The sequence below is a fragment of the Falco rusticolus genome, chromosome 7 (assembly GCF_015220075.1).
Source record: "Falco rusticolus isolate bFalRus1 chromosome 7, bFalRus1.pri, whole genome shotgun sequence".
NCBI lineage: Eukaryota > Metazoa > Chordata > Aves > Falconiformes > Falconidae > Falco > Falco rusticolus.
The window spans coordinates 36435945-36559121 of NC_051193.1; the positions used below are offsets into that span (position 1 = coordinate 36435945).

General features: G+C 42.5%; 1 protein-coding gene across 6 annotated transcripts; it reads right to left on the bottom strand.

Moving 5' to 3' along the window:
- Positions 1-1492: 1492 nt before the first annotated feature.
- Positions 1493-72774, bottom strand: TRAF3 (TNF receptor associated factor 3). Of its 6 annotated transcripts, XM_037394556.1 has the most exons (13): positions 72618-72774; positions 72212-72349; positions 71514-71569; positions 36140-36396; positions 33118-33169; positions 30772-30876; positions 29717-29884; positions 25027-25107; positions 22268-22342; positions 20412-20504; positions 15803-15943; positions 10561-10735; positions 1493-9360 (listed from the first exon to the last, which is right to left on the bottom strand). In XM_037394556.1, exons 4-13 carry the CDS (start codon positions 36379-36381, stop codon positions 8789-8791), a joined length of 1704 nt encoding a protein of 567 aa, XP_037250453.1. In that variant the 5' UTR covers positions 36382-36396; positions 71514-71569; positions 72212-72349; positions 72618-72774; the 3' UTR covers positions 1493-8788. The 6 variants fall into 6 exon arrangements, with proteins under 6 accessions (XP_037250453.1, XP_037250454.1, XP_037250457.1 ...); XM_037394557.1 differs by lacking the exon at positions 71514-71569; XM_037394560.1 differs by lacking the exon at positions 20412-20504.
- Positions 72775-123177: the final 50403 nt, after the last annotated feature.

Below are 123177 nucleotides of genomic sequence, written 5' to 3' on the forward strand. Positions count from 1 at the left end.
CCCAGGGCCGGCACTGCTCCCGTCACCCCAGGTACCACCGGAGGACAGCATGCTGCAAAGCTGCCGGCTGCCATCTGCGGCCTGCTGCGAAGAAGAAATCTTTGAAGACTCATTCTTGCCGGGAAGAGCATCATGTATCGTTTCAATTAAGATCCATTGCTGGGGAGGCGGAGCAGAGAGGTGGAGAGAATCAGGGTTTGCCTTCACGTGTAAAGCAATTTGTTTCCTCTCCACCTCTCCTGCAGCACTATAATGACACAAGCGTCACGTCTGAGCAGCACCAAGCAAAAAAAAAAAAAAAATTGGGAGGAGCAGCTCTGGGGATAGCAAAGGTTGCTCTTCCTTAAGAGGCCTCTGTTTGAAGGTAACCCGTTTCGTTAAGACAAGGAAGTTCACCGTCCTTTCACACTCCACAGCGAGGAGATACGAAGAGCTTTAGGCGGCACAGCCTCAAGCGGAGTAGGGGTGGGAAGTGTGATGAGCAGGGCAGGGGATGCCAGAGCATCCACATACCGGTGACTGCTCTCTGCAGCAGCTGGAACATCTGCCTCAGCACATCCCGGATGGCACCTCTTAGCCATCCTTCCCTCTCACCGTGCCCACCTTCCTGTATTCCGCCTTTTCTCTGGTGTCCCCATTTTTGCCAAGAAAAGGCAGTCAGCCACCCACACTTCCAGATTACCTGCTGCAAACACCAGCATCAGCTGGCGAGGTCACACTCACATTTGGGTGCCAGCAGCCCAACGGTGGACTCTGCCAAGACACCACGGTCTTGCCTCTCAGCACGCGCAGAGACATTCCTGCACTGCTAAACCCAGTATTACCCCTATAGTGATGTGAAAGAGGGAGAATGGGAATTTCAGTAAGGAGAGGGGTGCAAGGAAAGAATAAACAGAAGGACAGACTGGTCAGGCATGCCTCACACCCACCTCTGGGGATCAGGGTTCCATCACTAGGGCAGATCTGAAATGCGGCAGAAATACTGCTTCACTCACTTCAAAACAGGGTGCTGCTTTTACAGACTGCACTGTGGTCCATGATTTCAACACACACACCTGAAATGCATTCTGAGTTGCGAAAAGTCATTAATGACACTGGAGAAGAAAAAAAAAATAATAATCTACATCCTCAGACATTCAAGCCATACTCTCGTCTTTCCTCTCCCACACCTCTTTGGGAAAGTGGTGTACCAAAAGTACATGAAAAGCCATTTCAATTATTTCTACTCTATTTGCATAACGACTCCTGACACTGATGTTAGGACGAATACCATCACCTTGTTTATTCTAGCAGAGTTATCACATCGAAAATCGGACCGATAAAAGTTATGGCAAGTCTCCTGTGAAGAGGAAGGGATGTGCCACAATAAAGGTCTATCAGCCATGTAACTGTAAAGCACCGAACAGCCAACCTACCATGGGTTCAGAGAGGAGAAAGGATGCACCCTGGCCACCTGCAAGTCAACAGCTGCCATTCAAATTCAACACACCAGTTTTTTTTAAAAAATATGATTTCCTACTTAGATTTATTTTTTCTTTAATAACACAGTTTAGCATTTCAGAGTTTGGCATTCTACACTCTTACACACTGTCCTTGTTTATTAGCATTTGAACACAAAAAGACATAGCAAGACCTCCAAACACAAATAAATACAAAAAACACAATATACAATAAACTGAAATACAAACATATAATAATGCTATTGGGAATTAAGACATGTTGCTAATCCTTTTTCATATTATTATTTTAACAACATGGTTATTGCTGAGCAATAAATTATACATTTTAAAGTTGTTTTTCCCCCTAAAAGAAAAGGACGAGAACCACTGGTTACCAGATCACTTGCACTGTATCCTTACAGCTATTGATATTAAGACAGGCAGAATATACACATCAAATGAGGTTGGCCTTCTCTTGGTCTTTGTTTTTGATCATAAAACTGAACACAAGTGTACCGTTCACTGAAGAGTATGAGATTAAAGAAATGGATACACAAGTTTCAAACACGTAATTTGTACATTTTCTCGATCACTAATGTCTTTTCCATAGATATTTCTTACAGAATTTCTTGGAAACAAATGTCAGCTTTCGTTTTCCCGATTATTACGTTGTTCCATGCATCTTAAAGGTTATCCTACTTGTCTAAGAGAAATGGACCTACGTTTAGCCCATCATCTCCTAATGGGGTATTTTTCACAGCTCTCTAGTCACCACTAAATCATTGGAGTTTTATACCTTGTAGAAAAAATCCTGAACTTCCCCCTTTTTTTTTTTCTATAAAACTGAAAAATAATCTATAAACCAAACAACACTAAGAAAAACAAAACAGGTGGATCACATGATGCATCAGCAATGATGGAAGCTTGTACCTTCCCATTCCACAAGTACAAATTATACAACTCTCTGCCAGTGATGCAGGTCATAGTTGGAAGATGTGTCCTTTCAGGTGTGAGCTATATTCAAATCCAAAGCTCAGAACACTATGCAAGAAAATGACCTTTACGAATGATAATGCTGGTTTATCTCAGTAACCCTTAGACAGAGTCAAATTTTATCACTACGCATCGCACTGCCAGCAATGGAGCGTGTGAACACCGGCATTGCTAAGAAGTTAAAAAGTCCTTGCAGAACTGGCAACCAAATTAAAAGCTTAGTTCCAAAGGACCAAAAACACAAACACCACGTAGAGACAACAAACCCTTCCCTAAATGGGTAGGTTAGTAAGCCACAGAGTTGGGATCCAGATTTGAATTCCACATCAAGTCTGGGATGTTTGGGTCCAGGATTTTGGTTCAGGTGCTTCTCTGTGAAATTTAGAACTTATTTGAACCCTAAGGAACTAATCCTAACTTGGAGGGAAAAAAATCTAAACAAACACAGCCTAGTATCTACACTAAAGGATCATGAAATGAAGACAGAAGCTGCAGTCTTGACCACAAATGGAAAAGAAAATAGGAATAGTCAGATCCCTTACATGTTGTAGATCTCTACTCTTCTAAATCTTAAGAGGATGTCCCTGAATCAGCAGTCCAAAGTTTTCCACAACCGTCCCTATCTGGTGCTTCTCAAAGGCCTGGATTAAGAGGCAGGGAAGAACAACTAAGCCCTCCATATTTTGGTTTAAAGAAAAAGGAAGAAAGCCCCGCAAGAAAGAAATGGTTGGTCACGCTACAGGCTGGTAGAACTAAGACGAAGCCACTTCACTTTAAAATTGTATACCCCCTCCTCAGTTAAGAGGAGCATCAAGTGAGACTTACTTTGTTGGGTGATTCTGAACAAACAGACCAGGACACGCATGTGCTGTGATTACTCACGCTGACACATCGTGCTGGCGTTCCACTCTGCAGGCTGTGCAAAGCACCGAGTAGTGAGCAACATCTGGGCTACCGTACACGTACAACCCCAAATCACGACAGCTTGTATGTTTATACTAGCCCTTACTGTCCCGATGTGGGTCTTTAAGGTACATCAAATCCTTTTTCAGTTCCTTTAAAGGACAAATGTATTAAATGAGTAAAACCTAGTCATTTGAAGATAACACTAGGAAAAACTGGAACCCCTCATTCGTCCCAGCTCTGGGAGATTCCTTAATGACTCTGGGCCAAGTCACATCTCATCCCTGGTTTCCTTGTTCCAGAAAAAGCCAAACAGCACTTGCCTCTAAGAGGAATATGTTTGCAGATGCAAAGTGCTTCCTACACTGTAAATAGCACTAAAAACTACTCTCAGACAGGCTGAATTCCCAAACCGATTGTTTTTATTGCAGTAACTATGATTTCTAGGTCAACCAGAATATAGAGGTATTGACTGAACACGACAGAAATTCCAGGAAGAGGTCCAGCTGCTTTTTATTATATTTTGTTCCCAAATTAAAGGAAAGAATTTGCCATCAACAACTTGCCCATCACTATGCTTGTTCAAAATAGCGGAACCTCCAAATTAGCAGAGTATGAGGAAGGACATGTGTCCTAGATGACATTCCAAGGTCTTCAGAAAGACTAAACAAACTGTTTGCTATATACAGGTCTTCAAACCTGGAATATGTGAATCCAAAGTTTGTCCTTAGCCAAGATCCTCCCTTAGCAGCAGCAAGTTCTATTTGCACCAATTGATCAAGTATAACTTGAAGGGTTTTGTTTCATCACTTCTACATAAAGACATTGCATATATATGTGCATGCATGTCTGTGTGTATATGTATGTACCTACACACGTATGAGTCATTTACAGAGCAAAACCTAAGAGATTAGTTATGCAACCCAGAATTTTTCCCCCTCACCTATTTGTATATTTGCATAGTTAAATCGTATCAAGGCATCAATACTGCAGTCACATTTGTCACTCTTCTGTGGTGCAGGCAACTTTTCTTGTCACTCTACATGCTTCTCTGTCTCGGACCAAACAGCACCAGTGTTTTAAAAACAAAAGAAAACAACAGAAACCTTGCATTGTTGGTGAAACGCCTATCCCACATGATAGAATACAGATACAAATAGGTGATAGCTTTTAAACTCCACCTCAACAAGCCGCAATCATGGCAAGCTGAGAAACATGAACGATACAATCACAACCTACCATTCATGGGTTCAACACTTAAATTACAACTAACACAATCTCCATTACCTTCGCATTTGAGAAATTCACCAGGCACAGAAACAGGCACGTATCTTCAAACTTTCCTTTCCAAGTAGGAAAATCCATGGGAAAAGGAAGTAAACTGTATTTAATATTTATAAGAAAGCTAGCATGTTACCCACAACGCTTTTTCTGTCAAAATTATGCCATCCATCATCCCCTTTTCCCTATTGCACGTTCTCATTGTGAAAGAACATTTACAGTACAAGGCTGAAAACAACATGCATATTGTAAGTCAGCAGTTGAGGTGTACCATGTAGACAGTAACTGAAACAAGACCCCTTTAATTAGATCAGAGAAGAAATGCAGACATGGTCATGCATCAGCATCACAGGTTGGTCTTTAAACACCCATATAGTTTCATCCTGTTTAGAATTCAAGTCTTACTTTCTAGGTAACAGATGCACTCATCCTGTGCTGAGAGTGTACAAAAAGGGCAACATCCACATAGTCATACACTGGAATCTCCCTAGAGAAAACTGGAAACAGAAGAGGTTTGTACGTAACTTGAAGCGTCATCGTTAAGAAAGAATACCAGCAAGAGACTTCAGTTGTGTGCTGCTAAGAATTACTAAGCTGAGGAAAAAAAAGTTCCATTGAAGAAACTCTGTTCAAAGTAAAGCAAATACTCTGGGACCCCCTTGCAACAATGGCACACCACAGGAGTTAGCTGGGATTCAAGAGCGTATGTGGGGGCAGACTGCTGCCTCATGAATCACTTTAAACAGACAGACCCTAGAAAACTTTGGATATCTGGTCAGGAACATATAGAAAAAAGGATAAAGGGCATTTCAATGATGAGAAAAAAAAGTCAAATAATTTTAAGTGTTGAGGTAAAGCACAGGTATCTTTTCCTTTCAATTTAGAGAATATACAGTGGCTCTTGTGTTCACAAAATGCTACATACTCCTTGCTGGAAAGCAGAGGAAAACCGATTTTCTATGTACACAGTAAGAACTCTACAGAGATTGGCCCGCGAGTTCTGCGGAGAAAGGAGGTGTTACAGTCAAGGCTTTGGGTATTCCACAGCAGGCGGTGTCTACATTTGTGTAGCAAGATCCTGGATTTCACAGTAGGCAGGGTTGGCAAACTGGAAATTCTCTGGCAGCTTCATGTAGTTTTAAAAAATAAGTGCAGTAGGCCTCCATTTTATTAACTGTGATAAAAAGCATATATGCAAAAATATTTTTATATTGATAGCACATTACTGCATTATAAAAGCTGCCCAAGTGAAGCTGAAGATTCTGGCAGCTGGTGCTTTCGGCACTTGGGAGATGTGGAAAGCAGCATAGAGATCTGTGAAATACAACAGTGACTGATGTTTCTGCTACAGTGATCGGCATTAATATAGTTAGCAGTGTTCATATTTAAACTTCTCTATGAAGTTTCTGAGTCAATATCCCACTAAGAGGAGATATTCAGATCTCTTAAAGCTACTAGTTTAGGCTGTGTGCAGACTCAGGAAGACTTCCCTATTAGTTTACACTTTCTCATGTTTCAAAGTCCTTTTTCAATCACAAAGGCTGGAAACACTTTTTTCCTCCTTTTTTAAAGAGCCTGGATTTAGAAGCGCAATTCTGTCACAGGAGTTGGAAACTGTAGTCACAAATCTGCAGAATATGCTGGGCCCTGCTTATACTAGAAATCTCCTCCAAGTCCCAGATTGAAACAGGATATAAACTGTTTTGAGATGGCCAAACGGTTTCATATAAGTTTTCAAGACATGCAATAGCAATGGGAGGAGAGTCCTTTGGACATTTCCACTTGGGAATCCTGTTTTCAGTAAAATTCTGTGATGCACAAACACAAAAGCTCAGCTGCCTACATTCACAATTATTAAAATAACACAAGTTGAGCGAACCTTCGCCCAAAAGCATAAAGTGATGGGTTTGCTTATGCAGCCTGCATAAAACTGCAAGTGCCATATAATTATATCTAGAGATATAGATGCCGGTATATCTGTAGATACTTATCTCTTGTGCAGAACATCCTCCTTCTGTGCTAGAAATTAAATGCTAGCACATGCCTCCATATTTGAGCTTGCACCCGTTGACAGCTATGTACCATAAAGAGAGTACAGCACCTGGACAATGGAAGGCGAGAAAAGGAAGACAAGTTGCTGCTGACAGTTGTGACAGTCAGCAGCAGGCAGTATTCTAGCAGGTGCCTGGAAAACCCATGAAGACCACTTAGCATGCATTGTATATTCATAAATACTTCTTGCAGGCACTGTGTGTGAAGGCACAGCCAAAAAAGACAACGGCAAAGACGAGCTGAAATACAAAGGCATGAATTCAACTGCACCTTAGACAAAAATTGTGACTATGCCTCAAAAAGCAGAAAACTGATGCACCTGACATTAAAGGCTGAGATGCAACGTTTTCTTTCAAGCCCACAAAGGCTAAAAACATAGGGGTGCAAGTCTGTTCTGCCTAAGAGGTTCTTGGATTTTAAAGTGCACCACAGTCAGACTATGTCTCTAGACTTGCTTGTCACAGGCTATTAAACAGAAGCAGATGAACACAGCAGGTTGCAATCAGCATGTTTCAGGGCTAGCAAATGCTTTCCACTGCAGTTCAGGCTGTTACAAGAAAGAAGCCCATGCATTCCCTGTTAGGATGCTAGTCTGCTATGAAAAGCTGTCACGAGCGTATACATTCACAGCCCCACAGAGTTCTCAGATCAGTCCGTTTCAAGTGATGCCACCCTACAACCACAGGCATTAGAGGAAAAAATGTCGCCTGCCTTCACAGTGGCCATGGAGACTGTCTAGTCCAAGCTCCATAGGGCACTGAGCTAACGTTTTGGCACCTGAATAAGTGGATTCCACCATGGCCAAGTCATAGAAGCTCCAGAAGCCAAAGAAAAGGGCTTTGGCTTCTATTTTGTACATCACAAGGTACCTAAGGGCTCTGAAGACAAGGCTAAACATTATGCCTGAAGTCCAATTAAACTACCATTTCAGATATCAGAATTAATCTGAATAAAAAAGCTATGGTTTATAAGCAGCACAGCACATCTAAGGCACATGTATGCATGCAAGCCACCATCACTGTATTAAGACATAGCTGACTTGTCCTTAAGAAGCAATGGCTGCTAGTACAGAACGAACATATAGGCTTTTTTTCAGCACTAATCCTCCTCCCCAATACTGAAAATACTATATACTGCTGACAGCATAATGTGCAACATATATAGCTTGATTGGAAAGCATGGGGCAGAACTTTAAAAAATGTACAGGATTCCGTTTAGAACTCCAAAGTTCAACAAATGCCCTATTTTAGGGTGAAAACAATTATAAATCTGATAATGATGCACAGCATCCATGAGTGATTTTTCCTTAATTTTGAAATAGTGTCATTAACTACGACATATATTGTAGGTTTACATTTCTAAAGAGAAATAACAGAATTGAATAGTTTTTTTTTCTATCACAAGTGATAACCAGTGTTTGATATCTTCTATTTTTCTTCCAAGAAATATCAGTCTATCAACAGTTTTAAAATAAAATGTTTTCTGTAACAATAGAACTTTAAATAAAAATATGATTTTGATTCAGATACTTTTGAGAAGACATGGAAACTTTTCCAAGATCTTCTGACAAAGTAATTATTAAAACAGAGACCAGATGAGGCCTTAAAAAGACAATATACTATATTTCAGACAAGATTGCACCTCAGTTTTTCAAATAATATCATAATTGCAACATTACTTCATCATTTCTTCTTTTAACATGCTGACAATTTCCAGCTAGCCCACGTGTGAAGTTTTTTTGTTTTTGTATTCTAGCTTAAAGAAAGAAAAGTCAGTAATTTATTCAGCACATACTGTATATGTCTTTTCACCTCCAATTGACTAGAGCATTAATAAGTTAAAAAAAAAAAATCCTCTCTGACCATAATCATTATCCTCAGGAGGGATAAGTGATTCTTCAGAGCTTAAGTGTTGCTAGTTCTATTAAAAAATATACCATGGTATGATTTCTTAATGTGTTGCTACTTTCGCAATTGGACCCTATGCAGTTATGCCTTCAAACTCTTCCATCTGTTCCACAAGGTGGTTCTGTGAGCTTTAGGACCTCTGACTGAAGACAAACTGATATAAAAACCCCAAACGGAGTTGTCTTCTGTTTAATCCGCCTCCCCTATTGTATGTCAGGGGTCTGGTAGATCCGATGTATCCACTATGACTTTAATAAAAATAGTATCATCTTTAATATACGTTCCATTCTCTAGAACAGTTTGAGCCACAAAGACTGGGCAGCCGGATGCAATGTTCATTTCTCCAGTTGGCTTCTTGAAACTGCTGCTGTTGGGATCTGGCTTGAAAGCATCTCCTAAGTGGCGTCGAGACGGTCCCTGATCCATTAGCATGAGAGTCACTTTCTGTTTAAATGGCCAAGGAAGCAATGCATCGTATTCTCCACGCATTATGACAAAAAACAGCGACAAGTGCGTCCCTTTTCCCATGCCATCTCCATTAAGGTAAACCCTGGCACACATCTTGTAGCCAAAGTATCCAGTATAAAAGGGTTGGCTGTACAAGGACAGAGTCTTCCCCATAACTGCCTCTTGCTTCCGACGTTTATAATCTCGAATTTTCCAAATTAATACTCCGTTGTAACTGGCAGTTTCTAAAACTTGGAATCGGAGGTCCATGTCAGCCAGCCGAATATCATGAACACTCAGCATCTGATCATGTCTGCTCAGCTGTGTCTCTAGCAGGCCTGTTAGAAAACAGGAAGGACAGGGGTGAGAAAAGCTTATTTTTCTAAAGACTGTAAAAATCATTCGTAATGTTCCTACTGCATAAGAAAACTCTCCTCCTCAAGAGCCAAAGCACATTCGGCCACTAATGAAGCAATTTCCACAGACAACAGTTTGCCAGCTAGTATCTAGGGATTTCTAAAAACGTGGGTGTTAATCACGCATACAGTAAAAGTCGAATATTCAAGTCATCTAACATAAATTTTGCCTAAACTAAGCAATCTGACTACAGAGGCTTCAATTTTTTCAGAGCAGACTTGGTAGCATTATCTGTAGATTCCTATTAACAGTGAAGAACTTGGAAGTGGTCACACATCCTGCATAAACCCCCTGAAATTCAGAAGCATGACTGTTCTTCTCAGGCACTACTTGTCTCAGAAGTGTAGTGCTGTTACCATGTCTAATGTTCATCACAAAAGAACAGAAAAATCAAGCTTAGCTCTGTATTATATGATCACTTAGTTTGGCGGGAAGGCTGTTTTTAATGTCCCCTTTTCCTCATGTGAAAATGTTACTCGTCTTTGCACACTGGCAAAACTGGCCGACATACAATACCAAGAAGCAGATGAATTTGTATGGCGAGTTTGCTTTATATAGATTTATTTACATGTTAAGTTCTTTGTCCTAATCATTTAAACACTTACATGTGATCTACACTACTTGCTAAATCTCCAGTTCCACTTTATTCAGCAAGCATGACAATAACCTTATTCTCAAGCAGATCCCACAGTTTTCTTTGGATCAAATATACCCCCCGCCGTAACAGATATCTGGACAGGTGCTTTTAGGTAGATAACCAGACTGCTGATCCATTCATGGGGGAGAAGAGTAATAAAAGAAGACTTGTCAATATACCACTACCTTTAAAGAACCTGCTGAAAGCTATTAGCTGTCAAAGATCAACTGAGAAACTACTTATAATGAACTAACACTGTAATCAAGACAGCGGTCAAGAAAACAAGACTAGAATCAAGCCTAAGAAGCGGTGTAGAAGCAATGCAACATTGCCAAAGGGATTACACAGCTCCCTATTGAAAAATCAGAAGAGCCAGCATTATTGATGCTTCCACATAAAAATCACCATGGGAGTGCTATCCAAAATATTTTTTTTTTCCTTGACAGCAGCACCGAGTACTTCAGTCCATTGTGCTTATACTTACTTGTATTTCGAGCTCCTTGCCCAGCAGTTTTATCAACACTTTCCAGCTCAGTCACTCTGTTCTGGAGGGACTCTACACTGCTCTTCATGCTGTCAGCCTCCTCCCAGTTCTGTCTGAAGGGACGGATTTCTTTGTCCAGTTCTTTCAGTTTTTCTGCCTGACTGTCTATCACTCGCTTTATAAAACAATAAGGTATGAGTTAAAATAACAAAAAGACATTAATTTATGCAAATTAATCAAGGACACATTTCCAATATAAAGAAGTTTCACTTATGTCAAATACTTTAGTAACACAAACGTTGAAAATTTATAGAGGAATAGCTCAAGTATTTATAAAACACTTATAAAAATCTTTAGTGCTGTACAGGTATAAATATTAAAGCATTATCAGAATTATCAACACAATTAGTAAAAAAAGAGGAACTGTTAGTATGCTCTCATCTAAATTAAAAAAAACAACCAAACAACTTTCAATGCAAGAACCAATATTCTGAATGTCTCTATATTGATATTATAGGCTGATACCAGAAGGTCAGAGTACTGAAGCAACAAAGCATGGGCACAACAACTTACCATGATGTGAATCAAGTGGCTGCTCATGTGCACACATTTATCATTGGGTAACAGCAAAATAAACTTGCCCCTCCAGAAAAACACCAGTACTCTTGCACACAGGGAGCAGGAGTATATGTATGTGCAGATACAGCGGCATTAGCAAGCTGCAAGCTCACATCAATCAGTTATCAAAGCCTAAGTTACTACGTGCCCGTAATCATAGCAGAAGCCCTCAAGAGTGTAAAAGCAAAACTACCACTTCTGTCCCCTTAAGCATTCTTAAAATTCCCGCCATTACTTCCTAGACTGAATAAGCCATGCATCCTGAAGGTGCTTGCTGGTTGAGTCTTTTTAAGAAAGCAAAGAAAAAACCAAACGCCAGCTGATTTTGGAAAGTCATGAAATATAATACTCCAGAAAAAAAATATCTAGAAAAGGGGGGTATTCTCTGAAAGAGGGGCATTGCAAGCACCTCAGTATATTGCAAGTACAAAGGAGACTTATTTCCCGGTCTACCTCAAATCTGATGCAAAAAACTCATAGCACTTCACATTATCACAGCTAATTTGGACGAGCAGGAATTTTAGCCAGAACCCCATAACCAGTTGTGAAGTTCAAATGATAATAAAAGTATTTGAGACAAGAAACTACTTTTGCTACCACCTACAGTTAAATTCCAAATCTAACTTTATAGTTGATCATCATATAGTGCCAACATATGTAAAAAAGGTTTTTCCCCATCAGTGGGGAACGTTGAATCCACATGGCTAACCAGAATGTAAATGCAAAATAACTGTATTTTCTTGCTTTGTACTCAACTGCTACTTTTTTTTAAGAAGCAAAACCCATTCTGCCTCATGCAACCTTCATTTCCCCTTTTAGGCATTTACTTTTAATCATGTGGTTTCATTTATACTGAAAGTCTGTAACAATTAATTGAAGTCTGTCAATTTGATAAGGCAGCTAGCAAAGTCATGTTCTAGGAGTGTTTTATTTTATTGTGTCTCAAAACCACAAAGTAACATATTCTGAGATTAACTATTTATTTCTATGTTGGTGTTTTAAAACAAGCTTATGTATCTCACTTGCAAAATCATGACTTTGTGAAGGAAAGCTGTGTACTGAATCATAAACACAGTGGTATGGCCCCATTAATAGATAAAGTAACTTGCCTGGACATACTAATTAATCATCAGCTAACAACACAGTCATACCCTCTCACTTCTGATGGTAATCAGAAAATAAAATAGGGAAGGGCTGTAGCTATACATATAAAAGGAAACACACCATGGAATGGCCTGAATGAGTGTTGTAAGAGCAGAGCCACAAGATCTGTCCAGTAGTTCACAGTTAACAGGCAAAAGTAAACTCAAGGTGTGCCCAAGTCTGATCTTTCTCCTTGCACAAAACATGAACTCTCCAAGGCAAAAGTAACACAGTCATAGGTTTGTACAGTGCTTCACATGGAGATGCTCTACTTTCCAACTGGGACCTCTTGGCACTAACACAGTATCAAACAAAATGAATAAACACATTTTTTGATGAACTGGGAAAGTGGTAAAGATGCAGAGGTGTAAGCTATTCTTTCAGGAGAAGTTTACCATAAGTTGTAATTAGGGATCAACTTCTCTCCATCAACCCGTGTGCAACAGTCTACATTCTACTTACACAACCAATTCTGGTTATTAGCTGCTTCTGCCACACATTGGCAAATGTGTAGTATTTTATCTCCTGTACCCCTCCATGAGAATTCAAGAGAGACAGAATAATCAGAAATAGACTTGTATTCTGTTTTTTTTTTAAAGCAGTGGGATCTCTTATCTTTTTACCCTACAGGGAGTCAACCTCACTCATGCTGGGAGATACTGATGTACTAAATCAGAATTTAATACAGCAGTGAAGAATTTCACTCTAATTACTCCATTAGAAAGCACACAGATGTCTCACACCGTACTCATAAATTTTCAAGTAGATATCAATTCTCTGCATGCACTTTTTACTCCAGCAACTGACCTCTCCAGCTCAGTAATCCAGTTGTAAATCAGTAATGTCTGGCAAACCACTGAGGGATCTACTTGATGTTGATTTTCATCTAGGTTTTGTTTGGTATTTCTAATAAACCATTTGCAGAATTTTAGCACTATTCTTACTAAAATTTAGAAAATGTCATGAGGAACTGAAGAAATCTCTCTATTTCAGATGCTCTTAATGTACCTTTCCATGCAACTGACAGAGCAAAACTGGAAAGCTAAAGAACACACTAGAAAAGGAACCAGAGGTACTACTAGACTGCGAAAACAAATTATACCTCCTCCTCCTCTGAAGGATGTATTACCAACCAAATAATTGTATATTCATAAGGTCATTGTTTCTTTTGTCTAAGTATCTCACGTCCACACTCAGCTTAAGACTTGACTTACTAATATGCTTCTATATACCCCTAAGAAAGACTGGATACTGGATGTGAAAGTTCTTTCCATGAGACAGCAGTTGAAAAAGCCATCATATACTCTCTTGGTAAGAACACCTTCCCTAGAGACCAGTATATAGAAAATTAATCTGAATCAGAACATTTCAAGGTTGAGGTTCCTGACAGTGCCTAGACACCTCTGATGCATTTACACCAGTTGTGTTAAATGCCTCGCAGTGCAGATAACGCCAGTTGTGCCCAGTGAAGCAGCTGTTCCCAAGCCAAAGAAAGTTATATGACAACTAATACTGCAACCGTACCACAAATAACTAGCATGCACAGGACTTGGGGGACTAAGCAAGTATCACTTGCCCAGACCTGAATTGGCTAGTTCTACACTGGAAATATCTGTGGCTCTTGTCTAGCCATGGCTGCTCAACGCAACCCAGAAAAAGAATGGCTCACAACAGGTAACTAATTCCTTCAGCTCCCAGTAGGCAACAGAAAAAGGCTAATCACACTGTCCAGGGAAAAAAAACAAAAATTGAGGTGTGTTTCCAGGATGCCCTTAACAATCTGACTGAACCAGAAAGTTCCAGTAAGCGAAGAAATCAGGTTGAAATAGCTGTAAAACACAGTTTGGCTTAAAATAACTAAAGCAAAATAGCTGGCAAGAAGTAGGTGGTGGTGGGGGACGGGATGACACAACAAACAAACAAGAGCAAAACACATTCTCCCCAGTACTTCTTACTACCAAAAAGCCACCTGTTAGAATCTGCCAACCATATTGTTTTGTGGCATTTTTTTCCTAAACATAAACCATTCAAAAATTGATTTTGCTAACACAGCTTGAAGAAATCAAAAGATGTTGCAGCCTGTCATCAAGACAATAACGAAAAACTCTCCTCTAGTTTTTTTTCCATTTCCACTCTCATCACTGGTTATTGAGATAGCATGTGTAAAAACCCCAGGCTTACAAATTAACTTACCTCCTGGCAGATTCAATCAGCAGTATCAACACATACAAGGATTAGCTTCCCAGTGTTAGAATACAATACTGTAAGCATGCAGCCATATCCCAGACTATCAACAGACCAAATAACAATGACTAAGGCAAGCTAAACTGGTTACTATGTGGGCAGAACACAGAAAGAAATAAATTCTATAAGAAGAAATGTTGCTGTTGACTAACTTAAAGGTTTCCTTATAAACCAACATTGAGGGTCTCAAGGCTCTGAGCTCTTGAATGTGCTACCCTTCGAGTTTCAGCTATACTCGTTTGGATACTTGTATCTTTCTTGAGTATCAGCACTTGCAGTTTAGTATGTTAAGTGAATAGTAGGTGAAAAAGACAATTTTATTTACATTCCTTTAAGCTGGATGCTAAAATAGGTATTTGGTATTCTAGCAGCACACAAACTAAAACAACATGTGAATGATACCTTCACAATAGCTTGCTAAGTTATCTCCTGAGATTTCCCTAATTGTGGTTAGTATCGCACAAGCTAACACAAATTCCCAGCATCCATATCCCAAGTCAGCTCTGAAAGCAAAGCAAAGAATTTCAGCTTGGGCTAAGCACCACACTAGAGCATCCAGGGCATTTCTGGTTTGACACTGGCTTGTGGCCAGGGGATTTAGACCACAGAATGAGAAATTCACTTACTGGGCAAAGGACTAATCAGATACACTTTTTTAAATCCATGTTTCTGTTATCCTTCTAAGAAAAATGTATTCAAATGAACTGTACTACATTTGGTTTAATTCCACACCAAACTGATCTCACTCATTGTTAATAATTTTTTTCAATACCAGCAAGCAGAAAAGAAATATACATTATACGCATAACAGTCTTAAAGTGCTAATCTTGTCCACCAGTTTGACAATAGTAGTTCCTCAGGGTTTGTTGTTTTTTGAGGGTTTTTTTTGTTTGTTTGTTTGGTGGAGGTTTTTATTAATTTTTTTTTCAGAGAAGAAAAAATAATTATGACTATTTTTCAGGCAAGATTTGTAATTTCATTCTTTTCGCTTTTTAAACAGGGTTTTTTGTTTTAACATAGGCTAGGCAACTGCAATGTTTTAGTTAAGTATCTTACTCCAAGCACAACAAACCAGCTACTGACCAGAAGGGGGAGAAAAAACCAACACAGAATAGCTTTATAATAAGGTAAACTATCACCCCCTTTTTAATTAGAACACCTCACTTCAGAAGCATAAAGGCACATAACAGAAGCTACTACCATTTCTGCTTTAATGGGGAGATTCTAAATTTCTTACCTGTAAATGAAGTATTTTAGATTCATTATTCCGCAGCATTTCCTTCTGTCTTTCAATTTCTATTTCAAAGCTACAAATCTGATTATGTAAAGTTTGTATACTCTTGTTCTTTTCCAAACTTTCATTCTGGAGCAAGGCCACCTGGAAAAAATTCTACAATTACTCCTGCCAAAGTTTATTAAAAATACCTATAACTTTGTTAAACTATCTTGCGCACATGAAAGGGATGAGATCCTAGTAAAGTCTCTCCCCATGTCTTGCAAATAAACAAACCCCAACCTTCTGACAGCTACTTTTGCACTTTCACAGCATGGTATTGGTACGACTTTAGCTAATGAAAGTGCAGACGGGATAACAAACAGCAAAAGAACTTGGGTCTAAGCATAATCTTGTCTTTAATCAGTTTGTTATTTAATGGCTTTGTTTCCAGAGTTCTACTAACTGACTTGGGAGTTGCTTGGAGTTTGGAAAGAACAACCTATTTAGCTCTAGATTAGTGTTAAGAACTAAAGCCCTGCACAGAAGGGATGTCAGAGAGAAGCCAAGCAGCTGAAAAGTCAGTTGGGAAAGGGAATATTAATCTTCCCCACCTACTCCATGCTATCCTGATCTAAAGCAAATTAAAGGAAAAAATCTACATGGAATTGTCTTGGCTTCACAGAACGTGATGGTGATGAAAACTCCTAGAATGAGTGGATACTGAAGGGATCCATGCATTTGAAAGAAAATCCAATGGTGCCTACAAGTAGAAAAGCCTAAAGAGCTACAGAGTGTGGATTACATTCTCTCTCTGTATTGACATTTTATGAATTCATTCATTAGTGACTCATTCTGATTTTAAAACAGGCGCCTAGTTAGAATAGTATCATATATCATATCTCCTTGGGGACTAAAGTAATACAATAAATAATTCTCTATCACACTATTCTGTGCTCTGTTCATTAACACGGTTTGGGGAAGTGATTGCTTTGTGGTGGTGGATTGCTTTTCTTTAAAAATCTCATTTTTCCCCAGCCAAAATTATTCAGTAGCAAAAACATACAGAACAAACATTTTGACACCAAATTACTTTTGGACATGCCCTGACTAGTTCCACAGACAGATCTTTATATGGATAAGAAGCAGCACCATTTTTGACCCAGGAAAATCTTGATCAACGTTCCACATTAAGACCATTACTTGGATGCTTCATGTTCCCCAAAAAATCTACACTACCACCCCCAATACAGATGATAGCTTGAGGATAAGCCATTTTTACTTCTGATGTGGGTATTACTGTGGAATTCCACCACCTTAACTGCCCTCTAATCAGACATAGTCAAATCACTTCACATGTCACTCAATTCCTAGACTCAAGAAGCTGGCCTGTTTAAAAAGGTAAATAATTTCAATTTCTATACTCACCTAAACTAGACAAAGGACTGCCAAAGGCCACAGGCATTCAGCAGGTTCATCAGACAGTGGCCCAAAAACATAGAGATACCATAATATATATACGTATTCCATTTTCAATATAGTGTAGCATGTGTGCGTATACACACATACATTAGTTCCACATTTTATATATGGAAAAACTGGCAGAAGAGGCTCAACAGAAATGAGATATAGCTAATTTTGCCAGTGCAGAGAGAGAAACAATCTCAAGGCTGTAGGAGTGCATGCCTAGGTATGAGTGAAAATTTTCAAGACCAAGTTGAAATTAAACTAGTATCCGTGCCTCCCACGTACTTCAGATCTGCTGGGTAGCCACTTTAATTTTTTGCGTCCTCCTTTTCCTTAATGAATCAGAGTTCTTTAGTTAATTCTGATCTTTACATTCCCTTTCTCTCATCGTTTCCTCCCCAGGCCTCCCAGTCATAAGGCAGTTACATTCTGTGTCACTAGCATTACATTTCCATTTTTGTGCAAGTTACAGAACGTGGGCCTGTCTTGTACTGAGATTTTCCATGCAGTTTTACAGAACACTAGAAAAACAGAATTATGTCCTGCAGCCCTTAATCATACAGAACTGTCATTGCTAAGTCAGTAATTGTACTTCAGTGGTAATTTGTGAATAAGAAATCTTGAACACTAAATATAGTTTCCTAATTGCATTTGGCATGTCTTTGGAACTTCAGGTAAAAAACAGGGTAAAGGAAACACAGCATCTGTTTACAAACTGCATCAATCAGCTTCCTTTACCTTCTTGTCATATTTGAAATATTCCTAGGATAAAGCATGCTCTTAGCAGCTTTTCACATTAAGCTATCGTTTGTTACTGCTCACTAAAAAAAGAATGGAAGAAATCTCATGCCACAAAAAACTGGATTAAAACAGGTCACATATTTAAGTCACATATTAAAAAACAGTTTACACTGGATTTCTTTAAGAATGTGACAAAGCCACAAAATGATGTTCAACTCATTTCCAACATCACAAAATCCATGGGAGTTCAGTCTGCAAGTCTGTCCCATCACAGAGTGAACAAACAGCAAATTCTAATTTGCCCCAGAGTTTTGATTTAAAGATTTTACATCTGACCTTCTCTCACTTCTCTCTGCCAACAGCACCATTTTCAAATACCAAACTCGTAACTTTGCACAAGCTTTTCAGTTCTGAAGACTTTCAATTAGCATAATCTATAAGCACTATTAAAGAACGTGGTGACTGGGAGAAGCCAACCACCGTACATATCACAGTGATTATCCCAAATGAAATCTTGGCCCTACAGAAACCAACAAGACTTTCACTGACTTCCCCAAGGCCAAGACTTCTGTGATACTCATTACCTAATTTAACTTTGCACTGTTGTTCTTCAGTGCAAGAATAGTTTATTTTCTCAAAGATGACAGCAACAATGAAGTTACAATTCATTTTGTTACCCTTCTCTAGATTAAAGTCACTGACATATGATATGTGGTTAGCTATTCTGGTAACTTGGCACAGTCTTGGGATTTCCAGTGATTCAACTCTTTATTATGAATAGCAAGAAGTCTACAAAGCAGGAAGTGAAAAGAAAAAAAAAAAAAAAGGACAAACAATGATAAGCAGCTATGTCCTAAACGGAAGTTAAACCAAAAATTTAACACAAAAGAGTAGTAAAGTGTACATTCTCTTAGCTCTATAAAGGAGACAAACATAGAACTGCTGGGCATGTTTAAATGGCAGAGCACCCCTCAGGACACTGGCAAAAGGCAGAATATGATCTTCTGGAAGTCACAGGGAACTGTTTTTTTTTTCTTATGATGTAAAATAAATTGTATAGTTTTAATTATACTAATGAAAAAAGAACTAAGGATATCAATTTGTATGTGTTAAAACAAAAATGTATAGTTCCTACATTAACAAAGAGATTGAAGTGCAAAAGCAAACTTAAGTATTGTTATTGATCATCAAACTAAGCCCTACATACACAGTAGAAATTCTATCTAAAAACCCTCCCAAGCTCAATGGTTTCTTTTTGGGGCTTGAGTTCAAAACAAAGGAGTACAGGGACAAATGTGCTGGGGATAAAAATCATATTTTGCTGTTCCTGTTAACTTCTGCTTTAAAACTACACTTCCTGCAGCTGCAAGACAAGACCCTGCTGGAAACCCATGCATAAGAAATCACTGTAGAATAAGAAGGGAATATGCTTTCTAGACAGTTTGCTGAATTTGAGACAGCAGTCCACTGTGAGATGACAGAAGTCACAAGCCGCATATATCTTAACTGCTACTGATCTTAACACTGGAATTGTTACTCTTACTTAACTCATTCTAGAAAAAAATCTGAAGGGGCTCCTGACTCTTCTACTTGCATTTGTACAATAGTTTGGTAATTCTGGAATTTTCATCCACCTGGCTGCTCCCCCCCTCCTTCCAAACAAAAAAGAAAAAAAAAAAGGCATTATTTTAATGGCTATGTAAAACCTTTCTGAAAAAGATTTAAGAAAAGTGATTTGTTCTGAAGTTTTGCATTTTTAAATCAAAGCCTTAAGTTTTATTTGCAGAAGAGACAAACTAATTCAAATGATCCAAACAAAGGATCATAGCTGATACTGATATTGTTCCCAGCATCTCCCAAATCCCAAACAATCTAAAACTAGGAGTCCCAAGGAAGCACAGCAACATGAACTTCATTCTGGTCTAGCACTAAAGCAGAAATCATCATGCCCATGAGTTACAGTATGTTTAATTAACTTTTGCAGGTCATTAAGTTTGGAGAGCAAGAACAAAAATAAATAAATAACCAATTTATTACATGGTATTTCCAATAATGTTATCTCTGGAAAAATACTAATGTAGCAAAACCACAGCTCACAGTGCTGCCATAGCTTTCTGAACCCTCCCTTTGGTAAGAAGGCAGCTCAAAGAGGAAATGTAATACTGGACATTTATCTATGTGAAGAAAGTGTTTTAATTAAGTTATCAACGAAGAAAATTGTATATGGAGTTGCGAAGCCAAGTTTCTCACAGCATTTTATTATAACAAAGGAACCAGATATGCTAAATGGCCTGACTGCTTTTGGAGCCTACTAATGCTTTAGCTGTACTGTTGAACAGCTGTTAAACAAAAAAAAGTGCTTCTTCCAGTATTTTTAAATGATTTAAAGAAATCAATGAAAGTTAGAAGTGAGTAGAAGATATACCTTATTTTCTAGAGCATTGCTCCACTCTTTCAATAAGTTAACATGCTGCACTGCTGAGCTGGCTTCATGTGCTTTAATTTGTTGGTTTGTTCCCTGTGACAACAAAGAATTTATACATTTTAGCCAATTCCACTTCTTTTAAACCTACAAAGAAAGAGTATATCAAGACATCGAACCAACACTACATATTTTGGTTCACGGATGCATGTTGCAGAACCACAGAGAGACGGGAAATTTACTTGGGAATTTACAAAAGTCAGGAATACATTTAATATAGCAAGTGTTGTACACAACTGCCATGTATCTCCACCCAGTGTGCTTGATACATCAGAGACAATAAAGATGCACAAGGTTTACAAAATTAATTGTAGAGTCATCTGTGTAGCTTTACACTGAATAAAGCACAATAAAACTTGAGTCATACAAAAGCTACGATGTCCAATTCCCCAAACCATAATTTAAAACTTTGTTGTATTTCATTAACAGCTTCATAAGCGCTAAGTTTTCCCTCCGTTGAGCATTAAAGACAAATATTTAGGATAAATATATAATCACTGGAAATTGCCAGCTTTATAAACTACTTTGAGAGATATCAGAATGCCTACTTTGTTATCCTATGATGTTACCATGATTGCTCTATAATATTCAGATATGCTGCCTCTGCACAACCTATAAATGCTGTTACAGATAACCACTATATAAAAAGTTTACAGAACACACATAGATCATATACAGAGTACATAAGATGCAGACCATATTACTTCATTTGTATTGTGTTGCATTACACGTACTTCAGTAAGTGTTTTGCAATGCAGAGTATATTAGCTTTGATGGCAGATATGCTGCAAAGCAACTGAAATGGTTTCAATGATCCTCAAGGTATGTACTCTATATAAAATACTAAAAATATATATGTGGATATATGTACATATATGCACACATATACATACATAAAATGAATGGCAATACATAAGACATAACAGTGGGCAGGGTTACAGCATTGATCAGTTCTACCACTAAGAGCATTACTGTTAATACTTAAAGTGATGAATGCTCATTACTTAAGAACTTGGAAATACCTGCAGGAAGTAGTTTATTGGGAAGTGTTGCTGCTTACAGTTCTTGCCTCTAAGTTATCATGGGCTAACAAATGAAACACTATCTGATAAACTCCACTTTTTCCTGTCAGTGGTTTCTGAAATTTCCTGACTAATCTCATCGTTACTTAAGCATCCAAATTCCCCAAGATACATGGTATGGGAAGCAGAATATTGGAAAAGACAGGAATAATACTACTGAAACTAAGCTCTGAGGTTTGGCTTTATTTTTTTTTTTAAATATTGCAGGGATTGCCAGGATTGAAATCTAATTTTTAAAAAAAATAAATTTCATGCTATGCTTTGATTATACACCTATGTGCATACATACATATGAATGCACATAAAACTACACTTTAAGTGCACTAACCTATGTTTAACCCTAAAAATATTAAGATACCCAAATGAGAGAAAACATAAACATACTTAAGAAAATAAATAAATACTTTCATAGAAACAACTGAAGTCACTAGTCTATTTTCTGAAGAACAAAAGTGACTTTCCTTTTATTCTAAGTTATTCAAATGTGTCATCTTCCTACCTCAACAAGACGTACTCAAACCACTGCAGGAATGTGTGGGCTTTTTATTTTGTTCATTTTTAAAATGCAAAACCAAACATCTGCTGCATAATCCCTTGGTGCAACTGGATGATTTTTTTGTTAACCAAGACTAGAGAAGTCCAGAACTTTCACGTCAAAGAGTTAGGTTCTATTTGCAGATTTTCATCAATTGGGAAGTATAATTGTTATATACTGACCTGAAAAGTGCAGCCATAACGCTTAAAACTACAGGTACTTGGGGCATTAATACATTCTGACAAATGTGCATTCAACTGCAATAGGAAAAAAATGTGAGTTTTGGCAAAAGACGTTTGCATGATAATGCTCAAAACATAAAGGGCACAGGTTATCAGGTTTGTATTGTGTGCCATTTGCAGAACATACAATACACGTGTGTATATTTTCTCCAGTCTAAGCTAAAGTGCAAATACTATATATACACATATGTAAACCACACGCACATGCCAATACAGTGTGATACATTTAATATACAGTGAAACTTCTACTAAAGACTATTTCAATAGGCAACCCAATTAAAAAAAGCAAACAAGAACACACTCTACAATTATTTATGATTTCATTTGAATTTAACAAAAGACTAATCTTTTCTCAACAAGTGATTTTACTAATGTTCTTAGCAAGTCTTAAGATCAGTTTCACTGTACTACAGTACATTTTTTTTAATCCTAGTTTCACGAGGAACCAATTTTTCAAAACATAACATGCAATTCTCCGTGCCTAAACTTAATGGTTAAATTACACAAAAAAGACTAAACGAGTACTGCATGAAACAGATGAAGAGTTTTAGAATAGGTATAGTTAAGTAACTAAAGAAAATGCAGTACACAGGATTAAAACTGATTAATAAAATGCCTGCATTTTTCACAGATTGAGGTTTATTCCAATAACTTGGATTATTAGGAGCATAGACAACTTTTCATTTAAAAATAAACCAATTCACAGAAGCATATACATATATACAGACAGCCGCCATTGCAGCAGAGACGGTAGCAGCTGGATGCAAACCACCTGAAAGTTGGAGCAAAGAGCCATTTTTGGACAGGCTAGTGCAACAAACACTCTTCAAAATCAGGATCTGCAGTTTGTATTTCCCACACAGCAGACAGGAGCTAAGGCCTAGCTCCTCATCTGGCACCACTCTTTTGGGTTTCAAAATCTCATTTGAAATTCCCACACCATAAGCCCCACATGACTCAGCTCATCCACCTCCATCGGAAGAAGTGGTGAACCAGTGCTGCTTTGAACGTGTAGCTCTGGAACAGGCAGGGCAGTCTTTAAAATCTCATACCAAAATGCAACTGGTCACTTATCTCTGATATACACCTCATGTTCTAAACACTCTCTGCAGAAAATCACAGTATAATTTCAAAAGACACATGGTTAAAAAAAAAAAAAAAAAGACCATATAAGAGAGACATGTGGTGTAACAGGCTTTACAAGAACGCCACATTTTCAACTTCTCAAAACTAGAAGTCTGCCAAGGAGTTATGAATTAAACATGAAAAATTGCCTTTTATTCTACAGTAAGATATTCACTTGCACACTACAGAATTTTTGCGAACTGTTAGGCAGGCATTTTCCCATTTTCTGCATTAAAAATTGTTATTCCTAATCATGCACCTAAGTAATATATACATTTTCACAGCATCAGAAAAAAATTAAACAACATACAGCAACAGATGATGCAGGGCAAGTTCTGTTTCTACCAGTAGTATCAGAACCCAATCCTGACTATACGTGTAACGACCTAGCCGTTAATGGGCCGATTCTAATTAGCGCTCAGATGCACCTCTTTCTCAAGTAACTGCTGAAGTCAAGATTTAAGAATATGTTTACGTGCTCCAGAACCAGGATCTAAAGTTGGAAGTAAGCACTGACAGAATTGGTTCAGTATGTTCAGTATATGTATTTTCTCTTTTCTTAACAGTTCAATTTCTTTTAATGGGTACAGTATCTATCATGTATTTCATTATCCTGGGGGAAAAGACTGCCTCTGTGTTTCACAGGTGCCTTATATGCCTTGTGCACTATGACATGATCAATAATTTAAAAGTGTAACTGAAAAATAGTACGAATCCAACTTCGGAAGCAAGTACCAGTGAAAAGAGAAAAGCTTATCTTCAGATCAGAAACTCAACTTTCCCTAAGTGAGGCTTACAGAGTGGTGAAGACTTAAACAAGCTCTTCCCCATCCTTGGTGAGTAAGTTCTGTTTTTAGGATAAAATAATGCACATTGACTTTCAAAGATATAAGTAGCATCTGTCAATGTACAAGAACATGGATCTGTTCAAACAAGACGGATTTTGATATTTTTTTTTAATATGGTCTATATATTACTGCAAGCTTCTACATATTAAGAGACATTTTTATGCATTGTTGCATCTGTCTGCTGCAATGTTGTACTCCTATTACCCTGTACCTGATACTGATTCTCTAAGTGTCAGTTACTATTTTTTCCCAAATTTAACAGATCTAATAATAATTTTTTCCATGGAACAATTCTACAGGTATATATGATATTTTTTTCTAGTCTTTGCTAATTCTTGTCAATGTGCACTAAATATTAATTATCTCTTTTTATTTTAATATCAGCTAACTAGCCCAAGATGCTGCTCTATTGTGTTCAATACTTCAAATGGTGGAAGGGCAGGGGGAGAGCTAGTAAAAACAAAAGCAGGAGAGACATGCGCTAATCTTGGGCAAGCAAAGTGTAATAATGACACAAAACTAAGAAATTACTACTTTTAAAATAGTTTTTCAAGAAATCATTAAAAATATTGGAGTGTTATCACACTTAACTGTGGGGTAGAAAAAGCTTTTCTTTAGATCTCACATTTTAATAAGGAAATGGCTTCTGGCAAAATTCTTGCGAGATCTCACTAAAAAAAAAAAATCATTTAATTTTTCAGCACAACACTGGGTATGACTTCTTACCTCACTCCTCATGAGTGTTTTAACACTACATTTATGAGGACACGAAACCATGACACACGGGCAGTCTGTATCTTCATGTTTCTACAGAGGAAAAAGCAAACCACATATCAACTCTTACTCTGAAATTAAAGAGAAGATTTACCTGCAAGGAAAAGCATCACACAATAACTAAAAAAACCCCAAAAAACTACACAAGATTTTTTCAATGTCTAACCCAATTGTACAGAGTTAGAGAACTGCAATTGCTTGAACATCAGTTTATGCTTTCAATAGACGTATTTCCCCACACAGAGTAAACCTATTTGCTTCCCATTTTATTGGTTTTGCTTAGAGCGATGAAACAATACAAGAAGTTACATTTTCTTCCCCAAGAATTTCTCACAAAAATGGGCATCTTTAAGAGCGAGCAGAACCACTGCAGATGTCCTGTTTAGTAAAGTGCATGGAAAAGCTTTTCAAAGATGTACACCCCACTCTCAGAGAATCTATCTTTCCTGTGTAGGGATATTCCCCTTCCAATTCTTTTCTGATTTTGATTCCTAAACATCTGATACTAAGCCACACTGTTATACAACCGAAATTCAAACAGATGTTTAAATTTTATCGTAATGCTGGGCAGGCATTTTGATCTGAACCTAGATGATTACAGATACTTCAGTATAGCTGTCAAACCATATTGCCACGGGGAGGGAAGAAAATCAGGCCCAAGCTTTTTGCAACAAAGTGAAAAATTTGGAAAACAAAGTTTTTCATTTCACGTCAGGTTTTTTTTCTACTCTTTACTAATTCTTGTCAATGTGCACTAAATTTTAATTATTGATGTCCCATTCAACTTCAAACAACTGTTTCATTTCTGGTACTTAAGAAAAGCGAAAGAAATAAAGGTCTAGATTTATAAGCCTGTCAGAAAAGGAAGAACAAATAGCATGCCCTTTTTGCCCAGTAATGTTGTCTGTTTTTTTGAAACAAAACCAGGATGTGAAGGAGACCCAAGCTCTGAGATGTGAAAGGCCTCGGTTCAGAACTTCTGTCATACACCTGCAAATACTTGAAAATGTGTACCTCCTCACGTTTAAAAACAGATCATCCGGTAGGCTGTTCTGAAGCAAGTCTGTCCTGCTGTCCTCCTCATTTGCACTAGTGCACTTGGTATAGCACACGGAGACAATCACAGCAACAAAAGGCATGGAAGCCTAAGCTGCTCCAGCCAGAGCTCCCCAGAGCATGAGGAGGGTGAGGAGCTAGCTCCAGGCCTTCCCCGCCATGATGGAGGGTGAGGAGCTAGCTCCAGGCCTTCCCCGCCATGATGGAGGGTGAGGAGCTAGCTCCAGGCCCTCCCCACCCCAATACAGATACCCAGCCAGGGGTAATGCTTACAGCCTGACAACACCTCTCCTCAGAATAACCTCTGGCAGGGCGACTGCCATACCCTTCTGACAAGCAACAGGCCCATTTCTGCTCAGACTCAACAGCTGGACCTGGGCCCCCACATTCTGAACACGTCTGTAATCATGTTGGAGAGAGACATCACACTATCATGCAGCTTAGGAGCCCACTGCCCTACAGGCTTCTTTAATGGTTTATCAACTACAAAACTAGAAAAATAATACCCCCTTCTAACATTCATTCTCTGATTTTAATTCCCTTACACTTTTCTCTAACCAACCCAAACTATCTGGCAAAGGCCATGACATCGACTCTCTCTTTGTAATAAAACCACAGCTTCTTCTCAGCCCTCTCCCCAACTCTCCTCCTCACCATGCATCCCAGGGCCCACCCACTGAAACCAAGGGGAGCCTTTCCAGTGACTCCAGGATATCCCAGAGTAATCCCATTCCAGTGGCAGAATCCTCTTCCTACCGACCAGGTACATTCACACAGCGGAGCACACAAAACCAAAAGCCAAATGCAGCATAAGACAGGGGTGATGCCACATGCCGGGCACCCGGCACAGACGGGGGGCAGGCAGGGTACTAACATGGCTCCCAGAGCAGCCAGTGCCGCATTAGGAACGCGTCCGGTTCCATAGCAGCAACAAGGGAGCAGGATGACAAATGTCTCGTGTGTGTTCCCCTGTGGCTGTCCCAGTCAGCTTGGCTGTATTTCAGACTATGGAGCGGAGTCCAGACTGCCTTGGCAAGGTCTGCCTGGGACAGCCTTCTTGTGGCTAAGGTGGCAGTGAAGAGCCTAGGCACTAAGTAATGCTGTCCTTCCAGATCTGTATCGTTCTAATACTGCCCAAGTGTCAATTTTGATAGGAGAAGCACTTTCAAGCAATTTTGTGGATCATCCACAGAAAAACAGAATAATTCAGAAGCACTTCAGGCCCCTAATTTTTGTTTTAACAACGCACCATCTTTATCTGCCAGAACTTCTGCAATGGAAGAGGCATTTGTGACATAAGAGCTTTGTGACAAAAAAAACCCCTGACTTTTTAGATGGTTTAAACAAAAGATGAGAAATTAAGACGTTAACTTGCTTAGTGACATTACAGGCAACACAAATACAATCTAAAAAAATGTGTACTGACATCATTAACGAAAGAGTCTGCCTCCAACAGTGGGGATTTCCTACCCCACAGGTCATGGGATTCTATGAAGACATGAACCACACATACTTCGGTAAAATTATTTTTGTTTCCATTTGCATACCTTTTTTCTCGGTATGCTCCCTCTAGCTCCATTTTCAGTTCAAGTCACCGAGGCCTGCTTCAGTCATTATCACATTAGAGAAAATTTTAGGCTACAGACACTAGAGATGAACTCAAGGTTTGGGTGACAAATGAGAAGTCAAAAGGAGCCTTTCATTCAAACATGCAGTCTCATTATCAAAGTACAATGAGGTAACATTTTATCAGGCCACAACAAGTAAAAGCCATTTGCATTTCTATAATCACTGAACTCTTAAAAATCTAGGCAAAAAAAAAAAAAAAATTGCAGCCAATTGCCAATCTTCTCATTGTAGAATAAGCTGTCCTTTTTCTATGTACTGAAACATACAAGCTGATGATTAACATCTAACAGTGCTTGGAAAGTTTCTGATTTGCAAAGGTAGATTTGTTTAGAACTTTTAAGGGCAGATGAACAGGGGTACCAACTTGAATACAATCAAAATAGTGGCATCTCAACATAAAACTAAATTTTAACAAACCACTTTGGCTCCCTGGGTAAGCCAATTTATTACCTCTTAAAGCAACTCAGAATTCCACCACTTAAGATTTTGGAGAACAATTTCTTCATTTACAAACACTATTTTCTGTACTTCAGAGTAACATGCCGTTCTTGTTTCCAATGTGAATGTCTAAAATAGGTTTTGCTGTGAATTAAAAATCTGAGAAAGCTCTTAAACCAGTTCTATGTTCCTCAAAACATAAGTATGATTTCAGACTCTCAAAAATCTAACTACATTGGTCCTATAAAAAGAAACTGCCTACAAGGAATCTGTGAGCATGTTGCTTAGATATGGAAATCCTGTTTGTACAACAAGACATATTTAATAGTCATTGATTTTGTCTGTTAAGGCACTACATATTTTTCAGTATCACTCTTTGCCCCACACCAATTCCCAGCCTAAAGAAAATTCTGGGAGAACAGCGTCCATAATCTAACTAAATACAGTCTAATACTCTGTATCAGAATGTGCAAGAATAAACACATTGTAAACTTAATTTTCCCTGTGTATTTTCACATCTCAGCCACCTTATGCTAGGTAATGCACAATTATCAAAGTACCAGCCCTTGCAAGTATGCACTCAAATAACTGAAAGCCAGATCTAAATCAGAACTTGGTGAGATTCCACCTACGCCTTTTGTAACAACACCTCTGAGCAAAGAATGCTTCTCATTGTTGTGAGACTTCATCTAACAAAAAAATACTCAAGAACACAAATGAAAATGAAATTCTCACCACTCTTACTATGCTAAGAAGGTCTGAAATCCAAGACTGTCAAACTATGGAAAAAGAATTTTTGTAAAAAATGTTAAAAATTACAGAAAAAAATTACAGAACTGAGTGACTCAGCATAATACAGTTCAATGCAAAGTAATGCAAACATAGCCAAGTTACAATTTATGTGTGGAGTAAGTATGATTCTCTCAACCTCTGTTCTATGCTTCTAATTCACAAAACGCTGCTTCTGAGACAACCTACTCGTATGCCAAGAACAGCAACAATGCTGCCTAGGCCTGTCATGTACCATTGCTGGTTACACCAAGACACAATTTGTTTTTACATTGTCTCCTCCTTTCCCCTCGTAACAGATCACACAGTACCCCAAGAAGGATTATACGGAAAGGTGCTATTTCTCCAGTCAATTGCTATGCTTATATTTTTCCTGCACAATGTTTTGCTGTTATCATGGTAGTTGCATTTATCACATCAAAATAAGCAAAATAAAAAAAACACAGAAAAAAATTACTTTAGCATCAATATCATGCAGTGGATCTGAATTCTTTTTAAATGCAGTATACGAACATGAAAAAAAAATATTTCCCAGTCAATGTTGTAACTGGTGTTTACACAGGGAAAAAAAAAAAAAGTGTTTTGAAAGTCAGCCTATTTTCTTTTTTGACTTACTAATTCAGGCTGACATGCCAAGGCTCTATTGGCAGCTACACAGAAGCATAAGAAGAGTTATTATTCCATGTTAATGTATGGAATCTCGTTCTATATACACAAGAAAATACTGCACCTGCAACATAATCATTGGGACTTGGCTTTTACAGTATTTACAGGTTGTCTCCCGGTATTTACAGGTCTTCTCTACATGGTCTGGCAAGTCTTTTCTCAGTATTTTTTCTTTGCAATCAGCACGAGGACATGACAGTTCTTCAAACTGACAATCAGTTTTCAAATGCATCTGAAAAATAAAAAAAAAAATCAACTAATTTTTGTGCACGTCTTTTTATCCTTTGAAGACATCTCACATTAAATAACTTGAGAACCGCAAAGTTATTTTGCACACTATATTGTGCAAGAGCAAACACTCACACATCTACTCAGGAATACATTTCTGACTTTACACTCCCTTTACCTGGACAGCAGATTTCGCTGTATTATAGATGTACGTGAGCTACTTTTGTACTAAAAGCATTCTAACAGTCCAAAATGCCACATAGGCTATTTAAACAAATGCTAAACGTTCTTTTTCAAGGTATATTATTCCACATAAACATAGGGGCTTCTTTAAGTTGTTTCAGTACTTGGGCTTGCTCATTCAAAGCAAGTACCTACACATCTCACTACAAACTGCTGTGTAGCCGTACTTTACAACTGTTAAATTACTGGATTACTGCAATGTTACGCCTTCACGAAACAAAGCTACAGATTATTTTGTGCAAGTCTGGAGAAGCAAGCCAAAGGTTTGACTCCATGCATAAACCACCACTTACATGAGAGGACTGAGACTGGAAAATAAAAATAAAAGTAAACCAAAAAGAAATCCAAATTTCTCACATTTGTAAAGTACACAAAGATTTTCCCCCAATTTTAGCTCTCCCTCAAGTTCTCATTTGCTTCATGTATTTACGTTTCTGAGCTTTAGTGTCACACAATCACATGACTTTTTACTACAGTTCCTTATAGCTTATCAAAACCCAGAGTTTAAAAACAGTTTATTCTGGAATTTATAAATCAGATTAACTACTAGTGTGAGCAACTCACGAAAAGGACCAGGGTTTTTATTTGCAAGATTTCTTCTCGGTCTTTAACTCAAAAGGAAGTTTATGACTATGTTAGATTACTCACCAGTAATTGACCCAAAGATAGCTGTTCTTTACAGCCCTTGTTTTCATTTCTGCAGTATATTTGAAGGGCAAGTAGTTCTCTCCTGCAACAATTATCTTTAAATACCTGAAAAATCAAAACCCACTTTCTTTTAGAAAATGTAGACACTCAAGAATATGCAAGTTCAAATAAAGTAGAGGCTGCAATCTGTCTACACCAGTGTCATTTAATTCTAGCCTTACGTGCCAGAAATAAAACCCTATCATTCAAATTTTCTTGAACGTGCACATCACCGAGATTCCTCCAGTATGAAGCAGCCCAGTGAAAGAGAATATTTGGACAGATGCTCTGCTACTTTTACTATAAATACAATAAAGGGAAGGTTCAGGAAGAGGACTAAATTTTTTGCTATTTGCTTGTCAATAGTAGGCTTGCATAAGCTAGAACATTGAGAAGCTGGTGTATTAGGCACAATAACATAACACAAGAAAGAGCCAAAGCACAGTGGCTCAGAGAGGAAGGATTTCATGGAAGATAGTTCCCACAATGACTAGACTTCATTAGTAGCACATAATTAAAGATATTTTCTATGGTCTTAGACTGGAGTAGCTTTATTATTCCACAGATAAGCAGGCTCCAACTATCTCTGCATTTTAATGTTCATAAGCCTCTTCAGCACTTCTTGTGTATAATAGAACTGAAAAAAGTTGGAAACAGAGAACTTGGGGTTTGGATTTTTCACCTTTTATGGGTGATATCCCATAAAAGATAGAGAGGCAACACAACTGCACATTCAAAATGTCCCCCCTGCCAAGGGCAGGAACTGGAGACAGGACTGAATATCATTACTACTATGTGAAGTCCAAAACAAAGGGATGAAAACTTACAGTCATTCTGCAATTGCTCTTATGACCATGAAGAAATGCCAAAGAACCAAGCCCAACCTGTGACTACTTCTCTGACAAACCGAGTTCTGTGATACTGCATGCACTGCAGCGTTACTGTAATTACAGAACAGTTCCGCATGCTAACATTTAACAGCAGCGGCTATGAATTACGATCGGATCTGTCCAGTGACTATGAATCTATACCCAGTGTCAGTGAAGAAACACCGCAGCCATTCTCATCCGATCTCATCTGACACAGATCACCGATTCCAGTTCACTTTTCAGGTGCATGTGTGAAGTTAATGAATCAACAAATCTCATTTGAATAATCAATTGCCAGTACTGTAGTAATTTTTCCAAAGTAATTCACAGGTTACTGGACACAGTTTTACTGACTGAAGGTTAAGGTAAGAAGACAGTTTTAAAACAGTTTGTCCAAGACTATCTAAAAGCTATTCAGTGATTTTGGACATCAGTGCTCTATGGGAAGAGAGGTTTCCAGTTTCATGAAATCACTGACTTGCACAGTTAGTCTAACATGTATTTAACAAACATGTCCTCCTCTTGTTTTAAAGATATTTGAGGTTCCATAACAAATGTACACATTTATATATATTGGGAGCTAGAAAGTCAAAGGACAAATAAAATAGACATCAAGATTACTGGTCTAAGCTCCCGGAGAGCATACCCATGCCAAAGCTAAATTACACTGAGCACTGTTCAGAGAACTATGCTGAGTTAAGACAAGGAGAGATTGATGTATCCACTAGACTTTTCTTGAAAATGGTTACTATGATGTGTATTAGCTTAGGCCAGAAAGACTACTAATACAAAGAATTTAGAAAACACTTTAGAAGACTAACACAAAAACTGCATAAACCACGTACTAGGTCGAAAAGAATTTTCTCTCCCCACAATCTTTCAAAGGCAACACAAAGATTTGCTGTGAAAAACAGTAACGAGAGTATCAGTAAAATAAATTATCCATATAAAAAGAACCTGATTCTGTTACAGTTACGGTAACTCCACACTGTTCTGGTTCCAGTGTGGTTCACAGAACAACACGCTGTAAAAACAGGTTATCGAAACAGTAGACACTGGTCTGGAGCCAAACCACAAGTAAAGTTTGCCCTGATCTGTGACATCTCTGCATCTACAAGAGATGCAGTATTTCTTATCATCCTCCTGGCTGATGGGAGGACAAATGCAACATGTTGCTGCAGCTCCCAACTATGTAAACAAGATGTGACATCTGGCTGGACCATTAGAGATGAAGCTGACATGTTGTTTTCTACCATGTGGTTAACATTGTAAGAATGAGCTGTCTTCCTATATAAAATACATGGTTTACGTTTTTTAACAAAACTATCTTCCTCAGGTAGCTTATTAGGCTTATGAAATAATTACCACAAAGCAGCAACATATCTTATGTATGCCACACAATTCAATGCTCTTGAGTAAGGAAGAATTTCAACAATACCTTATCTTTTACTATGCTTTCTTGACACGCTGTACATTTTGGGCTAGAAGAACTGGAGAGAAAAGGAAACAGAAAAGTTATTTTAACTCACCTGAAATTTTGTAGCGTAAAATTTTCAGTTTATGAAGACGTTTACTTAGTCATGATTACTCAATATATTTTAAAATCAAGAGTATGTAGTTCATGGTAATGAGATAACATGATGTTATCTCAAAGAAATTTGAACACTGAGTTTTCACTGGACAGTATCTGGCATTCCCAATTAAATAAGACCACCACAATTTCTCCAGCCAACTGCTCAGTGGTTTTCTTGAAGCCAGCAAAATCCATTCTCTATTTTACAGTCTGTGCCTGATCCACAATTTTTGTCACTTCTCAATTTATCTGTGCAAACAAGCAAAATCTTGTCTCTTCCATTAATTATCCAGTCCTTTTTCAAACAACACTCGATTAAACTTTACTTTCTCTGACAGTCAATTGCACCTCCTTTTAAGGTAAAAAAATATTTATGTCCACCTCCAAGTCTGTTCTGGTTTTAGCAGTTGTTACAGATCCTTGCTCCCTCCTTTACCTGAACTACTGCCTTGTAGCTGCCTTTGTAATCTAATTACCAAACGTGTGATCCCTTAGACAACAGGTAGATTGAGGAGCAGAGCAGTGCATGGAAACCGGAGTGTAGGAAAGCTGGGTTCCTACAGCTATTATGGGCTCTGACCTCCTAGGTGTCATTGCGTAAGTCTCTTCATTCCTTTTTAGCTCCTTTTCTCCATGTAAAATGGCGATAGTCATACTGATCTCCCATGCAAAGCACAGATGTCTATGGATGAGAAGCACTAGGTACATTCTTTTGTAAAGCAACTCATTGACAGGCAACATAAGTTGCAGCTACTAACAGCAGTGCAAATTAATACAAAATGCTGAATAAGTTTGATTATGTTATATAATCAGTATGATTACTTCAAATCATCTCACTGGCTTCTGCTCCTTCAGCTGACCATTCTCTGTCTCATCATATTTCTGAGCATCTTAACTACCTTGCAGCTTCAGTATCTGTAATGTTTTTCTTAACTTAAAAAAAAGGAAACTAATCTACTTGAGGGCATATAGTGTTTAATACAATGTCATGCTTTTCTTGCTCTTACTGAATTCACTCAAGCATCCACTTGCTCTTTTAAACTACTGCTGCATACTGAGCAGACATCTTTACCGCATTATCTACACTGACACCCAATTCTTTGTCCTCAAATAACCCTGGAACAGAAGCTGCTAGCATATAATCAGAGTGTATGTGTGTGTAGCAGCATATCCACACCAAATGAAAATTCTTTGTGCAAATACAGAAACAACATAAACTTATGCTGCTTTCAATGCTATGGCACATTTTTTATTTCTCAAAAGCAGCAGCTTTAAATTTAGTTTTAATAAAGGATATGTTTGCAACAAACATTAAATATCGTGAAATAACTCAAATGACAGAACAGTGTGGTAGATGGCCTTACCCATGTGTCCTTTTCAATAACAGACTGGTTGGAAAGTCAGGAAGGTAAAATTACACATATTCTAGCTGCACTGTAATAAGCACGTGTGCATATCTCACAGCAGGGAAGGAAAATTGCCCAGATTCCAGCAATACCAGAATTGTTACTGCTTAGACTGTGAAGGATCTGCTCTATCTACACACAGATATCCAAGCATGGCAGATGTTTGTTTTTCTGAGCCACTGCCACTAATCATGCAAGAGTCTTCCAAAAACATATATTCAGAAAGAAATAACTGCATTTCTTAAATACAAATGACACTTCACCTGAAAATGTGCATTGAAAGAAAGGTCGGTGAGGGTTTGGTGTTTTAAATTTGACATGCTGTAGCACAAAACCTACAGGAGTGCATTAGTGAGCTATGGACCCTTGTATATGCCCAATACAGAGGTTACTCTTCTTCATGAGACAGAGTGATCTTATATCCTCCAATCTCCTTTGTCATGCTGCATGTAGTCTCAATATATATCTACCTGAGATTACAGTATTTCCAAGTGAAATATAAACTAATAATCCAGAGTCAGGATGGTCACAAAAAGTAAACAGAAGATCATCGGGACCTTCCAAAGTCAAATAATCTGTTAGTAGTCCAGTGTGCAACAGCCAGTGAGCCCAATCTCTTCTGTACCCCTGCTTTCCCAGTAGTAAATGGAAGTATTAACTAGTTACTTAGCCCAGAACATTAAAGCTTGCAGAATGATCTTCAAACATCAGACCAAGTTTTGTAATCACACTGCTGAATACAATCAGTAGCAACACATCAAAGCTGAGAGGCAAAGAAAGATACTTCTACTGATGCACAGATACTTCTTGAAAGCTAGATACTCCTTGAATGATCCCACTTTTATTCTTACCTAGACTAGGAAATATTGCATCTCTCAGCGTTCATTTTATGCCTGTAACGTTCACTCACCCACTTTGTACTCTGGCCCGAACATCTCAGTAAGAGAGAAGCCAGCCTCCCTGACCCTCCTGGAATCCACAAAACATACAGGACATACAGCTACAAGGGTTACAGGTAAAGGAAGCTCCACGAGCAGTGACATTTATCCAAGGGTCCCACCACTCAGCTGTAAGGCTGGGTGCAGAGCTAGCTTCCTCACACAGCCACAATTTGCTAAGTGTATTCTACACCAAACTAGCCATATTAGCAGTCATGTAAAATAGCTGCTCAGTCTAGGCTCCACAGGCCATGAAATTCTTACCTAACACATCACTACATGGGATTAAACCACTTTAACAACCATTTCAACAATACTGATGGAAAGCTTAGCTGTCTCATCCTGACGCAGAGCAGAACACAACAAACGTTTGCACCAGTATATGGGTAACAAATAGCCAAGCAAGCAATAAGTGGAAGGCTGCTTTGAGTCAGGGCATTAGCTCAACGTATTCCTAAAACTACAATGGTGTTCATACTACTTTCAGCCATTCACAAGATTTAAAAGATATCAACATGTTCTACCACAGCAAAAAAAACATACCTTAGCAAGGCATTCATGCAGGTCTCACAAAATCTGTGTCCACATTCAGTCTGTTTAGGATTACATAAGATGAGGTGACATTTTTCACATTTATATTTATCTTCCACAGCATTTACAAATTTCTCTTTGTAGCCACCTTGCTCTGGAACATAAATTGATGCTGAAGGACTGCGATCAGGATTGGCCCTTTGTTGTACCATTTCTACGGATAAAGGGGGTTCTGTCTTCTTACTGGTGTCCATACTCTAAGATAGTTTCTGTGAAACAAAAATGAGAAAGCTTCTGAGAAATGAAGACCTCTTTTCTATTTAAATAAAGCAAATACAGCATTCTGAGAGACTACATAAAACCAGAAAGCACTAAGAACAGATGCATGTCCACACATCATGTACTCTGCCTATACTTAGGCAGTTATGTATGTATTAAGCATAGCAAATCTGTAGAATAGTCCTCATTTTTTCGAAGGCTCTAGAAGGTCAAGACTTAAAACTTATGCCTGAAAGCAAAGTGTTAGTTAGTTATGAGCATTATTCTGGGAACAAGTAAGAGCAGAGCTTGCATTCTTCCATATCTTTCTCTCTCAGAAGTGACCTTAGTATTGAAGTTTTAACATTAGAGGAAGCAGAAAAGGGTACGGTGGAGAGGGTGCACTGGTACAGTACCATGCAAGGCATTACTCAAGATGCTACTGTAAAACACACACAGCCACCAGTGTCCTACGCAGGGCCTGTGGAGTCTGTGCAGCTCCACTGCCAGCTTTTCCTGTCTTATACTTTGCTATTGCATGGGATAGACATTCTGCTGTAATTCTGTTTCAGAACAACACAACAGGTTTTGCTTATTAAACACTATCCAACCTTGTCATTATACATTCCTACCTGAAGAGAACAGGTAACACAAGCATGATTGACAGAGGAGAAAGGCCAACGTGACATGGCTGCTTGATTAATTCACCAGGACTAAGCACAACTGACAGGCAGCTGAGAAAATAATTAATGCAGTTGAAGACTGAATTACAGTAGCTATTGACGATGATTCTTCTAGGCCAGCATGAAAAGCATTAGCAGAGCAACATACCCCATGTTAAATTTTAAAACATGTTTTCAATCATTTCCTTGCTTATCTTGTAGTCAAACAAGTGTAAGTGGTCATAAAAAACCTCAGCACACACAGGAGAAAGTACAGTTGGAGGATACAACACCTATTTACGTAAGAGAAATGCCTGGCTATTTACAAGAGAAAAGCATGCTTCAATTCTCCCTCCACATTAAGTGACACTTGAAATATAAACCTATTCCAGTCCTCTACAGCCTACAGCTGCCTCAACTGCTATAGTTATAATTCAACCTTAAGAAGCAGAATAAAGAAATGAGGCCAAATTCACTTCTCAGTTATAAAAATATGTCCACCAATACCAAAGGTAGTCACACGCCTCAGATCCCAAACATGCAAACCTTGTACAGTTTTTGGGACCTCTTATCTTCCCTCATTAAGCCCAAAACAAGTATTTTCTTGTAGATGATTTATGCATCTTTATTTTTGGTACAGAATTCTCCATGGAGACTAAACAGACAAAGATATTTCTTACATTTCTGATGCCAACTGTTATTTCTAGAAACAAAAGACAAAATCTTTGTAACTCATCACTGATACCATTTCATGCCTTTATCAACACCAGCTGAGTGAAGGTAGAGATGCTGAGTGAAGAATCCCCACTTCATTGTCTTCTTGCCCCAGGGGAAAGCCTCTCTGCATCCCCACCAAACACAGAGAGCCCAAACAAACCATCCTCACAACTCAGTACATAGATCTAATGATTGGGTCTTATTCAAAAGCACCCAAACAACCCCCAAGCAAGAAAAAAAACCCAAAAAAACCCCCAAAACAACAAAAAACAAACCCACACCACCTCCACCCAAAACAAAACAGTTTCTACAGTAACTGAAAGGGCAATTTAAATTGTGGTTAATTTGAATTAACGTCTGGCTGTTCCTTGTCTACTCTTCAAAGAATGGAGAGCCTAATGCCTTGACAGAACAGGCATCTGAAAAAACAGTGTTTAACTGAAAGTAACTTGCACTTCTCATGAATGAGAAAATTCAGATTATTTCAGACCAGGGAAGTAAGCAAAGCCTGAACTGGAGTTTCAACAGCAAATATAACAGATAATGATGACGCCAAAAGAGGCAACTCAAGACATTGTAACCAGCACAAGAAACAAGATGCGATGTTGAGAACAAGAGTCTGAGAGACAAGGAGGCTAAAAAGTGCCGTGAGTGAGAAAGCAAAGCAACTGATGGAAGTTTGGCTTTAGAGATTACCCAAGGTACAACTGCCACTGCTGAATATCTGTGGCTGGACAGAGGGGAACCCAGTCATGACCTTAGGACCTGGCACTTTATGCAGCTGTAAGAGAATAGGAGATCAGCAAGAGAGGAAAAAAAAAGTGCAACTCCATAAGCACCTGGACTGGTGAAACTTAGCTACCTATGGATTTGCTTCTTGTGTGGGACTGCAGAAAAAGCTTCATTTGGAACTTGCAGTTTAGGAATCCGTAAAGGTTTTCAGTTCTAAGTTGCAGATAGATACCAATTCCTCTTTTCCCTCTGCAACTGCTTTTTTTTTTTTTTTTAAATCATATTCAAGAACACTATCATTCAGTCAACTCTTGAAGTCAAGTCAATTTTAAGCATGTTGACTGTTAAGAACAATACAGGGAACCTGATTTTCCTTAAAATGCCAGAATAAAACAAGGTATGGCCTGATTTTGGCCCACAGAAGAAATACAGAAAAACAGGCATTTATAAAAAAAAGATGCTGACAGGAGAATTGTCAAATCAAGGAAGCACAAAGTTCCTGAACTTAAAGTCACACAACACAACTACCGAACGCCTGTTTCCCCACTAAAGCTTCTTCCAAACAAAAAGCAGCTAAAAAGATTTTGAGAGATGTGAGTCTTCCCATAGCATGATCTCTTCATGGAAACTGAAGAACTGGTCACAAGGAGGCAGGTAGGGGCAAGAAGAATAATATTAAAGATTTAACTGAGAAAGGTACCAAATATAAAGCAGGTGAGAGTTTCAGAGATACAAAACTGCTCAGGGGTTTGACTGTCAGCTGTCAAGACAGATTTCATATCAAAATCAACTGCACAGGACTCCACTTTTGGCAATGACATATTGGATATCTTGTCACAGAAAATAACCAGAAAACACACAGATAAATAAAATTTACTATGCAATATGCTTAACAGTCAGATTTGTGTGTCTCGGGTTTTATATTTCTGTTTTACAAAGAAGTATGTCAGACCAGAAAAGCTACGCAAGCGCAGCACCAGAGTAGCCGGCTTGGTGAGAGGCATTCTCTTCCCCAACACTTTGAACTGCCAGCATTTTCTTATGCAGAAAACCTACAAAGTTATTGTATTTTATTGTGATACTTCATGAATAGAGAACTGAGTTTAAAAGAACATCAGAACCTCCTTATTACAGGAAGACAGCTGCATTTCACAAGAGGGTGTGGAGACGAGATGTCTGTTGAAGTGCACACAGAAATCTGTATTCCCAGAGCCATGCCCTCACACACACGAGTTACATGCTCTTACAACAGCATACAGGATCACCGGTGAACACAAATGCAGATAACACAAACATTTCAGCTGCCACCCTTTTGCAAATAGCTTTCTATTACGGTTTACATGCCACTACAGCGCATCATCTGCAACATCATCTCCTCCTTTTCAAGAACCTTTAACAGCAGGACTTAGATTATACCCCACAATCATGTTTCAAACTGCCAAAAAGAAGCAATTTTGAAGTTACACCTCAGTAAGATACAATGTGCTTACAGCGGTGAAGATAATACGCTTGCAGAAAGCAGGGAGAAGAGTCTAGCTAGAATATTCAAGATAGACTAGTTCTGGTGGGGGCCTCCAATTCCTAAAGGCATGGCAAGCTGCCATCAAGTCAGAAACTCTGGTTCTTGTTTAGCAAGCTAACTCTTAACTCCTAATTCACCACCGGCTATTACTTAAACTCCGATTTCTTACCCCTGGGAAAAATCATCACAGTAAGAATGAGACTTTTGGATGTCTTTTAAAACTGTTAGATCTTAGACAGCCACCTTTCAGGACAGATAAGCACGTAAAAAGAGGCACAGTCACCAAGGTCGGTTCTGTCCCCTGTTGATTACATTCTTTCAGCCACCTCTCCTGCAGCCAGCATATCCTTATGTTCATGCTTCTGCAGAGCAACAAGAGCAGAGATTGTTCTGGTCATCAGATGGGTGACACTGCTTGCCCTAGTCTGACAGATTTCACTGAGCTCCATCTTTTGTCACTACTCTTGTTCAATAAAAGTGGTACTTGCATATCTAAGCCCAGACCTCAGGTAGTTTTTCGGACTGTATATACTGTAATAAAGGTTAGAATAATTTGTTGTTACTTAACTCACACTATCATTAGTACAGCAGGTTAGAAAATGGAACCAAAAGTGAATTTACTGACAAAGACATTCCAAGAATTAGAAAGCATGGAAGTTCCCAAACAAAAAGCATTTTGCTTTTTCTTGTTTAATCAAGGATGCTGTTATTACCACAGAGGGCAAACATCCTAGAAATTTGGATTAGTATTCTGTATTACACCACATACATTTTTTATTTGCTCTTTTGCAATAAAACCAATTTGCAACACAGAAATACAATAAAGCTTCCATAAAAATTCAAAATAAATTTCCATCTAAAAAAGCCAGGAAAAAAAAAAAATAAACCTTACACAATCTAAAAGACCCAAAAAAACACTGATTGCAAAACGGACCACGGGATTTGGAACCTAGCAGGCTCTGCAAGAGACAGTTTCAATATATTGACAACACTAAGCAAATAAGCTTTTGCCAAAGTTTTAGAATTCAAAAAGGTCAAGAAGCTATTTGAAATAAATGTCTTTGTTACACTACCAAAGAAAAGGATAACAGAAGAGAGGATCTAATTTGGTTATTACTTAGGACAGAAACGCTTTTCTATCAAATTACAATTTGCACTGAGAACAGAAGTTACTCAAACAGAACACCACTGCATGCACAGTATCTAAATTAAGCTCTCAAAAAGAAAGTTGGACAAGGAGCTAAAGATCACAGCAGAAAAGTGACCAATGAGACAATTCAACCTGTCCTCTTCCAAAACCAGTCTATATATTTTTATCTAAAAAGCATAAAACCACACAAACTTCAGCATCTCATCCTAACGAGGTCTTGGTAGTGTGGGGTATGTTTTTTTGGTATAGCTTTTAACGAGATAGGGCTTGTGATTGCGCTGTCTCTCCTCCCAGCCTCTCAAAAACACATGGGAACCAACTGGTTAGATAGCTGCTCATTTTCATGAAACCTATGTGGGGAACAGAAAGAGAAACTTAATGTAGTTTCCCAGTGAGCAAGAGGGTGTAAAAGTGCAGCCTCAATCATCACCACCTCCGTGTGGTCTATTAGCTGGCCAGTCAGTACACGATTACCTCCACGCCAGCCAAGACCACCAGCTCCCTCCCTCTTGTCCCTCTTAGTTTCCTCCGCTATTATAATGGCGGGGAGTGGGCTGGAGATCTTTTTTTATTATTATGTTATTTTATTGAGGAGGGGGGAGTAAGGGGTAAAAAAAAAAAAAAAAAGTGGGGATACAGAGCAGAAATTAGTAGAAAACTAGACTTCATCAGTTTCACTCCTCACAAATTTTCTTCCGTACTTTACAGGATATCCTCAGAGCACCAGAAAATTGTGTACCCGGTGTGGTATTTCCAGCTCTTCAGTCTTCCCAGCCCATATGCTTTCTATCACCAAGAATTATTGTTTCAAGTTATCATCACACAGAAATCTTTATCTTAAATTATTAAAACAATCTGAACTTTTCCTTTGTCTTATATTCCAGCATTTTATAGCTTTTAATAAATTCCTAGCACATACTTACTGAAAAGAATGTACATCTTTCACTACGGGTTAGACAAGTCTTCTGACTCTGTTCTGCTTCTGAGTACGATTATAATACGCCACATATACTGTCATACCTTGATGACTGGTTGAAACAATAATGCAAGCTGAAAGCTGGATATTGCTGACAACGTATTACCAATTTACTCAGTGCACACATGTCAAAAAAAATTAAAGCTGAACAGGGAGGCTGCCATGGGAATCTTGACTCTAGAGCTCTTAAGCATGAAGGTGTCTTCCTGCAGAGCGCTGTTCTCACAACATCCAGCTACTCCTTGGCCACGTATTCTGGTAAAAAGCCCCACCACTGAGTCTGGATAGGGGCACAGAAGAACAACTGATCATTAAAATGCAAATAGCCTGAATCGCTCCAAAAAATTCCTTGGCAGTGACTGGTGCAGCACTGGAGTGGCAGGTCTGAAAGCAGAGGACCATCCATCGATTTTGCCTTGTGTGAGGTCGGAAGTCCCGGCACTGTCACTCCTCAGTCTGTACAGGGGAACCACAGATTTATTTTCCTTTTCCTCCATGCACTTGTCACGCCTGAAGCACTGTTCACTGTTTCTATACAGCATATATAGGATCAACTAACCAGTGCTGAGGTATTTCCAGCTTATGCTTTAAGAGAAAATTATAAGGGCAATCCGGGAGGATGGGGAAGGGTTGCTGGTCACCAATGCTAGGTATTTTACACAGCAAAAAAGACCATACCTTACCTTCTTTTATGCAAAACATTCAAATACTAATTCCTGTACAGAAACAAAAGCCGCATTGATACATAAAACTTATTTTTCCTTGTGTTAAAATTGAAATAAATTTAACCACTTTAAACTTTGCCTTTTACTTCCATAAGCATCCACCTTACTTGCATAAACTAATGCAAGCCAACTGTGAAGACGACCTTGAGATCATATACATAATAGAACAGATGAAGATCAATAAGGGAAAAAAATCACTACTTCAACATAAGCAGTAGGACAGAAGCATTTCAAACCACACAGAAGATATTGAGTATTCTCTGCACAAGGAGTTTCTGCCTTTTGCAGGGTCTTCACAGCCACTTATTGGTGCCATATCCCAGAAACACTGAGGTTGGAACGCACCTCTAGACATCATCTTGCCCAACCTCCTGTTCAGAGCAAGGCCAACTTCAAAGTTAGATCAGGTTGTCCAAGGCTGAGTTTTCAAGAACTCTAAGGATGAAGATACCACGACCTCTCCAAGCAACCTGTTCCAGTGCTTTACATTCCTCTGTGAGGAGTTTTTATTCTAGCAATTATGGTGTGATATTCCTATTTAGAAAAAAGGACTGTTCCAATACACGAACTACATTCTCTAGCAACTAAACCATAAACCATCATAATCTATAATGGCTCTACTCTATAAAAATTATAGAGCAAATCTCAAAACTACTTTTGGCTTGGATGGTACAGGCTATTCTTGACCTAGAAAAATCAGAAGGATAAGCAAAAATGGTACCTCAATATTCTTGCAAGAGAACAATCATGCATGTCACTTGAATCACAAACATGTATTTCCCATATTCAAGTTTATAAGATGACTGAATAGTAGCAAACAAACTATAAATTGAGTTTTACATTGTTTTATTCTTTTAACTTTTTATCACTTTCCTTGGCTCTTTTTCTTACGACAAGTCCACACTTTCATGAGAAGTGTCTTCATAGGGTTAAACAAAACAGCATCCCAGCACAGGAACAAATTTAGCAAGCCTGCTAGACTACGCTTTCATGAAAACTGTTCTAATATATACTCGCTCCTGCTCAGTGCAACAGATTTCTAGATTCTAAATAGAAAAGAAAGCATTGTATAGATGTGCAAAGTAATTACATCAACATTAAGAGATGAGAATGGGAATACTTACAAATAATAATGTAGTATTAATAGTTTGGAATATCCAAGAGCACAGGGACTGACACTTTTAGTAACTACCCAATAACATGTGGAATAGAATTAACACTCAGTCTAATATATACTGCCATGATGGGAGGAAAAAACCCAAATCAATCAAACAAAACAAACAAAAAAACCACACAAACTTTTAGAGGGATCAAATTTTAACTATTAAAAAAGACAGCAGAAAAGTAATTCAGTGCAATTTAGGAAAACTGATTTTTACATGACACTATGTTCAACTATGACTTTTTGAAAGTTAACAGCATTCTTTTGAATCATGACATATGGGCTGGAAAACAGCTTTATGATTGAGCCTGAGGCAGCAGTAAAAACAAAGTGTTTGTATTTTGACTTACACTTGCTATCTACAGCTCTCAATAATTACTTTGTAATCTCAGTGGGCTACCAAAATACATTATAAAGTCATTTGAAGTGCAAGAAATTAAAAGCCTCTTTTAGAAATCAAAAGACCTCTTAAGCTTTGAAAGCCTGGGTCACAACAGATAAGAGACATGCTGTCCAAGCTTGCAGCGAGTACCTTTTCTGCATTTTGAATTCCAATTTGGGTTCTTGTCTATGGATGCAGGAGAGACAAGAGAAAACATACAAGGTTACTGCATTTCACCTATGAAGTTAACCCCCAGTTGGGATCCATATTTCTATATGAGGTTTTTAGTAGAAGCATTTCAAGAATAGGAAAGATCAAAAGACAACCAGATGATCACAGGACAAAGTGTACTTTAATCTCTTCCTCTGGTGTTCAGGGGAAGTCCATGATTGAGATACATGTGCCAGTCCCATGTGGAGGAAGTGGATCAATACTGTGTATTTTTTTCGTAACTTCTGGCTCTGTTTACAAAGGAAAAGTTCTACCTACCACGGGGGGGGAAAAAAACCCCTCAGATCAAATATTCTGAGAAATGTTGTGATAATAACAGTATTTCAAATTAAATTTCCTTTTACAAAATTGTTTTATATATGCTATATATTTGCTTAACTAGCAAAACCAGTTTATATTTGCATACGATGTACTCTGTTTTTATGGCAAGCTCTTTCCATCAGTCTAGATTTCTTCCTCTTCTCATTTTATGGCAAGCTAAACATTTCCTTTACTTTTGTTGCACAGCATAGAAGTCATTGGTTCACATGTTACACGTGGCAATGTCAAAGCACATACACCCAAAAGAGAAGTCATTCATTATATGCTTCACGCTTAGGATCCATGCTATGACCTGGAAACGGTAAATTTGAACTACCCATGACAAATCCTACCAAGGATCAACAAGGGTTAAGGCAGATGGTATATCCAAATCATTTCAGCCAAAGCATACTGTCCTAGAAAAAGAATTCTCATTTGCTAGTGACCTGAAAAAAGTCCCATTTTCCTCCCAGTGTGCCTTCAAGAAAAATCTGCTGCATGACTTATCAGAAACACCTTGCTTTTAGATTATATCAACTTAAAGACACTAAAGTCTTTTCATCTCTGAAATCACCAAGTAGGAATAAAAAAAAATCTTGCTTTTCAAGTTGCCAGTCTTTTTTTTTTTTTTTAACCAAGACCTATCAATGCTATTCATTTCCACTCTGTTAATCAAATAGATCCTCAGTTTCAAAACTAATGAAATTTCAGAAGTCAGAATAGCAACAGATATTCTTCAAATCACAGTTTATCTACTCTGCTGACTGGCAAGTGCACGAAGAATATTTCCTGCATTGCCAATTTCTGGCAGAGTACATCTGTGCCGACTCTTAATGAATCCAGCCTTGAAATATAAACAGAGGTACTATCCACCTTAAAATTCTTTACCTCATCTTCTCCAATTATTAAATGAAAGTATCTGAAGGCAAAGGTATCAGAGACAGACCAGCAAATAAAAAAACCCAAAGCACTTGAAGAGGCTTATTATAAATAATCACATGAAAACTGCCTTCTTAAGAATCCCAAAAATATTACATTAATCTGATTTTAGAATGCAGCTCATCTTGAACAAAATAATCCTCCCAAGAAACTCTGAACACAGCAGAGTATAGAGGAAGCTGGTAAATAAAATAGAATGCAACTTCAAGTACAGCTCTGCACTTCCTGAATTCAATGTTGAAATGAAGTACTGTGGAACTAGAAATGGCCATCCCAGAAAACAGAGACCACAGCATGTCACTTCCACAAGAAATTATTTCCACTGTAGCCAAAGCAAGTTCTCTAAGCACACATGCAAAGCTCAAAAGTCTATCTACCACGTCCCCTACGGAAACTAACTCACCCACATAAAATATTTCCTGCTCTTCCATTTTATCCATTCGGCCAACACAGACTATCAACACAGGCAAAAAAAAATATTACTTTTTCACACTGCTCTAAATACTAATCAAATTCTAGAAACTAACAACAGCACATGATACAAGCAGAATATTTTATTTAACATTAAACTGCCTGGAAGACGTTCATTCATGCACAGATCTTGACCTCTAACTAATCGTAAGTGGGTTTTTGCACCATTCTAAATGATGTCTTCAGCTTTATCTAAAATTATTTCTTCTTATTCAGGAAGGAAAAAAAGGCATAAGGGCAACACTCTCATCATTCATCTGTATTTTATTATTTATCAGACTGTGAGGGAAGACAAAGCATTGTCCACTTGTTAAGCCTGCTATCACGTCATTAAACTTCAGTGATTTCAGGTTTATACTGTATACAGAATCACAGAAGGGTCAGGGTTGGAAGGGACCTCTGGAGATCATCTAATCCAACCCCTCTGCTAAAGCAGGTTCACCTACAGCAGGTTGCACAGAATCACATCCAGGTGGGTCCTAAATGTCTCCAGAGAAGGAGACTCCACATCCTCTCTGGGCAGCCTGCTCCTGTGCTCTGTTGCCCTCAAAGTTAAGAAGTTCCTCATCATATTCAGGTGGAACTTTATGTGTTTCAGTCTGTGCCCGTTGCCTCTTGTCCTGCCTCTGGGTACCACTGAAAAGCACCTGGCCCCATCCTCTTGGCACTCACCCCTTAAGATATTTGCATGCATTGATAAGGCCCCCTTTCAGCCTTCTCCAGGCTAGACAGGTCCAGCTCTCTCATCCTTTCCTCATTGGAGAGATGCTCCAGTCCCCTCATTTGTGTAGCCTCCACTGGACCCCCTCCAGTAATTCCCTGTCTCAAACTGGGGCACCCAGAACTCAATATACTAAGAAAACAAATACCTCACTGTTTATATTGTATTTTCTATGACCAACATCTTGACGTTTGTAAAGAGGGGTGTATGGGGGGTATTGCTGTTAAAATTTTTCTATTAAAGGAAGAAAACCAATTGAAGCACATTTGTAAATATAATTCAGAGAAAAAAAAAAAAACACAGAAAAAATTAAAAAACCAAAACACTTGTGCTAATATTTCTAGTTAAAATAAAGTGTATTCCAGTTTCTCCATCTCTAGCAAAACGTATTGCTGAAGCTGAGTTTTCAGAAACTAAAAGTAAGGTTTGGAAAAAAAATCACAGACCCTTAATTCAGACTTGTCAACATTGAGAATCAGAACTTCTCATTCACTGCTATCTAAAGCATTTTTTACCTTCATGTAAGAAGTTGGGTCTTTTGCAACTGAAGATTTAGATTCACAAACCCATGTTTCCCAGCAATGTAAGAAACGAAGGAACTTGTTGCTTCCTCTTGTAGTAAACATAGGCTTTGGGAATATGCTATTGAAGGCCAAGTCTGTAAGACACAAATTCCTTCTGGTGTATGACAGTATTTGTTCTTCCAGCTGCAAAGTCTCATTAAAAGATTCTTTTACCTGGAACCTTCATGCAATTTCCTAGTTTCTCTGTCAGACTGAGATTACTTTCCCATATATCAAACTATTTTATTATTTTGCCTTGCCAACCTTAAGTCTCGTATTTACTGCCTGCAGGTTTCTAATAACTGTTATTCTGGAGGTTTCAGATCAATAGATATCGTTGACACCATAAGAATAAGCCATCTCTACAGCACCCGTTCAGATAGAATACTACAAAGGACAAAAAACCCCCTTTGAATATTTCTCTCTTGCACTGGCTTTTGAGAATTAACAAAAATCGATGAGGATCTTGTCCTTCTACAATTTACTTAATGTGAAGACTTTAAGAGTACTTTACAAATTTTTCTAACTAGATTTCAAATCACTACCCAAAAGCAAGTGTTTACCACTGTTACGCCACCAAAGAAGTTTAACACAAGAGACATCAATCTTTCAAAGAAACTTCTGGTGGAATTGTACAGTACTGCTGCTGCTTAAGAGACACGTTAAAAACTGGTGCTTTTTCCACAAGGCCTTAGAAAGATTTCTGTCTTCAGATTTGGAATATGAAGTCGCCAATTTCAGCTGAAAATTCTTTTTGCATGCCTAAAGCCAGAAGGGGCTATTCTAGTTAATATTAATGAAATTGTGTTCACCTCTACAAAATAAATACTGAATAGAGCAATTTTGTTTAATATATTAATTGCAATCTAGCATTTAAATGTGCATTTTTCTTTTTGAAAATTCAAACCTGAAAGCCTCCAGGTGTTGCACTAGCAACTAAGTGAGAATATTCAGAGATTCCTTGGGGAATTTATGCTGATAAAGAATATCTGTTTGCATTATGAAGATCCAGGTAGGCACAGTCTAGATATGCAGAATGCAAAGAATAACTTCCAACTGGAGCAAACGCCAGATTTAAAAGTATGCAGAAAACACTCACTGTTAAACCAAGAGGCTTAAGTCCTAAGATTAGTGTTTAAAGGATGTTGCACAGCTAATGACTATTCAGAGGACAGACAGTGCTGATTCCCCACTTACTTGCAAATAACTTGTATCTAAGCAAGGAAGCTTCCAATATTACAGCAGTGGTTTGGAATTCTTTTCCATCAGTTCCACTGACCTGTGAGCTCTGTAGCCTTATGTAAACTCATGCTGTATTTTTTTTTCTTTATATAGTTTTAGTAATTTATTCTCCTGTGTATTGACTGCACCAAGAGTTTTACTAATCACAGCTATCACCAGCATAGCTGTCAGCAAATAAGTGAAGGTTATCCCATTTTGAAACAAGGATACATTTTGTTATCAATCCAAACAGCTTCTGAGTCTCACTGAAGTAAGGGATTTCATTAATGTGCTTAGAGAGGATACAGGGCCAGCAACAGCTGTAATTAAGGCAAATCCACAATACCTTTAGTTCAGCTTGAAGAAAGACAATCCCAATTTTTGCTCTCTTCCCACATGCAAATTTCAAATCTTTATTATGTCACCACCCAATTTTTTAAAAGTTATCTCCAGATAAATTTATTTTTAAGTCGCCTAAGCTGAAAATACAATATGCAAGAGCTCACCTCTATCAATAGAAATTTCTTGTACTAATATACTAGCCTTTATATAGCCCCCTTTTTTCTCTCATCTGCTGAGTTTTGACCAATAGTTTCAATCAAGCCCTCCACTACCATATTCAAGTTCTAGCTTGAAGCACAACATAAAAAAAACACTACCACAGATTTTTGCAATATATATTCCTGGTGTCTGTCTTTCATCATAACAGGAGTGCAACTGAAATCAAGCGTTGCATATGGAAATTCAGACCAAAATCATAAAAATAAATGTTCATGCTCACAAAAAGTTGTAATACATTTTCAATGTAAGGAGGAAATATTATGTGTATGACAAGGTGCTGAATTAAAAACAGAGCAAAAAGGAGGTTTCCACTAAAGTTTGAGATGGCAGGTAAGAAGAAACATATTCCACGAGCCCCAACAACCTATTTCAATGCAGTAAAAAGACTGCTCAGGTAAAATCTTCTCCTCTATATAAATATTCATGCTTTGTGCAGGGAATAATCACAAACTCCTTAATAAATGCAGTAATTTGTCTCCTAACTATTAAGTGGCAAGCTCACAAAGTTTGCATTGAGTACAGCCCAGTTCAGGTATGCACCCAAACAAAAAGCAGAAGAAACCTAGGAGAGAAAGTACATTAATCTGTAATTCCAAATAAATCTTTCTCCTTCAAAGTTTATCCAATGCTATCAGAATTTTCATGTGTGATAAATGTGAGATTTTTCCTAGTAGCCATAAAGTTATACTAAAAACAAAAGCATCAAGAAAGAATTTTACCACATCACAACCACAGAAAGCAGTGGCAGTGCCACCAAAGAATTTGACACAGATGCGAATAGTTTCAAGCAACCTGCAAGTCAAGTTGCAAGCATTAGAAGATTAAAGTCGAGCCTCCAAACTAGCAGTAACACAATTCCATAAAATATATGTATTTTCTTGGGATCTATTTTTTAGAACAGGTTTGCCTTAAGAACAGGTTACAAGACCCTTTTCCATTTGAATACCTCATCAGTATCACAGCTGCTGTCAAAACAGCATACAGGTTGAAATCCTCAGTAGTTCTTACCTTCCTCCCAGCCCAACCTTTGCTCTTACTCTTTGCCTCTTCTAACCTCTTCACTAGCTCTCTGCTACCAGGTAAACGCTCTATCAGTCTGGAAATTATATCCTCCTCACATAACAATGCTCCTTGACAGACAACTGAAGAAACTAAAATATTAAAAAGGAGAGTTGTTATTTATAAAAAAAGCTCTGGATTTCCAAAGTTCATGCAACTATTCTTGGCCAAATCCATGTATTTCTTTTCTTCACATACTTCGTTCCTTCAAATTCGGAAGACTCTGATTGCTTACATTCCCTTCCTTTTACTTGAATCTCATTTGATCTGCAGATTGAGAAGAAAGAACAGGCTTTCTTCCCCCCGCCCTGTTAGGATTCTCTTTACACGTGCCAATAAGGGGAGCTTTGCTATAGTCTGCCCAGTTTCTTTCTTTGTCCTAAAGAAATAAAGGTTTATGTTACTTTAATTAAAAAACCCTGTAACAGGCTTCTTGGCATCTGTGAAGTTAGTGTAATGAAACTGAGGAAGTATCAAATTTTTAATGTTAAATTTTAAAAATAACATGAAGAACGTTATAGATAACATACCAATATATGATTTTTTAACCATTTTTTTCCTCTCATCCTCTATTGTTCACAAAGGACTCAACAAAACAACATTATAGGACATGCACAAAGTTAAAAATCACACCTAATTTTTCCTGCCTTCACACACACAAACTTCTCCACTCAGACACACTAGGTGTTATTACAGTCTGTACAAAATCTTCAGAGCTGTGCCACTTTCTTCATAGCAGTCTGTAAAAATCCATTTGGAAACCATCAGCCCAATTCTAGGAAAGTAACTAACTGTTCTGCAGAGCATTTCTTAAAAAAAGACCAAAAAACCCACAAACAAACAAAAAACCCACCAAAAAACCCAAAACACCCTACGACAGTATTAAAACAGATCATTAGAAGAAAGCAACCTGTTTTGGGGAAGCTTGTCTGATCTCAGGATTTTCACAAGCAGAGAAAAAGAGGAAGAGAGTCTGAAAGCGTAATTGATACAAATCTTCATCTCTATCCACCTGCATGCCTAAACGTGATAGTATAGTTTAGCTGCAACAAATGCTACAACAATGCCCAGGCCACCAGTACACTAAACCTGACGGCCCCCCAGTCTCTCTCATATTTACACTCCAGGGACAACATTTTTTGACCACACTGCAGTAACCTCACCTGCCCATTTACAATATATGCCGTCAAACCACACTTCTGCAAGAATTTTAGTTTCTCAACTCGTCAGTGAAGTTTGCATCCACCTACCACAGAGTCCAACAGTGCCAGTGAACTCTGACAAATCTGAGCAGCTAGTCCGAAGTGGCAGAGCAGCGATGTCCCCAGATGACACTAAGCAGGCCAGCACCAAGGGCCCACCTCAGCAGCATGCTCCCAGCTGCCATCCTGCCAAGATCCATCAGCCCCAGCAGTTACACACAGCTGGTTATGGAAGTTCAGTCAGTCACAGAATTGCATACCTGCTACTAGATGTGCCGGGCTCTCATTCCCATTATGTCTAAAGTAAATGACTTCGTAACATAAGACCAAGATAACAATCATTTAGTCAGGAGAAAAGCCACAAACTTCCACAGCTATAGGAGAGCCTTTCGTGTGGCTTTCTGATTTTTTCATCTTTGTCACATGCTGCAATTCGCCTTTGGTCCTCAGGAGGTGGAAAGGAAAGGCTACTACTGCTACTAACAAAGCAGGAGCCACATTACACTGGAGCAGAATCATATTAAGTCAGGCTAACAAGTGGTTTCAGACTCTGGCAGAAGAAACACACTGGCCAAGGACAGCCTGATCTGGCTCATTCTACAAAAACAGTAGCTGGAAAAATAACCCAGCACTGAGATTTTTAGAAAACTACAGGAATAAACTCTTACTCATATGAAAAGGAGATCTGCAACTGTACAACTTTCCCCACCAAAATAGTATATAAATTGCAAATCAGCCCATAATTCTTACAGATGTCACGAATGAGGCACGACACTCTGTACTAAATATTTATATAGTAACTCAGAAAGAAATCTAAGTTCTAAAGCTCTTTTAAACTCCCATCCTGAGTTTAGACACCAATTATGATTGCCCCAGTCACTGTCCATTCATATTCTTAGCTATAAAGCTGAATTTAGTGCAGGGAGTTTTGCAGTTCCAGCCTCTCCTCTCCCCACACACCAACCAACCCCTCCTCTTCTGATTCCGAGAATTCAGGTGCCACCAAGGTTTCATTCTTACTGGACAAGTGTACTCCACAGCTGAACAGTAACATTATGCTATAACCTTAGAATTCTGGCATTAAAAAGCCATCCAAAGACATGGATGAGACAGAAAGGATTGGGTTTTTAGCTCTTAAGATTAACATAAGAGCAACATTCCCTGAACACTGTTCTTGAAAACAACTCCTTATTATATTGGAGAACCAAAGTGAAAACTGACTCAAAAAAAATTATATTTTAATACATATGAAGTACAAATAACTGTGTCAACTTTAATCCACTAGATAATTCAGGGAATGTTACAGTGAATTTCTATGAGTTACAAGCAATAAAAAAGGTAATCAAAACTTTTATTTTCCAACAGAACACAATTATTGTTGCATGCTACAACACACAGAAATTACTTCTATTATCCTTTCTGTATTAGGCAACAAAAAGTACCTTACCTTTTTCTCCACTGTCTGAGCACAGAGGATTAAAAACAAAGTATTAGGAAAAAATTGCAAGTGTTTCATATCAAGAAAAAAAAACCAAGCCGCTGCATCAATAAACTTAACGTCTGTCCAGCATTCCATGCATACACTAGGGACACTTAATGAAAACTTATCCACCTCCTTTTTTTGCAGGCAGTCAGACCTCCAGATTGGAAACCTGAAGGCAGCCATTCATTACCTCCTCCTGCTCCACAACGCAGATCTCTGCAACACTGCTGGAGGAGCCACCATAGCTTGGTTTTCCCTCCTAGGAACTCCCTCCTTGCCCATTACTGCACTGCAGTCTTTCTGAGGGCTACGCAAAACGCAAACTGGGAGGACTGGAAGGGCCCAGAAAGAACAGTTACAGAAGGAACATTCTTTCAAATCATCTCATGTCTTATTACTTGTGGGCTGAAAGGAATCAACTCAGTTTGGGGGATCTCTTAAGATGCTCTCTGCTGTTCCTCCTCTCACGTTCCTGCTTGCCTTCATTTATCATAGGGCAATTTTGGGATTTTTACTTTGTGGCAAAATGAGAGCGAACTGGGGAAAGATAAACAGGCTTTTAAATTTTTAAGTTGTTTCTTACATTTAGTGACTTGTTTATATTAAAGCTACCTTTTATTCTCATAACCACTAATATTTTAAGGGGTTAAAAAAATTAAACAAAAAGAAAAGTCTTAAGGTTTGGGGTGTTTGGGGGGGGGGGGGGCGGTGTTGGTGGGTTTTTTGCTTTTGCTGCTTAAATCAGGGAGTTTAGTTAATTACCTATTTTAACACTTGGATGCCTTCCCTATACAATTAAAACTGCCATGATTACACAGTAGCAGCATTTCTGAGACAAATGCCTAGCAGGGGCATTTGTAATTATTTCCCAAGTGTTCCACCACAGCAGCTAAAGAATACATCCCAATATTAAAGATGTTTTCACAGAAGGATTGAGGATGGAAGGGACATCTGGAGATTACTTCGTCCAATCCCCCTGCTCAAGCAGGGTCAGTTGCCAAGAATAGTTTCGCATCAGGTTTTGAGTATCTGCACAGAGTGCGACTCTACTACCACCCTGGGCAACCTGTTGCAGTGTTTGAGCACCCCCACAGCCAAAAGTTCTTCCTTTGTTCACACGGAATTTTATGGTTTTTATTAACTTATGCCCACTCAGGACACTAGAGGTCAAATTTATACTTGGGTTAGCTTTTTTTTTCCATCCTCCCCTTGCTTTTTCATTCTCCATAGATGCATTTAAGAGCAAAGGGAGCAACAATGAGTGCTCAGTGTCTGCCAGGCAGTTGTCAGCTCATGTGCAACAACAAGGCTCATCACTGCTTTCCATCCCTCCTTCCCTCTGCATCCTGCAGAGCAAGGCTCAAGGCCAGATCTTTCAGCCCATAGCAGCCCAGCTGCCTACCATCAGCAGCCTGTGATTCCTTGGAGATCCACATCCTCCTTCCTGCCCCATCTTTTCTGATCTGGCCTCACTGAAGCATCAGGCAAGGCTGAACACATGCTGACAGTGACACGGAAAGCTCAGAAACCTCCAGCAGCTCTTCAGCACCTCCCCACCTTCTGCTGCAGGCCCCCAGGAGAAGAGGCAGTAGCCAGCATCCAGAGCATGTTATACGGGGGATAAGCAGAAAGGAAAGTCTGGAGGTAGATGCATCTTTTTGGGTTTTGGCTCACAGCTATGAAATCGCTGGTTGTTTTTAGTGGCATATTTCAACAAGGTTTACCTTGGCCTTTTAAAGAAAAGGTAACGGGCAACATAGGTACTGACTCACAGATACAACGAACATCCCTACTACCCACTGCCACACGCACAGATGAGAGAGATTAATTTATCACAGCTGTGCACAAGTCCTTTGCTTACTCTTCATAGGAGCTCCTGAGTTTCCATGCACTAAAACAGCAGGTTTACAATTCCTTTGGGTTTTTTCCCTTTTTCTGACATGGCTTAGTTAAAACTGAGATTCCTGTAATGGACAACATACACTCAGCTTAGGCTCCCAAGCAAAGTTTTAGTTAGTTTTATTTTAAGCTTGCCTATACTAAATATACTCTATTTAACACTAAAGGTCGTCTTCGGTTTCAAATCCCTTCCCTGGTTTGTAGAACAAACATCACATACCACATTTGAAAAATATGACAATGATTTTAAAAAAAGGAGATGTTGGCTTTGAAACAGAAAAAAAAGATATCAGAAGAGCTATCAGAGACTTTCTGCATGATTTAGAGCACTTCCGTATACTTCTAGTCTCCTTTGTTGTGGAACACATATAATGCCTCCTTTCTCAGATCTTACCTGGACACCTACCAAGCTCCCATCTCTTCACATACTTGTATACATATTACCTTGTATAATAGGACGACTTAAGCTGGGAACTGTCGCAAGTGATAAAATAACTAAAAATAAGGAATACAAAACCATAATTTTATCTTGGTAAAGTTGGGGGGAAGGAGGACCAAAAATATCCCCTTGCTCTAAAAACAAATAAATGGTAAAATAAGATCTTTAAATATTTTCCATTTCCGTAGTTAGTGTAAAACTACCACCTTAATGATACTTTTTAACCTGTTTTGCTTCAGGACACTGAGAATGACTTGAAGCCACATGCAGCCTAGTTGCTTTCTGATTGGGATTCACACATTATCAAGGTTGCACACAGTATTTCCTCAAGGAAAAACACCCAAACACCTGGCACTAAGTTAGAAGATGGGGCCAAGGAAGAAAATCTTACAGAAATATAGCATGTCTGCTTCATAAATTGTTCAAGATCCCATGAATTCTTGAGGGGAGGGTAAAAGAAAGAAAAAGCCAAGATAGTATCCAATCATTCCAGCAGACTATTTCCTCCTCCTGCACTCTTCAGGTGCTCTGTCTAGGTATTTTTTAAGCTATGTATAATATATATATTATTATATTTTTAAGCTATGTAAAATAAAAAATAAAAATAATCTTTCCTTCAGATGTTTAATGAAATGGAGGTAACAAGTTTGCTTACTTTCCTTACAAATACAGCAGAACTGATAAAATGAACCAAAAAATTATAAGTAAAGAAGCCTACATATACTATCAGGCAACTTAATTCCATCAGGCACAGAGTGCAGAAGAACTTGCTAAATAGTCCATTCTCATTGTGTGGAAGACACAGAACAAGGAAAAGCAACACTATAAAAGGGTTTACTTACAGAAATAAGAATGAAACTCACTTGACTTTTGAGGTATCACCCTCATTCATAACTAAAGCAAGTCCAGGCACTGAAGATGATTCGTAAAATTAATACCATCAACTTAAAAGATGTGAAAACGCAAGGTACTTTACAGTTTCATGCAATGATACAAGTACTACCAAAAGAAAAAAAAAATCCCAACAAAAAAACCCAACTCACAGAACTGTCACGAGGTTTCTAAATGTACACATCACAAAAATACATACAGCAGAAGAATTGTTGCTACCTACCTGTTTACATGAAAAAAAAAATTCACAACACAAACCACAGTGACACACTAGACTGCAGTCTGTGCTTCCAATGGTTTAATATATTATCTCCCACTGCTGAGAGCTGGTCTTGATTCAGTTAAAGCCTAAGCACTCAGGCTCTCCTGCTGGGAAACAAACAAGTCAAGTCGGTTTCAAGCATCTATTAATATACAGAAACAATTCTCACAAGCCTGAAGGCAGAAAAGAGAAATAGTAGGTTAAGGTTGCACGAAACTGTAACAAACTAGAGCAAATCAGAAAGCTGCACTGAGATTCAGTAATTCGCAAGAAAATTCATTGCAAAAGTCTATTTACTTCATGGAGGAAGTCACCACTGCCACCAGTTAGTGAGTCAAGCTAATCTGCAAGAATGTTTTACATAATGGGAAAATTTTTATTGGCCAGAGGTTCACAGTGTTCTTAAATTTCCAGAAACTGCAGATGTAAAGATACTTCTGTTAACCTAAACCAAAACCAAGAAAAGAAACTATCTGACCATTTCACAACATATGTCTAGTTTTACTAGCTACTGTACTTCAACCTATTCGGCACAGGAAATAATTACGCTTCAATATAAAAGGAAGGAAATATGAACACTGAAAACACAGGTAGTTTTAATACTACCAGCAAATGGTATTAAAACATACTGGCTGGCACATCATCACCATTTCTGAACCGTGATACTGAGAACTGAAGTAGTTTTTTAAATTACCAGTTTTATTCTTGTAGAAAACTAGTACTAGTGAAACCATCGGAACGGATTTACAAGAAAGCACGATACCATCTTCTTTCTTCCACCTTCACTTTATTATGAAATAAAAGCTAACGAGAGCCAAGAATCCCTGCAGACAGACAGTAACAAACTGAACGGTGGTCTTCCCTTCTTTTAGCAATGAAAATATGCTGCAACACAGCTACAGTATAAAATCCATTTTGCTCAAAGTAGCTCGAATGAATGAATCTTTCCTCACTTTTCAGAAGGCTGATAACAGCTTAAAGCAAGCCGTTTCAAAACATTTCACAGCTCTAGTATTCCTCTTATTCTGCTAAAAATGATCCATTTAAAAATACAAATTTGTTCAGATTATATTTTAGGTGCTGCTTTTAAAATATTTTTAATGATACTTAAGTTTATTTTTTTAATTACACAAGTATTAGGATTTGAGCTCCAAAACAGGCTTTAAACTACAAAAGTGACCATAAACTAAACACTACTATGTAAAGCCTCAAAAGAGCAAGTACACATTGAAGCGGTACAACTCTTACCACGACGATGTAATACAACTTCCCTAACAGGCCACAAAGCATGGGGGGAGCAAGTTTAGAAGCCCAACTCCAGAGAGGTAAATTCATCATCTTTTGCCAACCCCTGGTGGTAAGGTCTCCATAATGCAATACATTAACAACTGCTTCTGCGGTCCTTATTTTATCTTACTTACAGTGATGCAAATCCTTTATAAAAAGTGCTGCCCTACTGAAACAGTCTTTCTGAAGCACAGTACATTAGGAAATCCTATCTCACTTTTCTCCCCATAGACAATTTACCTATGTATTTGCCAGCAAAAGCCGTATTTCTGATTATGCGAGTTCCATCTTAGTTGATGGTAACAGAAGAATGAATGAATGAAAAAAGCCTTCCGACCCCAGTAACTGTATGTTCCTTTTTAAATTGAAACCTAATTAAGAGGGCTGTCTCCACTGCATGACAGAACCAACCTGTAATTATGGAGAAAGAAAAAAACAAGTATGCAACACCAAACAAAAAGCACATTTCTTTCTGATGTCTGGCGATACACTCCATTTGAAGGGCACACAGACCAAGACCAGCGATACAGCTGCACTGCCCAAGTGAAAAGCAACATCTCTGTCTTGCAATGACCAAAGCAATCTCTGGGAACCATCCTGAGGACCCAAAGGCATCCATCAGTTCACACAGAAAGCAGACAGTAGCACAGCTTTTTAAGTTCCACAGGATAGCTAAATACTTCTCCTCACCTGCAACTAGATTTTTCCTGTCAGTCTTGACAGCACTGTGCTTTGATGGACTTCATCATCTTTATCCACATACCAAATACCAGTCCTCACCCTCCACGAACTGGCAGGCTGCACTCCCTGTATGCCTTATCAAAAAACCACAGCCAGAACAATACTGGTTTTGTGGTCTGCCATAGGTTTTCCACCTAAGGCAACTGCTACACTTCAAATCACAAGAGTAAGCACAGCTCTTCCTAAAGCATTAGACATCTGGAACTCACGCTAGAGCAAGCTTAATCTGCTGTTTTGCAAGATGGCTCTACAGAGATCAGAACCCTTGGAGCTACTGTCATAAGCTAAGGTCACACCGTGAAAACAATTTCCTCAGTTCAGAGGGGAATACAATGCTATAGAGGCTTCGGTCGTTCTTGTCTAACACTGTATCTCCATGTGGTTCGGGGAAGGACTTCAGTACAGTAATCCAAAACACAAAATGCAAAAAAAAAAAAACCAAAACCCAAACCAAAAAAACCCACACACCCCCCAAACTCTAGACCAGAGGCAAAGTATGGATTAAAAGAAGAAATCCTTGCAGCAGCAACCAACAGCTGTGTTCTAGCCTATAGCCCAGGCCCTGATGCAGTCCTCTGGTGAACGGAAACAAGTAGACAGAACACCACACACACCTGAAAGGCTCCTTTTTCCTGTACTGGAGACCTCTGTCCTTCCAGAGTGCTCTGCTTGTGGACATAAGAAGATAAAGCCCCCTGTGTCACTGTTTGAGAGTTCTCTACTGACATAACCCACTTCCCAGACTTTATACTTCCAGTGCAGCTATCCATACGTCTGAGTAGGGACTGGAGACAACCCTAAAGCCTTCTGTGCTTAGACGACCACCAGAAATAATTACATGACAGCAAATGGCTGGCAATGGTATTTAAAACTGGTAACATTCCAAGATCTGTTTCCCCTATGAATTTCTGCCTCATTCAGTATTGGTAGTAGGTCAGTGTTATCAGTTATACATACCCTGAAAAGTCATCAGCCTGGTACCAATTCTCACCTGGCCTGCTTTTCCAGTTAGTTAATTTGGACTAACTAGTTCTGCCACAGTCACAGCAACACTGTGACACTGTCACAAAGAGTGGCCATTTTGAGTATGTGCAGAAAGAATGACCCAGTCACCACTTAGTCTCATCCTAGTTATTGAAAACAGACTAACATCCTGTATTAGCTTAGAACAATGGAAACTGAACACTTCTGTACTGGTTTACAGCCATTATACTCTGGCCTCTTGATTCTTGCAGTGGACATCTGGATATGTAGGGTAGTTTCATCAGAGGGCGTAAGGAAACAGCATCTCAAAAGTCACTTGTACGCAAACATTGAAATGTTTTTAAGAAACCTTTTATTTGCAAGAAAATGAGTAGAGACCAGAAGAACAGACACAAAAGCTTTTAAGGAGAGTATCGTACAGGCTCAGGGAGCTCTAACAGGGAATAAGGCCACATAGAAATGTGTTATTATTAAAACACTCTCTAGACACTCTTGTATCCATTTTACTTATTATATGTAATACTTGGCAACGGGCTCTGATGCTTGAGCCCTGGTGACTATCTACAGCCATTAAGATACTGGTACATCTTTATTTGGCCTTTCCACATCTTCCTTGGAATTTACTATGCTTATGGTAGTAAAAAAACCAAAACCAAACAAACAAAAAAAACCCACCCACGGCCAAACCACCATAATTCTGTCTCCTTGTTTTTTTACAGTTCCCTTCATAACATCATACAACACAAAACTCACGTTCACTGGTAGTTTAAACACCACTCCAGGTACAAAGTGAACTCCAGCACACTGCAGCTCTGGGTCTACTCCAAGGGGAAATACACAATTTCATTTCAGAGTTGGTAACAGCATCAAGACTGATGCATTGAATCTAGTCTTAACATCAGGTCCGGGCATTTCACTAAGATAACACAGAAGGCTGTAGGCCAGGTACTTTGAAGCTCAACGACATCCCGAATGGGATTCAGTACTTGAAATCAGGAGAACAAGAAAACCTAAAGCTGCACCCTTGGTTGCAAGAAAAACACAGGCCATAGGAAAACTTAAGAGCAGTGAGCTACTCATTGCCACAGACCTCATATTAAGACCTGTTCATTTTGAACTGGAGTTATGTTCTCCAGAATGCGTACAGAGGTTCCCAGTTTGGTATCCATTTGCAAATGTACTAAAACCAACTGATCTCTATTATTCAGTCCTTCAAGTCACTACTGGAAAACTTTAACTATCACACAAGCCAAAACAGATGCTGAGGCAGTATTACCCAAGATGATGACAGTTACCTGCATCTTCCTGCTCACTTCTGCAGTCCATTGCATGCTACCCTTGCAGCTGTGTCCTTTAAACCAGGCTGTTTCTCCTCAGTCCCCTAGACCCTTAATCAGGACTCACAAAGAACTGTGATAAAATACTATGGAGAAATTTCTAATGGCCCTTAGCATCATTCTGTTATCTTGCAGATGTTTATAGACAAAACATTTATATTCTAGTTTTTCTGGAAAATACATTTCATTACTCTGTTTCACATCACTCGTATTGCAGAAAACAAAATCACAAGATCAAGTACAAACACTCTTTCAAATTGCATTTAACCTCAGTCAATTATTCCAAACACATGTAAAAGTCAACAGCTAACTGGTTTATGCATTGTATCACTTGGTTCTTCTAAAGACAGAAGAAAGAAGAATTACTTACTTAATTTCTCTTGGCATGAATTTTTGTCGCTTTTCCCTCCATACTGGCTACTGGAACAATACCTTCTTACTGCTCAAGACCATATGAAAAACATTTACTCATTATCCTTTTAAGTCCAGTGTTAGTTTGGTATTGCTTTATGGCTCAAACACTTCCATTTTTTTTCCCTACACACCTGTGCCCTTCTTCCTTACTCCTCTTTAACACAGTCACCTAAATTCATACAATTTCTTCTCAGATTTCAGATCATTAGCCACGTAGTGATTTAGCCAAAGTGATCTGTTGCTATGTTTCTGTGCAAAAAAAAGTAAAAATTAATAATTCACACTTGCTCCCTAAAAAAAAAACTTCACTGAAATCCTTTTAGACTGCAACATGCTTCTTATGGCATCCTACCAACAAGTTTTCTGAATTCTTGTTGTCATCTTTATTTTGCTGTTCTTCCTCCTTTACTTCCTATAAATACCGATTTTTATCAGTTCAAGTTAATCTTTCACAAGCTGCCTCCTTCTTCCATCTTTTTAACCAGCCCAATCATCTCTTGGTCAACATTAAATCAAGACAATCATCCACATTTATTATCAAGAGCTTTCCCGTACATCAATAAATTCTTGCATAGGAGTGAATGTCCCACGCACCTTTCTCAAAAGACATCTGCTGTAAATGAAGGATTTTATTTGCTCAGTTCTTATGTTTGATCATTTGTTCATTTAGTACTTGTATAAAACAGAAATAAGTTTCACCACCGTACCCATTTTTGGTGGGCCTGTCACAATACCACCCTTACCACTCCGTAGACCTCTCCCTCTTACCTTCTTCACCTAAAAATAAACACACACGTCCGTAATACAATACATTCTCACTTCTTCCCTGACCATCCTTACTATGCCCTCTCTAAATCAACATTCCTGTGGGATATGCTGTTGATGCCATTTTGGCTACAGGAATGATAGATATTCCTTGATCTGGAATACAAACACAGCAAACACAGTGACAAATCCTGTTAATTGTCAAGTCTTAGCCTGCAAACACAAAGGTAGACTCCAAACCAGCTGAAAGCCAAGGTAGGAGGGAAGATGCAAGGCTAGGTTTTGTTAATATTTAAGTGTCTATGAAAGGAGCCCAGGACGCTGTCACCCTTCTGTCTATACTCTACCCTATAGCAAGGTTAGAACCAAGGCTTCAAGGTGACCAAGCACGACTTTCTGCCCAGTTCATTTCCACCTTTGGTTTTGGCATCACTTAGCAAGCCAATCACCTAACTGAGGAATAGCAACTTCACATCTGATGTCATCCAGCAGTATGACTTCACATCACAACCGCTATCTTTAAATGATCCCTTTAAGGGTTATTATTAGCAAGCTGTAAGTTATTATTAGCACACTGAGAAAACACTAATGACCAAGTTCTCTCACGCAACAGCTTGTCTATTTCCCCAATTACCACATAACTGGTAACTTTTCCTATTTGAGTTATTCCAAAAAGGATGAATAAGACCAAGGAGAATCATTCCTCTGCCTGTTACTTCAACCTACCAGATTTTGGGGAACAGCACCTGGCAATCACCCATTTCAACCCTGGCCAAGGTTACAAAGATTTTTGCTAACTTCTCATTTTTTTTGAGGACAAAAAAATAGACATGAAATCCACTGGCTGCTGCACACCACTTTAAAATGTTAAACTCGGGCCAAATCTGTTAAGCTAGGTTCCTGATGCTAGATCCGAAATTATTTAAACCACCCAACCCCATTAAGTGGATTCTTGCTAAGCTGCTACTTCTTCAAAAGGAAAAAAAAAAAAATCTCAGTTTCTTAAGAAAGATTTTATCTCTTACATTTCTTGCTCAATGCTATTTAATGCTACTAGACTTTTTGCTAGCTGGTCACAATTACCCTACTCTTTAAATCACACTACAAATACTTCTACCTCTAACGAGAAGAGGGTTGTGGCTTTATAAACCTGTCCCAACTAACTCTATAACTCTTGACCACCACAATTTCTAAAAATGAGGTGAGTTTTCTACTTACAACCCTGTGCTGTGGGAGAATTCAGACCTCAGCAAATTTGCCTTGCTGTCTTTGAAGGAATCCTAACAGCAAGGAGCTTTTAACAAGTACACTTGGGAATGCACATTTTTTTTAAAAAAAATTCATATATATATATATCTCAATTCTAACTACTGCAGAGTGAGTCGGGCGTCCAATCACGGGTGTTTAGTACAATTTTAGATGGGTGCAGGACTGGCAGGTAGGAAGTCTGGCCATATGGAAGACTGCATGCTTTTGGAGCTCCAGCTTCAGACCACGTGGAATCACCTACAGCATTTAAGATCATACTCTGACTCTGTGTTTAGGCACCACCTTTGTTCCCTTAAGTTCTTCTAAAATCACTAGCCAATCAGGGCTCAAGCAAAGGAATGCTATCATTATGTGTTTAAGTTAAAACACTGCTCTTTAAAAAGAAATGCTGGTGTACAGGGATCAACAAGATAGGAGCTCAAATACTAGATTCACAAGGGTTTTATTGCTGTAATAGTCAGTCTAATTTCTGGATTTTTTGATCAAGTATTTCTTTACATTGAATTTCTTTAATACTGCAGTATCCACATCTACATGATAACAGTGCATGAATGTAACATATAGGCAACACTTAGACGAGAGCTACAACAGAGGCAGCTGCAAAAATCTAAATCACCCATGCAAAAAGCTTATGATCTATTTCTTCCATAGTCCTTCCTATGAAAACAGCCTGTCTTTTTAGTATCTTATCAACTAGCCCTGCTTTTGGGAAATATTTTAATAAAGATAAGTCCTTTTAAAAATAAAAAAATACAGCCATGAAAACAGTTCTAGGCAGAAGCCTGCTTTCATTAGGCATATTAATATTTCAATCCCAGCAGCACCATCTAATGGAGAGCTCAACAATTTTTCCCCTTCTTTAACGTGACAAGCATTTTATTTTGGAGGTGTTAACAACTGATACTTCAACACATGGCCTACTTAATACTCTATAAAAACTGATTAGCTACAAAAGAAGCCAAATCATTTCTCCATAGGCAATAATCACACGGTTCTTTCTCCCACAGACATTACATTCACATACAAATTTACTGAATATGACCAGGATGTTTGTTTAACCAGGAGTGAAGATTTTAGTTAGAAATACTGTAAAAATAAACAACCAAAAAACCAGTAACTGGGAAGCAGCAATGCCAGCTTAAAAATAAAGCTACCTTAAGTGTGTTTAAACTTTACCTCTGAAAGCAAGAGAGATGTCAGTACCTCTGAAGCATAAGGAATATTGACAAACCTGGACTTCAACCACAGCAACATAAGTCACTACCTACATCTGCTTAAGATGAAGTTAAGTATTCCAAGACATCTTCAGGTTGCACTTCTGCTACAAAAGATGGGTAGCTAATTGTCATAAACATCAATAAAGCATGTAGCATGATGACTCTCGTCAACTTCCACTATTTCTCTCATTACCATTTTCTCATGCAAACAAACATGACAGAACTTATGTAAGAAACAGATGTACAGTAGTAGTATTTTTTCCTCACTGTATTTTGTCCTCCTTGTTCTTTATTTAAATCACAACACTGCAAGTAAGGGTTCAACTACTTTGATCTTTTCCAATTAACTTAGCATATGGACACTCTTGTTCCAGCATAACTGTCTTTTTATACATAGCTCAAAGGACTTCCAAAGTCTGTCTGCCCTATCCTATCTCAGAACAGTCAACTAATCCATTGAGAGTTCATATTTAAAAAAAAACAAACACCACAACACCAAAAGTCTTAATAAATAATTCTGCAAAAATACAGCACCATCCTTTGGCTTTATGTACTAACAGCTTTATTTACACAGAGGACAATTCAAAGCTTCTTCCTCATTTATTTTGAGAGAATCTCCTCAGCAAAAATATACAGAATGCAGCAAGTGGATATTTATTTGGCTGTCCTAAATCTTTATTTAATAAAAAAAAAAAAAAAAAAAAAAAGACACCACACAAAACCAAAAACCCCAATGCATAGATAAAAACCAAACCAACCAAACAAACAAACAAAAAAAGAACCACCACAAAAAATAACCAATAGAGTAAATCCCCCAAATTGCCTCAAAAATCTTACTGGCAGCCAAAATACTGGAAGTTGCATGTCTTTCATCCTTTCAAAATGAAAGTGAAGTTTTCCGGAATTTGTAAGAAGGAAAGAGGAATAAGGGAAATCAGCAGCTATTTTTCAATACCTGGAAACATAGAAGTACAACACACAAATAACAACAAACTTGTTTTAATCTTCCTAGAGATTGCCAAGAGCATTCTTCTGCACGTGCTCCAAGAAAGCGTCAAAACACCTTGCTGTTAGCACAGACAGAAACCCCCCTGCCAAACAGTACGAGCAACGCAACAGCAATACCTACTAGCTGAACTACAATGTGTGATCCGTTGGTATTTCCATTACATACTGACACCATAGGTGAGTAGCGAGATATATTTCCTAATCTGAAATATAGCATGCTAAGGTTCTGTAGATAGAAACATGAATCAACTTCTGACAGAAAACAGAGAAGATACATAGTGTCACTTGAAGTCAGCAGTATTGCTAACCTAAAATGAAGTTAGCTCAAATCCTTTCTTTTTTTTCCTCCCAAAATGCAGAGTTTTAGAAAGCAACGAAGATACTACTGCATCAAAGGGTTCCAAAACTGCTAGAGATGTGCATATGCAAATCAGCAGCCTTCATTTATTTAGGTATCCAACTTCCTTCTCAAACTGTCAGCCAAACGGTAGCATTCTGAAAACGTGATATTTTACACTACAAGCACTTTACCTTTGGCACCTACTAAACAGAACCGGTATCCTAATCAGGTTCAACCATAACAGTCATAAAACAAAAACATTCCCAAGCAAAAGCACAATGCTCCTCTCAAAGATGTTGTGCTGAACATAAAAGAGGACAGTGAAAAGGATGGAATGAGAGAGCAAGTGTAGATTTAAAGATACATGTACTTCAGACAACAGCAATATACACTGCAGACTACCTTGAGTAACCTGGAAGACAAGAGCCTGTTAGTTCACCTGAAATGGGAGGTGGGATGGGGAGGGAGGGATGGGGAGGGAATCAAAGAAGCAGGTAGCTACAGAGAGGTCAAAGAAGAGTGGATTTGCATATTAAAATTAGCCAGAAGTGTAAACGTAAGTACAAGCCTGGAAACAAGTATTTCAGTACAAAAGTGATCTAAATGGAAGTAAAGGGGAAAATGCAGTCCTTCGCTATAGTGCAAGGATGAAACCACCTTGGAATAAAAGTTATCCCTTAGCAACTCCAAAATTACAAGAGAACTGACTGAAACCAGTTCAAAATAAGCCACTTGAGGAATCAGAGGAACCAGCTTGAGAAATTAAGAGCATTTATACTGTTTGGCCAAACAAGACGAAAGAGAAGCACAGCATGGACAGGAGCATTCCATTAGTAACTGAAGAGCTTAAAATGCCAGAAGAGGAGTCAGTTGGGATGGTTTAAAGGAGAGAACAAGTTGAATGAAAAATGTAAGGCTATACTTCCTATGCAAAATAGAGACGCATATCTGCAATTCGTTAAGTCAGAAGTGACAACACTCGAGGCAACCTAGTCTCAGAAGGTTCCTCTCTGTGGAAAGGCAGAGGGCACAGTCAAACTGGTACAGTACACAAGAAGTCCATTATAAAAACCTCTAATAACTGTTCTAATTATCACTCTCAAGTACATGGATGAGCTTACAAAATGAAATCCATTCACGTTGCCATGATCTGGTCTATAAGCTGGGCTTTGCTATTAGAAAAGTTACTTTAGCCACATTATCATGTAAGCTGGTTCCACAGAGTAAGAAAAAAAAATTGTTACTTTTCTACAACATCCAAAGCAGCAAGTTGGGAACAAGCACGAGCACCACATTAATTCTGTCATGTACACCCGGCTTCTATAGCACTGCATGCTTGCTGTACACAATGGAAGAGTGTGAACCAAATACAGTTTCCTGTCCCATGACGTTGACAGTGCAGAAAGGCACAGCACTGCAGAGGAGACCCAAGGGGATGCCTCTACACAGCACTTGCTGTCCATTTCATTTATCAACAGATGATGTTTGTACCACCCTGCTGGGTCTCAGCACCTCACCCTCATGTCCTCAGATTCTACGATTCAGGAAACTTCTGTCTTGACAGCACTGCTCACCTGAGCAAGCATCAAGTTCAAATCCACCAGAAAAAAAACAGCAGTGGAAGAAGCATCAGCAAGACTGTGTCTTTCCTCAGCCTGCTAATCGTGCTAACCACTTGACTGAGACATCATGCTTCCTCTTGCTCCGACTCTTAGGCACGCTGAGTTTTGATTATTCTTGGCATAGCAGAAGAATTTCAAGAGAAGGAAGTGACACTACTCTTAACAGGCCTGTGGCTTAATGATGAGAATACTCCCCAGGGAAGTAGGAAACTTGGATTGGAATCCCCCTTCTGCCCCTGGGACTTGGGCATGGTGTCACATCAGCGCTGCAACATCAAAGCCCCTTGTTGGTGTGGCCCTAACTGAATGACAGTACACATCTACAGGAATGAAAAAAAACCCCAGCCTCCAGATTTCCTAGATGCTTACACTGGTATCTTCAATGGACTATCTTCTCTTTCTTGACAGATGTCAAAGCCAGAATGAAGTGGCAGCCAGGAAGGTACTTCTTATCTCACAGTAGCATCTGCAACATGCTTTTCAAGACAGACCAACTCAAAATAACTTTTTGCTGGACGTCTAAGGAAGCTGGAAAAACTCAGAGCATTTTGAGCTTGTCTTGAGTGGGCACATCTTATATTTACAAAGATGTTTTTCATATTAATGCAGCAACCACAGACAAAAGTTTGGTATTACTCCAAATGTTAAATTTTTCTAGTTATGAGCTTCCACATAGTCATCATTAAGGCATGTAAAACATGTTTCATGACTTTTCACTAATATTTCTGACTGAAGCGTTTGCTACATATATTTTATGTGAAAGGATATATTCACTTCAGAGCATTTAAACTATACTACAGAATTATGACCAATTTGTATCAACATAAATAATCTACAGAATGGTTCCTCTAAAATCAGAGAAATCTCTTTCATGAATGGTCATTTTACGATACTATGTAAAATAATACTGGAACTACAAAACATTCCAACTTAAAGCAGTCCTGCTATGCCCACTGCAGTTCTAATTTCTGCAGTTTGCAGAAATTCAATCTTGATGTTGAAGTACACAACACCCCAACTTTCAGTACAAGAAGGGTGCCAGGGAGGGAGACCACCACAAGTGTCCAGTACTGAACCTCTGCGTTCGTGAACATGTTGAGACTTTGCTTCCAATGCTGCTCTTGATTAGATGAACTGCAGAACTTGGAATTCTACTAAAATCACACTTTACACATGCAGAGTAAAGCAGCAGGGAAGAACAACAGCATAGGAATCAAAGGCTTAACATTTTTTGGGGGGTGGAGAGGATTAGTGACCTACAGTTGTATATAATTTGAGAGACACCTACCCTGTTAACCTAGTTACAAAGCCAACAGTCAGTAGCAATTGACTTCACAGTGGCAATGATTCTTTGCTGTCAGTGCTCCAGTAGACAAGATCAGGAAGAAAACACACACCTTCAAAACTATATAAATATACATACACACAGACATCCCTCTCTCTCTCTCTCACAATTCCCAATATCAAATAATCTTTTGCCTTATTTTCCCCCTAAGTTCTAAGATCTTTCTACTGTATACTTCACTTACAGATTTTTTAAGGGCTTTTTTGTCTTTATTTCCTTTTCCTTCCCATCAGAAGGGCACATCTCTTCCTACTTTGCAGACACCTAATGATCTTTCATTGCAAGTTGCATCCCTTACCTCCCAATTCTCCAGTCCTTTCTCTTTCTACCTTAAAAGAAGAACGCATAGAAAAAAATGAAATGTTTGTGATACGTCAAAGCAAACATATACTGACTTTAAACTATACATTTATGAGGGTATGGGCTACCAGCAGGCAGAGCTGGGAGACCAGTTATATTCTCTTTGCCAGACCTTCACTGCTGTAGTTTGTCACCACTTCACTACCACAGGTTAAAAAAGTCTAAGACAAAACCTAGTGGCACTACAGCATTATCTCCTGTGCTACTGTCACACCTTCATTCTGTTGCACAAAAGTAAAAAACTCTCCCTCCCTCAGCTTTTTCTCCCCATACCACATCCTGAAATTTCCCATTTCACTCTGTCCCACCACCTTTGGTGTTCCTGAGCCATATGCCAAAAATGCCAGGAGGCTTCAAATACAAGCATCATATTCTGAAAGTACCCACCCACAGGCACTTTAAAAAAAAAAAAAGGTGCCTTGGCAATTCTTTAAAGGAAATGTGCACAAAAGCACAGACATCTGAAACTGATGTGTAATGAGCAGTCTTCAGACATCATAAGATTCAGCACCTTCAGTTAAGAAACACTATTATAATAAAATAAAAAAACCTAATGAAATCTAGTTATTGCATCATCTAAGATATCAGAGATCAAAATGTATTATTCTTGCAATAACTACTGCTACAAAGCCAGTTCAGCATACTGGAGTAGATTTAAGTCATTCCTATTTTTAAACTGTCTTTTCATCTGCAAAGAACTATGAACATCTACTTATCAGTGTATTTATGTTCCAGTGGTTTAACAACGAAAGTTAAAATTTAAAGATTTCTGGCATTTTTATTTTCAGCATTGCTATTTCTACTAATAGAACAGCTGGACTTCAGTAGTGATAAAACATGTTCTTCTTCTTTCACCTGAACTTTTCATTATGGACACGATCAACGCAAAGATCCAAAATACAACAAGATCTTGGAATCATTTAGAAGACAAATGTCTTACCAGTCCATGCTAACACTTCATGAGCAATTTTTTTGTCACTGATGCTACTAACTACTGCCATCTTACACAGTTTTCCAAGGTACCAACAGTAAAAATGCTTGCACGATGATCAAATGCTCCGAGTCCATACAAGAATGGTTTCTCAAAACTGGTATCATCAAACTTAACTGCAGAAGGACTTCAGGAAAGCCTAAAGACTGAGTTATTTAGCACCCTCTTTTGATTAGAATGAATTTGCTTTGCTACCGAATGCACTTTCCTTTTCTATATTCTAGGTCCAGCTATTATTGGAAGCTTTTCATCAAAGTCTTATTTCAGTAAAACACCTACCATTTTCATGCTGGAACAAAGCAACTTTTATAACCTCATAGGGCCGTCTGCTTGCAATGCTCAAACTCAAGATACATCAGTGTTTCCGTTATCAAGCTTTATGACAAGGGGTTTCCCAGTTCAGCTGTAAAAAACTCTGATTCAGTCCAAACGTTCAAGTATTTCTCATCTTAAAATAAAAACCCACTCCCCAATCACAATAAATAACATTTACATCTACTGCAATCCATACACTGTGTGTACAGATTGCCATTTATTGACACCTTTAGCCAAACAACTTGTTTTAAAGGAGGAGATATGGTATACGCTATGATCTCTCTAGTTCTAACTCTTAACAACCAGTGTAGCCTTTAAATCCAGGCTTCTGTGAAAGTCAGTAGCTATTCCAAATACATATTTTTACTATTTCAAATCACGTTATTTGTCTAAGCTAAATACTGCTAGTACAGGTTCACATCATACCCTGAACTCCTTTCCGGGCTACAAACGTAAGTTCAGGTAAGCACGCAATAATGCTATGTGTGTTCTACGGGACAAACCTGCAAGGGAAAATACACAGAGCTACTGAAGAAATAGTAATAATAAAAAAAAACCAACCCGCACAAATTACAACATCCAAAGGCTCAAGAAGCTAGAGAAGTCACTGACCCAAGGAGACTGTGCATTTCAAATTGTATCGTTGGAACTTCCCACATTTTACTACTAGAGAAAGAGGGAGAGGGAGCCCGTCCCGATGCGGGGTGCAGACCCACGGAGGCACGAACAGCCCCCCACGCCACCCCGCACCGGCGGGACGTGACACGATGCCCCTCGGTATGAACATCGCTTCTGTTTTCCCGCAGAGAATTCAAACCTCAGACACCTGAAGATACAAATAAATCAAGACGTAAATGCCTTACCTTCCTATTTTACAAGCCACTGCAGTTCTCAGATTATGAGTCAGTCATAGGTTCATCTGCAGAGGAATGACTCAGTATAAACTTTTAAACACTCGTTATTTTTCCTAGCCGGCAACGCGGTAATTAATTTAAGGCGTTAAAACGCGGTGTGTCGCGAATCAGCGCACAAAATGAATGGCGTGAAAACAAAACACTTTTCTTTCCGCTCACGCCAGGCAGGCGGGCTTCACGGCGCAGGGCCGCTGTAGGCAGAGCCTCCGCCACAATATGACTCCTCCGGCACCGACCAGCGCCGGCCCCGCACCGCCGGCCGCCCCAGCCCCGTGGCCCGGGGCCGCTCCGCAGAGCGCAGCCGGAGCCGCCGCAGAGGGCGGCCGAGGGAGGCGCAAACTCGCGGGGCCCCGCGCTCGGCGCCCAGGCGCGGCGGCTGCTGGCAGTGCCCCTTTAAAGGCCGTCGGCCCGCCCCCAGCACTGCATATGGAGGGAGCCAGGAGCGGAGCGAGGCTTCTGCATTCAAACGACACATCAAACGCCGCAAGCGCCGCCGCGCCGCCCGCTGCCGCACGGCCCCGCTCCGGCCCGCCGGCCGCCTCGCCTCCCTGCCCTCCCCGGCACGCACGCACACACACACCGCGGGGGGAAGCCGAAGGGGGGTGGGGTGGGGGGTGGGCAGAAATAAGTAAGCGAAAAGGGGGCACCTGCGAAGCCCTGGAGTGCGAGTGCGTCCGGGCAGGCAAAGTCCACGCCGCCCCCGCCGGAGGCTGATCTATCTCCGGGCACCGGCCGCCGCCAAGGTCCCGGCAACAGGCTGCGGGTGAAGCGCGCTCGGCCCCTGCCTGGTAGCAGATGCCCAGTATCAGCGCCGCGCCGCCGCCGCGCTTCCCCGCCGGCTCCGCGGGAGCACCCCCCAGCTCCCGCCGCCCGCCCCGCCGCGCCCCCCTGCCCGGGGAGCCCGAGCGCAGACAGGCGAGCCCGGCCGGTACCGGAGCCCCGAGCGGGAGCCGCCGCCACGGCGGCAGCGAAGCGCCCTTCCCCCCCCCCCTCCCCCGCCGCCTCGCCGCCGCGCCGCTCCCCGGGGCGCGCCGAGCCCCGCGGCCGCCCTACCTGCAAGCGTGCGAGGGGAGCGGGGCGGCGGGCGGCAGCTGGAGCCCGGCGAAGGCGACCGCCAGCCCGACGGAAAGTCCCTGCCGCTCTGCGCCGTCTCCCCCCGCCCCGCACTTCCTCTCCCGCCCGCTCAGGCTGGAAATCCCCGGCGAAGCCCGCTGCTCTCCCGGCTCCTCCTCACACACGGAGGGGCGGGCCCGGCCGAGCCGCTCAGCGCGCAGGCGGGAGCCGGGGGTTGGGCCTGCCCTGCCCGCCTGCCCCGGCTGCACCTGATGCCGCCGTTACCCTCCCCCCCCGGCCCGCCGCCGCCGCCGCGGGCACAACCCCGGGGTGAAGGGGCCTCCTGCTCCCAGGCGGAGCCCGTCCCGCCCGCCGGCCCTCCGCAAGCGGCGAAGGGGGCGCGGGGTGGGCTGTGAGGAGACGGCGCGTCCCGCTCGGGGAGGTGGGGGCGGCCGGAGGGCGGGCGTTGCTGCGCCGGCCCGGCCGTGGGGGCACCGGGGAAAGGGCGCGGGCGATGGCGGCGGGACGCGGGGCGCCGGCGGGGCGGGATCGGCGCGGCGGAGAGCCGCTCGCATCCCCTCTCCGCCCCGAGGGACGTTCGAGCAGCCCCGCGCAAAGAGTCGCCTCGAACACAATAGCCTTTATTAAAAAAAAAAAAAAAAAAAAAAAAGCCATTGGGAAAAAGAGGAGGGAGGAAAAAACGCGGGGGGCGGGGGTGGGGGAGAGGAGAAGAGGGGAGGGGGAGAAGAGTCTGGAAAAGATCAGAGAAGAGCGGCGAGCCAGGGCCGTGCGCCCCCCGGCGAGGCCGATCGCCCCAGGGGCCCGGGCCGGCTGCAGGCGGCTGGGCTTGACCGTAGGTGGCAACCCCGATGGCCGGGCGAGGGGAGCGTTCCCTTCCCCGGGGGCGCGGCGGGGCGAGAGGCACCCGGGCCCCTGCTCAGGCGGTGCTCCCGGCAGTGGGGGAAGGGGGGCGACGGCGACACCCGATAGAACCTGTCGCTGCGGTCGGTCGGATTAAATAAACGCCTGTCTCGGGCTCCGCTGGTACCGCGGCATGTCCCGATCGGGGCAGATGCTCGGCCGGTACCGGCAGCCTCGTTGCGCCGGGGCAGCGTTGTGCGGCTCGCTGTGTCCCCGCCGCCGCACCGCGGGGGGCGGCTCTGGCGCAGGAGCGGCGCGGGGGGCTCGGCCGGGGCCGGGGCCGGGGCCGGGTGGGGGGGTGGGGGGGACTCGGCCGCAGCCGGCGGCAGCGCGGCCCGGAGTCGGCGGGGACAACTCCCGCAGAGGGGCCTCCGGAGCCCCGGGGGCAGCGGTGGGGCTGGGGGGCCAGGGAGCCGGGAGGGCCGGAGCTGTAAGGAACGTGCGGAGCTGAACACGGAGAAATGTGTGGTGTTTGGCTAATTTCAGTGGGATGAGGTCACCGTCCTTTTTGGACGTTGTTTATCGAGGGATCACTAGGGAGGAACAGTTGGATGTGTGATCCTGAACGGACGAGCTTTGCGTCATAGTTGCCGCTTACAGCATCTCTCCACGTCCTGCAATCCATCCTGACCCTCTTCGGTCCTCATCCCCTGGATCTCCGTAACGCCCACGCTAACCAGCGCTGCAAAACCAAACGTCCCCAGCTCCGGCTGTGTCCTGACACAGCCCCTCAGACACGAAACTTGGCCTGCACTGCTAATCCCCTCCTTGTGTGCTGGTTTTTTCCTCATCCCACCTCTCTGCTTTCTCCCCCCATCTCCCGCCTTTCGCTGCTGTCCCCAGTAAGGGGCTGGCTTAGCTGTCAAGACAACTGCGCCTTTGGAAATGATGCTGTGAACCTGCGATCAGAAAGACAATCAAAGACCAATGTCTTAAATGTGCCCATCACTTGTTCAAGATTGCTTAGCTCCGGACCGGCTGATAGGACTGGGCACCGAGCCTGGATTTCTCCAGCAGCAGGGCTGCAAATAAGTTTCTATCAGAGACAAGCCTGCAATTTTCTTCTTTGCCACTCTTTTTGCTGTTGTGTATGTGTCCTCTTGATTTGCCTCAAAAAAAAAAAAAAAAGAAAAAACATAATAGGATTCCAGTGCCTGTAGCTCTTGCAGCTATATTAATGTATCTTTCCCCAAAAAGAGAAAACAAATTCTTACACCATCTAAAAGATGTTAAGCTTTTGCCCATTTAAAAATGTCTGTAGCCAAAGGGATAAAGTGTTGATTTACTGCAGTATGTACTGTTTCAAGTGCTTTGATGCTTTCTTCTTTTTCCATGTCATTGCTACAAGATTGTAAAGATTTCTAATACAATGAGATGCAGCAAGGTATGTCACCAATGCCTTGTCTTTAACTGGTTTAGAATTTTATCTTATAAGCGACATTTTCACTGGGGCCTGAAATGCTGTGTCTCAATGCTGCTGCTGCTGCTTAACAGCAGTGTTTAAAATACAGTCGTTGGAGGGATAGCCACTTAGAAAAACAGGAATAATGGTAAAGACCATAGAGTATATTTCAGTAAAATGGTTTGAAGAAATACATAAATAGGGCATTACATTGAAAAATTACATGGGAGCAAAGAATTTTTTAAAATCCACCAAGAGAAGGGTGGTAATCCATTACAAACTTGGACAGGGATAGTTATCTCCAAAATCTATGAGGAAGATACAGAAGAGCAAATACCATGTGATTATGGGAAACTATAATTTCTCAGATAGAGACTGGAAGATACCACTGGGAAATGGTAGGGTTTAAATGTTCTTGAGTGTCATAGAAACTCGATTTCTCAAGGAAACAGTCCATGAGAGAGGATGCTATTTTAGGCCTAGCAGCAAGGACCTTGTAGAAAGCCATAGCGTTGAAACTAATCTTGAACTGAGTGATCACGGACTAATCCAGACAAATGCAGATCTTTGTCTAAGACTTGGGGTCACAGAACAGCAGACTTCAAGAAATGGAGGCAATTCCTGAAGTTGACAGGATGGAGGAACCCAAAGATGATTTTTACCCCAAGATACTGAAAGAAACTGGCAAAGGAAACAATTGCCAAAACAAGGATTTGTTCAAGGTTAGAATTAGTACCCTGTGCCTAAAACACTCTATAGTGAAAGGAGAAAGGCGGTAATGCTGGTAGCCTCAGGCCTACTCATCTGACCTTATTATGTGGTGACTTCTTCCATGAGAAAATGACTGTGAGCTGCCAGCGGGAATAGCTGTGGAAAAGGCTTATGTGAGTCTATGATGCATGAAGCGGTGTATTTTTAGTAGAGAGAGGGAAGTATTAGTATGGCTTTACACAGCACAGCTACGGACCCTTGTTTGGAAAATGATGTCCAGTTCTGGTGACTTACAATCAGAAAAGATTGACTCAGGTCACTGCAGGTGCAGAAGACGAATACTGCGGTGCCAGGGGAGCAGTGTGTGCGTATTCTTGAACAGGAGCTGCGGGCAAGCAAACTTGGCTTCCTTAACTAGCCAAATGAAGCCAAAACAGCATGATGATTCTCTGTAAATAGGTTCAAACATTTAATATCAAGGAACAAGAATTATTTAAATTAAAGAATTATCCTAGCGCAGGGATGTATGGTTATAAATTGGTCATGAGTATGCTTAGACTGAAAAAGCTTTCTCACCGTCCCAGGAGCAAACAAACAGTGCTGTAGGCACAAGCACCTATATGATTTTAAATCAGGGCACGATAATTCGGTGCATCCAAGGGGGATTTAAAAGGGACTGAGCTGCTGACCTTTGACATTGGACTTTGACTACTCCCAAGCTTCAGGGCTTCTTCTGGTCCTCTAGGCCATCTGCATATGGCTTGCGAGGGATTTTTCAACTGCCACTGAAGCACTGGAAATTAGTCAGAGACAGGATGTAGAAAGGACACTGGTGACATTAAATCATCAGGTGGTTTGTGGTGCATCTTGCTCACAGTTGAACTGATTGCCAGATTTGGGTCACAACAAAACCTTTTCCCTCAGGTGAACCTGGCAAAGGGCTGGTTTACCTCGCCACCACCACCACTTTCTCAGAATCTTCTGGGAGATTTATTTGGTAAATATCTTGTTGCAGGGGTACTGGTTATAGTCTTCTGTGATATTGTGCTTGAAAGGTTTGGTGGTTTACTGCAGCTCTTAAGTTTATTACCTGATATTGAAAAGTGACCCTCGATGAGTGGAGGCTGCAGAAAACGTGTTCTGTGAGACCTTCTCAGCAAAACTGCCATTGTGTAGTTGTAGAGAGGGATCATTTCCGGTCCTGTCTTCCCAAAAGTGGCATCAGGAAGTTATTTTTAATGCTGGAAGTAAACCTGAGGGAGGGGGGAGAGAGAGAGGGCAGCAAACCATTGTTTCTTGTGTGAAATGGCTTATTGCAATTAACAGTCATTCAGCTGAACATTTGTAATTGGTAACGATACAGTACATCATCCTTATGAGCCCTGCTGTTTCAGGTGCAGTTTGGCACTGCTCCTGTACATAATGCTCACTCCAAGCACCGTGATTGGAGTACGTTGTGCATGCCCGCTCTGCCGCTGCTGCAGGAGGTGGTTATGTTTCGTTCCTAATCAATACCTATTGTAGATCTGAGCAAGGCTTAGCAGGACCCAGTTTCTGCATTTCTGGCACTGAGGCAGCTTCTTGCAGCTTCCTCATCCTATGCTTTGGATTGAAGATGCTTATTAACAGAATCATAAAATCATTAAATTAATATTCTTTTCTATTGCTGAAGCACAGCCCAAGGGGACCTATATCTTGGGAATACACATTTGTTTATTGCATCATGTACATGAGATAAAGATTCCCCAAGGTTTATTTCAACTGCTACTAGGCAATACTGTCTAATGTGGTAGCCCACTCGCTTAAGGAAAAAAAAAAGATTTCCCCTGCCCAAGTGGTGATTTTCTACTTTAAATTCCTAGAAAGTGGTGGCTTTCTAAATGACAAGCATTTGAGGTGAAACATTCCCCAAGTCTTCCAGAAGTTAGTTATATATGCCTTTATGAGTACACTATGTGACAGTTTTTCTTTCTTTTAAGCTAATTGTAATTCCCAAGTCACCTGATAGATCTGCTTCACAATTGACAAGAAATAATTAGTATGGCATATCACAACCACCTATCAATAATCTTAGGGCCTTCTTACCCTCTTGTTGAGACCATTCAAAATATATTGAGGTCCCCAGGCTCCCCTACCATCAAGACTGCCATTATGCCTGTGCCAAATTGACTTCGGAGTCAAATGAAATTTTTGAGTGCACGTCAGTGGATTTCTAAAGAGGCCTGTAAAATGGTTCACATGGACTCTAAGCTGTACCTGGAAAAAGAGACAAGATACAGTTCCACAGCAGGGAATTACTAGAGCACAGCAATGCTTCAGCTGTACGTCTGTCTCGCAGCATGGCTGCGAAATCAGAGCTGTGATAGGAAGAGTGCAGGCTCAGCAAGACCAGCTCTCCACCATATGGAGATTTCCCTGTGACAGCTGAGTCGGAATATAACCGGTAGAAGCATCTTAAAGGCTGCTCTGTGCCTTTTGAGCAGCACAGAGTAGCTTTACCAGGAACAAGGGTTTGGTCCAAAAGTTTTCCCCAGACATAAAATGTCAGTTATTATACTAGTTTGTAACTAACAACTGCAAGGATTCTGTTGAATACCTGGCAAAGTAAAAGGCTGATATGGGTATAACAGCTGTATTGATTTATCCAGATGCCCTCATTTTCTGGATAATACATCTGTTTCTGAAAATATCCTTAGGATCTTTTCTCCATCAAGAACCTCAGAATCTAATCATGTAAGAGGAAAAAGCTTTACCTAATATTGGCAGAAAGATCAGATGAGTATACTTCCAATGCTGAGAATTGTTCATTATTGCATAAACTGGCTTTTCACAGTAATCGATAATAGCATTTTCTTCAGGGTGATGTAACTATTTTTACTTTCACCTTTTCTACATGTAGTCATGGGAACACAAACCGACCTGTGAGAATCAGGCTTAGGAACAGTTTGAGCATTTGAGGTGACTGGGGGGGTGGTTGTTGAGTCTCATCACTTTCCTGGCTTCCAGCTTAGATATGTGCCTTACCTCCAGTGCCATCAGAGCATCAGAACACATTTATTTCCAATTGTGCCAGCTGAGAGGCTTTTCCCCCCCTTTTATTGACACTGCACCAGCAAGTTCTAAAGGGGGATTTCAGAGTACTCTTCAAGGTTGTTTGAGCCTCTGGGTATGTTTTTGCTCTAAGTGAACTGTCTGCAAAAGACACAGTTCCAAACCCTGAAATATTCTGTCCCGAGTTCACAGGCAACCTGACCCAGGGAGACCTACCAGGCTTCAGTACCGAAGAGATGACTGTGAGATGGAATCTCTGTATTTGCCACACTGATAATGCCAGCAGATTCCTGGAGAGAATCCAGTCAGGAACAATCACCTAAAGAACAGTTGTTCTAGAAGCCTAGAGGAAAACAACACTTCTCTTGTCAATGCTGTTCCCTTGGGAGCTATAGCTGCTAAGGCTAACCCTGATTCCCTTTGTTAAATTGCGTGGATCTGGCCCTGTGTGTGTGACAGAGATACTGTTGTGCCACTGAAGGATGTTCCATTCCAGATCTAGTGCTTACAGACAGTTTTGGGACTTCACAGCATTAACAATTCCCTGCCAGCCTTTGTCTTAACATGTCCAGCCCTCCAGGGGATCCACAAGTGTTGAATCTAAGACATATGTGCACCTATATGATGGTATAATGTCCTTCTGTCTCTCTGGCTTTTACCATAAAGCTTGTAGCACCGTGTTGGTCTGCCTTGTGTTACTTAACAGTTTTTTTCCACTGTTCTTAGCAATTTTCTCACCTTGTGTAGTAAAATGATAAATCACATGTACAATTTCCCAGGTACCATTCATTCTGCCTCATGATAGTATCTGCAAAATGTGGTAACTAGAGAAAAAATAATTACCCAGCTGTTTTTCCGAAGATATCTCTTAGCTGGATTCTACTTATCCACCTGAGTCTTCAGAGTCAGGAGAGGGAAGAAGATCAGCGTATTTACTGACTGAAATTTAGAATAATTTCACTTTCACCAATTTTTTTTTTTATCACGGGGTTTGGGGAGGTTTCTGCCCTGTGCATATGAAGAAAGTGACAAAAAGTACTCCACATGGTATCAGGATGAGAGGGGCTGTCTAGGGATGCAAACAACTAACTTAGCAACACCCACGTATTGCATAGGTGAGACCCAAGAACAGGTGTCTAGTTCAAATGTATCTTCAGGGAAGCATGATTACAATAAAATATTTTCCTTGCTGAGTTTCAGTATTCTCTGTAACAAATATGTTCGGTTTTCAAGTAAAAACAGTAAAATCCAAATGCTTTCAGGATGACTTCAGCCTAGCCCCTAAGAATCAAGCTTCCTTTCTTCTCCCTTCTCACCAGTTATGATGAATGCTCTGCAAGCCACATTACACCCTAATCAGCATTTGCATAATCTTTACTATCTCTATGATTACAGTATGAGGGGGTTATATATAAGCCAGACAGTAATTAAAGAGAGCTAGAAAGAACCCAGCTCCAATGATTAGCATAAAGGAGTAATGACTCAAGAGCACATAGACTAGGCAGAAAAGCTGAGAAGGAGAAAGGCGAGCTGGCTATCCAGTGTAAGACTTCCAATGAACCTGAGAGGTCCTGGATGGTGGAACTGCTAGTGCAGGGACAAGGAAGGAGGAGGCCTCCCAGTCTGAGGAAGGCCAGTTCTAGTCAGCTGACGGACAGTTGTGAGGAGCTGTGGGTCTTCCACATACAGCATTTGGAAGAGAGCTGCCCTGGTAGGGTAATTACCTTGAGTTTCTTAATCATGTGGGACTATTCAAGACCTCTGGTGCAGACCCACACCAATGCCCGAGCAGCAAGAGGAAGCCAAACAGACCTGTTGGACATTGAGTCTTCAACTATCCGATACAGTCTTAAACTATTCCACTGCAGAGGCTACTGTTTTGATATTGGGAGGATAACAGAGAAGTTCTGTTGTCATCAACCCACAAAAGAGCTATGTGCACCACAGAAACCCCTCCTGCTCTTCCAGATGCTGAAAGACCTGAGGTGGAAGTGGTGAAATGTTAGCTCAGACCTTTGCAGGGTCTGAGACCTTTTGCAGACCCTGCAAAGGTCTGACCTGGCAGTATGTGCTGGTTTTGGCTGGGTTTTTCATAGTAGGTAGTATGGGGCTGTGTTGGCTTTGTGCTGGGAAGGGCGCTGGTAGCGCAGGGATGTTTTCGTTACTGCTGTGCAGTGCTTACACGGGGTCAGGTCTCTTCTGCCTCCCACCCCACCTCAGCAGTGAGCGGGCTGGGGGTGCACAAGGAGTTGGGAGGGGACACAGCCGGGACAGCTGACACCAGCTGATGCAAGGGATATCCCATACCATACAACACTGCGTTCAGCATAAAAAGCTGGGGGAAGAAGAAGGAAGCGGGGGGGACATTCAGAGTTATGACACTTTGTCTCCCCAAGTACCTGTTACATGTGATGGCGCCCCACTTCCCTGGAGATGGCTGGGCCCCTGCCTACCGATGCAAAGGGGTGAATGAATTCCTTGTTTTGCTTTGCTTGTGCACGTGGTTTTTGCTTTACTTACTAAACTGTCTTTATCTCCCCCCATGACTTTTCTCACTTTTACCTTTCTGATTCTCTGTCCTGTCCCACCAGGGGGGAATGAGTGAGCAGCTGTGTGGTGTTGAGTTGTCAGTGGGAGTTAAACCCCAACAAAATATTAGAAAAATTCCTTTGGAGCCTTCAGATAATTGGAAAGGAGTGTGTCTGACAAAACTGGCTTGAAGATTTTCCACAAGAAATGGTTGAGCTACTGCTGTCAGTGGTGGTCATCCACTGTAGCCATGGGATGGTGTATCAGTCACAGGCGTCTCCCTGCAGAAAAATGGACAAAGGGTAGTAATACTTGGTAGTAATACTTTGTTGTAGCTGCTGTTGTGACAAGAGGAGAGCTCCCTTGAAACTCAGGAGGGATGCTTAGGCTGCAACTCTGTAAAGAACCCTTGGAGCAGCGGAAGATGTATGGAGAGATCATTTCTCATCAGGACACACCTAGTAATCTGCTGCCAGCATGGAAAACAAGGACAAAGACTCTTTGCAAAGCAAAAAGACATCTGCATGTGTTTGTTCATGGAAACAGGTAATCACAGAGCAGAACCTGTTGTCAAACTGCAGGCAGTCCCAAGCACTCTTGTCATTTTACCAGATGTAGCCAAAGCAGCCCCAGAATATTCTGAGTGCAACCCTCTCACTTTAATAATAGCAGTAAAACATCACTGCTGGCTGCCGTGTCCAGCCTCAAATGGAATAGCTGAATTCTCAGGGTCCCTAGGGAGATGGCACAATGGGACTTCAACATTCACTAGGTCATGCCACAGCGGTTTCCCAGGTTCTTCACTTTTTCATTCTTCCTAGATTATATCCCAGAGAGATATGAGTCCGTATCTGATCCTGTACCACTTTCCTGAGTTCAGCCTTCAGTGTCTGCTCTAGCCATTAGAGAAAAGTGCTTCCATGCCCTGAATTAAATGCTCCTCTGTTGCAGACAGATGTGAGTTAAAATGCACAAAATCTAATGTCATGTTTGTACTGACCTAAAAGTTGCAAAAAGCTAGATTCTTCTTTGGCCTCAGCCTTATCTGTGGTATGCTAATGTGTCTGTGCAGTTGCTGTAGAATTAAACCAACGTAATCCAGAGCGGAAGGAGGACCAAACCTCTTCTGGGCTGTTCAAGATAATACAGAGTCATAAAGCGTCCCTCTTTCCTCCAGTTTCCCCGAGGTATCGGGAAGCATTCTGATCTTAGATCCCAAGTGGAAAGCTGTGGTATTTGCACTAATTTTCCTGGAGTGACTCCGGATCCGTACTGTGGTAGCATAGTGTTGACTCAGGTCTTTTTTTTTTTTCTTTAGCTGAGCCTCCCATTTCAGCGGTTGTGGAGAGAAGGTGGCAATCTGCGTCTTTCCCTGGAGAAGTTATTTCTAAGGGTATTGCTGCTAAAGTATAGCGTTGCATCTTTTACATCCTTCAGGAAGTTCCTTATCTGTAAGAAAGGCATAGCTAAACTCAGACACCTTTCAGGAGCTACACATTGCCAATTCTCACAATTTTTATTGTAAATTTTGTGATATTTGAGGCTTTTTCCTCAAAGTACCAGCTCTTGGAGTGTTGTGATTATGTGAGAAACTCTCATTCTTCTTTCATTTAAACAAAAAGGCAGTAATTTTCTTGCTCTTATGGCTGTAGATAGAAAGCTTAAAAATATAGCCTAAGCACACTGCAAAGGCTCAGAAATCAGAAGGCAAAGCAAAATGAGTTGAACATATATTCGCTCCTAAACATTATTATCAGAAGTCCATGTCATAATATTTTTTGTAAAAAATCTGACTCATGATTTTTAAATTATTCAATCTGGCAATACCATAGAGATTCACTACTATTGGTAAAAATTCAAGAGTAATCCGCTACAAACAATTACACGTATTGTCTATTCTTGGCTTTTTAAAAACATCATCTACTCTTTACAAAAACTCTGTAACACAATGAAGACTAAAGCTTTAATCCAGCCAAGCTCCAGTATATGACAAATACAAAATTTGAAAGGCACCACAGAAACAGAAGCTAATAAAACTTGAAATAGGTGAGATTTATTTCTTTAAAGTGTAACTTTTCCCATATCCACTGGACCAGAGTCAGTTCTGGGTTACACTAGGGTAAACCCAAAGTAAATCCAGTGAAATAACCTGACTTTATTGGTCACAACTAATATATTTTGCAGTGAATTGATATCAGTTCTGCTAAGTATACTTGTCATTCCATTTCTAGTTCCAGCATTTATATCAAAATCTAGTAAGAACAATGTGACGAGGGAATTGAGGAAGTACTAAAATTAAGTTTGTGTGTGCAACTTCAGTTTGACTGATATCCCTTCTGCCCTGCTTCTGAGTATTAATTCTGAAGCCTTTAATGATGTGATCGCACTTTTTCCACAGATTCCACTACCTTTCCTAGTAATGGATCACTCTGTTGGAGTTTAGATGTGAAGTGTGCAGCAAAAGAGGCTCCTGCCTTCCAGATGTCTATATCACTTCAACCTTAAAAAGGTACTCAGAGTTCCACAAACCAAGTCCTATAGAAAACAGGTGAAAATAGAGTATTTGCACACTCAGCTTGTAAGGAATCCAAGATTGCAAAGAGAGTTTACCATGCCCTCCTTCAAACATCTGGAATTAGAAGGGAAAAAGCATGTGGCCTCCAAAAGAAAAATGATCCAGGAGTCATGCTTGCAGTCTTCTGATCTATAATCAGAGGGTGTTATCCATTATGCTGCTAGCATGCTGTTGGCAAGGTTTTTGCTTGGACAGATGCACCCTATAATCAAAGTTGAAAGATGGATAATGAAATTTATTTCTAAAACCCCACCTAACTTTTCCCCAAAATAACAGAGCAAAATGAAACCCTCGCCAGGCTGGTATGAAGATGAATTGAGTGTCTGTGAAGCCCTTAAGAACAGCAGAGATGAGCACTAGAGAAAATTTGGGGACTTGAGCTATGACATCACTGATCAAAAGTAAGAGGAGTAGAGGTCTTGCATGGTAACTCTCAGTTCCTCCAAATCCAAGAGTACCTATCCCTCAAACTCGCTTTTAAAGTTCTGTTTACTGCCTGAAAGAGTCACAGGTGGGATTCAAAGGGCAGAAAAGAAGGCTGTACCAGAGAAAACAAATATATGGCATTCCTTACTTAGGAGGAAACAGACGGCTTTTAAACCAAGCCTGAATAACACACAATAAAATATGTAGGGCACCACACATTAAATACTGCAGATAAAACAAAATGACTGAGGGATCCTCTGGCAGTCTTGTGGAATGAAGAAATTCAAGTCCTTTGCAAAGAATAGTATCCCACTAAGGACTGCATCATAATGCAGTCTTCATTCTGTCATTTTTCTGAGTCATCTGAATTTCTAAACCACTTGAACTTTGACTTCATTGTCACTTGTACGTGTAGTTTTCTAGTTTGGAGTGAGGGAAAGAAGCGTGAAGACATTTTTTTTAGTGTATCATCTGGAACTATTCATAGTCTCATGCTCAGAAAGAGGAGACCCTTTAGAACCACTCCACAGGCTTTTACCACTTGACCTAACGGAGTATCTGCTCATGGTACCACAATGTTATGTACTCTGGAGGGGAGAGCACCTCTTCTGCCATCACAGCTTCACTGCTATTTATGGACAGCAGAACAGGGATGTTCAGCAGCCTGAATTCTTTCCCATGCACTGATGGGGGTATTGCACATCTTGATGGGTATTCCCCTAAAATGGACCTTTCTGTATTTCAGTCTTTTCCACATCCCTACGTCCTCTCATGCTGTTCACTTTTCCCGTTGTTTTAACTCCACTCTCCTTTGCTCAGAGATCTCATCCTCATCCCAGTCTCTATAATGGCCTCACCATAACCTCCATCTCTGGATTTTCCATTCAAGTACTGTTCTCCTTCCGCACTGTCAATGCCTTTGCACCAAGGACCACCCATCTTTTAATCATGTTATTTCCTGTTTCTCCTCCCTCTTGCTCACACAATTTCCCTTTCCCTTTCTGTCCCTCTCACCTCTAGGCCTGTGCCCCATACCAGGGTATCATTGTGAAACCTTTGCCAAAAAAACCCCAAAGACAGGTTATTGAAGACTATCATGCTGCAATCTGAGCTCTTGTTGGTACTGGAATACTACAAGGGCCATATAACACGAACATTGAAATACTGCAAAATTACATGCAGAAGTAAGGGTCAGTATGTTTGTCTGTAATTCACTAATACATCACATAATACACTTTGCAGAACATGCACATTTTTTAATAGTTATAGGAGGGCCCAGGAGACCCGAAAGCTGCCTACAGCTGCAGGACCGACTTGTGCTCTGGTCTGCTTAAGAGATCAAAGGGAGGGGGCTAATTAGGCTTGATACCCTCTTTCCTGCAAGGCTAGACTGGGTTTTACAACCCAAATGGAATAGGAGGAATAGTCTGGTGAAGGTATTTATTGAATGTGAAGTAAATCCAGAGACTCGGTCCATCCTACACCCTTAAAAAATTAGGCAATAATCACAAAATCCCTAAACTTCCCACAGCATAGTCAAAGGCCTTTCCTCATTGAAGAAGGTCAAGGAAAACAGGTTTGGAAATCTCACCCAATTTCTGAAGAAAGAAAACCCAACCACTAAACCTACAGATGATTTTACCATGAAGCATTAAGAGACACACTTGCAAGTTGAAGGATCAGAATAAATACAACATATCCTGAAGCCTTCAAAGTGATAGCAGTAATATTTAAAATACCAGTGTCAAATTTTCATGTCCTTGGTGTATTCCAATAATAACTGGAGTAAGACTGATTTTTTTCTCTAAGCTTATATGTCTCTTTCCCCACAGTTCAGAGAAACCCTGCTGTCTGGAATAAAGTTTTGAGAGGACAAAGACAGACAAGACTAGGCATGACAAGCTAAATTATTAGGGATGGCCTGGGATGCTGAGACTCAGAGACAGGTGCTGTAATATCTGGAACAGAGTTATTCTCCCCGTTTCTCCTCCCTCAAGAATCTCTAATTATTTCATGCAGCAGAGAGAAGCTTCAAAAGGTCTGCAGGGTCTTCTCTTCCAGCATAGTTCCAGCTACGCCTGGATGCTCTGCTGACAGACAGGAGGTGAAAGGATCTCTTTGTCAAGTGCTCTAACCCCTGCCTCTTGTGTCATCTCCAGCAGCTGACACAGAAACAACAAAAACAACAACAGACTAACACAATAAGGCAAAGTTTCAGGCATCTCACTGCAGTTTGAATTCTGAAAGGAGAAAGGCACTGCCTGGTGACAGTGCAGTAAGATCTCTACGCCATGGGAAGGGATGGATTGAAAGCTTTGGTCAGATGGGCTCTTGCAGACGTAACTGTGGAAGCGCAAGGAATTAGCTCCTTGTCCTTCAGCTACAGCTCCTGGGCCGAAAACTGTTGCTTTCCCTTAGCAGGGCTGGCAGAATTGCTTGTGGCATAACTCATCTGCTCCAGTGTAAGAACTGATTGGTCAGACGTCACACTGGAGCAGATGGGAAGCACTCAGGTGACCTGTTCTGCTGTGACAATGGTGAACTCAGGCAGAAACATGATCAGCTCAAACAGATAAAAGAATGATCATGTCTTAAATTGCTGCAGTCTCTTCTAAAGTAGTAGTGTATATCCAAGGATGTCTCCTCTTTTCAGTGCCTCGTTTGGATTATTTTCAATAACTAGCACTTCAGCATAGTGGCTTTTGTTACCTTACCATCTCCAGGCATTGGGAGACCAAGGGGTCTACCACAGATCTGCAGATCCTGCTGTGGCTGGTGTGTAGCTGTATTGTGATTACCCCATCATTAGGGCAGTCCTCCCTTCACAGCAAATAAATGCGCTAACAATTCAAATGCACTGGTAAAAGGCAGGAAGGAGGCCACAAGGAACTTTTTCCCATATCAATCCTGCCACAAAGTTGGTCAAGCTTAGCCAAGAGTCATTTGTATTGAAAGTGCATATCCTTTAGCTAAAACATTGTTGTCACTGTTATGGGATGGTCCAAACAATAACCTTAAATGTACCTTTAGCAAAATAAAACCAATAGCAGCAGAAAGGCATGGAGATGCCAGCTGGTGCTTGCCCAGTCTTCAGGATCCCCAGATGTGCACAAAGCCAGCAGGCTGCCTTTTGAACCTTGAATGTTTTTACTATCAACTGACTTTGGTTTTGCCCTGTCTCCTGCCTCCCTCCCTCGTCATCACTATGGTGACTACTGTATCACAGCCTGTATCCTAGCCTTTGAAACGGTCTCTCTCCCATATTCATCCTTTCTCCCTTAGCATCCCTTTTGCTTTCGACCCAATCCTGCCCTTTAAATGATAGGATCCACTCTGAACTGTGGCTGAAGTCATCCCAGCTGTCCAGCCTGTCCCTGCTGCGTGCTTGTCTCATTGCTCATCAATCATCTCCTGAACTACCTCGGTTTGCCAAGCCACATTTTAAGGCAAACTGAAATAAGCAACAGTTCACCTTGAAACACACGCTCCCAACTGTGGCAGCCAAAGAGCTGACTGACAAGCAGCTGTACAACAAAAAGGAGGGGAACAAATGTCCTAAGGTAAACTTTCCCTTCTCTTAAAACAGTCTCCTCAATAAATACAGGTAATGAATGCTCATCCATCTTCCTCTTATTGATTTAATCTATGTCAAACCTATCTTTTCATATCTTCTGGAAGAGATCCTGTTTTCCTCCATGTGTCACCTAGCATCACCTAGCACAGCAACTGATAGGAGCGGAGTTCAGAGATGATAACGAGTTGTGTTGTTTCTGATGCAAGACACAGCCCCAGAGGCTCGGAGGTGCTAACTCAACCTCAGCTTGGTAAATGAAGTCCGAGGCTTCAGACAGAGCAATCTCAGCCCTGCATATCCCCCTTAATGTATTGAAAGAGAGAGAAAATGTTAAAAGCATTGGATATGCAAAGGATTAAGTAAGGCTGTTATTTCTAACACTTCTTATTCCCTTTCCCATTTTATCCTAATTTGCTATTGAAATAAGGCTCATGAGATCAGCTGGGCAATGCACATCTCTACCCCCCATCTTCTTTCCCCCCATTAGCCAATCTCACCAAATTTAATACAGAGGGTAAAGTTCTTCAGACAATCAAATTCTTAGAGAATTTATAAAAAACAGTTGCCGGGAAGCAAAGAGCGTGGTTTGGACCTTCCCAGGTTGACCTCAGATGATGTTGCTCCTATCACCCAATGTCTAGAATATCACTTGGCTTTAAAATACTCAGGGCAGGAGGGAATGTTGTAAGGGAAAAGAAAGGGGAAGCGCGGTGCTTTGGTGAGTACACACAGTGCCTCAGCTCACACCATACGCAACAGCCACCGCAGTGCCATTGTGGCCAAAGATGAGAGCCCTCCTGGCCACACTCATATAGCACACCAAGGGCAGGCAGTAGAGGGAAGAAGGCAAGCTAATGCAATGCCAAAAAAAGTGTGAAAAAGACAGGAAACCTCATGTAGCTGTGTAACGGCAGTCACACTGCTGGGACTGACAAGCTTCTCCTGAGCACCGTGGCTTACGGTCCAGACAAGAACTGACCAAATCCTAGCCTAAAGGTCTAAAGTCTGACTTAAGATGAGCTGTAAAAGGATACTGGACATTAGGGATATGTCATCCAGGAAATATCTAAATATAGCTTTACATGAAATGAACATGGGGTGCTGACAATGACTGCCATAAACGTGCGACCTTAGGATAAGGATGAAAAATTAATCAATTAAAAATGTATAATAGGAGATAGCAGCCACCGAGGAAGTGTGCTGCACAGTGCAAAGGGCTGATTGAGTACAAGGCAGGAGTAGCTGTAGCTCAGTTCTTGCACCTTTAGTTGCTGTGCTGCATGGGCCCTGGCACTGGCATTACAGCTGCTGTCCCACCCCCACACCGAGAGCTGAGATGAACCCTGTTCTGTCTAGAGCTCTCTGAAAGGGCTGCGGCCCTTGCAGTGCAATGGCAGAGAGCAGGAGGAAGAGATTCTCCAGCTGGACTATAGTCAGTGGATAAATGGTCAACGGTGGCAGAGGACCATTTATGGGTCCCATCTGTGGAGCACAGCTAGTTCTGGAGGGCCTGTTGTGGCTAATGAGGATATAGGAGACCTTGAGAGATCACTGGTTGTGGGAAAGTGGGGTGAGGTATTGCCCCACTTCCCCTGGTGCTCCCTGTGTACTGGGAGTTGTTGCTGGTTGACCACAGCCCTCCTGTTCTTTACAGTTACAACAGCAGCTCACGTGGCCCTGCAAACAGTCATGTCAGGGGAAGGGATGGGTTAAAAAGGAGGAGGAAATGACAAGACAATCTCAAGAGAAACCTGGAACAGCAGAAAACCACGGAAGCTTTAACATGCAGGGAAAATGGAAAAGACGAGGAAAGCCAGCCAGCTAAAGCCAGCGGAGCAGCCGTGGGGAGGCGCGGGAGGCAGAGGGGCTGAAGAACATGGAAGTCACACAGCACGACATCATTTATGCTTTATGCAGAGATAACAGTAGATTTGAGCATAATTAAATTAAAAGTCAATACTGCCCTTTACGTGGCAGGAACATAGACCTGCAGAGAAACAGGCTTCATTATTTTTCCTACTTACAGACCGGCCTGCTACCGGGGAAAGGCACTCTTTGGCTGGCTCTTGTAAGGTACTGGAGGTGACAACGACTGTCCATTTTGGCAGAAAGGGAAAAGGTTATTTTAAATGGGCCTGAGCAGATGTTGTTTTCTTTTGTTCCTCCAGAGGAAAAAAAAGACAAGAGCGCAAAAACAGAGAGTGAGAGGGAAGAGATGCAGAGACAGAAAACACAGTGGCTGTTGCGGTGCTGACTCTTCCTCTCCATCTCATTGTGAAAGAAAGGGCACAGGACATGCTCTTATCATTTCCTCTGAGATGATTTGTACCAGCATTTCGCTGTTCAGGGCACTGCTCAGCCTTTCTGAGCACCCTCGCAGTACTCTAACAGAAATGCAATCTTGGCTGCCTAATCCAGACTTTGAAATAGGGGCACAAGAATACAGAGGGCAGAAGAGGAAACAGGGAGACGGAAGAAAGAAAATAAAAAGTAGAAGCCCAGCCAGGTGGAAATGAAGATTTCAGACAGATCCTTTCCTTCAGTTTCCCTGACTACATAATTTTTTCTGAGAGCAAGTAGAAGACACCCATCTTAGTAACTAGTGTTTTCTGGAATTCGAGAAGAGCCTGGGCAGGGCAGCCCTGACAGTTAACAGCTTCCCCAGAAATCTGTCCTCATCTAGTGTCCACTGCAGAACCCAGATGGGCAGGAACCCCACTCACTCATCATTTTATCCTTTATTAATGACCTTCTAGTTTGCTGCATGAATTTAACAGAACCCTGAGCCTGTGACAACAGGCCTTTTGCTCCATCCATATATTTTTAATACTTTCACTGCTTTTATTTTTAAAAAAAAATCTTGTGTGAGGAACCAAGTGCTGCCCTGTGTAACTCCAAATACCTTAAAGGTGTTGATTTCCACATTTTCACCCTGCTTTATTAAACCAAAATCACTCCTGCTTCAATTTAACGTAGCGGACTGTCACAACTGCCACAGTTCAGAAGCTTCTGCACATCCTCAGATCCCGTCCCTGCTGTAGGGATGCTGTGGAGGGTGGGCACAGCGCTGCTGGGAGGCTGATTCAGCTATCATACTCTAATCTGCTGCAGCGTGTAAGCTCCCAGAGAGTGGTCACCTCTTGTAGGACAAGCTCTCCTTGTGCCAGGCTGGGCTCCAGCAGAGCCCCCATGGCCAGTGCTGGGAGGGGAGCAAGCCCCGCACGCATCCTGCTCCCGTGCCGCCACAGGGGCTCGGGCAGGGGGCCCGCAGAGTTATTGCTCTGGCTGGCACCACAGCCATCCCCAGCCACTGTTCTCCCCCATAAGCGGAGGACGAGCACCAAGCTCCATGTGTGAGCAAACATCTACCCCTGAAACGCCAGGGAAGGGATTGCAGGGCTCCAGGGAAGAAAGCAAGGCTGCTGCTGGCAGCTGCCCCGAACGGAGAGCGGGCAGGCAGACCCTCCCTGGGCCAGCACGGCCGCAGCAGCCCCTCTGCAGTGCCAGCTCCCCTCTGCGACCCGCAGCGCAGCAGGAGAGAAGCCAGCCCTGGCTCCCCCAGCCCCTGGAGAGGGTCTGAGCCGCGGGGCTGCTCACAAGGCTGTTGTGGCTGTGCCAGAGCAGAGCCTTGGCCCAGCACAAGAGGGGACAGGAGAGGGGTTCCCCTCACCTTGACTTGCAAGAAAGCACAGCTACAGACACGTCGGAGGTGGGCTGGATCCTGTCCTCTGCCGACCCTGCGGGGAGATGCATGGGCATGAGCTCAGCATCACGCTGGTGGCTTTAGGGGGGCAGTGGCTCCGCGCACACACACGAACTTCAGGTGTCTGTTGAATTTTCATTTTGAAAAACAAGGGGCTGCTTTGGGTTAGGTTTGAGCTACAGAGGGATTTTCAGGATTGTGGTTTTCCACTTCCCTGGGTACGGATCTGCCCCTCGCTGCCTGTGTGCACGCTCTGTACCAGCCCTGAGAAAGCTCCCACCGCCCGTCCCTGGTGTGCATGTTGGTGGCATTTTGTTCATTGTGTTGTGTGACAGGCTGAGGATCCCAGCTGTTAATTCCTCCCTCCCTGCATTTTAATGGGGCCTGTTCCACCTCAGCCATGCCAGCAGAAATATTTACTGTAAAAGTACAAATGCCAGGGAAAAAAAGAGTTGTTAAAACATTGACCCTGAAGTACAGAGTGAAGTAAAGAGAGTCTCCTGAGAAAGCCTCCTCTGCTCCATTTTACTGAATAAAAATAACCTGGAGATGACAGAGAGTCAACTATTTGTCCAGGCCCCAGTGAAGAGAATTGATTTTTATTCTTCTCTTGCTGCTGTTCCCTTTTCTTCCTTGTGATGGTAGGAGGATAAAAACACCTGACCAGGTTGGCAAAAGGGTCCCGTTCAGCCCTGGGCCCAGGTGAGGGAGCTGACAGCTGAGGGTGCTGCTGGGTCTGGTGGGGGAGAAGGGACAGGAGCAAAGAAGGTCAGGCAGACTTTCTGCATCATGCAGTGACCCACCTGTGCAAAATGACCTGAAGGATTGACAGCTTAAACTCCAGGACGTTTTATACATCTTAACTTCATGCCAACAAAACTGAAACAGAGCTAAACGAATATTTGCCTCCACTCCCTGTAAAATTTCATAAGCTGAATTGGTTTGGTCTTTGCTTTTTCTTTGGGACTGTCATTTTTTTTTAATAACCCGGGCATTGCTTCAAGAGAAACCTCGGGAGCTGAGAGGCTGTTAAAGCTGAGGAACACAGGTAGCCAGGGAGCACACCAACCCAAGAATGAAACCGGTAGTCCTTGACAAAAATAAATCATTACCAAAATAGAACCTAATCTTAATAGATTTTTAATGCAATTTTTTGGAGGTGTGGAGCCCAAGAATTAAATGAGTATTATCTAGAGGCTAAAGTGCACTGGTCTCTCTAGATTCTCCCCAAGCCCCCAGAGATGACACGTGATACTGGGGACTTGAACTGCAAACACTCACAGAAGGACACCAGTCCCTTTCAGTCATCAGGGTCATTTCTTGCCCTTCTGTGGAAATACCCATTTTCAGTCTTTTCGCTTCTGACCCCTCAGGCAGCCCTTAGTCCCACTCCCAGCACTTGCAGGATCTCTTTGAGGAGTGTAATGACAGAAGAAAGGATTGAAGGTCCCCTGAGAGGTCATCTAATCCATCTGGTTATCTAGTCCATTCGGGAGGATCATCTCTACCTTACAAACATAAAAACCTCAGAACTCTCCCAGACTGCAAGACATTTAATTGCTAAGCCAGGGTGAGAGGATTGTAAAGCTTTCCCAGAGGATGGCTCCAGCAGAGAAAATCTGTACCCCAAAGAGAGCTGCTAGAGCCAGATGTAGAAAGAAAAAGGAGCAAAACCAAACACAGTGAGGCATCCTGTAATTTCTCTGTCATCACAGCACCTGTTGGGGATACGGCACCCATGCAAGTTAAGGCAGCTTTCCAGAGCTGCTGCATCCATGCTGCATGCTAAATTAATCCTCAGGATCTCAGCTGTAAGCTTCTCACCTTGCACCAGCATTCCTACCAGCACACCAACAAATGGGGACAGGCAGCAGCAGGGTGGCTCCTCAAGACAAGATGAGCATGAAATGCGGGCAACGGGGCAACCTGCATGAAAGCCTTACAGCCTGCTCAGAAATGCATCTGTCAGCCCTAAGAGAACAAACACTGGCCAACTCTTTGAGAACTTCAGGGATATTAGGACACTGACACAAAGGAGGACTCATCTGCAGCTTAACTTTGGAAGGTTACTTTGGAGAAGTGACTTAATATTGTGCCATATTCGGGATGTTCAGGATATTGAAGTGAGGTTTGCTCCATTCCTTTATTAAATAAGAGGTAATTAGTATGTTTTCAAACTACTCAAGCATCAACACAACCTGAGACCTGAAGTGGGAGGCTGGTCATCCCTCCTCACACATCAGCCAGCCAAACCCAGCCCTTGGCTGCAGTTGTCTAAGTGGAAAGCGTGGCAGCTACCTGCTTCTTGGTCACCACCTTAAAATAACAGATTACAAGACAAAGCCCAGCCATGATTTTTGACTCTGCTTTTCAAAATGGACAGCTGCCTCTAGGTCAGTAAAAGCACTTCTTTTTCTGTATCAGAATTAATTATTTCCTAGGTTCTTACCAAATCTTTTTAGCCATCATAAGCGAGAATTGCAGGAGTGATTTTTATTTAGGTGACAGATAGAACAACCATCCCCAGGAGACCTGGGGAGCCCATGCTCCTACAAACATTGGCACATGTTTGTGTGCCTGAGACTTTGCAAACAGAGTCTGGAGAAGCTGAGACACGCACTGCAAAGGAGCAGCTTTCTTCCTGGATGTGTAGCGTTTCCAAGCAAAGGACATTCTGTTCTCTGCCACCTCTAAAAACAAAACTGATACTGTAATCTCCATGTTTGTTTTGCTACATCTGATATTTTTAAATTGTTTATTAAATACAGTGCTGATTTAGTTGAGTGTTTGTAATAGCATGAGATCTGTGCCATTGGCTTGAGCCAGAAGGCATGCAGAAAAATTTCCCCCATCACGCTGCTGTTGCCAGGCTTCCATGGCTTGCAGAAAATCCCTTTCCAATCACCCAGTACTAAACCTCCTTAATGTGATTCCCCCCTGCAAGGACTGGGATGAAACTTCTGTGGGAAGTTGTCCCGGAGCCTGAACTCATGCACAGAGGGCCTCTCTTTAATTTCACCATAATTGCCAAAAATTGTTTTCGGAATCCTACTGTAACCACCATATAGAAAGAGTTCATGTAAAAATCTTCTCTTCTTGCTGCATGTACCAAAATCATAGGAATCGTGCTGCGGTACTATTGCACTGGAAACTACCAGAAGGGAAGCTCATTAAATTTCATTGCAGAAGTGACCAAACATGAAGTGTGTACAGTAAAACAATTTCAGGGAAAAATCTTTAAAAATCCCACTTCAGGAAAATGTCAATTCAGGGGTTTCCATCTGGAAACCGAAGGGAAGACTGTGCGCATATAGCTACAATGCTAAAACAAATACCCAAAAATAGGGAAATCAGCTTTGTAATAATGAAATAAAGTCATTTCAAATTAAGTGACTGCTTACACAAAATACACGAAACAAAACCAATGTTAAAATTACAATATTAAGACATAAATCCAGAAAAGGGCAATTCTAAATTAAGTCAACTCTTTGCTTAAGGCAATTCCTATAAAAATTACACTTTTCCATAATGATACCTTATTCCCAGCATATTTTTTTTCTGTGTGCCAGACCGTAGAGTAAGAATGAATAAATCATTATTTACACAGTTTAAGTAATGCTCCATATCTCACATTCACAGATAAATGTTTGGGACTCAAGACATACAGCAATATAAAGAAGCTGCCTGGGCTTCATTTCGCTATGGTTGTCTCTCTTCCCATCACCCTCCATAGTCTAAAGTCACTTCTGCAGGGAAATCAGTGACATTTATGCCCCCCTACCCCACGCTTTTCTCAAAACCTAAAGCAAATAACAAGCGATGGAAACCATCTCACCTTTCTCTCCGCTGCTGCCCTTCCACGCAGAGAAGATGGGTGGCTGCCTTACTGCAGGGGGGCAGCAGGCTTCATCTCTCAGCTCCCTCTCCCATGTGCTCCTCATTGCCCACCACAGCAAAGCTCCATGGCTGAGCTGGGAAGACACTGGTCCCCTCTGTTAGGCTTGAGGCCACCCATGGGAGATGCACTATGACAGCACCAGGGGGGTCCCTGAAGAGAGAAACAAGTAAGAGATGGTGAGCTAAGGGTGCCAGGCATGATGGTTTCACTGAAACGGGGTTGAAGAGCCACGATGGGCGACATCTCGTCCCTGTTGAGGGTTGAGCACTGGCTGAAGCTACTAGCAGTATAAGTCCTCAGCCACCACTGTAAAGCTGTGCCTGGCCCTTGATGGGGCAGTGCCTGGCCGGGAGGGGAGGGAGCCTGACCTGAGCTAGAAAGGGAACCCAAACCACCGTGGGCAAAGGAGCCAGTCTCCAGGACACCTGGGCATCAAAGCAACAGCAGAGAGCAAATGGAGCAAAATGAGGACAGAAGTGACAGGGAATGCATGTGCCAGGTGCCACAGGAAACAAAACAGGAGGCCAGTGGGAGCAACGTATGATAGAGAAAGACAGAGGAGGCAAAAATTGATGAAAGCAAGGGGAAACAAAGAAAAGTACTTACTCTGCTCGAGAAGGAGACACTGGCCTTAGACGACTCCCAGTTAGACAAAGCCCTCCTTCTGTTTCCAAATTCCCCATACAGAAATGTGGACAAGAACAATTTTCCTCCTGCTCCTGATGAAACAAATTGGGACATGTCCTATAACAAAAGCTACTGAAGCTGTGTCAGCACTGGCACAAGAACAAATGGGTCTGAGCTGGCCACAAATGTGTTTAAGGTGGCAGCAAGAAGCATGGCTCTAGGGTGGCAAAGAGCAGGAGCTTAATTCAGTATGAAATGGGGCTTGATGTATTCATTAAAGGGATTATACAGTGCGAGCCCTTGCAAAGACAGGCAACTTGTTTCAAGGGTCCCAAAGACCCCCATCTCTGTTCCAAAATCCCTCTGTGCTTTCTGTGCTTTGCTTCTGTCAGCCTCTCATGCTTTGATGGACCCACCAGCACCATGCTTCAAGAATAAAGGACAAAGGCACAAAACAACTGTGGAAGCTATTAATGTAGCACCATACATATTTATACTCTTACACAGATAAGACCAACTTTTTCATTTTGGGAACACAGGGCCAGTCAAAGGCTGCAAGAGCACATACAGATCCATCCCAAAATAATGCTTTCTGTATATTTCAGGAATGAGCCTTAACTATACTTAGGATAAGGAATTTGCCTTCATGTGATGAGCCTGACCTCATCATCTACAAAGGGAGAGGCTGTGAGCAAGCAGGCACTCCTCTCATCTGCAAGGTCCAAATCACCAGTATATTTCATATATTTAAAGTACTGATCTGTAACCCATTGCCGTAGCATCTGGGAGCCTCGTAGTCTGCCTAAAAATAAACAAATATCAGTTACCCAAGTGGGTGACTCATAATCATACATGAGCCCCTTCCAGTGTGAGCTGGTTGGCTGGTTAATTAACTTGAAGTCTGACTAACAGATGATCCTAATACTATCCCCAAACTACCATCAAACCACTTTAATTAGTATGCGTAAAAGGGCCAAAGTGCACAAAGCTAGTAAACTAATCACCCCGTCCCTCTCACATCACGTGCTAGAAAAGATTCCTTGTTCTCAGACCAGAAATCATCCCTATTGACAAGAAACACCCATAGAGCTCTTGTTCTACATTCAAAATATGAGCAGAGGGACAGGTTTTCATCATAGCACCAGCAAAAACCCTTCACCGAACCATGAACCCAGCATAAAATTCAATCCACTCTTCAGATACCGCTGCGATGCTCGTGTAGCCTGTTGTTGACATTTCTGATAACTTAACCTCACCCTGCATTCCCTCCACACACCTAAAAAATACACAGTCTTTTGAGATGATATTTCTGAATCTTAAGCTCATGGGGAATGATAACGCAAATATTTCAGAATAAAAATATTTTTGAATCAACAGAGCCCTTTGGGATCTGATAAGTGGTTTATTTCCTTGAGTTCAGTTTTTTGTTTTTAAAAACTCCCATCTATATAGGTGTATAGGTACATACACACATGAGAGAACATATATCTCTCTCTCCATATATACACACACACACATATACATACAGATATATGGGACCATATGGAACTCTTTTTGCCAAGCCAGACGCAGCCCAGGAGAAGCTTTGCTGGCAAGCACAAGAACCTTTGCTGTCCTTTCACTCAGTAGCAGCCCTCTCACCACCAGCCGTGATAGTTTAGTTATCATTCAAAAATGACGAAAAAAAATCTAGGCTTCATTTCCTTAAAAAGCCACCATACTCGACTGTTCCAAGAAAAAATAAAATTCACCTTTTTTAAAATAAACAACGAAACCCCAAACAGATCTTGTGGCATCTTTCTCTGAAGCTACAGCTGGCCACCTTTGAAAGACACCAGAGGTTTAAACCTGTGTCATGCTCCACATGCTGGTTGCTTTCCACTCCTCTGGGCTGGAAAGGGAAGGAAGGGGGATCCCAGCAGACACTCTTCATCTATAATCAGCAGCTATAATTGCACTTTCCTTTAGCTGGCTCCAGCATTTTCCAGGCTAAACCCCACCGTTGTCATGCAGAGAAAACTCTGGGGAAGTCGATACAGAACGGCCGCCCCAAAGTCAATGAGAATTGACTTTTTCAGCCTGTCTGCAGGTGTCGGCCATGGTTGCTTTTTGACATCCCTGCATTACACCGGCTTTGTGTGTACAAATGAGTGAAGTTGCTTCCCAGTGACTGACTTGAAGAGCCTTATTACTACCAACAGCTGCAGGAACTCTCTTTTTGCTCAAGAGATCAAAATGTATGGTTTGGAGCCAAAGAACCAGACAGTCAGAGTACAACGCACTGAAGTGGATGAGAAGACTCCTACCAGCTTCAGTGGGACAAGAAATTCAGCCCTTCTCCTGGTGGCTAACGGATATGTACAGTTGTGCCTCTTGGTTTTGTGGCTTCTTCACAGCTCGCACGCCGAGGGTCTGCTCTGTAGCCCTGTGGCACGCGGGCATAGCGACAGCGGGTGTAAGATCAGAGCTCACAACACGAAGTGGTCTCCTGCCTACATCAATCCAAACATTTTTCTGTACAGAAATATATGGCGGCCAGTGCCTCTTAATGAATGTGAAAAACACCTGGTCTGGTAACGGCTTCTGTGGTCTCCGTGGAGCTGGACTGAGATGACTCTTTAGGGCTAAATGCACACGTACAATAATTCTGTCAGCATTTCTTCTTGAGTTTGCTATAAGCATTCCAAAATGTGTGGAAACAAAGATAATTCAGGTTTTCACCTTACTTTATTGACTATTTAAAGCCATGTTCACCAGTGCTTACATAATTATCTAAGTGAGATAATACAGCAAACACCTTTTAAGCCACAGGACTGCGCCAGTGGATGAGCTGTGCATGTTATATGGACCATGAAAAATACTGTTAAAGTAAGTGGGGGTTTGTTCTGAGTTATCCTTCAAAAGTTTTTTGGTTGGGGTTTTTTTTTTTTTGGTAGGAGTTATGAAAGTACATGAAAACAAATGGAAAAATGTGCTGCAGAGGCAAACACAATGCTCACCACAAAAGCCAGCCCAAAGTAAAAAGAAAAATCCCAACATTGTTTCATGCTGGTTTTGTTTCAGGGGAAATAATTAGCATGAATATTGCAAACAGGCAGTTCTCTGACCTGACTGGAGTCTGAACAAGAGCAAGAAAATCTTCATGCTGTGGGGTTTTTTTCCTTTTATTTTAAGATCCTTGTGAATTCCATGGGATATTTTCAGCCTGATGTTGGAAAGTGGTAGAAAATACGGACAATTTCACGTGCTACAGCTGACCCTTTCCTCTCCACTGAATGCTTCTCTGGGTACATAATTGCAGTTTCCTTTTGTGCTTCCTTCTTACTCTAGAAAGGAGCCACCAGAGCTACAAGGGAAACAAAATAGCTGGTTTTACATAGAAGTAGCAGCAAAACTGATTACACAAAGCATGTCCTCAAATTTATCCAGTGAACACACTAGAAACTAGAAACACACTAGAGACATTTTAATTATGTAAAAGTAGCGTGATGCTGAAATTGGTAGCATCCTTTCAGCATTAGCAAAAGCTGCCAGTATGTGCTGGGGGTCAGAGCGTTCTTTATTTATACATAATGGGGTTTTCTCATTTAATAAAGGTACATACATCTCCCTCTGCCATCAAGCAGGGGTGTTTTCTACTTCCGTTAAGGAAAACAGGAGATAAAATTAAAAATCAGAAAACCCTTGGCACGAAACAAAGGATGACTTTTAAAGACATTCAAACTACAAGTTTTATTGCTGTCTAAAGTAATGTCATTTGTGCCCATGTAATGTGTGCTCTGACGTTACGCTGTGGTAAAGTAAATTCTGCCATGAATGTTACTAAAGGAAAATAGTTTCTGTTGTAATTCCCACCTTGGGGCTTGTGTCTGGATTTGTTCTTTGAATGGAGGGCTTTTTTTTTACTTTAAAGTTCCTATGTAAAAAATAGCTTTATTTTTTGGGGGGTGTGTGGGTTTTGGGTTTTTGTTTGTTTGTTTTGTTGTTGTTAACTTCAGCATATAAAAAGGAATTCCTCCCTTTTGCTTTGGTGAAGCCCTGTGGTGGGATAAGAGCCCATGCCTAGGGGACTGGCCATACCAGCATACTTAGGGAGACTCCTTCCCTTTGGCTCCCTAAGACCATGGGGAAAGAGCTCCCCACTTCTCCCTCACCTCTCTGTTGCCAGGAGCTCAGAGGTGGTGTTCCCATGTGAGTACCTCATCCACTGCTCATCTGCCAAGCAATTCCTACAGGATCCAGAGGACATGGACTTGACCCCTCTCTCCTTTGTCTGTATCCTGAAGCAAGGAGAGAAACGAGTTGTATCTTCAGTCTGTGCAGAAGTGCGCTCAGGTACATACGGTTTCCCTCCACCCATGTAGTGCGCACATGCTCTGGTCTGTCCCAGCTCATGGACATCAGACGTTGCTCCAGGCTGAAGCACTTCCCAGGTGCTTGATGGCTGAATCAGAGCAGAAATAGGATCTAAAGTCCATAGAGAGCTCAGAAACCAGAGAGCTTGGCACAGGTTTTTTTCATACCAGTAACAGAGGGGCTTGGAACGTCCTGTGATCATCTGGCCACAAAGAAAGGACTATCCTACACCACTGCTACTAGTGATAGCGCTGTTGGTGTCACTGATGGCAGGCAGATGGATTTTAAAAATCCCTTCCCAGCTCTGGTGCCTGTGATTCAGTAACCAGCTGATCCTGCAACACCTGTGCCAGCCCTGTAAGTCTCAGAGGCATGTCCACGCCATGCCAGAAGTACATGTGTCTGCGCGAGACTCAGTCCGTGCTGCCCTGCCTCACTCTTGTGTCACAGCCCTGAAATACCTGCTGAGCACCATCAGCACCAGCGAACCTCTGTCAGTGCTGACACTGGTTTGCACCAGCAGCACATAAACTCAGGCTTTGAGCACAATCCTGAGGTATCTCGGTACCTCAGCACAAACCGTGCCTCAAGCACCTACACTGATCCTCCTTCTGAAATGCCAGAAGGACATTAGTCTGTCATCATCCCCATTTCTACCAACCTGTCCTCATCCAAATTTGACTTTGCTAGGGTCCCTCCCCAGGCATATCCAGGTTGCTGTTACCTTTCTGCTCAACAGACTTACCCATCAAGCCAACTGGCAGGGTCAAGTCCAGGTCCAGGTCCAGGCAGGGGTCCTTCTGAATCTCACTGCACTGGGTTTTGGTGCAGGCAGCCAAACCAACCCTGACGAATGCCAGGGATGTCCTGGTCCGTATCACCTGGTTGTTCGTGTTGCAGGCCATCAGCACTGGTCAGCATCTTCAGGCTACACCATGGGCTGTCTTGAAAGACTTGTCATAGGGGACACCTGAAGAGCAGCTGCTCAACTGTTCACCCCCCACCTCCCAATGCCCTGTGCCATGACAAGGTCTGACACAGATGTCGTCAAGGCTGCCCTGCCCTTGGGCTTTAAACAAACCCCGAGTCTCAGCATCATGGAGGCCTGCTTGGGATCTTTATGCAGTAAAACAGAAAAGTGCTATCAATTAAAGAAACAAGTAATATTATACACGGCAAAATAGTTTTGTTTCCCACCATAAAATTCTTTAAGTTCAAGCTGGATTCTTCCCAGGTACCCAGGGAAAGCTGAGTCGCTGCCCCTTCCTTGTCCTAGGATCTAGCTATTAATAGAATTGAAGGAACTTAAGACTTCTAAAGTCTCTGAAATTTTGTCTGATTTGGTCAAATGAGTTCACAATCAGAGGACAGAGTGATAATATGGACATGCAATCTCACTTGCACAGTAACCATTTAGCCCAACTCACACGCCCCCTTTCTTGCAGCTCCCTGGCCCTCTGCGGGAGCTGAGGGCAGGACAGCAGAAGGATGTGCCACATTGACCTTCTTACCATGGGAACTTTTCCTGTGTGCTGAACAAGAGCGCAGCACAGCAACGTGTGTGTCACACATTTTGAGTGGGACATCCCTAACAAGCGTGTAACCAAGTCCATTTTTTCCCTCCTGGATCACTGATGCTGGGGGACCATTCACAACTGAGACAGGGACTCCCATTCACTGCTACGCAAGTGGTAACGTCCAGCAAAGGCTGGGGCAGTCAGATGGAGACAATCTGACTTTGAACCTCCACCACAGCACCTCCTGGAGCTCATCTGGCAAAACCCTTGGTCTTTGTGGCTTGGTCATTCTCATGAAGATAAAACTACTCCCTCTTTCCTGCTTGCACTTGTCTGGCTCTCACAGTAACTGCAGAGGTTTGAAAAGCATGCAGGGAAGCACCACAAAAATCTGGGGTTTGTTTTTAGTTTTTATAGGTGAACAGAAATGCATGTAAATTTGCCAGTGGTTGATTAACGTTTTTAAAAAGATACCTTCTTCTTCCTGAGCATCCCCACATTTCCCAGCTACAGGTCACATCTCCCAGCAAACACCCTTACAGAAATGCAGCTTATTGCAAAGTCCTTCAGCTGGAATACCTCAGACTAGCTCTTGAGAGAGAGCAAATAATGCCAGCAAAGTCCTTTTCAAGTGATATGACTGCATCAGCACTGGGAAGTTTGCCAGCACAGCTATTTTTTGGCAAGAGGAAGGTAAAAGCCACTGCTCCAACCAACACAACGAAGCTGGCAAAACAGAAGCACAGGCCATTGCATCTCTGATAGCATCTATCTGCTCTGTCCCCCTTCTCCAGCCCCACTAACTCCCACACCACTTACACACAACATTTTGGGAGGGGAGGAGAGGGGAGGGAAGGGAAGGGAAGGGATGTACTGCTATCTCCACATGCGGATAAAGCAAAAATGTCTCACGTAAACAAGTCCAAAGGACCTGTGGGAGATGCGGACTGTATGCTGCAGGTCAATTCATTCACTCAGTCGCTTGTTACCTCATTGAGCCCCTAACCCGACAGTGTCTCCTCAGATCTTCTTGCTAACTACAAAGTCTTTGTTTCAAAGGAAAAAAGCTTCGAATGATCTTTGTGCAAAAAAAGACACCATGTCGGTGATGAGAGCTGCAGTGCTGCCGTTTGGTCTGTGGGTCTCTGCTGAAAGAAGCAAACAGCTAGAAGCGGAGCTGCAGCCTGTTCACCTTAATGAGCACTGAACTTCAGGGGGGAGTTGGGACTGTTTCATCAATAGTGTTATTAAGTAAAGTTCATTTGCCCTCCAAGCTTCCATCTATGAAAAAAGGAGAGAAGTTCAATACTGAACTCTGCGCTAAAGCAACTGCAGGATTACAGTTTAAAAAAGAGCTCAAAAAGGGGAAGCTGAGGGGCTGTTTTAACAGCAGCTGTAGTCAGCCCAGCCTTGCTGCAGTGACCCAGGTGAGTTTCCCTGGGTGAGGGCACTCTGACAGCATTACAGCTTCCATCACGATGCTTTGGCACAGCAGAGAGCTCAGGGAGACTTGGCACAGCACGGGTGCAACTTCCAGTGCCTCTGCAGGCTTGCACCTTGGCTTTCATTTCAGCAAACAGTGCGTGGTGCAGTCTGACAGTGCCTGGAAGGAGGATGTGCTGTAGCTACACATGCATGCGAGCAAACTGAGGAACAGATAGGAAAAACAAAGTGTATGCAGCCACATCTCTCCTTACATGCAGGTAAATCCTGATGACAGACTCTAATCCTTGTTAACGTACCTAGATTTCTTCCTATGATTTAGTAAGTTGATGCTATTTGGGAAAAATACCACAATCAACATATAAGTTGGCAGGCATGGCAAATTGAAAAGGCTTTGAGTAATGTTGATCCAATTTCTAGCTTGAAAGCTTATAGCTTACAAACAACATAACATGTAACAACACTATGTATTGATTTCATTAAATAATAGCATTGGGTGGGGGAAAAATTGCTCTGAATAGCAGCTCTTAGGAAAATCACTTTATAGTCCATAGTATCTGATAAAAACGTGGTGCTGGCAATCGAGACCAAGGGGAGAAAGAGCTGAATCAGAGGCCCTCGGGATGCAGTGCCAGCCTCTGCTGCAAGGGTGTGGGAATCCTGCAGCAGATTTTACTAATTCTCCTCCAGCCCTGCAGCAGCAGCATGTGACTGCAATCCCCCGGCCCCCGGGCTGCCACCGACAGCCCCGCTCTGCCCTGCGTCCCCAGGAACCACCACTGAAATCCTTCACAGCCAGACACAGCATCAGTCTCTCCAAGCAGTGCTTGTGCTTGGACCGTTCAGATGATGCTGCAGAATAAAACGTTGCTGGGGCAGCCATGAACATTTTGGGTAGGGGCTGGAGCGGGGTTTTACCAGGACAACTAGACCAGACTATTCCTAGGCAAGGCCACCTGGGTGCAGGCACCGGTCATCTGCAAAAGTGAATTCCTGCCAGATACATGTACCCTACCTCTCCCCTGCTCCCCTTACCCCAAACAAGCCCGAGCAGGGAAAAACCTGCTCGGGCCATATCCAAGGGGCTTTTTGCATCACAGATCTGTCAAGCACCCCCTGCATCTCATCACACCTCCAGCCAGTGCAGCTCCGCAGGGCGAGACCACAGCCTGGCCTCCAGCAAGATGCGAGGGAAAAGCCTTGGATTTGCAAATTGGCTCCCGTTCAGAGCAGCACGGACTGCGTTAGTGGCCGGTGGGGCAGCCATTTAACCTTGCTGTTAGGTTTCCATCAGGCAACGCCGCTGCCCCTTGCCAGGATGGAGCCCAGTTAATGGGGCTTGTGACCTCCCCAGGCCCCGGCGCGGCTCATTCAGAGCAGGCTCATAAAAGTGCAGACGTTGCCAGCCAGAAGCACGCTATTAGTAGTAATAGTAGTGGCGCTGTTATTATTAGCTAGTCTTTTATTTATTTTTTAGGAAGTTATACTGCTGGACTGCAGACCTGCCTGTAATGCTTTTCGGGGGGGTGTGGGGTGTGGGGGGGTGGGGAGGGATGCCAGACTCCTCGGCACCAAACCCATCATTAATCTATTTTGAAAACAAGATCATGTTTTCCAAATATCACTGCGTGACTCGCTCCTATTCTGCCAACATTTTTATGGTGGTTTGGGATTTTTAGGGAGTTTCTTGGTGGTGAGGGAGGAGGTTAACAACTGATAAGCACACTTAGCTGCTTCACAGCGAGCCAGGAGAAGTCTGTGCCCTTGTCCCGGGTGAGCTGAGCATATAAAACCCTTCTGCACCAGGGGGGCTTGGGTCCACGGGAAGCCCTCTCCCCACGTGCTGGCTGCAATCCGTTCCAGCCAGAGGATGTGCCCATTTCGATGCGCAGCAATTTCTAGATCTAGAGGTGATGGCATCACTGGCCACACATGCAGGAGGTTTGCTCGGGTGCCTGCCCCAGGAGCGTGGTTAACCCCCCCAAAAAAGCTAGCGTGACTGCAGCCCAGCAAAACGTGGGGCCAGATGCTCCGCCGATGCTCTGCAAAGCTGAGCTTCAACTGCCCGGTCCCCGCTGGCACTGCTGCCCCCCTGCCCCGCTCTGCCGCCACCCCGCAAGGCTGACCCCGCAGCTGCTGGCGGCCGAGCCCAGCTGGACCTGGTGGGAGCAGCTCTGCCGGCACCTGGGGTAGGTTCCTGTGGGCCCCTGCCGTGTTTGCCAAGTGCCAAGGTCCCATCTCTGTCACTGCTGTGATTAAGGATGAGGCTCAGCTCCAGGCTCCATGTCAGAGCTGCTCTCAACGGTTTACAGCGCTCAAGCGCGGACCAGTGCTCCAAATCGGAACGGAATTGGCCTGCACCTCCGTAAAGACCAGCTCAGGATGGAAAGCTGGTTCGGCCTCTACCCGCTGTTACCTCGGGGAGATGCGCAGTGTCCTGACAGGGAGAAATGAGCTGGCTGCTGGCAGCCTCTGCGGGCAGGAGCAGCGGGGACAGGCGAGGACCAGCAGCCTTGCTGCGAGGGCAGTGTGGAAAGCCAAACGCTAACGTTTGAGCTCAGAGGTTTGGACCCTGTTTGGGGAATTCCGAGCATTCGAGAGCTATTTGCTTTCTCCCGGGGTCCCTCAGGAGCTTTCTGGCAATCACAAATGCGTGTGGCGGAGCGCAAATCCTGGCTTCTCCCTGGGACAGGCGAGGCAGCCTCGTCCCTCGGCAAGGGCTTCCAGCAGCCTGGAGGTGCCGGGCTCACCCTGAGCCTCTGCACATCCCCTGCCCGCAGCCCGGCACCAACGCGAGTAAAAGGCACCCAGGCGAGAAGCGACAGAGGTGACAGCACGGACCTACAGCTCAGGAAACAGCCTGGACCTCCAGCACCACCTTTGCTTCCCGATAATCCCGTGCAAGACAGCTGGCTCTGTGCCTCAGTTTCCCCCTCTGTAAAATGAGTTCACAGCCACTCTTCTGGCAAGCGCTTGGACAGGGGGGGAGGGGGAGTGCTGCAAGGGCCATCGCAGGGATGCTGGGGAGAGGGCAGGGGCAGGGAGATGTGCCAGCTGTGTAGCAGGAACAGCAGGAAGGGCCTTAACACCAATTTTTCTCAGTTAAAAAAACAGGAATCCTGGCAAAAGGAAAATAAATTATAGTCATGTAAGAAGCCAATTAGCTGGCAAAGTCATGCCACTGGAGAAACTGAGGCAGAGACAAACTTCACTTGGAATCAATTCACTGACACTGAAAAGCCACTTCAGCAGAGGATCTTGTCCACTCCTGAGACTGGGACAATCCTGGCACTAAGAAGCCCATGTGCTAAGGGAGTCTTCTCCCTAGGACAGAGCCAGGCCAGTTCAGGAGAACGTAGGTGTGCTGCAAAACAAATCCCACGGAGAGGCTACCGGGTGCTTTGATCATTTAAACCAGCGTTGTTCTTATTCATCTTTGTGCAATGTCCCCTGTGATCGCGAGTGGCTGCACGCAATACTGGAGAAGTTAGGAGAAATACAATTATATTGATTTACAGGAGAAAGAGACAATAACAAATGTAATGGGTAGTTGCTATTCCATATTTTATCGTGAGCCATTAAAACTTCGGTTTCTAATATCCTCTACCTTTAGCGTGAGAATGAAATTAAAACAATCATTTTCAGGATGAGGCGCTTACCCACACAAAGCCTAGAGCTGCCAGCTAACCAAGTGTCAGCACGCATAAATCAAGGCCTCCTCCAATCTGGGTGCATCCAGATACTTGCTGGAAATCAACTGAAGAAGGTTCCTCTCAGAAAAGGTGCTTCTTGATATAAATATGCCAAGCAGGTATTCCACTTATTGTGCAAATCTAGTTGTAGACTGGGTAAATACACGGTAGGAAACTGAATCTGAGGCGACTCCTGTTTAACGTCCATGCTCTGAAGATCCACCTTCTAATTACTAAGTAGGTGATCACAGCCTACAGCAGGGAAATAGAAAACTCAAAGTATTAAGCTAAAGCAAGCAGAGACTTGTACTGGTCTGTAGCACATTCCGGGTACCAATGCCCAAAGCCTGACGGGGTTTAGGGGAGACCAGAAAAGAGACAGATGTTTGAGAGGGGTAACAAAATCAGTCAAGCAGACTTGAGGTCACCAGCTAAGAAATCTCTGGCATCTCCCGCTGTTAGAGACACATATCGCTAGTGACAGCTTAACGTGCTGCTGACCTGCTGCCGGGTGTGTGGCCCCACTTCCACGAGGCATAAAGCCCTGCGCCGCTCCTAACCAGGCTTTCCTCCTCTGGCTCACCTTTCATTCAGGGTTGCAGTACCATGATGGCCCAGATTGAAAACAAAGTGCAACCAATTTTCGAGACCTCTGCCTTTCAGCAAGTAACATTTGAAACCCCCTCATTTATAGATATGCTGCTAGCAGAGGAGTTTCCCTCCCCAGTATTCAGATTCTGCTGGGGACACACAACCAGGCAGCCACTTTTTATAACATAGGCTGAAAACACCTGCTCTTTATTATGGGCAAGGGCTAAAAAGCTGCTGAAGCACATTCCAGCATTGTAATATTGCTCTGAAAAGAAAAACAACAGGATAAAACTCTGGCTTCTTGAGGTAAAGCGTTCTTATGTTAATTGTGTTTTAGGAGCCCTGCTCCATAGTTGAATGAATGACCATTTGTTTGCAGCATCTTATGCTACCACTGCATGCAGTTTGTGGCAATTTAACAGAGTATTTATAGCCGAGGTTAATAATTTTCCTGCAGTTTTTCTTAGCTCCTTGCCATCGTTTGACACTTGGAACGGCTCCTCCCCACCCACTGCCTGGACTGAGCAGCGACGTGCTGCCAGAATGTCAGCGATGCCTCTCTCTGCGCACTCCTGTCCCAGCTGAGTAGTGGGAGCAACTTTTGCCTACGTAAAGCAGGACCCCCTGCTCCCTGTACAGCTGGCTGTACAACTCATTCTTGGAGTGGTATATCTCTCTCCCTGACTCCATCGATGCTGAAGGCTTCTGAAAAGCCACCTGCTCCAGAGACACCAGGGCAGCCCGTGACCCCCTGCACAGAGGCTGGTGGGACCCTAGTGTGGTTCCCACAGGATGCGAGGAAGACTGCCAACCCACCCAGCCTTCCTCTGGTGAGCTGACAGCGCTGCTGCTTCAGCTCACAGCTGTCTGGCACTTCTCCAGGTGATGCTTCTTGCTTTTTAAAAGCAAGCCACCCACAGCTGAGTCCTCACTGAAGGTGCTTTCCCCAGCTCTTGCTTTCTGCATGAAGCCTCATGGTCTAAAATCACTGGTGGGTGGAAAGCGGCTACCTAAGCCCTGCACGTGGACCCTTGCCACAGCATTGCCCCTGCAGGAGACCTCCAAAGGGCTTGTGGTTTCTACAGGCAAATTCCTTTCCCTTGGGGTAGAAAGAGTCCAGAGGGAAGCTCCCTCCATCAGGCTGTGCCCCAGAGCATGTGTTTTGCATGGATGGATGGATGGATGGATGCTTCAGTGCCTCCACCTCCTCAAGTACGTACATCTCCTGTGGGGCAGGTCACTGAGGGCTGGCTCTGCCCCAGCCCTGACCTGGAGCTTGTCCCATGGGTCCCTCCAATGCTTTCAGACCACCTCTGGGGAGAGAGGACCTGAAGTTTACATGGAGGCCAGGTGGGTGGGAGGGGGCTCTGGGGCATCCCCAGGGTGCAGGGCTGGGGTGTGAGGGGAAGCGGCAGCTGCACACCTTCCCTGGGGAGCAGAGAGCTGAGAGACAAGTTTCAGTGCCAGTTTCAAAGGCACATGCTTCTCACAATTAACCCTGTGACCTCCTAGCACACCCTGGGCAGCCTGCTGCCACCCTCCTTGGCATCTTGGGGGCTCAGGGCATCCTCCTCAAGCTTTACAACAGGGCTACAATGCACTAGCTGTGTCTCCAAGCAGGAGGAGGGAGCAAGAGGAGCAATGGGACTAGATGATCTGTGGTATCAGGGTGAATGAGGCTGGCAGGGGCCTCTGGAGACTGTCTGTCCACCCCATGCCCAGGGCAGGGTCGGCCAGAGCAGGGTGCTGGGTCAGGTCTGTATCTCCATGCACATGGTGTATCTCCATGAGTGGAGATGCTACATCCTCCCTGGGTGCCCTGTTTCTGTGTTTGGCCACTGGTAACGTCCAGGCAGGCTGGGATTTTATCTCAGTCAACATCTGAAAACGTTATCAAAGCTGGGACAGAGCTGGTCACCTTCACCCTTACCCCAGGTCTCCTGCTTTTCCGTGTAAATCTGGTATCCTCTACAGGGCCCTGGTCCAGCTCTGCTCCTTGGGAGCCTTCACCTCCTCAGAAGTATGACCACATCAGCACAGGATTCTCAGTCTCCCAGCTAGACCTACTCCCTGCCCTGAGTTCACCACCCATATTTGATGTAATTCACAGATTCGAATATTCTACCTTTTGACGTTTAACCTTTGCCAGCAAAGTTAATTTGCAGAGGCAGATTGTGAGCTCGGTGGGACAGAAACCACATTTTGTCTACTGTGTTGTACATAGTAACAGTTTCTATGTAATATTCCATAGAAATAAGAGTCATTATCGCTTAGGCTAAATATAACAGTTCTAATGAAGTTACCTTTGGTGTTGAACGTAACGTGCCGCCTGCCAGCCTGCAGGGCTTCAGCACATGCGTTGTTCCCCTTTGTCAAAAGCAGTGGAGTAGAGTGGCTGCTTTTCTGTCCTCAGGCAGATTTACCTGCCTCCTTTTTGGCCTAGGAGCGACTTCGATACATACTTTGCTTTCTAAATATCACACAGTGACCCCTAGGAAATGTCACAGCCCTCTTCTGCCACCTCCTCCTGCCCAGGCCACTTCCCAGCTCTGTCCCACCGCTCTGTGGCCTGCTCGACCTTGCCCCTACCCTTGGAAGAGCCCCCTACCCCTGCCTTTCTTAGCATCTCCATTCCTCACCAATTCCCAACACTACCCAAATGTCAGCAGAAAACAGGCCTGCCACCTTTTGCTATGCTCATGTTTTATTTCCCATTATTATCTCTCAAAATGAGATAAAGTTTATGGGAAAGAAAACAAAATCATCCCCCAACCTCAGGATGCACAAACCAGAGTGTTGCCTGGTTAGGTAGAACGGAATCGAAACTTCCCTCTAAAAGCTCGCAGCACAGTAGCTTCAAAACCAAGGAGACTTTAATGACCCCAGCTAATCACGCCTATGCCTTAGGCTGCTCGGGTTGATCCCTACTTGTGAGTTACATGGCATCACACATGGTGCAGCGACATGGCCATTCAGGGTAAAAACATGCACAATCACTTTCAGGGTTGCAGGCAGTCATGGCACACAAGGGATTCCTGCCTGGCCCGAAGAGCAAGTGCCTTCGGTCATTGCACTCCAGTGTGTAAAATTATTAAATGCATTTGTCGGGATCATCTGCTCCGAGAGCTGCAGCACGAGGGCAGGGGAAGCTGCCCGCAGTAGCTTGCTGCTTCTAGCTGCTTATCTGGAACTCGTGTCACAGTTGACTGGTGGTCCAGAACTGAGAAATGAAAGACACCCAGATGAAATGCAGTGGGCTCGAGCGGTGCTTTAGCATTGCATTAACAGGTCGCTCTGCTTAAAATCACTTAAAACTTCTGCTACACATGCAGAGGAAAAGAGCACTGCAGAAGCTATGATACTATATACGGGTGCACAAAAATAAACACTGGCTTAGCTAAAATTGTGTATAGATACAGGGGGCATGGAGGAAACCCAATATCCCTATCGTGCATTTCAGGCTCACAGGTCATAAGAATCTGATTTTCCTTTCCTACCTGCTACCTGCATTCCCTTCCACAGCAAGCGATGTTTGGACGACCCAAATAAGCAAAGAGCACCTGATGATGTGCCCCTACAGAGGGAGTGGTGGCACTTGCTATTTGCACAGAATTGCCTTTGCTGCGTAAAATGGAAGTTGTGCTCTTATAAAACAAGCCAGAGACCCCCATCCCACATTCCTTCACTAGAGTAGAACTCTACCTATTTCTATAGGTAGAACAGGTACACTCGTTCTCTGTACCCAGTGGATGCGCTGGATGAACAAGGGGAGAATTCCTTCAAAATATTGATTTTGCATCCATGTGAAGGCCAGATCCAGCCAACCACACTCTGTGCCACATGCATTGCAATAAGCTGTAGATCGTTTGACAGGAGACTTACCCACAGGCTGCCAAGCTCTTCCAGGAGCTAGGAGCAAGACACCTCGCTGCCTCCGACTAACCCTGACGTGCTTGGGACCTGTGGACCACTGTGCAACAATCTCTGCCGTGAAGCAAACATCGCTCAGTCCAGGCCATAAAATTACTCTCATTGGCAACAGTGAGCAACGCATCTGGCCGCATCTTCGGTCACGTCCGAGAGCCTCTGGGCTGGGCTTGTTGTGTGCAGTGCCCCGTGGGCTCTGCAAAGGGCGACCAGGCAGGGTGGAGGTTAATGCTGCTGGTCAGCTGGCTGGCTCCTGGCCAGTGCTCCAGACAGCAGTGGAGGGTTATCTGCCTTGGGAGATCTCAGCTTGTGATGTTCAAGTAATAGGTCAATTTACTGAGCTAGACCCAGAGCTCTGTGTTTGACGGAGCCCAAGGTGCTCTTTCAAGCACCAGGCTGTCCCCAGGAGCCCGCCACGTGCCAGCCCCAAGATGTCCAGGTTGGGTTTGCAATTTGACTCCAAAAAAACCCCAAACCCCCCTGTGAGGTTCTCATTTTCTGTTTCACCGCTCTGAAATGCTGTGTTTTCTTAAGTGGCCAACTGTGCTCAGCTGTTGCTGCTGAACGAAGGCACCTGTGGCATGAGCCCAGCTGGAAAGCGTGGTCATGCAGCTAGGGAGAAGAGCTGCACTAGAGGTGGGAGAGAGGGTTCTCCTCCTGCTTTGCTTTGCTCTGTTCTGTCTTGTCTCCTTTTATCACTTTCATTCCTGCTTTACCTTTTTCTGCTGTTTTCTTCCTCCTAGTCATGAACCCTCCCTTGGTTCCCATCAAAGCCAGGTGGGTCCAGCCTCTGATATTTGCAGCCCCCAGCACTCAACTAAGCTGTGTTTTTTCTCAGGGAAGGTGCTCCAGCTCCCGCACTGAGATCGGTCCCTAATCTCTACACCTCCATTTCCCTCCACAGCTTTTTCCCCACCAGTCCCAGAGGGCACAAGCCACCTGGGTGAGGTTAGGTTTGGAAACTGCAAGCAGATGCCCATGGTGGCAGAGGACAGCCTTTGGCTGTGTCACTAGAGCAGAGCACAGTGGATGCCTGAGCTTCAATGCCAAATCCATGAGTCCCCAGTGAGTGCACACGGGCACGGTGCGTCCCTCTGTCCAGCTGCACCTGGAGCTTTCCCCTCCCAAGCTGGCATCTCTGCTTACACTGGCACCACGTGCTCTGCCTCCAGCGCTTGCTCAAAATCAAACGGCACTTACAGCGATTCGGTTGAAGGTACCTATATCCTTCATTCCCAGTGCTTCACCATGCAACACTGGGCAGATACTCTTCAGATTCAGTTTATTGCAAGAATGTCTTTCATTACATCCTTGCCAGAAACCCCTCACGTTATCCACGCAGCACAAGACTCGGCATTAATCCAACATGCAGCCACCGGCACATTCAGATTTGTTGCTAACAAACATGAGGAACTGCTTGACTGCTGATGCATCCATGACCTTGTCTCTGGTGTCACAAGGAATTACTGTTTTACCCTTACCTGCCACCACCTCTTCCATTTTCCAGGATGTGAAACAATTAATCACGGAAGCGGAGGAAAGCACTCCTTCTTGCTCCTGGACAGGGGAAGAAAGGAGCTGCAGGACATCACGAGCCCAAGTCAAAAGCATTGGGATAACAGCCTGGCACCAAATCATTCTACAGAAAAATTAGCAATGCTCTCCACTGCAACACAAACTGGAGCTGTCTGGATATTTGTCAGGGTTTTGGCATGTGTGGGCTGGGGTTGGTTGGGGTTTTTTGCTTTTATATAAATTAATTTAGAAATGGAATGCAGAGGTGCCTTTTTATAGTGGCTCAGCTCGGAAAATGTTGATTTGCGGTTTTTGTGAGGGTTTAGGTGATAATGCTCCTCACGCTCTCACTGTAGCAGCTTGTTTCTAGACCAAGGACACACTGGTTTGCTTTCTTTTTGCTAGTCTGTAAGGAATATATATATATATATATATATGTGATATGTATGTTTGTTTGTTTTCTATATTTGTATTTCAGTCCTTTTTTTCCCTCTCCAGGCATCCTTATTGACAGACTAATAAATATTACAGCATCTCTTTCCCGTGGATTAGGAGGGCTGCAACTATCCTTTCAAATGCTCAGAATAATCCATTTTTTTACTGCACATAATAGGGGAGGGGAAGAAAAAGCATCATAACCCATGATGGGTGATCGGGCAGGGGAACAGCATGTACACAAAATGCTTTGTAGTGGCTCTGGAATTACACCGTGTCTGTTTCTGAAAGCTTAATCTGTCATTTCAGGATTTTACATACCAGAGGATCTATCTGCAGGCTTGAATCGTTGTATTCCCATCAGGGCAGCTGACAGAAACCATCTAGGAGGTAAGCTGTACACCAGCGTTGCCAGGTATGGTGGTTTTGGTAGGCCAGGTAAGAATGGGCTTGCCAAAAAAGGGGCATTTCAGAACACCAGTGTGCCCATAGTTCTGGAAACACTGAACCAGGTCTGAGGTTCTCAAGTTGAGAGCAATCTTCTGGTCTTCTCAAAGCACCTAAATATTTCAGGATGGCACAGGCTCGTCTTCCTCAGAGGCAGCATTGCCTTAGTTGGTCCCGTGCTGCAGTCTGAGACCAGACACAGGAGAGCCACACTAGATTCGCAGGCAGGATTTTGCATCACTGGTATATTATGGCTGCGAAGGTCAATGCTCTAGGGAAGACCAAGGCAATGGGACTCACTAAAATCACTGCTTTTCCTCAAAAAAACCTAATCTCTTGCCTTTATTGCAGGCAAGTTACCCACTGACACAGGGAGCTTTGAGAGCACAGGGCATCTCGCTGATAAAACTGGCAGGGGTAAGGGGGAAATGAGATATGAAATTAAATAATGGATTATAACACTTGTCTCTTGCCTGTGAGAATTTGGAAAATAAGAGATGGGAAGGTACCTAGAACCAGAAATACCATCAAAAGAGGCTCATGCAAGATTTTATTTTTATGAAGACATGCTCAAAAGGAAGACAAGCAAAGCATGGCTCTAAAACAAATAAATTTCTCACAGTCAAAGAGATTAGTCTTGCTCAATAGTCTACAGCTAACTGGGAAGAGCGGTTATTAGGCAACACTAGAAAAGAAATAGAACAACGCTGCAGTCTTACAAAAAATAAATAATTGGAGGGATATCACTTTCACGTAAAGACAGAAGCCTTTGAGGTATGAGGTAGGAGATTTACATCAAACCCAAACCCTTATGTCAAAAAAGCCTAGTGAAATGCCTAGTTTAAGGGTAGGCTGTAAGGGCTCTCAGGGACACAAAGCCGGAAAAGAGACTGCTAAAAGAGCCCAGTAAGAACTCACTGCGGCTGTAGATCACAACTGCAAATCCTGGCCAGAAAACCAAGGGGGACCAAGCGAGTAGATCCCACACAACTGCAAATCCTGGCCAGAAAACCAAGGGGGACCAAGCGAGTAGATCCCAGCCCCAGGGGCCAGGGATGCAGGGCCAGAACCGCAAGACCGGAGGAAAGATTTGCAAAGCCCGGCATATTTGTACGGAGGGTTTTCCATCCAGTGTGGAAGCACGTGTGGGCTTCTGCAAGGCTGCTGCATTTACAAGAACATGGTGAGGACCCACAGAAACATACCTTGAAAGCCAGCCCAGAGGTCCACCCCTGGCAGGGAGCAGGTGGCCTCAGCACAAAGATGAGGAGGGCAGCCACTCATGGGGATTGCTCAAGAAGCCAAGGCACCCAGCAAGCGAAACATCAGCGTGAGCATTCAGGTTTCTTATAAATTGAACAATTCTGTGAGAGGGTAGAGTTTCAGTAAAAGGGCTGAAAAGAAAATGCAATTGTGCGTATTACTGAACTCAGCTACCACAGTAGGAAAGTAGCCTCTATCATAGAGGCAAGCTAGATGTCAGAGGAAAACAAAATATTGAAAAGTTCATTTCAAGTAACAAGTTCATTTTTCAGGGCTGAAAACATCTTCAGCTTCAGCATTTGGGTTCATCTCCCAAATTTTTTGGATCTATCCATCCAAACTTTCGGGATGTCCCGTATGGAAACCTGCACCTTCATTGCGTGCCCAGGGTCCCTTGTGGGTTAAGGGAGGAGAACAGGCACCTCTGAGATGCAGTTCATCTCAGCTAGTTTTGAGGTCTAGCTTAGGAGAAGATGAGTTGTGTTCTAGAAGTGGGGTTTTTTTCTCCATCGGACAAAAAGGAAGGCTTTTCAACCACTCTACATGTGAGCTCACTGGTCACCATCATCTGAAACCAGGGTGGGATTTATCTTACCTTACTGAATAAAACTCATGTGAGAGGACAGGGGCTTGCAGAGGAGAAGAAAAAAGAGAAAAAAAAAAAAAAGAAAAAAAAAAGAAAGAGAAGCAAAACTAAAGAAGGGAGAAAAAATCCAAAATAAAACCCCAATTCCCAGTAGTAGGTAAAGGCAATGCAGACAGCGATACCTCTAAAGTAAAATGGAAGAGAGACAGAATTTTAAAACCCCTGAGCTAATATTTCTGAACATACTGAAGGAAGCCAGATTCACAGGCCAAGGCTGGCACAGGCCTGCTTATGCTGGGAAAATATATATTGATTTTGGATCATTGTTCCCAGAATCCAAAAATAGCATTATTAAAGATTACAAACCAGTAACCATGTGGTCTCTTGTCTAAAAGTCAATCTGCCAGTCATAGCACAACAACTATGGAAACAACAGATAACAAACTACAAGTGTGAAAGTTACAAGTTCAAGTGTTTCGGGAGGGAATATATCGTGAAGAAACTTCTCCGAGCCCAAAGCGATTTGGCTTGGCCTGGGATCTCCAGCTTCTCTGCCTTGTGGGCAGTAATGCCTGCAGTCCCGGCCCAGCATGTGTAACGAGGTGTTACTCTGGGTGCTGGGCAGTAAATCCACACTCCTCACGCTTCCAAAGGGATTACTAGAGGGTACCGGACCTATAGGAGAAACAGAAACCCCTTCATCGGGTTCATCCAGGAAAAGGGGAGACAGCAGCTCTGGTTGTCCAAGCGGTAGAGCAAGGCCAGCTGGGCTCATTGCACCGGGGAGGGGGCTGAGGGGTCAGCACAGGGACACTGGGGGTGCACAAGAGTGAGAAGGCCAGCACCGAGCACGACCACGGCCCATCAAACTGGTTTTTCAGTACTATGTGAGCCTGCCCTTCCTTCCTTCAGGACAGTGGGGCTGAGCTGCCGTGTCCCGGAGTGACCCGGCCGGAGCAGCTTTGGTAACAGGAACAGGCTGTAGCCAGAGACAAGCAGATGATGCCTTTCTTCAGCTGGCAGGAATATTTTTTTAATTTATCTCTTACACCAAGATGCATCTAAGCCACTACCCCAGGCAGGCAGCTGCCCCCTGCCCCCAGCCCCCACTGCCTACTCGTAGTGCCTGTGTGAAGAAGCTGTTCCCAACACCTGGACATGGCCACCCGCACTTGGCCGTACCGTGACCAAGACCCCCGGGGCAGCAGGAACTGCCACCTCCAGGCTTTGCTGCAGGCTTGACACTTGCGCTCAGCAAACTGGGAATTTTTAGCCCTTTGGCAGGGGCACAAGAGAGGCTGGTGGAGGGAGACGGGGGTGGAGAAGAATTTGGTGCTGTTTGAGAGCAGTGAAAACTAGAGAAAGAAAAAATAATCCTGCAAAGGTTGAAAAGCGGAGTTACAGCAGAGCTCGCTTTTCGAGTGGCAGCCACCAATACGTGCTAATGGCAGTAGAAGTCCTCCCACTTTGGCTGCAGATCAGCTCCAATATAAACCCATCCAAAGACTGACAGGCGTTCCAGGTTGGCTGTTTCAGTATGTTTTATTGCTTCGGTGCTTGCAAAGGGAATAAATTTCTGTCCCCGATGGCTAAGAGCCACACGTAACCTGCAGCCTCACCTCTCATCGGGGATTAAAACCCCCTGCATCCCCCTTCCCACGCTGACCCACCGATGCTGCCGACCCCCAGCCCAGCCCCTGCCTTTGCAGCAGCTCTGCCAAGCCCCTGCTTCCCTGCTGAGGACAATGCTGCGGCAACCAACCTACCTTGTACCCGAGCAGGGGCTCCTCGGGGAGGAAGGCTCCAGCTCACCAAGCCAGGCAGGCATCGTGCGGAGCTCACAGCACTGGGCAAGGCACCCAGGGCGCTTCCAGCAGGGCAGGGGAATAGCTACAACTTCTGCTAAAACTCCTCTGCAAAGTACTCGAGATGCTAATGGGTTTTAATTTTCTATGAATCTGCAAAAGCAGTATCCTGCAAAGCTGCAGACAATTGTTCATGCTTCCTCACCTAGTCTAACATTTATTATACTTTTCAAACAGACATTAGTATTAATTTAATCTTGATATTTTTTTTCCCCCCTGAAGCAGGCTATAATTAAATGTCCTTTTCCCTGTGACATTTGCTGGGATACAGTGAGGCCAGGGCATTTTTAAAGACTCATTCAATATAACTAACATTTCAATTAGTGTAAGTACATAAAGTAAACATCAAAAAACTTAGCCCAGTCACTTGAACTCACACACATGGGACAGTTTGATTTTTAGTTGACTGCCATTTTTTATTTTTTCAATGGAGAGGAAGTCTGACTGAGCGGTGGAAGTCCTAGCAAAGTACACGTGTTAAAGCATGCTGAATTTCTTTTCATTTTCTCCACAGAGCTGTAATATATTTTTCTTTCCACAGCTGAAGCTTCATGTTGACACTTCATCTCTATACTGCTGCCCTTACTTGGGGAGATTTTCATATAGGAAATTTCCTACTGAGCAAACACTGTTTCAGTGAGGAAAAGCTGCTTCTCTTTCAGTCCACCACCTCAACGTGCCTGAGCACGGATTGGCAAAGGCACGTGTCCTATTATCAACTGCTTACCCTTCCTCTTTAAAAGCAATCACAGAGAAATATGGTATTCTTCTCATTCCTATTTTTCAGAGAACATCTCTTAAAAAAAACCACCAGAAAGGCAGGCCTCCTTTGGGGGTTCACAGATCCCAGCTGCCTACTGCGGAGGAGGTCATTAAAGCAAGAGCCACGTCTTGCTGTATGTTAGCGCAGCATCTCACACAACAGACCCCTGACCTTGCTCGGGGTGCTGGGCAGGAGGCGGCTGTGCTATGCAGCAGCAACAGTCATTGAGCTTTTAATAAGTTGTCTCAAATTACCATAGGAGACATTAAGGAAAGGGACATTTAATTACAGTTCTCTGTTAGAGGAAAAAAAAAAAAGCAACGATCGTTTTAATCCATCTCCCACAAGTGTGGAAAAGGAAAAACATCTTCCCCACGCCATTTAAGTCTCCTTTCTGCACCGCTGGTGATCGAAGCCGAGGGGCAGCGGAGAGGACACCAGTCCACGAGCTGACACCAGCTCTTGCAGGAACAAAGTGGAAGCCTCCACTTTTCCAAGCCAATATAAAGGCACCTGTAACACAGCACTCAGAGAGGCTGTCCTGCTTTGAGAAAGCTCCCCGTGTTCCCGCAGGAGCCTGCGGGTTGCACAGCTCCGAGGGCGGCGTATCTGTAGGAGGGCTGCAACGCTTCTGGGCTTGCTTCAGGAGCCACAGGCAGAAACAATGTGCTGAAGATGAAGAGACAGATTTGGGAAAAAGGCAAATCCAAACCCTGCAGAAAGTGGAGGCCTGGGGGCTCGTGTGGCAAGAGGGGCACGTCCCCACAAGGGACTGCTCAAAAGCACCGCAGGAGACTCCTGATGTGGCAGCAGCAGCGGCAGGGAATACTGCATGCAGGTATCTCACCCTCAAGTCACCCAGCCCAGGCTGCAGTAAATTGGGCAGGTCTTTGGCCCTAATTACCCCTAACACCTGGAGAAACATGGGGACAGTGCTCAAGAAGGAATCCAGCATCTGCATCGCTGTTTCTCTTCCCAATAATACTGTTGCGACACCAAAATAAAGCGTGATTACCAAAGCCAAGAGTATTTCTAAAAATAAAGGAAATGCCAGTAAATGCCTACATATGAAATACAGCAGTCTATCTAACACTACCAGTGGAACCGAACACTGCGCTGCTTGCTCTGCTGTTCCCAGAATAAGCACAGCGCATCTCCAACTGATTTACCCTTATTACTGATTTTGTACCAGGGTTTGCAAATTCTGCTCCCAGCACAGAACATAATTTTTCTCTGTTGCTGATGGACAGCAGCAGGCTGCCTCCAATAAATCCCACTTGGTCAGAATTGAGTATCTCCATAATCATTCCTCCTGTCTGGCTGAAACACTGCTGGCACTGCATTAGAGGGAGGCAATTTCAGTAGCTGCATTTATCCTTCCTTTAGCCTCTTCCACAGATCCCAGAGCTTTCCCATTATTTCAGACGCTGGAGAGGCTTTCCTCAACTCAGGTGCAAAGCAATCCTCTCCAGGAGGAGAGGAGATTCGAGTGCCATCTCCTCTGGGTGGAAAGTCACCTTTAGCATGGCTCAACACAGGACCATCGCTGGCTGCTCCTGAGGGGAAGCAAGCATCCCATTGCCCTTTCCCCACTTCAACTGATGGCACTGGGCTGGAGCTGGAACCCAACAGACCCCATGGTCCAGGTAAGATTTATGAGAAATTTAGCAACATGTTTATTTTTGTGCAGTCAGTTACTACAGTTACCGTGCACTGACAACTGCCCTTAACGTGACACCAGGCCTTCTTCTGGGGCTGGCATTTCCTGCCCAACAAGCCTACCCAGGGACTCATTAATTAATCCGCGGCCATACTCAATATTTGCTGATGGGACCGCTGGCCAGGGGTCCACACTCCCTTCTCCCGGGCATGGAGAAACTCATCTCCCTGCCTTGTTTTTTGATTTGTTTTTTGTTTGGGTTTTTTTTTTTTTTTTTTAAATCAAACTTGCAACAGGTGGATACCAGAGATAAACAGGGGACGAGGAGGAAGTTAAATGCTGATGCTGACCTGCCTGGCATGCTAATGAGGCTCCTTGGTGGCTGCCACCCGCAAACCATTTCCCCATCTCTCCCTACGGCAGCAGAGGCAGCATGGAAGAGCACTGAAGGGAACGCAACCTGGCAGTGATGCCTCTTAGGCAACATCTAGAAAGCTCCTCTCTGCAGGGGAAGCGGGGCGCATGCCCGACCTGCTGTGCCCCTTGGTATCCTTGGGAAGGGATACAGGGACCAGAGCGTCCCCCGTGCCCTTCCCAGAGGAGCCCAAACCCAGCTCCCTGCCCCACAGATCGGTTTTGCCTTGAGACCTTGGTGCCCCCCAAGCCTCCCTACGGAAACATCATTTTTTCTCACAGGGACTTCTTTTAACACCTGGGGCCTCTTGCCTGGACCCTGCCAATTAGTGAGAGAGTTGCAGAGACTGCAGAGTTGCTCTCATTTTGTATTTAGTTTTTTCCGTTAGATTAGTTCAGGGATCAGAAAATGAATGAGCTTAGCTCCAGTCCCACAAGCCTGCTTTTCCTCCAGGCAGCTAAACACACTGCTCTGCTTGCTAGACAAACATTTAATCACTTTCTGCACTCAGCATCCTCCACCATGCTGGGAGACAGGCTCTTGCCAGGTTCCTCAAAGAGGTAACGCAGCCACACGTTTATTTCTCATGCAAGTTGTAGCCAACAAACAAGGACAGACACAAAGAGAGGAAATTGCCTTTTGTGAAAAGAAACCTTGTAAATTAGGATCAGGTTAAACAGGTTTCCCGACTCTCAGAGCATCTTCAATGCACGCATAAAGCAGGAACCTATCTGATAACGTACCTATTGGTTTATCCAAAATAAAACTAAGATGTAGCTGCCTCCTCATCTACAAATACCAGGCGGGGAAGAAGTGTCTGATAATAGTCTTTAACCTAGCAGAAGGAGATGCAATGAGCTATACCAGGCAGGATGAAAGAAAAAATAAATAAATAAAAAAAAGATTGCTGCGCAAATTAAGGCAGCAAAGGTAACTTACAATTGAAGCAACTTGCTTCGGGACCTTGTGAATTCATTGTTGCTTGAAGTCAAACCTGGGCATCTTTCCAAGAGCTACGTTACAGCTCAAGAATAAATTACAGGTGTGACAGAGCTGATGTTCTGGAAGCGTAGAGATATGATAAAGGCTGTGGAAACAGTCACATCAAGCCGGAGTCATTATGAATAAATTGGTATTCCTTACCCGGTGGGAACTGCTGAAGTGTGTGGGAGACGAAAGGGCAGAAAGGGATAATTAGGGTAAGCTCCCACAACTGCCTGCATAGATGATGGCTTGTCCTCTTGAGACATCACCTCCCAAAGTAAACAGCACCGTTTGGCTCAGAAGGCTGGATGAGGCCCTTGAGCTCAATCCCAACAGCGCTAGATTTAGAGGAACAACCTTCACTCTGGTACCGAATGCCACACACGTGCTCCCCACGTGCCACCTGCTCCCACTGCTGTCCTGCTCCCCTGCGTGAGTGTGGACCCCCCCTGGCAAAGCTGGGCAGGTTGAGCTGACATCCAGCGCGTGGAAGCTACCGTGGTACATGAGAAGGCAGCTGTGGGTTTACAACCCATCCCTAGAGAGATGGGTGTGTGGGACTGAGGCACTAGAAGACCTAGAGAAGTCCTTGAGAAGCTGTAGAAGAACCGCCAAGTACGGCCAGCCTGGGGGCCCGAACAGGGTCTCACAGAGGTCATCAGGCAGATTCCGAGATGTTTTAGGGCTAATAAAGTCTGAGTGGTGGGCTGATAGGCCCACAGCCATGTTTTGTGTGTTTCTGGCCTTCAAAACCTAGAAGAATTCATCCCACCTGATCATTTACCACTAGATGCATGGGCCCCCCATGCATCCCAGCACATCTTGTGCCTCCCCCTCAAATTATACTCATCTAGCCGCTTCTTCAGAGAAAACCCCCAAATAAATCATTGGAGTCATAATTTATTCAATCAGTTCCCAATCCTTTGGACAAGGTATTGCTTGGGTTGTCATCTGACACGATTCATCGCTTTTCAGAGGCACTGGGAACACTGCTCCCCCCGAGCTTCACCGACGGGCAAAGTGCAGGCTGTAGGTGCCACCTGGCCATCCCGCACTGAACACAGGCTCGAGAAACACTTTGCATAGGAAGACAACCAAACTCAAAGTTTCACAGCAATAAAGATCATGGCACATCTATCACTCAGCTCTGCTAATGATTAAATATCCTTTTTGCTGCCTCATTTCCAGGACTTTGTCAAGAGCTCATTTCTAGCCCCACCACACAGCCCGGGCTGAAGAACCCACCTCTCCACCCTCCCTGGCCAGAAGCCGTCTCCTACAGAAATCAATCCTGTCGGCTCAGAGCTCCAAGCTTCCTCCTGCACCTGGGGCACACATACACTTGGTGCCACCTTTCCAGCCCCCAGGGACTTGCACCGCTTCCCTCCCGCCCCGGCTGCTCTGCCGTCACCCTCCTGCAGCCTCAGCTTCGCCAGCGGGAATTTTTAACAGCAGATTTCCATATCTCTGAATGGCCACAGTAATCCAGACTCACGCCAACCTTCCCACACCAAAGACCTTCTTCTGAAGGGGGTAGGAAGGAGCAGAGAGGAAATGTGAGGACACTTCCCTGCCCCTTCCTCCCCACAGGGTCTGCAGTTTCTTCCCCAGCGGCTGCTAAGACAGCAGCGTGCACGCACCACCCAGCTTCCAGCCACAAACACATGGCCTCCAAAGGCTTCTG

Excerpts from the sequence above, each read along its gene's own strand:
- TRAF3 (XM_037394559.1), bottom strand. The coding sequence starts at position 36,381 with ATGGACACCAGTAAGAAGACAGAACCCCCTTTATCCGTAGAAATGGTA. Across the intron at positions 15,944-20,411 it reads GCAATGCTCTAGAAAATAAG|GTGGCCTTGCTCCAGAATGA; the intron begins GTATATCTTCTA and ends AATTTTTTCCAG. Across the intron at positions 9,361-10,560 it reads GCAAGGAGCTCGAAATACAA|GCCTGCTAGAGACACAGCTG; the intron begins GTAAGTATAAGC and ends GTTTTCTAACAG.